General features: G+C 33.9%; 6 protein-coding genes and 2 long non-coding RNA genes across 10 annotated transcripts; 5 read left to right on the top strand and 3 right to left on the bottom strand.

Moving 5' to 3' along the window:
- The first annotated feature begins 2,168 nt into the window (after positions 1 to 2,168).
- LOC131932967 (MAM and LDL-receptor class A domain-containing protein 2-like) lies at positions 2,169 to 35,741 on the top strand. 2 transcript variants are annotated; one of them, XM_059289847.1, is made up of 9 exons: positions 2,169 to 2,341; positions 26,424 to 26,522; positions 27,746 to 27,910; positions 28,824 to 28,997; positions 30,848 to 31,003; positions 31,482 to 31,613; positions 32,760 to 32,911; positions 33,228 to 33,312; positions 33,591 to 35,741. In XM_059289847.1, exons 2-9 carry the CDS (start codon positions 26,441 to 26,443, stop codon positions 34,178 to 34,180), a joined length of 1,536 nt encoding a protein of 511 aa, XP_059145830.1. In that variant the 5' UTR covers positions 2,169 to 2,341; positions 26,424 to 26,440; the 3' UTR covers positions 34,181 to 35,741. The 2 variants fall into 2 exon arrangements, with proteins under 2 accessions (XP_059145830.1, XP_059145831.1); XM_059289848.1 differs by lacking the exon at positions 2,169 to 2,341 and adding an exon at positions 6,511 to 6,715.
- Positions 22,851 to 23,939, bottom strand: LOC131932970 (uncharacterized; the record flags this gene model as incomplete). The annotated part of the gene is made up of 1 exon (XM_059289850.1): positions 22,851 to 23,939. A coding segment is annotated over one exon (1,023 nt), but the record flags the coding sequence as incomplete, so codon positions are not given.
- Positions 35,742 to 45,262: 9,521 nt separating the features above from the next.
- On the top strand, positions 45,263 to 55,931 carry LOC131932973 (mucin-5AC-like). Its single transcript, XM_059289853.1, has 9 exons — positions 45,263 to 45,358; positions 46,596 to 46,698; positions 47,460 to 47,615; positions 48,326 to 48,499; positions 49,058 to 49,213; positions 49,686 to 49,811; positions 51,656 to 51,807; positions 52,691 to 52,766; positions 52,958 to 55,931. The coding sequence occupies exons 2-9, from the start codon at positions 46,617 to 46,619 to the stop codon at positions 54,763 to 54,765; spliced, it is 2,730 nt and encodes a 909-aa protein (XP_059145836.1). The 5' UTR covers positions 45,263 to 45,358; positions 46,596 to 46,616; the 3' UTR covers positions 54,766 to 55,931.
- An 806-nt stretch (positions 55,932 to 56,737) lies between these two features.
- Positions 56,738 to 60,704, top strand: LOC131932968 (MAM and LDL-receptor class A domain-containing protein 1-like). Its single transcript, XM_059289849.1, has 7 exons — positions 56,738 to 56,858; positions 58,179 to 58,295; positions 58,741 to 58,866; positions 59,111 to 59,253; positions 59,523 to 59,610; positions 60,296 to 60,424; positions 60,700 to 60,704. Exons 1-7 carry the CDS (start codon positions 56,816 to 56,818, stop codon positions 60,702 to 60,704), a joined length of 651 nt encoding a protein of 216 aa, XP_059145832.1. The 5' UTR covers positions 56,738 to 56,815.
- A 467-nt stretch (positions 60,705 to 61,171) lies between these two features.
- Positions 61,172 to 62,739, top strand: LOC131932965 (uncharacterized). Its single transcript, XR_009384775.1, has 4 exons — positions 61,172 to 61,316; positions 61,764 to 61,851; positions 62,091 to 62,126; positions 62,628 to 62,739. It is a non-coding gene; the product is annotated as an uncharacterized LOC131932965 (long non-coding RNA).
- Positions 62,740 to 97,000: 34,261 nt separating this feature from the next.
- On the bottom strand, positions 97,001 to 107,376 carry LOC131932966 (mucin-2-like). Its single transcript, XM_059289846.1, has 7 exons — positions 107,340 to 107,376; positions 102,498 to 102,662; positions 101,611 to 101,760; positions 100,847 to 100,990; positions 99,971 to 100,122; positions 99,369 to 99,447; positions 97,001 to 98,939 (listed from the first exon to the last, which is right to left on the bottom strand). The coding sequence occupies exons 1-7, from the start codon at positions 107,374 to 107,376 to the stop codon at positions 97,903 to 97,905; spliced, it is 1,764 nt and encodes a 587-aa protein (XP_059145829.1). The 3' UTR covers positions 97,001 to 97,902.
- Positions 107,377 to 108,447: 1,071 nt separating this feature from the next.
- On the top strand, positions 108,448 to 114,250 carry LOC131932971 (protocadherin Fat 1). The gene is made up of 4 exons (XM_059289851.1): positions 108,448 to 108,742; positions 109,830 to 110,160; positions 111,115 to 111,358; positions 112,675 to 114,250. The coding sequence occupies exons 2-4, from the start codon at positions 109,855 to 109,857 to the stop codon at positions 114,129 to 114,131; spliced, it is 2,007 nt and encodes a 668-aa protein (XP_059145834.1). The 5' UTR covers positions 108,448 to 108,742; positions 109,830 to 109,854; the 3' UTR covers positions 114,132 to 114,250.
- A 2,881-nt stretch (positions 114,251 to 117,131) lies between these two features.
- LOC131932972 (uncharacterized) lies at positions 117,132 to 119,353 on the bottom strand. Of its 2 annotated transcripts, none has more exons than XR_009384776.1 (3): positions 119,089 to 119,353; positions 118,082 to 118,301; positions 117,132 to 117,244 (listed from the first exon to the last, which is right to left on the bottom strand). It is a non-coding gene; the product is annotated as an uncharacterized LOC131932972 (long non-coding RNA). The 2 variants fall into 2 exon arrangements; XR_009384777.1 differs by lacking the exon at positions 119,089 to 119,353 and adding an exon at positions 118,505 to 118,644.
- Positions 119,354 to 122,500: the final 3,147 nt, after the last annotated feature.

The raw sequence follows: 122,500 nt of genomic DNA, 5'->3' as shown, positions 1-122,500 counted from the left end.
ACCTCTAATAACACCACAACTACCTCTTGTGACACCACACCCACAACTTTTAGTAGCACTTCATCCATCCTCTGGTAACACCACAACCACCCCTAGTAACACTTCACACAGCACCTCTAATAACACCACATGCACCCTCCCATAGTAACATCAAAACCACATCTAGTAACACCACAACCACATCTAGTAACACCACAATCACCTCTAGTGACACTACAGCGACCCCATCTGATAACACCACAGTCACCCTATACTAGTAACACCTCACACAACACCTCTAGTAACACTACAGCAACACCTCTGATAACACCACAGTCACCCTATACAAGTAACACCTCACACAACACCTCTAGTAACACTACAGCAACACCTCTGATAACACCACAGTCACCCTATACAAGTAACACCCCACACACCTCTCTTCTAGAAACACTACTATATTCACAATTGTGTCTAATCCGAACCCAAGCTGTTACACAACGTTTAGCGTTCATTGATTTTATCTTAGACCAAATGCTAAATAAACACTAGACTTAACAAAATAGCAGATGAAAGACATACCACATAAATGAAGGCCTACTCAACCATCTTATGATTATACTTATACATATGTATATACTCATGATTTTTTATATATACTTATATATAATGTTATTTATACATAAATATAGAAAGGTGTATATATATATATATATATATATATATACTAGGCATGCTGCCCAGCTTCGCTTAGGCTTTCGAAAACATTGAGAATGTGAATGCTTAATTAATTCGCCATAGGGTCGGTCTACGACCTCAAGAGTTATGAAGAGGTTCCTCCGTGGACATTTTTTTTTCGATTTATAGCTCATATAAGGTACCGGTCAGTCGAGGTCAGTTTTGACCCCCTCATCGTAGACTTTTCGGCCAACCGGCCCCTGTGTTATGTCGCCCCAAGGCAAGATCCTGCCAAATTTGAAGCGCCTGCGGCGCCGGGAAGTGCCTTATCGGACACCCGACAATCTAGATCTAGAATCCTAATTGAATTTTTTTTTTAAGTTTAGTCCGAGCAAAATAAAAAAAAAATACATTAACCAAGTTGACTTGGTGGGTCTCGAACCCGCACCACCTGCGTGGTTTATAGTACACTAACATCTCCGCTATTTAGGCACCTTATAAATTTCAGAGAATGAAAGACGTATTTTAAAATCTTAACTTACGCGAATATGCCTATTCTTTCAAATTAATTTTTTTATCCCAAATTAGCCAGTTCCAAACAAAGATTTTGTATAAATAAATGTTATGAGTTTAGGCCGGAAAAATTGTATTGTATACATTTCATAGTGTACGTAGATCTAAATCAAATTTGAATGAAATAGTTCATTTCTTTTTTATTTTAAACACGGCAGATGACGTCATTAGTAAGCAATAGTGTCGTCACAGTTTTATGCGTTCTTTTACACATCTATTAATGCTTTTCCGGTTGCATAAATAATACTGTTTCTCTATATTCGAATACGCCTTGATTTTTTATTTTTCTTCTTTAAATAAAATTGTGGTTATACATTTAAAACATCTAACATATTATTTTCAACAAAAGTCCGTATAAAGTTCTCCATATATCGCTGCCGTTTCTGACGTGATGTCCGGCGAAAATTTTTTGCGGACAGAGAGAGAGAGAGAGAGATGTGCGAACGTAGCCCATTATAGTATTAGATATATATATATATATATATGTATATATATATATATATATATATATATATATATATATATATATATATATATATATATATATATATATATATATATATATATATATATATATATTCATGTTATACTTATAACATCTACATACATTCACATGTATTTTCTGTATACTTATATATATATATATATATATATATATATATATATATATATAATAAAATATATCTTAATATCTCTATATCTCTATATCTATATATATATCCAATATATATATATATATATATATATATATATATATATATATATATATATATATATATATGTGTGTGTGTGTGTGTGTTTAATAAGACAAGCCTGATTGTAAAACACCTCTCTACGGATACGCCACTGCCTACACGGGTTTTCCAGGAAATCGAATGACTATATTTAAACCAAAGAATTGCCGAAAGAGTTTTGCATTAACACGTGATTCAAGTGAATGTTTGCTTCATGGTGTTGTGTTAGAACTGCTGTCGAATCTGATTCGAGTGTTGGCATTTTTATTTGTTCTGTGTCTATGATAAATTAAGCGTGGCTATAATTAGGAGGAATTAACCCTAGGGCCATTACGTGAAGTGCATAATTACTACTGGATTTATTCGTGTTTGTAAAGGTAATGTGTTAGCGGCGGTGTGTGGTTTAAAATGTTACACGATTTTAAAAAATTCTTCGGCTGTTAATAATTTGTGAATGGATTAGTGTTAGCATCTATCTATATATATTATATATTATATATTATATATATATATATATATATATATATATATATATATATATATATATATATATATATATATATATATATATATTAATTACTATGATTAAAATAAATGGCAAACGATGTTATGGTTGGACATTTTAATGATTTTTTAAATCAGATTTTATAAAAATCATTTTACTTCTCATAGTGCCTCATTGGTCGTGATTAATTATTTCACCCAAATCGTTCCCTAAATTAACTTATATTTCTAAACAAACTCTATCGGAGAGAAAAAAACCGACCACCATTATCGATTACAAATCACACACTGAATGCGTGTCCACATTATAAACGGCCTTGATCTGTTTAGAATAGAAGAAAGAAGATTATTTGTTATTGATATAGCTGTATGCTAAAACGTGTGGATGGTCATTGATTTACTGATATATATATATATATATATATATATATACTAGCCGTCCCGGCCAGGCCCTGCTCTGGCTTCTGTGAAAAACCTTTCTGTTAAAGACCATCACCTGTGTGTTTAGTAATCATCATAAACCCGGCATTGCCCACCCAAACCACAACCAACCAAAACCAAAACAACAAAACGCAAACATAACGCTAACACAATTACAAATACAAACGAAAACAAAAACTTACAACAAACCAACCACAACCACAAACACCAATACGAACACAAAGAAAAAAGCAAACGAAAACAAACCAAATCCAAACACAAAACCAACCACAAACACAAACCCAAAGAAAAAAACAAACGAAAAAGCAAACGAAAACAAACCAAATACAAACGCAAAACCAACCACAAACCCAAAGAAAAAAACACAAAAGAAAAAACAAACGAAAACAAACCAAATCCAAACGAAAAACCAACCTCAAACACAAATACAAACACAAACCCAATGAAAATAAAACACAAACGAAAACGAAAAAAGAAAGAACAAAAACGAACCAAATCAAAACGCAACCACTAACGCAAACCCAACCTAAACACAAAGAAAACACTAACGCGAATATAAACGCAAAGTGCTCACGGGGCTGAATCGCCTACTTCAACTTAATAAACGACTATAGTACCCCAACTTATTCATAGTCTTTTGCACTCACTTTAATGAACGTAGGCGCGAAACCGAACACGGGAGGCCCGGGACCCCAAAAAGCACCCTGTCTGGGCGCCAGAGGACGCACCATGACGTCACCGCCTGATTGAACTTAGTAAACGCCTATAGTGCATAACTTATTTATAGTCTTTTGAACTCACGCGAACGTAGATACCATAGCGTACACCGGAAGGCCCGGGGCGCCAAATAGCACCCTGTCGGGGTGCCGGAGGACGCCCGGATTTGATTCACTTAAAGACTATAGTAACCTTTCTTATCCATAGTCTATCGCACTGTTTAAAACAAAATTATGCAGCATAGCGCTCACATGATAGCCCAGGGTGCCAAATCAAACCGTGCAGGGGCGCCGGCGGACGCGCCTGTTTCAATTTAGTGAACAAAAATGATAATACTCCAAGCTTATCCGTAAATGGAAAGAAATAAACGTATATGATTTGTAGGACCTGGCTTATTAAATGTTATTGATTTAAAAAAAAAAATAATTATTATTGAACAGTATGTTCAGTGTATAGAATAAATAAAAGGCAGTGTTAAAAATACCTAACGACATTGCACTTAATCAATCCCCGCTAATTGTGTAATTATTTTTTTTTTCTTAACACCAAAAACAAAGTAATAAAATGTTAATTCTCTCTTCTTAAGGATTTATTTTTCATTAAAGGGAAGTAACTTATATATATAAATATATAAATATATATATATATATATATATATATATATATATATATATATATATATATATATATATATATATATATATATAGGCCATATATTTATATATATATATAGAGAGGACATATAGATATATATATAGGCCATATAAATATAGGCCGTATATATATATATACACACACACACATATATATATATATATATGTGTATATATATATATGTGTATATATATATATATATATATATATATATATATATATATATATATATATATATATATATATATATATATATATATATATATATATATATATATATATATACACACATATGGCAATTTCCCCTTCTCTGAAACCACAGTTTAACCTTTACAAGACTGAACATGAAATTAATTTTAACAGACCAAAGTTCATACGTTCAACTACAATTTTTTTTTGGAGACAGTTTACGTCTCCTCCTCCCACCCCCATTTCCTCCTTCAATTCCTATCTAGTAATTTTCTGTCCAGTTGTTGTAATTTGACACAATGAATTGCGCTGTGCAAGGTTATTGTCATTTTGACTCGGGTTGGGGAAGAGAAAAAAAAACCTATTCAGCCATTCAGTGCCGTCATTGTGGTAGGAAATTACATGTCAAAATAGAATACTTTTTACTGAACACTGCTTATTCGAAAAAAAAAAGTGAAACGCATTTGTTTTCAACCTTTTCTTGAAAAAAATAATTAAATCATAGTTTTTTTTTCTTTTTGGAAAAAAAAACAACAAACAAAACAGTCTGCCGCTGAAGCGAAATGTTAATCTTGGCACATTTCCTAGAACAGGTTGATTTTTAGAAATACGAATTTATAAATTGTATTTTGCGTAGCTTAGGAGTAGAACCTTACCGGGCTCTTGCGAATGTTCCGGGATTGTTACAGTGAAGTTCTCTTTTTATACCTGACTGTCCATGTGGCAAGTGAAGTAGAGTTCACCTGTTTCTGTGACTTCGGTATATGAATGTATAGTGTGGTCAGCACTTTATCCAGCCACCTTTACTTTCCCTAACTTGAGAGGCACACACCACTCCTGGCTCGACTCAAGGACGTTCTACTGAACCCGGATTCGAACTCGAGACTTTAGCATTCTAGTTCTCTGTCCTTAGGTCTGCCTAAAATATTTCAGTTAATAGTGTTTCAATACAGCTTAGTAACTCATTGGCTGATTAATCTTTAAATCGGTTGATGTGAGACGCTCAATAATGTATATAGTACATTTTTTGTTTTTGTTTTATTCAATAACAAAACCTACAGTAGATTGTATTTAATGTCGCTATAAATAGTTTGTTCGCGACATAACTACTGTTATCGTAACTGTTAGTAAAAAAAATATATTCGATAAACAATGATTAAGCTCGGTAAGCTACTGATTCTACCTGCTTTGGGTTTAATTTAATTTGTGCAAGAAGACGTCCACACGCTAAGACTAATAAAATAATAATTTGAATTCTTTTAAAACTTTTTTTTTTAGTTATTTATACATTGATAAGCAAGTTTCCGGTATTTGCACAAACCAACATTATGTCTAGGCTTGCCATTGAATTTGTAAAACATAAAAAAAAGATAGTCTCTGAATAACATGACAAACGTTAACACAGGCCGAGTGTGTGTATTTACATAACAAAAGATCAAAAGTCATTCAATGCGTTTTATTTTTGTTCAGTTTACTTCGCTTCGTTTCACCTAGATTTTCGATTAGCATTTTTAAACCGTGTAGCTATTCTGTCACAATGAAGGCAGTCTTGAACAGGCCTACATAGTATTGCATAATTAAAAAAATATTCTAACATAAAAAAGACAAAACGTTGGTATAGTTTCGGGTATTCTAATGGGGCGTTCGTGCCTTCTATGTATGTCATAGAGTGCTTTTCTGTAACACATTAGTAAAAACGCTAAACTCCTAATGGATAGGAATAGACGCAAAAAACTATGCATGTGCACAGGATATGTTACAGACATTTTTCTTCAGGGTGGGTGGGGGAAAGGGGGGCACTTGAGACTTCGTGTGTGCGTGTGTGTGTGTGGGGGGGGGGGGGCTATGGTTTATATATTTTCTATAGTAATAATATATTTTTCTTATTTTTTCTATTTTCAACCGGGGTGAAGGTGGTGGGGGTATCCCCCCCCCCCCCGTGAAGTGCCTGAAGAAAATACTTGAAGTTACTGCATGCGTGTGCTTATGTACACGTGTGTGTGTGTGTATTTGCATGTATATGTACGTGTTTTTGTGTGGGGGATAAAACATAATAGCGTCTTAAATCATTTTAGGCTTAAAGAAAATAGCGAAATAATTCCTTTGTCGACAGCGGTATCGTGAAAGATAAGGAGAGAAGCGGGATGAAGCAGGGGAAGCAACTCCTACAATTGTATAGTGGAGAGATATTGGTTAATAAGCCGTAAGGGGAGGCAAACAATACTGTTATGTACATCACAATAAAGGTATGATTATCTCTTACTTCCCTCATACATTTCTTTGTGTAGTGTACAAACTCCAGCGTTTACCATTTACGCAACGTTAAACCAACTCACAACGGACGTCGCTGTGATTCATATGGGTGTTTCAGGAACAACACATAATTTTCAGACTTAGAACAGGCCACAAGAGGATAAGACAGCATTTGTTTAGAAAAGTAAAAGTTGGTCAAAGCGAAACTTGCCACAAAAACCACGATAACACAGCGTAGAATATTCAAATGTGCGTAAATACTTAATTCCTCAGAGATGATACCTCTGTAAATTCTTTTTAGAAGCAAGCACTTTATCTAAAAAACCCCTTTTCAAGAAATATTAACCGCTAGCCGTTCCGGCCAGGCCCTGCTCTGGCATTTGAGGTAAAAGTTATTTGTAAACGGTTGTGACTTATGTGCTCATTGAGCATCACATACCCTGCGCTGACCCTATCGTCTTATCGTTATTGTTTTAAATAGCCATTCAGTAATCTAAATAAAAAGATTGAAGTTCCTAGCTGCTGAAGTGTTTTAAAACAAAATCAATTTCAGTGGGGTCATGTATGTACTAGGTAGGCCCCTAAACATGACTAAAAAGGGTGAGAATTTAAATTTAGTTTTTTTTAAATTTAATTTATTAGGTATATTTAAATCTATCTGCTCAAACTCAAGGTTTTCTATCAGTAAAATAGTTATTAAAAAGTATTTTGGAAGTAAGTTGACCCCCTTAAGAAATATCAACCATACCACACCCTTCCACATCGCATTTCCTAGCATAGCTACGTTACTTTAAAAAATTGTAAATACAAATTATTTATGTTTATTTGTTTTTTTGACAACCTATTCAAAGGTGTTAAAAACCCTGAAAAAAAAACGTGTTTCCGTCTACATTGATTTTTTTAAAGTACAAAGTAAACAAGAACTTTGGCCGTCTAAGGACGGGAAGTGTCAATGGGAGACACCGTCAAATAACTCACTGGTTTGAATCAATGGACCGGAGTCGAGTCAGTCAAAGCACCCTCAGCAACACAACTGAGACGATTTCTTCCGGAAATACGCGACCAGCATTTCCGGTGTTTAGTAGAACGAGGCTGATATCGGGTTTGGGTTATTTATTTGTTGTTGCGACTAATGAGTAAATGTAAGGTAAAGAATTCTCTTTAGACCTAGCGATCTTTTGGGCAGATGAAGTAGCGTTTGAAGGGATAGTGTGTTCAGCATTTTGCCCAGACGCGTTTTAATTTCCGTAACTTGAATTTGGAACCTATCAAAGCTGGTAGGATTCAGAGACGTTCTACTGACTTGGGCCCGATTCGAACTCCAGACTTTCGAGTGAAAAGCCATATGCGTCTCAAGCTAGTAAAATTACTTAGATAACGTAAAAAACAAAAACAACAACTCGCGAACCAACAAAACAATACGTTTCGAACAAGATCAGTGTATGGTTTCAATTCATTATATTATCACCTGACGAAGACAGTAGAAATAGTATTTTTTTTTTTTTCACTTTAATGATAGTAACGCAAATCTGTTTCATATTATTTAGGAAAAACTAAAATACTAAAATACGAGCATTACTAAAATACGAGTTTTGACGAGTAATGTATGTGTCGGCAACCTTTAGTTGAAAAAGTTGCCGGACCATTGACCTAGTACAGGGTTCGGCAACCTGCGGCTCGCGAGCCGCATGCGGCTCTTTTGATGTCAAAATGCGGCTCTCCATCTCCTTGCACAAACATTCATAGTTATAGTATTTCATTTTCAAAATCCAAAACACTGTCAAGAAACGCTATCAGAGAACAGTGAGAATAGGTGCAGTAAAAAGTATATGGACAGCTAATTGCCGCTTCGGCACCAGGCCCAGCCCAAAGCCGTGCTATGGGCAACAACATGGCAATAATTCCATGCTTGCCACTGCCAAGTGCCGACTTTTTCGAATATCGTTAAATTGGGAATGTTATTTTATTCAGAATGCATTTCCCTATCTGTGAGTAATTATTAGTTTGACCTGAGTGACGTAGTGTTTTAGTTATTAGCTTCCAACGGTCGAGCAGGGTACTGGACAGGTGGGGTATTTACCCTGCGTTTAGTAGGGTGGAAGATAAGCCTGGTGAGAACCATAGGACAGAAGTGACCGATACACGGCAATCAAACCGATATCCAAGCCAGTTAGTCGGACTTCGCCGTGTTGATGCCTTCCTGGCTAATGGGAGTCACCTTCTGAGCCGGTGATGTCGGTAAAGGCCGAAAAAAATGTTAACAGCTTCTTAAGTTATATAGTTATATAGTTATATTACCTGATTACTAATTTTATTACTCTGGCGAAACATGTGTATGTTTTTATATGAATAAATATTATTTCATATTTAAAGCTATTTATTTTAAATAACAAATCAAATTTCTTTACATAATCCTAATCAAATACCAAATATTGGAAAAAAAATGAAATGTCGCTCTTCTTAAAACACAAGGAAATTTTGTAAATTGTAAATTTCGGCTCTTCCGTCTCAATAGGTTCCCTGACCTAGTAGACTACTCATCTTAGTGACGGTTTTCGTATTGTCCCTTGAGTTTTAAGCAAGGGATCCAAAATTTGAATTATAGAAATTACTATGCCTTGTTTTAAATTGTCACTAACCCCGGTAATAATAAACTAATTTTGAAATTATGTTACAGTTTTCGGTTTATAAGAATAGATTATATTTTTCAAACTTGTAACACAAACACAGATTATTTTATAAAAAAAATTGCAAATAGCTATATCAATTATAAATAACGCGACTATTTTTATTTTGTATTTATTGTTTATACAAGACTTTTTTTTTGTTTTTTTAGCAGTATTTTTAGAGTTGTTTCCCTTGTATAAAATGTGCACTCGTCATAGTAGTTTGCCTCGAGGGGGGGGGGGGGGGGTGCAAATCGAAAGTTCCAGGGTGGGGGTGCAAATCGAAAGTTTGAAGGGGGGGGGGTGCAAAGGTGCAAATAGAAAATTGAAAGTTTGTCCCCAGGAAGAGTCGCTACGCCTCGGGGGGGGGGGGGGTGACACCATTAAGTGCCGCACCGGGTGACACCCGACCTCGCTACGCCACTGTCAGTGCGTACGATAGAACTATTAAGAAGAGTTCGCTGAATGCGCATATGAAACTATTAGTGTTCGGTATCTCCGAAAATATTAAGAACCGCTGACTAAAATCACCCCCCTCCCCCCTTTAGTATTTTAAACTCTCAACACGCGTTGGAGCAGACGAACAACAAACGTGTCTTCAGACGTCTGGAACCCGCCAGCCGTATCGTGATAGTTCAATCAGCGTAAAACCACCGATCCGGACTTAAGTCACAAAGTCGACCGTATCGACGTATAGATCTTGCCATTCACACCCTCAACGACCCCCTTACACACGGGCTGTCAACTAAAATCCTCCCCACTCGCCACGTTAATCACGCGAATACCGCGCGTCTATGCACGACTAATAACATCGTTGAAATAATTCGCCAACCGTTTTCAATCATTAGAAAAAATTGTATGGTTATAACCGTTATATGAAATAAGAAAATCAAAAACTGTAACGGTCTGCGTTCTGGCACGTCTTGAAGCTAGTCAAGCATGTGAATCTTTAAAAAAATCTAGACAGGTAAAGTGACGTTTAAAATAACTTACACAGTCTGAATCTCGAATCTTCCCTCCAATTTTTCCCGCGCGTTTAACTTCCGTTCTGGGTTTCTTTCAGACATTTTTCTTCGATTGCGAGAGGGGGGGGGGGGGGTGAAATTGCCAGTGGTGGAATCTTTAAGCTATATATTTTCTATATAATACATTTGATTTTTTAATTAGTTTTTTATTACCCAATCCTTTTCCTTACTCTGTGTAGGGAAAAGGATTGGGTGGGTGGGGGGGGGGGGGGGAGTTGGCAGTGGGCGTGCTCTGGATGAGGGGTGCATCAACTTTCCCGGAGAGAAAAGCACTGCCCCCACTAGCTCCACCTATAGCGACGCCATTTGAACACTTGTCTGTTTTTTTTTTGTTCTAATTTAAAATAGGCCATAAGCTACCAGCCACAAGCACGCTGTGTATAGTGTCACAGTGTAAATCACTTCCTGGTCTATTAAAACCCAGTGGCTAAGACGTAATGTCTATTTTACATCTTTTCACGCCGAACACCTAATTTTTAACAAAAATTAAGAACGAAAAAACAAAAAAAGCTACTACCAATGACTAGTAGAAAATGGGAAGTCGGCCTTTTAGATGACGGCCTTTTTTTCCTATCGGCCTTTTGTCAATATCGGCCTTTTGTCAATGTCGGCATTTTATCCAGATCCCAGGTCCAATAAGTGAAAGACGACGGGGTATTTGGGGGTGGGGGGAGCTGTTAATATCGTCTAAAGTATTTCTACTTCTTTAGGTAGACTTCACGTTTTCGTACACATAGTGTTGAAAACAGTGTTTTTTTCAAAAAGATTTATCATAAAATAAACAACGATTTACGTTTTCTTTGAAAATAATTTTTCCACGATATTTTCCGCTTGAATTCCCGGTAACCACTGAGGAGATAGAGGGGTTGGGGGGGGGGGGGGGGATGGGTTAAGGAGATTTCCTGTTTAGCGATGCGCAACAATCCTCGATACGACCCCTTACACTCTAAACCTTGCCTAAACACCTATTCTTATTCGAATCTTAACTTAAACCAGAACACAGCCTTAAACCGCGAATGTGAAATAAAATTATCGTTCTTATTTTAGACACCAGTTAGGATGGGGCGGGGGGGGGGGGGGGGTAGGTCTTCTTGATATACAGATTGTAGCCTTGAAACATCCGGTAGGAAGTGGTCGTACAATAGCGACGTCGCGGTTTATTTACGACTTGTAACTCCACCCCCCTCCTCCCCACTCCCCGTCATAACTAAAAAAAATTTTCACAAGTCTTTTAAAAATGCGAAATGAAAACAAAATTTCTAAAAAAAAATATTTAAAAATTCAAAATTGACGTCAACCCCCCCTACTTGTCACACATCGTCATTAAAGTCCAACCCCGTCCCCTCCCCCTGTTAGCTAATTGACCCCTGCATTAGCTACATTAAAAAAAGTCATCAATTTAATTTTTAAGAAAAGTAAATTGAAACAAGAAAAGAACATCTATTTCTAAAGGGAAAACCAAGTTCTCCCCTCATTCGTATTGCTAATCCCCTTTATTTATTCGTTGAATTCCCGGTAACCATTGATGAGATGGGGGGAGGGGGGTGGGGGGGGGGGGGGGGTTAAGGAGATTCCCTGTGTAGCGATGCGCAACAATCCTCGATACGACCCCTTACACTCTAAACCTTATCTAAACAGCTATTCTTATTCGAATCTTATCCTAAACCAGAACACAGCCTTATATCGCGAATGTGAAATAAAGTATCGTTCCGACTTCAGACGCCAGTTAGGATGGCGCGGGGGGGGGGGGGTGTTAGGTCTTATTGATATACAGATTGTAGCCTTGAAACATCCGGTAGGAAGTGGTCGTACAATAGCGACGTCGCGGTTTATTTACGACTTGTAACTCCACCCCCCTCCTCCCCACTCCCCGTCATAATTTGAAAAAAAAATTACAAGTCTTTTAAAAATGCGAAATGAAAACAAAATTTCTAAAAAAATATATATATTTAAAAATTCAAAATTCACGTCACATTTTCTGATCCCCCCCCCCTGCCCCCCCACTCGTCACACAACGTCAATAGTCCAGCCCCGTCTCTCCCCCTGTAAGCAATTTGACCCCTGCATTAGCTACATTAAAAAAAAGTCATCAATTTAATTTTTAAGAAATGTAAATTGAAACAAGAAAGGAACATCTCATATTTCTAACGGGAAAAATGAGTTCTCCCCTCATTCGTATTGGTAATCCCCTTTATTTATTCGTTGAATTCCCGATAACCATTGATGAGATGGGGGGAGGGGGTGGGAGTGGGGTGGGGGAGGTGAGGGGTTGGGGGAGGGTAGATTCCCTGTGTAGCGATGCGCAACAATCCTCGATACGACCACTTACACTCTAAACTTCTAAACCTTACCTAACAACCTATTCTTATTCGAATCTTATCTTAAACCAGAGAACAACCCTATCCGCGAATGTGAAATAAAAATATCGTTCTTAGTTTAGACACCAGTTAGAATGGGGAGGAGAGGTAGGTCTTCTTGATAGTAGCCTTGAAACATCCGGTACGAAGTGGTCGTACAATAGCGATGTCATGGTTTATTGACGACTTTTAACTCCACCATCCCCCCCCCCCCCTCCGCACTCCCCGTCATAATTAAAAAAAAAATTACAAGGCTTTTAAAAATGCGAAACGAAAACTAAATTGCCAAAAAAAAAAATGATTTTTAAAAATTCAAAAGTGTGACGTCACATTTTATATGAACCCCCCACCCCTACTCTTCCAACCCCGTCCCCACCCCCGTGTTATCACTGTGACCGATGACCTTTAGGGATGACCTCTAAGGGGAAAATTTCATGGAGGTTCGCTCGCGTTTTCCTAGAAAAGATATTTATGCATAAAAACAGATCAATAAATGTCCTTCGTCCAGACCGGAGTTATTGACTTAAGGGGAATAGGTATTTCAAGGTTTATCAAGTGAATTATCATCATACGCGTATTTCTGTTTATAAGTGTAAGGTAAGAATTAGATAAAACATTTACAGCCGTATATTATTTTTAATATAACAGTGTTCAAAATGTAACAATGTTATCTTATAGTTTCGGTACGGAATCGCCGGAGGGTCAATGTAGAGCGTGTCGTGGATTATTTTCGATATCTATATCGATATTATGGTTGAGGTTAAGGTCAGAGGTTAAGGTCAAGGATGGGTCATATTTAGGGTTAGGAATTGAGTTAATGGAGGGGTTAGGGTTAAAGCTTAGTTAGGAACAGGATTAAGGTAGATATATTAGTAAATAATAGCCTGGAATTCGAACTTTTTATATTTTTTAAAACTCCGTTTAGTTTCGGTATAACAGCGAATATTGATCGGGTGATTTTTTTTTCAGCAGACATAAACACAGTGTGTATGTGTGCTGGTATGTGTACGTGTATGTTGTATTGGTGTGTGTGCGTGTTTCTGTTTGTATGTGTACCCTTTGATGACTATGTCTGTGTGTGTTTGTATGTGTGTTTATGTTACTGTGCGTCAGTGTGTATGTTATTGTGTGTCTGTGTGTATGTTATTGTGTGTGTGTGTGTGAGTTAGTGTATATGGAGGATTTGGTTGAAGTAGGCCTATATGTTTGGGCATGCAGGTTGTTGGTGTGTGTGTGTGTGTGTGTGCGTTTCGTATTGGTTTGTGCGTGTTTATGTTTGTATTAGCTAATTTGTATCTTTTGATGACTATGTCTGTGTGTCTTTGTATGTGTGTTTATGTTACCGTGCGTCTGTGTGTATGCTATTGTGTGTCTGTGTGTATGTTATTGTGTGTCTGTGTGCATGTTATTGTGTGTGTGTGTGCATGTTATTGTGTGTGTGTGTATGATAGACTAAGTTGAAGTAGCCCTGTACTTTGGCCATGCAGGTTGTTGGTGTGTGTGTGTGTGTGTGTGTTTTGTTTTGTGCTTGTTTATGTTTGTATATGCTAATTTGTATCCTTTTATGACTGTCTCTGTGTGTCTTTGTAAGTGTTTATGTTATTGTGCGTCTGTGTGTGTGTGTTATTGTGTGTCTGTGTGTATGTTATTGTGTGCCTGTGTGTATGTTATTGTGCGTCTGTGTGTATATTATTGTGTGTCTGTGTGTATGTTTGTTGTGTGTCTGTGTGTATGCTATTGTGTGTGTGTATATCGAGGACTTGGTTGAGTAGGCCTATACGTTAGGGCAGGTAGGTTGTAAACGACACAACACACTTAATCATATAAAGTTACAAGCGAAGCTTTTGTGTAGAACAGGGGTCTCCAAACTTTTCAGTCCGAGGGCCGCATTAGCTATCAATTTTCAGTTCGGGGGCCAGTTTCTTCCAGGCATGTCTTTGATTTTCTGGGCAAAGTTCCTCAGCCATTACCAACACACGTTTTTTTCCGTGGACAAAAAGATCTCTGCGGGCCGGATAAGAGGACCTCGCGGGCCGGATGCGGCCCGCGGGCCGTAGTTTGGAGACCCCTGGTGTAGAACATGTCAAGCGGAAGCCTATTACCTTAACGCAGGTGTCTATAATAGACTAAGCTATCATGTAGGTGTCATTTGTAGAGGTTTGTGAGACCATAAAGAAGTTGTTATTTATAGACATCGACAATTAAAGCTATAGGACGGCGTGGTCAAATCCTAGAGCGTTTGACTATAGGGCTTGTAAGTCTACGGTCTCGAAATTTACTAGCTGGCAAGTACGTGAACGAGAAGTTGTGACCTACTTACAAGCCCTATTATCCCAAATGTCTTGATTTCGAGGTTATGTTCGGGCGAAGACTGTAGGATATCCAGCTGTGAGGGGTACCTGACTTACGTTGGGGGAAAGTAAAGGCAGTTGGGCTCAGAGGCGTAGCGAACCTTCCTGGCGCCCGGGGACAAACTTTTCGATTAGCACCTCCCCCCCCCTCAAGATTTCGATTTGCACCCCCCCTCAAACTTTTGATTTATTTTTCCAACCCATTTTAACGCCCCCTAAGGTCGGCGCCCGGGGAAATATGTCCCCCCACTCCTCGCTACGCTACTGGTTGTGCTTATTGCTGACCACACCATTCCTTCTTATGGCGAGGTCAAGAAACATATGAACATATCCGAATGAATCGCTAGGCCTAAAGACGAATTGTACTTTAAAAACACTTAAATGTTCCCTGACAAGACGAACCATGCATTAACAGATTTAATCAATGTGGGTTTTATTTTACAAATCGCACCTAAGCTATAAGTGTTGTTTTTTTTAAAGCATGCTACCCAATGAGATAGACGCAACGTGACGTAGTATAGAATAATCCAGTTATCTCACTAAAACTCGCTAGTCACGTGATATGTTTCCCGGGCTATTTCGTGGGAGGCGCTTCTTCCTTCTCTAAGTAAGGCGAGTAGGTAGCTCAATCCAGAGAGAAAGAAAAAAAAACAGCTGGAGGGGATGCTGGGATGTGTATGTTCCTAATTGTCATCAGGTTAGGAACGGTGCTTTATAATAAACAACTTGTACGCTAGATAATGTATGCTGTGTGGATGTGTGAGTGTGTGTGGGATTGTGTGTAATTGTGTGAGTACTTGAGCGTGACTGTGTGTGTGTGTGATATTGTGTGTGCATGTGTTACCGTGTGTGTGATTGTGTGTGTGTACATGCGTTTAACTGCTCGTGACTGTGTGTGCGATTATGTGTATGAATGGTACTGTGTGTGAGTGATAGTGTATGTATGTGTGTGTGATTGTGTGTGTTACTTGTGTGCTTGTGTGTGACTATGTGTGATTATGTGTGTGACTGTTATTTTTGTGTCCGAATGTAAATATGTGATTGTGTGTGTATGTATCTGTGTATGATTATGTGTATGTATGTCTACAAATCTTCATGCTTGAAAGTGTATTTTTCTATTAACAACCCTCCCGCACGCTTCTTAATGTTCGTTGTGTGTGTGATTGTGTGTCTATGTGGGTATGATTTTGTATGTATGTGGGTATGATTGTGTATGTATGTGTGTATGATTGGGTGTGCATGTGAGTATGATTGTGTGTGTATGTGGATATGATTGTGTATGTATGTGGGTGTGATTGTGTGTATGTGGGTATGATTGTGTATGTATGTGGGTATTATTCTGTGTGTATGTGGGTATGATTGTGCATGTATGTGGGTATGATTGAGTATGATTGGATGTGCATGTGGGTATGCTTGTGTATGTATGTGGGTATGATTGTGTATGTATATGGGTATGATTGTGTATGTATGTGGGTATGATTGTGTATGTATGTGGGTATGATTGTGTGTGTATGTGGGTATGATTTTGTATGTTTGTGTGTATCATTGTGTGTGTCTTGTGTATGTGTGTGTGGCAGGATAATTGTTTTTTTTTTTAATTCTAAAAAACTACGAATCAATAACAGGTATGTGAGTGTATGTGTATGTGTGTGGAAAGGGGGTGGGGGCACTGGGGCCAAGACACATACAGTATTTCGTGTAATTTTACTACAGACAAGAACAAGGACTGTAAAATATATTTCAATAGGGAAAAAAACCGACCTGTGTTTAAAAAATCATCAATTTAAATTTTAAGAAAAGTAAATTAAAACGAGAAAAGAACATCTCATATTTCTAAAGGTACAGCTAAAAAACCTCTGTTTGTTTCCCCTGCAATAACTACATTAAATAAACCGGGAGTGATCTCCCCTAAACTTTCTCGAATATTCTTATATAACTTGGAATATAGACATGATTTTTAATTACTTAAACTTTTAAAAATAGAATAGAATCTCACAGAAAAAAGAATTGCGCACCAAGCGAACGCCAAAACAAAAAGTGCATAATAGTGCGCAATATTATTAGTACTTTATAAATTTACATCCGTTTTTTGAGATATCGGAAATAACTTAAATTAGTACTTCCGGTCAACGGAAATTACTCAAAATTTGAAAGGAGGTAGAGATTTAGATCTTTTACTTACATGTGAAATTTTATTTATCTATCCTACTCAAGTTATAGGCTTTTGAAAAATTCAAAGTAGAAAAAGTTCCGCTTCCGGTTATCGGAAATCGCTCAAAAGTTGATACGGATCTACGATGTCGATAAAATACTTATATATGAAATTTCATCAACCTAGCTGTAACCGTACTCAAGTTATCGTGTTTACACACAGACACACAGACACACACACACAGACATACGGACAAGATTGCAAAATTATGTTTTTTTCCGTATCAGTAAGGTGTAAAACGTCGAGATTTGTAAAAATCTCGATTTTTTTTTTGCACGTTTACAAGACTTTCTCTATACTTCGTATATACGAGAAAGTAAAAAAGTCATCATTTTAATTTTAACAAAAGTAAATTTAAATGAGAAAAGATTATCTCATATTTCTAAAAGAAAAACTAAGTTCTCCCCTCCTTCGTATTTGTAATCACCTTTATTTATACCTTTTCTTCACTAGCGAGATAGACTTGTTGGTTATGGGAAAGTTTACACTAATCCACGTTATATTTCGGTTTCGATGAAACTGTAGGTAAAAGAAAAGAAAAGGACAACAGGATTTTTTACGTTTAAAGTCCTACAACCGTTGATTTTTTAATCACCTTTATTTATACCTTTTCTTCACTAGCGAGATAGACTTGTTGGTTATGGGAAAGTTTACACTAACCCACCGTTACCCACGTCATATTTCGGTTTCGATGAAACAGTAGGTAAAAAAAGAAAAGAAAGGAACAACAGGATTTTTTTTACGTTTCAAGTTCTACAACCGTTGATTTGATTTATATGCATCTGTTGTTTTTATTACCTCCCCTACATACAAAAATAGCAACTTAGAAAAACCCATGCTAATTTTCGAAAAAAAAAAGGTTATCGGGATTTCGAGGTAAAGCGTGAATAATAAAAGCAGGTATCCTTATCTAGTAGCACCCGTTATATATGTCTATGTTCGTATCCTGGGCACGTAAGTAAAACAAATAGACTAATTTGAAACATTCATAATTAGTTGTGATACCAATCTAAAGTTTGATTTTTAACGGTGTATATTGATCTCATGGGCAAACTTGGTTCATCATAATTCAGCAAGATCTTTTTTTAGGCTAGACTAAAGGAAAACCAGGTTCATGACGGCAAAAATATACCTTTCATACGTCGTCAGTATATATCAACACCTGCCATAGTCAAGTTCTTGCCTTTTAGCCCTAAGCCTATGTTATCCCTATAGCAATAATGTTTATTCTAAAGTTTGCTTTAAACTCTCATATACTTTTCCTAAGAAATTTTGTCACTGGAACTTTCTCCCGTAGGGTCATTTGTCATTGTATATATTGTCCTGATATATTTTGTCCGGATATATTGTGTCCTGAAATATATTGTCTGAGATAAATTGTCCTGAGATAAAATGTCCCGACATGAATTGTTCTGAAACCATTTGTCCTGACTTCATTTGTCCAGATATTACTTGTTCTTAAGATCAATTGTCCTAAAATATTTTGTCTTGAGATTATTTGTCCCACTAGGATGTAGTCCTATATTCCCACTAGGACATAGGACTGTCGTCTTACTAGGATATAGTCCTGTCATCCCACTAGGACATAGTCCTGTCGTCCAATTAATTCACTAGGACATAGGTCTGGCGCCCCACTAGCAACTGAGCGAGTTTCACCAGCTGTCTCTAATGACAGCCATCTCTTCTGTCAAATCTCCAGGCTTTTCTTGGCCTAACCTGTAGATTTCAGCTGAAGTTTCTGGCCATCGACTATTTTCATTTGTTTCAAGTGATTTTCTTTCATTTTGTTTTTGAAGATTGTTTTCATTTATTTTAGGAGGATTTTCTTTTATTTATTTTGGAAGATTCCTTTTATTTATTTTGGAAGATTTCTTTTATTTGTTTTTGGAGGATTTTCTTCCATTAGTATTGGAATATTTTATTTTTCGCACCGACCAGTAGCTTGTTTTGACGTATATCTTTTTTTATTGACAGCGTTAGTCTAGTTACTAATATCTTCTGAAGAATGTGTATTATATTTTGGTTTGATACTGTGTTTCACGATATCTCTGCTCCTTAAAGTAAACGTACTTTTATGATGGTTACTAAATTCAAAGAAAAATATTTACACAAATATGAACTGTTACCCTTTGTGTTGATCAACAATAAAAAATTCATGGTACACTTATGCTTAGATAAAACCTATAAAAAAAACTTAAATGGAAAAATTCACTCCATTCAAGTATTACAACCTTGAAAAGATTGTTATAAATTGAACCCTGAAGTCAATATTACACAGTGAGATAACAATCTAATCTAATTTTTATCTCTTTTTTTTTACGTTGTGCAAATATTTTTTTAACATAATAATGGGCACATTATAATGGACCCTGTGCTCAATGCCAGCGGGCTACAAGGTTATGGTATACGAGCCGGCCCGCGGCATAAAATACGCCGCTATTTAGTTGTTTTTTTTCTACTTTTCAGTAATTCATAATTTGTGAATTCGACAGTACCAACGCTGCCACTGAAAATATTTCTTTAAAACGCTATAAGTAGCTCGTTAAGGACCATAACCCCCCCCCCCCTTCCTCCCCCCACGTTTAAAATCGTTGGCTCAGCTTGTAAACATTTAGAGTTAACACAGCTCACTAAAACCATATAGGGATGGGGAGGTAGGGAGCGCTTTTACAGCTTGTTTTCTAGCGGCTCCCAGAAGAGAATTATATATATAGATAAAAGTTATACCTGCACCATTCTTAGAATAGAAGTATAAGGGCTGTGGCGTACAAGATTATGGAATATAAAAAGTTATACCTGCACCATACTTAGAATAGAAGTATAAGGGATGTGTCGTAGAAGATCATGGAATATAAAAGTTATAACTGATGGATTCTTAGAGTAGAAGTATAAGGGCTGTGGCGTACAAGATTATGGAATATAAAAGTTATAACTGAACGATTCTTAGAGTAGAAGTATAAGGGATGTGTCGTAGAAGATCATGGAATATAAAAGTTATACCTGCACCATTCTTAGAATAGAAGTATAAGGGATGTGTCGTAGAAGATCATGGAATATAAAAGTCATACCTGATCGATTTGTAGAATAGAAAGTAGATTTATAAGAGCCGTGGGCTACAAGAGTCAGTCTCTTCAAGAATTTTTTTCTCCGGGGTGGCACTTGATATTTTCGGGGAGGGTGGGGGGGGGGGGGGACGTCGGGACAACAGTTTCCGGGGGAAGGGGAGCGGACACTAGTAAAAGTATATGTTTTCTATATAAATTCCGTGGAAGAAACACTGTTGAATAGTGCCCAGCCCCCCCCCCCCCTTTTACCGAAGAAATTATGTCATAGATTAATACAGAAAGTATATTCATGACAAGTTTCTGTCACTTCACTTCTAATCACAATAACAAAAAGCCGTGACGAAGTTTTTACAGTTCACAAATTTCATGTTTCTATAAAAAACATGACTATTTCCTGACGTATGTACGTTTCGGTCTGTTCAAGACTACTCCATGACATTTCACAGGGACAAGTTTTTTTTTTTCTCTTATAAGCCAAGTCTTTATGGGTGAGATACATCGAAACTTGACATGTCTATATGTTCTATAGAATTCACGTCTGAATGCAAATAGAAGATATGTGAATGGGGATAGGGATAGAGACCGCCTGCTATAGACATGCACTGGCAAGCTGACACTGTAAAAATGGGATTGGCTTTCACGACAATGAAAATGGACGACTTTTTAAAAGAAAACCGAAACTGTTTTGATCCTAATTCTCTTAGTCCTACCCCCACCTTAACCCACCCCTACAACCCCTTACCCCTACCTCTTCTTACCCCTACCCCCACCTTAATCTACCTCTACCCCCACCTTAACCCACCCCTACAACCCCTTACCCCTACCTCCTCTTACCCCTACCCCTACCCCCACCATAACCCACCCCTATAAACCCCTTACCCCTACCCCCACCATAACCCACCCCTATAAACCCCTTACCCCTACCCCCACCATAACCCACCCCTATAAACCCCTTACCCCTACCTCCTTTTACCCCTACCCCCACCTTAAGCCACCCCTACAACCCCTTACCCCTACCTCCTCTTACCCCTACCCCCACCATAACCCACCCCTACAACCCCTTACCCCTACCCCCACCATAACCCTCTCTCCAGGAAGTAAGTTGTGTCTTTAACATGGAATTCCAGTGGCTTTTTCTTCACTAATTAACTGTAATTAATCAACTTTTATCAGATTCTGATCGTCCGTTTTCTGAAAAACAAATATTCTGAAAAAAAAATGCAATACTACTACCAGAATATTTGCACCGATGATTGGCGAATCAATTAATTTATTGCTAAAGATTACGAGCAGAGTTTCTTTCAGGCATCTCTTCGGGGGGGGGGGGGGGGCGAACGAAATGAAATTTATATAATTTATATAGAAAATATATACTTTTAACAGTGTCCGCCCCCCCCCCCGAAGAAAGTCTACCGCCCCCCCCCCCGAAAATTTCAAGTGCCCCCCCCCCCCCACCCCCTCCGAAGACAGTCTACCGACCCCCCCCCCCCCTCCGAAAATTTCAAGTGCCCCCCCCCCCCCCCCCCCGGAGAAAAAAGTCTGGAAGAAGCACTGATTACGAGCGGTTATAAGAAATGAGTTTTCGTGTCAAAATCTTAAACGTTAGATCCCTTCTCAATAGGTGAATAGAATTGTATTTTTACCTTATCGTAAAGTTCAATTACAACTAGTTTTGAGCGTACCCACACAAGATCCCACACCTTAAGCGTATAATACCCTAAGGCTTATACAGGATTAGGTAGTAAGCAGAAGCTTAATTTAAGGACATATTTTTTCAATGATAAAGTTGGATGAAAAAAAGGTTTTAACTGTATTCAATGCTTCTTGAAGTGTAGGTAAGATTTTGTTTATTTAAATCTTTATTTTTAAGAAAAAAAACACCAAGTTTTTGGGAGGTTTTAAAGTACGAATTGTAAATCTAAATATCTAAATATTAAAAATCTCTCAGGTATTTACAAAAAAATAAATAAATTAATTAAAAAATAAATAAATTTGGAGATGAAAGTGACGTCATAAAGGTAAGCCCGGGATCATAACAAGGGCTACTGCACGTTTAGCGGAGCGGTGTGGTCGGGAGTACGACAGGAAACCCGAAACTCTCGAGTAAAATTCCCAACTCGAAGTAGACTCTCGATAATTTTTTTTTAAATAAATTTTTTTTTTTTTTTTTTTTTTTTTTTTTTTTTTTTTTTTTTTTTTTTGACAGGTAATTTTGATACATCCATTCCAAGGAGTGTCAAGGTTTTTATTACTAAGAAACTAATAAACTTTCAGTTTATAAGATCTATGTGCATTCATTCTATAATTTTTCTTTAAATGTCTGCAGTATGAAACTTTGTCAAATGTTCTAAAATATTAAATAAGGATTAATAAATTTACTCTAAGACTGGGGGAACTGTGAGTTAGATAATTCAGCTAACAGAGAAGTAAGTAAAGTATTAAAATGTGATCATGTTAAAAGGAAGACTTTTTTTTGTATGTATATTTATTGAATAAAAACAATTTCTGCCAACAGGTGTTATTGGTCCATGTCTTCTTCTCCAGAGCTTTCAATTTCAAAAGGTTCCATTTTATCCTGACCATTTTCCTCTGGTTCTGGACCTAGTTCTTTCAATAGTTCATCCATATGTCCAAGTAATGCAGCGTCATCATATTTTATTTTAGCATAAACCTCTTTGCCTTTTTCCAAATAGTGTCTAGCATTACTGTAATATTCTGTTCCTTGCAGATAATTAGCCCATCCTATCAGGTACCACACATCTGGTACTTCATCATCTTCATCAAGCAATGTTTCTAGGACATCTGTAGCCAACTCATACTCTTCAACTTCAATAAGAATTTTACCACACTGTAGCCTTGTACTGAAGGATAGAGGACACAGTTCAACAGGATCAAAATCTTCATCATTTACAGCATCAGTATCTGCTTTCAAAAATTTAGGAAGCCACAGGGATACACTTTTCTTCATAACTTCTTTTGCTTCTTCTTTTTCATCCTTTGACAAAAGATAATTTGCTTTGAGCTGGAGAGCTTCTGGGCTATCTGGATCAGAGGCCAAAGCTTTTTCAACAAAGTCTTTACATTTTTCTTCCGCAGAATCATCAAAACAACAATCAGTAAGGTAAATTTCTGCTATTGCACAATAAGCACTTGCGATATCTTTGTCACTTGCCGGTCTGGTATCAGCACAAACAGCTGCAGCCTCTTCAGCAGCTTTCTTATCTTTTTCTTGGATCATAATTTCAATTCCTTTTTTATAGCAATCAACTGCATTAGATCCCTCCATCAGTTGACCCATGGTCATGTATTTTGAAAACCCGGAGTTAGGAGAAAGTTCTATTGCTCGACCAAGACAATGTTTTGCTGCTTCCAGATTTCCAAGTTCAATGAGCAATGAAGCAGAAGTTTCTAATGCCCTAAGATTGTCAGGCTCTTGCTCTAATGCACGTTGACAAAATTTCTGAGCTAGTTCATAGTTGAATTCATCAATTAGCTGTTCTGCCTTACTAATTAATTTGTCTACTGAATGCAGGTCAGAATTTTAAATAAAAAAGGATGAACACAGCTTAATCTAGGACGCCAAGCTCGAAACACTTTCTTAAATACTGCATGCTTTAAATGCCAAATTTTATATTTAAAATTCTAAGCTGTTTATAAAGGTTTTTAAAGTTAGGAAAGATATTAACTAAGTCCGAAAATGTCTTTGTACTTTAAAAAGCAATCAAAGAACAAATTACTTCATTACTTTCAGACTGAATTTGACATCTTACAAATGGGATAAAAATAAAGTTTAATTGAAAGCTATATTTTTTTTTACTTAAAGCTAAATTACTTCCCATTGTTAAATGATTAATAACCAAGGGAAACAACATAACTTATTACTCAAAAGTAGTCAGCGATAGATATGAATTCCCTAATAATTTCAAAAAAGAAGAAATATTATATTTTATTATATTAAAGAGAAATATTATATATTTTATATATAGGTTGATAATTAGTTCACATTTTATAGATTTAAAGGTTATAATTTAATTTAATTTATTTAGGAAACCATTTTGTTAGGTAATCACGTTTTTTTTTTACAAATTAGAAATTTACATGTAATCAATACAAATGTTCAGTTTTAATTAAGAAATATTTTTGAAAAGATGTTCCAAATGGTTCCAAGCTTTTGTTACCAGAATGCATGTTTAAACCGATATTTAATTTTTTTATATTATTTGTGCAATACGTACTAAATTAGTACCGTTTTTTTTTTAAGGCAAGAAATAGGTTAACAAATAATTACTAGTATTATAATAAAATTATAGTAATTTAGCAAACACTTATTTTTAATTTAGATTAGTAGAGTCAGGGCGTTGTTGTGATTTGGGATGTTATGTCATTTAATATAATTACTATACTACGCTATACACCATTGATCACTATTGTGTATTTTTATCATGGAAAACAATTGTTCTGACTGTTATAGTTTTACTCTCCCTGGCCATTTCGGTTGACTTCAAGGGGAGGTTGAGGGCAGATTTTGAAAATATTTGAATTGCTAAAATAATACTAAACTGCTTTTCAACGGCTTATATTCGATACAAAAATATAAAAAATAAGGGTAATCGATGGTTCACAAAAGGCTTTAATTTTTACAAATATAACGATAATTTTATCGCTTGCCATAAGTTTTAAAATATTTTTCAACAATTTACTATGATTACATAGACTTTACATGCCTATTGTATTTCTATTGTAACTCTGTATCAGTTCTCACAAAGTTTCCCTTTCAAACCGGACGGTCTATGGGGCAAGTGAAGTAGAGTTCACTTGTTTCTGTGACCTCGGCTTTTGAAGAGATAGTGTAGTCAGCACTATGCCCAGCCGCCTTTACTTTCCCTAACGTGAGTTAGGTACCCATCAGAGTTGGGTGGACTCAGGGACGGTCTACTGACTTGAACCCGGATTCGATCTCGAGACTTACGGGTTAGCAGTCCCGCTCACGAGCCAATCATATAAATTGTGGTTATGTACTAAAGGGAACATGGCAAGGCCAACTAACTCCGTAAATGACATGTATGTTACATGTCTGAGGCAAAAAAAAAAATAATTAAAAAACCTCTTTCTCTAAATGTTAAACTTTGATACCAAGGATAAATTGTTTTACGTAGGCTTTTTACGTTTTAAATTGGATGCAATGTTTGCCATTTTATGTATGTAGGCCTACTACCATAAGAATATTCAAGAAAGTTTAGGGGAGTTCACATCTGCGATATGTGTTTGTGTTTGCACTGCGTTTTATTACTTACAAAATTTGTGAATACTTTAATTCTTATATAAATATATATATATATATATATATATATATATATATATATATATATATATATATATATATATATATATATAAATACAGGGGCGTAGCGAGCTGGTGGGGCGGGGGGTGCGGACCACACCGGGTGACACCATTTATATATATATATATATATATATATATATATATATATATATATATATATATATATATATATATATATATATATATACATATATATATATATATATACATATATATATATATATATATATATATATATATATATATATATATATATATATATATATATATATATATATATATATATATGCATATATATTACGTGGGCAGACAGATATTTACGATAGCGGAGGAACCAAAATTTGCGAGTTTTCTTTATAATCATGATAGCATGCTGCATGATAGCAAAGGGTACATTAGTTGCCTGCAATATTGTTGTACACGACATGACAACGGATAATTGTTAAGTGTTCCCACAAGATTGTTAGTTCATAAAGTAAATAAAGGTTTTTATATTCTTTAAAAAAACAAACAACCGGTGTGAAATTTTCCCCTAAATAATAAAATTATGTTTATTTAAATTAAAAAATAAAATAAATGAATTAATCGTAATTGAGATTTGTAAAGAACTTTCTACTTACATGTGCGTAGATTTTTTATATTGCATATATTTAACCACAAACTTCTCTATTTTTTTAATAGGGTATCCTATTTTGATTATGACCAACGTGATTAAGCTAATTTGGATACTCAGCGTCCTGGCTGCATTTGTCCCAGAGGTGTCAAACACTAAACAACTGTGTGAGTACTTCATTAAGTACATTTTTTTTTTCGACTGAGCACACGAACATGACAACATTGATTTGACTAAATATGTTTAGAATAGCACAATAACAAGAAGCTGCCGTATCATGTACATGCGCATTACACAATCTTATTGTTAGTTTTGTTAACTAACTTTGTTTTTTCTAAACATCAGGACTGTAAGTTACAGAATGCATACATACATGCATATATATATATATATATATATATATATATATATATATATATACAATGCAACTCTTTTCCCGTTTCTGCCTAAGACAAGCGGTGCAGATGAAATAGAGTTCTTCTGTTTAAATAACCTTGGCATTCAGAAGGGGAAATTGTAGTCAACACTATTCGGCGTGGTCGAGTCGGTAAAGCTCATGGTTGCTAAACCGAAAAGTCTCGAGTTCGAACCCTCGGGCAGATGAGGCTCGTTAGCTGGGGACAGCCACTCTTCTAGGAGGGACAACTCCAAAATCAAACAACTGCTGCCTTGTAGTTTGTTCTTGGTTGGACAAAGGCTATGGAAGCAAATCCATAGCCTTTGTCAATGGCCTCAATGGCGCATAACCAGTTGACACGTAACGCTTAATTGTGTTGGAGGCGTGGTCGAGTCGGCAAAAAGCTCATGGTTGATACATTCGAACAAAGTCTCGAGTTCAAACCCACTGGCAGATAAATCTCGATCCCCTTCAACACTAATAATTAAGAACGAAGAAGAAGAAAAGACTATTCCTTACGTGAGTCGGGTACCCATCAGAGTTGGATGGATCAGGGATCCGAACTCAAGCCTTTTGGGTTAGAATTCGTAGTCTCTACCATTTGATAAAGCGAAAATTTTATAAGTGTATATGTACAAAGATGTATATGTATACATGTATATATATATACATATATATATATATTCGTATTTGTATATATATAATATATATATATATATATATATATATATATATATATATATATATATATATATATATATATATATATATATATATATATATACTTATTTAACCTGACTGTTTTACATATTATTATTTTCTATAATTTTTTCCTGATTACGTGGAAGGGGGGGGGGGGGGGAGAGAAGAGGTGGTTGAAACTACTTGCCACCCCCACATATTTTTCACTCAATTCGGACACACCCGTAAGCCTATCGATTAAATTTTAACAAATTCACACGATGACTCCCCCCCTCCCCCATACTCCCACAGCGTGTCCAGCGATCACCGAGAGCCCCAACACCTCGTACAAGTACATTCGGGACAACATCGTCAACTTCAGTTGTAGTGAGCAGGAAGGCTACAAGCTGTATGGCCCGCGTATACTCGTGTGTCTGAAGAGTGGGAAGTGGAACCACCAGCAACCGGTCTGTGTAAGTAAGTAACCCAATCGTGTCATCCAATAATGATTACATCTTGTGTAAGCACATCCGTCTGTATGTAAGCAAGATGTTTGTAAGTAAGTAGCCCAACCGTGCCATTCAATGACATGTAAGTGTTGTGTAAGCACATCCGTTTATTTACACAACATGTAAGTTAGTAACCCAACCGTGTTATTCAATGATAATTACGTGTTGTGTAAGCACATACGTCTGTATGTAAGCAACATGTGTGTACGTAAATTATATGTAACTTAGACTTAGCAAAATGAGTGGGTGGGGGGGGGGGGGAATTCCCGGGGGGGGGGGGGGACACACTGTTAAAAGTATATATTTTCTTTAAACATTCTATTTCGTTGGGGGGGGGGGGCGTTGACAATGAAGAATCTCTTGACATTCATTTTCCTACACCTTTTACTTTGTTCTTTTGTTCTGATGAAACAGAATTTGTAATAAAGTTCAAATCATTCGCTATGCCATTCACTCCTACTAGGGTAAAATTCGTTAACCAAAAATCTCCACAGTGCTGTTATAGGCTTTTTTTCCTTTCTATTTATTCCATGTTTAGCCCATATTTGTATCAATCTATTCGTTTTTTTAAATTTTTAAATGTTTTGTGGCACAGGTAAAGAAAGAGCAAAAAATGTAAATATGTATTTAAACCTAACCCTAACCCCCGTGTACACATATATATATATATATATATATATATATATATATATATATATATATATATATATATATATATATATATATATATATATATACAATTTTTTATATCACAGTCATCAGGACACACACACACCACACACACACATATATATATATACACATATATATATATATATATATATATATATATATATATATATATATATACATATATGGAATTATTTGTACCACTTCTTCAGAAGAAGGATGTCCACCGTTGCCGGAAATTGCCGGTCTCCAATACTCCTCCCATCCCATATATCCAAACGCTGTAATCACACTGACCTGTGGTGTCGGCTACATTCGGGAGGGGCCGCCTACTCTACTCTGCATTGGCGGCAGTTGGAATGACGTCATTCCCACGTGCGTAAAATGTGAGTAGTGAATATTTTTTAAATTTCTTACTTTGTGTTTTTTTTTTCATTATCTCATTATATATATAAACTAGACAACACACCTGCTCATCTAACTGTATTCGTGTAAAATAACGCAGCCGAAATAAAACGTATTACATTCTAACGCGCACTAAATTTAGACACACACACAGAGCTAAATGAATGAGCTCGTCTCTTTCTAAAACCACGGTATATTAAGGGATATTGGGATAAATTCCATGCCTAGCAACCTAATATCCTATACACTGAGTCAGGTACCTCCAAAAGCTGATTCGACTCAGTGCGTCATACAGTCGCTGAATCTACTTCTGAATTTTGGGCTATGTATTCGATAAATTAAGCCATGTACCGACCAAAAGCTGATTATGTTCAGGAATCTTATTTGGACTCTCGCTTGTAACGGACACCTATCTACCAGCCAGATAGATGGTGAACGCCCCCGGATTCTTTCTTGGGGTTATATGCAAATGACCTAAAGCCTAAATGAATGAACACTAACTCAACAACACACTAGGGCTCGATTTCGATGTCTAGGGAAAACTAGTGAAACTATTGAAGTTAACAACTCATTCAATCTGCATACAACCTTTAATAAGCGAACACAGTTGTGGTAGAACACAAGGTTAAACAAGATAAAATATTTAGTTTAGAAAATAACAAAACCCAACTTACAAAGCGTAAGAAAAAATACTATCACAGATTCTAACACTGTATAAAAATAGCCACAGGTCACATAACACTGCTATAGCATCAAGAATCACTTGGCGACAAGTAATATAATATTAGAACACTTAAACAACTTAGGAATGCATAGCACACTCAGGACTTAAGCTCTCTCACGTTCAAATGGTCAGAATCTATTGCCGGACAAAATGGACGGCCTGGTCAAGATGGACTGCCTCGTGCTGCCTGTGGGCGATCTAGTTATAGACTTAGGCAACAGGGGAGGTTACCCTTAACTCATGTGGCCATTGGTTGGGGTGGTCACCTGGTCTGAATCAATCAATCAGATCTTGATGGAAAATTTCTAAGTCTTAGACACTCTTAATAAGACAGTGGAAAAAACCCGGTTGTTGCACCATCAATCCATATATGGTATTAATACAATGTCAAACTAAAACATTATTAGACCTAAGTAGGTCACACGCTAAACTCATGACTTTGGTCTAGCTATCCCATAAGTTGAGCCAGGCACCATCAACAAGCTGATTGAACTCAGGGACCTTATACGAACTCTCGCTAAAATCATGACTTTGGTCTAGCTATCGCATAAGTTGAGCAAGGTACCCTCAACAAGCTGATTGAACTCAGGGACTTTATACGAACTCTCGCTAAAATCATGACTTTGGTCTAGCTATCGCATAAGTTGAGCAAGGTACCCTCAACAAGCTGATTGAACTCAGGGACTTTATACGAACTCTCGCTAAACTCATGACTTTGGTCTAGCTATCCCATAAGTTGAGCCAGGCACCATCAACAAGCTGATTGAACTCAGGGACCTTATACGAACTCTCGCTAAACTCATGACTTTGGTCTAGCTATCCCATAAGTTGAGCAAGGTACCATCAACAAGCTGATTGAACTCAGGGACTTTATACGAACTCTCGCTAAACTCATGACTTTGGTCTAGCTATCCCATAAGTTGAGCCAGGCACCATCAACAAGTTGATTGAACTCAGGGACTTTATACGAACTCTCACTTAATGCATGACTTTGGACTAGTTTTCTCATCCTAATTTTAGTATATACATTTTTTCCCTATCTCAGTCGTTACTTCACATTTTAATTGATTTACTCACGCTCTCTCTCCCTCTCTCACGCCTGTGTAGTTGAGAATGAGGAAACCACATGTGACTTTGAGGAGCGGGACCAGTGTGGGTGGAGTCAGGACAATCAGGACAAGCTGGTCTGGATGTTGTGGTCTGGTCCCACGAGAACCAACATGACAGGACCCCAAGCTGACCACACCCTGAACGACACCTCAGGTTAGTCTATTTTTAGTTATTTTTTCTTACTACAACATCCCCAGTATTGTGACACATGTTGTTGAATTCAGCGATTAACGTCAGCTATTATAGAGTTCATATCGTCGTGTGGTTCCAGTGTTTCTTCTAGACTTTTTTCTCCGTAGGGGGGTTGGCACTTGATATTTTCTGGGGGGGGGGGGGAAGGAGGGGGGCGGACTAAATTTTCCGGGGGCGCGGACACTGGTAAAGGTATATATTTTCTTTATAAATTTCCATTTCGTTCGGGCGGGGGCGGGGGGGGGGGGCGGTAGACTTTTCTCGGTGAGAGCCCCTCCGAAGAGATGCCTGGAAGAAACACTGTTGTGGTTCCACCTGCTATGCTCTGTTTCTGTTAACTTCTACTTGACCTGACGTAAACTTTCGTCATCACAGACAGAGTGACCCCTAATTAAATCCTGTCGAAAAAAATCAACCATGAATATTTTTGTTTACTCAGGCACGTACCTGACGGTAGACAAGACTTTCTTCTCAGAGCCGGGCGACACAGCGTGGCTCCTCTCACCGTGGTACAGTCCTGTTTCACTCGCCACCATGTGTTTTAGCCTGTACTTGCACATGTTTGGAGAAGGTGAGATGTTTACAATATTTTGTGTGGGGTGTGGACCGAATCCAGAGGCGTAGCGAGGGCGGGGCGGGGGGTGCGGACCGCACCGGGTGACACCATTTAGGGGGGGGGTGACACCAAGGCAAATAAAATGCAAACTGTACAGAAGAAAAATGCATTTTGCCGGTCCCTTTAATGATTAACTAAAGTTAAATGGTCTTTTAAGTACAAATCGACAATTAGTAAATGAGGGTGGGGTGACACCATGACGTAAACTTGCTAACTATAGAGAAAACAATGCTAAACCCAACTGTATTATTAACGGATTATAGATAAACATCGTTACTATTAAGTCGGCAGTGATTAAAGCTTATTTACACATACACTCATACACACACACACACATATATATTATTATACTTAGTTTGGTGGGGGGGGTGACACCCGACCTATCGACGCCACTGCCGAATCATGATGCTAAGTAGGATAGGGGGGGGGGATACTGAAACAAAATGTTTCTATCTTTAGTGAGAAAATATGAATATTCAAATTAACGTTACATCTTATTGAAGCTTCATATACCATTAGGGTGAACGGGGTGGGTAATACCTAACTGTTTATAGTTTTAGAGTGTCATTCCTTTAATCATGTCACTATAAGTTTTTGAACCGACGTCACCCAACCTAATTAAGCCACACTTTTTAAATAATCAACTCATCGGTTTAATTTTTTTATTATATTTTATATTTGACAGGTTATTGCTTTTGGCGTGTTTAATAGTATTTTAAATTAGTAATTTTCTTTTTCTTTAACAAAGCTTTTAATTAACTATATGGAAAAATATCCCAAACATCTGTAATTGGAAATTCCAACGCAGTATATTTTCTCTTTTGTTCTTTCGTGTGTAAAAAAGGGCTGATATGCCTGTCCGAAGACAAATATTTAGTAACAAAATAAAAAAAAAATGAAAAGCATAAAATAAATTTTAGATACATTTGTTACTAAATGTGATGGCTGATATAATAAAGTTCACGCTTTTTTTTCAGACAATGCTCAAATTCACCAATTTAGCAGTGTCTAATAAAACTTAGAGAACTGCTTATATACCCCGCATACCATCTTCTTTAATATAATGTTGGTTGTTTTGTTTCTTCTGTTTCAAAACCTCAGACAGCGGCAATTTTAGTGTCTACATCAAACCGGAAACAGTTTCTGTGACAGAGCTTAACGAGACACTTCCGATTTTCTTCCTGACCGGAAACCAAGGCGACCAATGGCAGCGTGTCAATTTTACCGTTCCCCCCCAATCTACGTCCTTCCAGGTAGGTCGCTGTCTCAGGCTACGTACGCTTCTAGTAACGAACATTTCACCTAAAGCTATTTGGACTAGAATTGTCTCAAACTAAAGTAACGTGAAGTGGGTTTGAACATGGTATATATGTGTGTGTGTATGTGTGTGTGTGTGTGTGGGGGGGGGTGGAGGTGGTGGAATTTGATGGGGAGGGGTAATGTCCTAGACCCATTTTTGTTTGGTATAGTAGCTGCTTATGTCACTGCTAGACCGTGATGTCCACATCATCTCCATGGTATTCAACACACAAACTAATGAGAGTGTTTTATTTTTCTTTCTATTTTTAGATTGTTATTGTGTCGACCTCTGTTGGAAATGGAATTTACGGAGATGTGGCAATTGATGACGTCACTTATGCTGAGTGTAGTAAATGTGAGTATACAAGCAGTTATATATATATATATATATATATATATATATATATATATATATTTATATATATATATATATATATATATATATATATATATATATATATATATATATATATATATATATATATATATATAATTGGTGTATTTTTTACTTTACCTTGAACATCTTCATTCATTGAACGTACTTTACCTATGTCTTTACTGATGATTAAATAAAAAAACTAAAAGCAACAACAAAAAAGCTATTTGTAATCATCATACGATTCTTTTTGGCAGCTGAACATGAAGTATCGAAATGGAGGCGAACACCAACACAAACTCCAACCATACCGCCTCTCCAAGACACCACATCACTCCCCGAAACACCATCACCAGCTAATGCTACAGCAACACCATCCACATTCAGCGCAACGAACGACAGCACATCACCACCATCGACCCCAACGGCATCTTCAGTCAACCCTGGATCTGCCTCATCTACGAACACAACTGACGCTGATAGTTCGGGCAGAAATTTGAATTCTACTAGTACAAAGCCCGTTGGGCAAACGGGGAAATTCACGAACATTGCGGCGAAATCCGAGGCATCTAACGAGGGACCTGTAGCGGAATCCCTGGCGTTTAAACTGAGTATCGGTATTAGTTTGCCTCTTGTATTAATTATATTTATAGTTATTATAAGCATCATCATTTGTAAAAAACGTAGAAGACATGCACTTACGGATGGAGAAGTAAATCGTGAAGGAACTGGACATTCACCGGCACTTGAAGAAATAAGTCTAGTCGAAATAGACAAAAGTAATTCGTCACAAAGAGATGAAAGTCAAGTTCCGTTAAATATTCAGCAAGAAACAGACTGTGTTTAAACACTGAGCAGCATGCAACAGGCTGTGTTTAAACACTAAGCAGCATGCAGCAGATTTAGTTTAAACACTGGTTTGAATGCTGTTGTATTAGGTTGAAATGTGTCTCAATACAAATACAGTCGGCGAGGTAAAAAAATCCGCAACTCGAAAGTCGAGTTTTTGTGACGTCTGTATTACCTTAGACTAGACCAAGACAGGCCTTTGTGCTGGTACCTTAGGGAGGATTTGGTCTCAAAATATCCTAAATGCCCTAAAAGGAAAGTCCAAGAAGGACGAGGATGGTTTACGTGAAAGTGTACTGGATAACTTATTAATAAAAAAAAACATGACAAAATAAGTATAAAATATATAGAAAAAAAAAAGAAATTCCCCGCATTTCTTAAAAAAAAATGTTATCGTAATCTAAACTACAGAAAGTAAATTAATCGTATTCCGTTTTAATCAAAAGACTGCTCGTAACGATGAATAGTTATTTTTTTAACGCAACAAGAGAACTTGATCAGTTACCTCTCATAACAAACAACATGTGTTTTATTCTTTGTTTTGATGCGTTTCCTACTCGATCCAGAAAGAATATTTGTCTAATGGTTAAGGCAACGTATATTTAATTTATAATTTTAGTAAGTGATACATTTCTGCAAGTTCCATGAAAATATACGCCCACAAGGCATTGTTTTTATATTACTATACTTTTTTGCAGTATTGGATATCTAATAATCCTGCGGTTGTGTCGCCTAAAAAAAGTGCCAAACTTGTCCGTTTATATAAAGTAGAAGGTTTTTATTTCACATACATAAATGTTATAAATGAAAAAAAACCCCACACTAATATATAGTCTTTTAATCTTTTTGTGAACCTATTGAAGTTAATTAACCACTCTAAGTTACATTAGCATAATTTATTCGAAACATAAAGCTAAGTTGCGAGACGCACTGATACCTATGTTTGTATGGTCTATGTGTAGATCGCACGCGGAATGCATATTAAAATTCGTAGACTAGGCAAACCGATACTACATTTTCAAGGATCACTAAAGTTGCTCTAACCCTAGCTGAAACCACAATCCTGACTTTAAGAATAATCATACTATATTTATCTTTTACATTTATGTAAAACCAAATGTCACTATGTACTTAATTTTATCTTTGCATCAAACTTGCCATTTGTTTATTTAATGCATACAAATGGGATTATTTTAGCTATGCTTCATTATCTCCGATCCATCAATTTTGTTGAATACTACACAATAAATTTGTTATTGATAACTATAGAGCTCAATGAAAAGGTGACCCAGATAGATAACGGAATAATCTCATGAAGATTTATATAGATTTAAATCGAGCGCTGTATAAAACTATCAGTAGACCGTGTAGTTGGCGTTATAGGGTCATCTCAACCACACATAAAGGAATGTCTTTGTTGCGGGGTGGGCAGTGGGGTAGACACACGATGTGTAGTAACAGTGACACGTTCTCATTAGTCCAGCAGGTTGATGTTTGGAGGTGTTGGTGGAGGGGCAAGACGGTAGTCCATATTACACACACTGGTCTAACATTTTATTGGTGGGTGGCTATAGGGGGAGGGGGGGGGGGGGCAAAAAGTATAGGGGGTAAGCTTTTAGATTATTCGGAAGTTTCAGGGAATAGTGTGTGAGGGGGGATTAACGGTGGGGAAGGAGTGTTAATGATGGTAAGGTTGGGTATTAGAAAAAAAAAGTATCAGTCTGTTATATAGCCAATTTATGTTTGAATAATGAAGTCTTTGGGAGTGAAGTGACTCTAGAACAGACTGTAATGTTTTGTTACTGCAGAGACGACAAACCTAGAGCTCGTGGTGAAACTCGGTTTTTAGAGAATACATTCCGTGTTTCAAATTGCAAAACACAGTGACATTCATGTGAGGATTTTTACAAGTTAAACAGTTAAAACTAAATTTCCATCTGTATCTGTTTTCATACCCAATCAAATATTTTAAATAGAATGGTGTTTAATAAACCACAATAACAGGGTTGAGTTGGGTAATTTGTTGTCTAAAACATTTAAGGGAGGGGATTGTTAAAACTGTTACAGAGAAATAATGTCAATACAAAAATCCACATTCTAAGCTCACTATGATTTTTGTCATTACGGGTAGATTGGGAAAATGTTAGGTATTGCTCTAAAATTTGAATGGTGATCTTGTTGAACTAAACTTTTTTTCAAGAAAAAGTTGAAAATATGGCGTTTAAAATATGTAAATGTGGTATTTTGTTTTATGCTAAACCACATGAAAAGTAAATGCATTTTATTCTAATGTGTGTTTAAATGTGTATTTGAAATGTAAATGGCATTCGATGTACTCAAAATTTTAATTTTTTTTTAGAAATTTTATTTTAAAAAAAACACATTTATTTTCATATATACTTAATAATATAACTTTGAGGTCTACTACTACTATACAGTTAGTTCCCTTAAAGCACTTTTGAAGCTAAATTACTATTGTGTTTCTGTCTGCATTTATATTTTCAATGTTAAATTGTAAGAAGTTAGAATTAAAAGTAAACAACAGATATTTATCTAATGTAGTCATTTTAAATTAAATTAATAATTGCATATAAATATTAGATTCGTAGATCTTTTAGAAGATATTGTTGATGAGTAAGATATGGCATTTTATAAATAATTGGACATTAAATAACTATACTCAGTTAAAAAAATTATTTAAAAAAATGTAAAGCATTTTTCTGGCTACATAGATTTGTGTTTAATTATTTTTAAACTTAAAAAGGAATTTAATATATTAGTATAGCATTTATTAAAGAAATTTAAAATATACTCTATGTGATAACATTTTTCATTAAAATAGTTATTTTAAGCTTTTGTGTTGGATAAATATGTTTAATATTTTTAATGTCTAACACAAAATTCATAAATAAGCAGCTAAGAGTAATAAACAAAACATTAAGCAGTTTGCTCAAAGCGTTTTTATCTTATTTTACATAGGAATATACATTATGACAATTTGCTTGTTTTATTTAATTACTATATTTACTTAGCTATTATTATTTACTTTTGCATTATTGTCTATTGTTTTAAGAAAATTTTAAGTAAATGCATAATATATAATACATAAAATATATAATACATTATATATATATATATATATATATATATATATATATATATATATATATATATATATATATATATATATATATATATATATATATATATACATAGGGAGAGAGAGAGAGAGGGGGAGAGAGAGATCTATATATGCGTATAGAATTCTTAGGTCAGAAACTAGTTTGTGTGTTATGTGAGAATTAAACTGTAAATAGCATTTTACTTTGTTCTGGTTTATTTAGACTGCATTTTCACTACATTTCCTTTTTAAGTTTCTGTTAAAAACTTTAAAACTGCAGCAAGACAATTCCATCTTCATTCAGTTGGGTGGTAGATTAGCCTGGTCAGAACCAAAGGACAGAAGAGACCAGAGTTTACCGCCCCCCCCCCCCACGAATGAAATGAAATTTATATAATTTATATAGAAAATATATACTTTTAACCGTGCCCGCTCCCCCCCCCCCCCCCACCCCGAAGAAAGTCTACCGCCCCTCCGAAAATTTCAAGTGGCCCCCCCCCCCCCCCCCGGAGAAAAAAGTCTAGAAGAAACACTGGAAGAGACACATACACTACAACGAAACCGATGTCTTCAGTAACCGGACCTTGTCATGTTGAGGCTTGCCTGGCTAATGGGAGACACCTCCTGCGCCGGTGATGTCCATTAAAGAAAGAAAAGTTAATAATAAATTATATGTATATACATATATATATATATATATATATATATATATATATATATATATATATATATATATATATATATATATATATATATATATATATATATATAAACTATAGCAAAAACGAAACGAGAAAATAATATATATCTTCTTCCGAAAATGTTCCTATTGTATTAGGTATATTTAGTAATTGAAATTTGAAGTTGTTATCAATTTTATGTCATGGAAAGTTTTGGAATGATAGATCAGTAATGTGTATTACAGAAACACTTCTCCCACGGTGGTTTCTATTTCTGTCTACAATGTGAACTTTTGACTCCTCAGCTAAGGACAGAGCACAGTAAACTAAACAGTCAAGAGAAACCTAGTTTGCACACCTTATTTTAGTCTAGTTCTTATGCCATTTTATTTTCTCCATTTGATTATTATATATGCAATTGTTCATGTCTTTGATGCTGTGTAAAATCTATCAAATAAATTATTATTACTGATAAAATAAAAAAATAAAAAAAAAAAAAAATAAATCATTTACCTATTGATCAAAAAAAAAAAAAAAAAAAAAAAAAAAAAAAAAAAAAAAAAAAAAAAAAAAAAAAAAAAAATTAAAAAAAAAAAAAAGTTGTTATTTAATAAAGAAGTAGACCTATTAGACAGTTTTAAGATTGCAGTCATTAAATAAATTGCATTTCAAAGCTGACGAGGTATATAGATACTAGCTGCATTCCGTGCTCCGCCACGGTAAATGTTTTTTAAAAATTAAATGTACCACCTTGGGAACAGAACATCATCTAATGAAACCATTTTTTTTTTTTACAGCTGAACGTATTAATAATATGTACATGGTTATCATATATGTTGTTATATATGTTGTTATACACAATTTTAAGGGATAAGCAGTAAAATGGGTTAAGGTAAAATGAAAGTTTTGGAATCCGGATGAGGAGGGATTGACTAAACTCGTTTAAGGGGTGAGTACAGCGTGCCATATTTGAAGAGTTGTCCTTCTCGCTGTTTATGTTCTGTCGTCTGCATATATGTAAGAGATGGATCTGTCTGGGTTGAGGATGTAGAATATTTGATTTTGGCAGATGTCGTTGTCGGGGTGCTGGTCGTTGAGGTGTTTTTCTATGTCGTATTTGTTGTATAGACTTGTTAGGCATTATACACACTGGAAGACGGCGGTGTCTGGGTGTTTTAGTACGTGGTGCTTTATTGCATAAAGTTAAAGAAATACAGACACTTCTGTTAAGGAATCAAAAACAACAATCTATTAGTGACTTTTAATCTTTTAATCAAAATTTTTAATAATAAAAGTTTATTGTGTGGTATTGCATTATACACTACTCTGTGATTTATAAACGAAATAAAACAAAATTACAAAGTCCAATAAAGGAAGCTATAACGCAAACCTCGTTGAGGGTTAATTAGGCCAATGAAGTGTACAAGGAAGGATAACGACCTCAGCACTTGAAACAGTCATTAGAATAACACTTAAAGAGTTGCCTCCCCGCCCACTCAGTAAATTTATTATCTGAACTTGAGTGCAGTGTTAAAACTTTGACGAACCAGGTGGCGCATCCTAGAAAGTATGTCATAGTAACCCGGATCTAAGTTTAAGCCTCTTGTCTATGGCGTTTATGTATGTATATAATATAATATATATATATATATATATATATATATATATATATATATATATATATATATATATATATATATATATATATATATACATATTCAAAGTTATCGGTTTTGTACCAACACCGTCGACGTATATGATAAAAAAAATTTAGATTGGACAAAAAAAGCAGCCCCCTTTTAAAAAAATTCGTACTTAAAATAGTTAATGTGAGGAATTGGTCAAACTTTGATGAATGACTCATGCCTGTTTACTTAATTAACCATATCCAATAATCAGTATCATGTAATGTGGGTTAGTGAAACTGTATGGTGCCAGTCTGTCTGATGGAAGTCTACAGTCAAATTGGATTTAGTTTCCCTCTTGTAGAGTACTTGTTAGTTTTGTGAATGGTTTTGACAATGGCTCATCAATGACCATAACATTTGTTCAGTAAAATAAATGTGAGTCTCTATGTGATCGTGTGTATGTTACTGAACGTGAAGTGAAAAGGCAGTTAACTAATTTGTTATACTTTGTTGTTGGGGGTAGAGGTGGTATGAACATAGGGCTTATATTTTTTTTATAGAGAGTATACATATCCATGAACTCCTGATGAAAGTGAATATATTTTACATTTTTCTCCCCTCTATACATCGTATACTTTTTTAATGCTCATTTTTTAAATAGATGTTTTGTGATTTGTCGAGTATTATGTTTTCGTATATATTTTACATTTTTCTCCCCTCTATACATCGTATACTTTTTTAATGCTCATTTTTTAAATAGATGTTTTGTGATTTGTCAAGTATTATGTTTTCGTTGTTTTTACTTTCTCGTATACAAAGCATATAGGAAGTATTGTAATCGTGCAAAAAAATCGAAATCGATATTAAAATCTCGAGTAGGAAAACCTAGCTTTGAAATTTTGTCAGTATGTCTGTGTGTGTATATCTGTGTGTGTGTATGTGTGTGTGTATGTCTGTGAACACGATAACGTGAGCACCGTTAAAGCTAAGTTGATACAATTTCATAAAAATGTATTTATCAAATTTGTAGTTCGTATCAACTTTTCAGCGATTTCCGTTAACCGGAAGTAGAACCTAATCTACTTTTGGTTTTTCAAAAGACTATAACTTTGTAAGTAATCTGCATACAAGGTGCTATGTTACTGTCTACAGGAGTGTGTGTGTGTGGGGGGGGGGGGGTTATGTTACTGTCCAAAGTAGTGTGTGTGTGGGGGGGGGGGGATGTTTGGAGATTAAAAGCTGTATCGCCTGCGTAGGCTAAGAGTTTTTTGTTTTGATAAGTTTGGTATGTCTATTCCTTTAATTTCTTTATTGAGTCTAATACTTTCTAAGATGGGTTCTAAAGTTAGTATGTATTGGTGAAAGGGGGGAGGGGGTATACTTGTCTGAATTTGAAATAGTAAAGGCTTGTGAGATGTTATGTTTGTGGCTGTGTGCCTTGTGGTAGATGATTTTTACCCATGTCAGGAAGACAGAACCCAAACTGTCTGCTTTGTTTCTGGTGTGTTGGTTCGTTATTGTTCAGAGTTGTCGGTACTGTTGAGCAATCGCTGTGTTGAACAGAGTTTCTTCCAGGCATCTCTTCGGAGAGGGGAGGGGGGAGGAAAAACGTCTTTCCCCCTCTCCCTTCCACCGAACAAAATATTATTTATATAGAAAGTATATACTTTTACCTAAATCGAATGTTTTTTAGCCCCCCCCCCCCCCCCCCCAAACCGAAAATTTCAAGTGTCCCCCCCCCCCCCCCCCCCCCCCCCCGAGGCATAAAATCTGGAAGAAACACTGATGTTGAAGTGTTTAACATTTTTTTTTCCCTGCTCTGTTGATTTTTATCTTCGTTGGAGCATATATTCTGTCTAATCGAAATTTGTTCTTTTGCATTGCTTTACCATGGGTAGATTGACATGTGTTGGGGTAAAGTGTCCTATAAGTGGCGGCTAGTTTGTAGTGTGTTTTAATGTCGTTAATGATGTCTGCTTTTGGTTTGTCGTTGAGTAATACCGGGGGTGAATATTGTCTTATGGTCCTGTTTTGTTGATTCTGTCTTCTACAAAATGAAGTCTCCTACTAGATTAATGTTATGATGTTTTAGTCTGTCAGTAAGTTTTCTATGTTTGGGTAAACTTCCCTGTCTCGGGTTCCATAGGGCAGGGGTCGGCAACCTTTTGAGACGGAAGAGCCAAAAGTTACATTTAAAAAAATTTCCAGTTTTTAAAGAGCCACATTTTTTTTTCTTCAATATATGGTAATTGATTTGGATTATGTAAATAAATTAGATTTGTTATTTTAAATAAATAGCTTTAAATATGAAATAATATTTATTCATATAAAAACATACACGTTTCGGCAGAGTAATAAAATTAGTAATGAAATAATACAAATATAAGACTATCCCAATCCACTTTAGAAGCTTTAACTTTTTTTTTCAGGCTTTACTGACACCACCGGCTCAGGAGGTGACTCCTATTAGCCAGGTGGGTCTCAACACGGCAAACTCCGACTATCTGGCTTGGATATAGGTTTGATTTCCGTGTATCGGTCACTTCTGTCCTTTTGTTCTCACCTGGCTTATCTTCCACCCCACAGAGCCCAGGGTAAACTCGTACTCCACCGTCCAGAACCAATTTCGACCGTAGGAAGCTACTAACTAAAAAATTATGTCAATCAGGTCAAACTAATGATTACTGACAGATAGGGAAATGCATTCTGAATGGAATAACATTCCCCATTCAACGATACTCGAAATAGTCGGCACTTGGGCAGTGGCAAGCATGGAATTATTGCCACGGGGCTGTCCATAGCACGGCTGTGGGGCTGGGCCTGGTACCCAAGCGGCAATTAGCTGTCCATATACTTTATACAGCACCTATTCTCACTGTTCTCTATTGAGTGTTTTTATCCTGTTTAAAATTGTGTTTCTTTATAGTGTAATAATTGTTTTATATATGAAATAATATAACTGTTTATGTTTATACAATGAGCTGGAGAGCCGCATTTTGGCATCAAAAGAGCCGCATGCGGCTCGCGAACCGCATGTTGCCGACCCCTGCCATTGGGTCTATATTGCCGACTATACTGAATGTTTTTTTTTTTTTTTTTTTTTTTCTTTCCTTTTCTTTTTTTTTTGCCTCAGACACGTAATTTATAGCGTCAGTTGTGTGTTCGCTTTAGTATTACAGTTTTCATCATCGGCTTGTGAGGACTGATACAGATTTACAATAGTAACATTTCTTTCTTACTTGTAGCCTGCTTTCATTCATTTAAGATTGTTTACTTATACATAGATCTAATACAAAACGTCTAAATATAAAGAAAAAATAAAAATTAAAATATACTGAATGTGCTAGAAAAATTAACCCTGTAAACATGACAGTGTGTATCACTAGTGTAAGTTTTACACTTTCAAATTTATACCCATAAATAATTTGTTATAGTTAATGGTCTTGTAATTAAATTAGAGTCGAATAAACAATTATTTAAGGTTAAAAAATATATAAAAACTAATGTTTTACAGAAAAAATAATATGTACGTTTAAAATCTTTATGAATACTATTATTTTATTACTACTGAAAAATTATATAAACCGTCAACTAGTTTTGACAAGGTATATATAGTTTGTCTCCCTTGGTAAATTTAATAAATTGGAAGTAGCTAACACAAAATAATATTCAATATTTAAACGTTTTAAATATTTTAAACAGTGCACTGTTTCTAAACGTACTGTAATTAATGCAATGGGTCTACGACAAATTCCCGAAAGACACTTGCCCGAATGCCGTTAGCCCGAAGGCCGATTTCCCGAATGGACACTTGCCCGAATTCTACAAATGTCCGAATGGACACTTGCCCGAATTCTACAAATGCCCGAATGGACACTTGCCCGAATTCTACAAATGTCCGAATGGACACTTGCCTGGGATTTTTTTTAATAAACGAAGAGTATAAAAGACCCTACAATGATATATATATATATATATATATATATATATATATATATATATATATATATATATATATATATATTTATATATATATATATGTATGTATGTATGTATGTTTACTTCGTTAGGGTTAAACTTTTAGTACCACCCCATTTTTCTGGTCTTCACCTCACTATGGATCCTCACCTCCCCGTTTAAAGGCTTAAAGGCTACTGACGTAGAGTCATGGCATAGGAGACTCGAAAGCTAGGGTTAAATATATATCAAAGTAAGACATCAAAGGGCCGTCCTAAACAATCCAGCTGAAGCAAGGGTTGTCGGTCTAACATGGACTCAACTAACACAATCCGTACAGAACTGAGTAGCTGCCCATGTAGAAATGTAGCTGCCAATGTGAGATATAGCTGCCCTTGGAGATGTAGCTGCCATTGGAGAGATGTAGCTTCCCAAGGTGAAATATAGCTGCCCTTGAAGATGTAGCTGCCCAAGGTGAGATGTAGCTGCCCTCGGAGATGTAGCTGCCCTCGGAGATGTAGCTACCCTTGGAGATATAGCTGCCCTTGGAGATGTAGCTGCCATTGGAGAGATGTAGCTGCCCAAGGTGAAATATAGCTGCCCCTGGAGATGTAGCTGCCCTTGAAGATGTAGCTACCCTTGGAGAGATGTAGCTTCCCAAGGTGAAATATAGCTGCCCTTGAAGATGTAGCTGCCATTGAAGATGTAGCTGCCCAAGGTGAGATGTAGCTACCCTTGGAGATATAGCTACCCTTGGAGAGATGTAGCTTCCCAAGGTGAAATATAGCTGCCCTTGAAGATGTAGCTGCCCAAGGTGAGATGTAGCTGCCCAAGGTGAGATGTAGCTACCCCTGGAGATGTAGCTGCCCTTGGAGATGTAGCTGCCCTTGGAGATGTAGCTGCCCATGGAGATGAAGCTGCCCTTGGAGATGTAGGTGCCCTTGGAGATTTGTAGCTGCCATTGGAGAGATGTAGCTGCCCAAGGTTGAAATATAGCTGCCCTTGGAGATGTAGCTGCCCTCCATTGCCCCACGGGGGCTTCACAGGATAAAGTCAACAACAAGCCCGTCTTCTGCTCCACTGCTGCAGTCTACTGTAAAATTTATCCGATTAGTAAAACTATATCTCAGTAGTTTCGACACAAGGGTTTAGCGATTTATCCGATTAGTAAAACTATATCTCAGTAGTTTCGACACAAGGGTTTAGCGATTTATCCGATTAGTAAAACTATATCTCAGTAGTTTCGACACAAGGGTTTAGCGATTAGTATGCCTGATATAATAGGAGACGACGCCTATCCTGTCTAAAATAACATTTTCTATATCCTGAAGATTTATTTATGTTTAACAATGAAATATATAAAAATAACTTCAAAGTCCACTTGACCCGATTCACATCCTTAGTGTTTTTGTATTGTATAGCAAGCGTAGGGAGGGTGAGATTTAATTGTGTCGATAGGCCTAATACTACTTTGGTTTTTAAATTTATAACAGTGGTTCTCAATTTGAATTTTGTCTATGTGACATGAAGTTCTGAATTTCGAATGGCGTAGGGTGTTAGAAATTTATTGTGGAGTACTCTGTAATTCTAAATATAGTGTCTAGTGGTGCTAGTCGTAGTGTAGTAACGATGTATTAAAAACTTGGAGTGGGAGGGCGTGGCAGCTGCATAAAAAGTATCACCGGTGGCGTTGGCACGTGTTTAATTAATTAAACTGATTTGTAGTTGGACTAATGGAGAGATGCAATTAAAAAAAATGTCTTAACATTTCGAAACTAAAATAATACGAAGTAAGTGAATGTATTTTATTACTTTATTGTAGTAGATTTCATTTACTTCAAGTATAATTTAATAAGCGAGTTTCTATATTAAATTAATTTAATATATTTTAAGTGTTGAATTCTTGAAATGTGTTCTATAATTTTTTTATGATCAAGATACAACCGCCTTAAAAGCTCATTTTTTAAAAGTAATTATTTCTTTTTTGGATACTGAAATTACGTTGAGTAAGAACAGCTAGTTGGTCATTGATGCAATTTTTAATTGGGGATTACATTGTAATAATCTTCTAATAATTCAAATTAATTCTTAAAGATTAACGCGTAAAAGCATAGTAATTCGCGGACTAAAAATTACTAAAACTTTTTTAAATAACTTAGTGACCCATGCATTTTGGATGAACAAAACTCTGGTACTGCTTCAATATAAAAAAAATGATTAAAAGTGTTTGAAAGCACTATTCAACATTGATTGTTATATTTTTAATTGAGTTATATTTATTGTACCCATGTTCTTGATTTTATGTATAACAATTTTTAGCAAAAAAATACATTTTTAAAATATAAAACTAGATCGAACGTTTTAGAATTCATTTTGTTTTAAAGCTTAGTTAATAAATAATATAAATAATAGACTATAAAGGAACATATATTATTTCCATTTTAATTTCAAATAAAATGTTTAAAATTTAATTTCATCTTAAGCCTGGATTCGGAAAGGGTTGTAATTTTAATTGTTTGTATTTTCATCTACTAAATTATATATAGGCAACTGGAGTTCCTCATTTAGAATTAGGCTGAAATGACCTTAGGAGTCATCCATAAATGACGTAACACTCGTAGGGGGGGGGGGTTCGTAATTTTGTGACGATGTGTGAAGAGGGGGAGGGGGTTCAGATGCTGCGACGTCACATTTTTGCATTATAAAAAAGCAATGTTAGAAAAAGAATTTTAGACCTTATTTCGCGTTTTAGATAACTTTTTAAATAAATTGTAATAGTTTAGACAAGATTTTGGACAAAATATCGATGTTTAAAAAAAATTCAACTGCAATTTTGAGGGGGGTTGTAGGTCGAGGTGTGACGTCATTTTAGGGGGGGGGGGTCTGGCTTTTTGTGACTACGTGTGACGGAGGGGAGGGGGGAGGTAAAAATCGTCAAAAAAGCGTGACGTCATTTATGGATGACCCCTTAAGAATATGAATTGTATTTTTTAAAACTGAAACAAAAATTTATTTTGCTTTCCTCAGAAAATAACTTTTTTTCCTACAATGAAATTGCTTCTTACCTGCATAGTTTTGCTCAATGCCTGCCAGTTTTATTTCATTTCAGCGGCACCGACCGTGGATACAGGTAACTAATTTAAAATAAATGTTGCATATGATATTTAGAGTGTATAATTGTGTATTGTTACACTAAGATGATATAACTTGCATCATTGAAATGAATATATTCATTCGCTTAAATGTTTTATCCAAAATTTTGAAAGTCATGTACACTGTTTATTTTTTTTATAAAATCGATATTGATTAATGCTAATATTAATGGTATATCATGCTTTGTGTTATTGTAATCTAAATACATTCTACGAGCCGACCCGCGGCGTATCATACGCCGCTATTTAGTTGTTTTATTTTCTACTTTTCAGTAATTCATAATTTGTGAATTCGACAGTACCAATGCTGCCACTGAAAATATTTGCTTAAAAACACTACCCCCCCCCCCCTTTCCCCAAACCCCTACCCTATACCCCCCTCCCCCACCGTGAAAGCAGCCTCCTCTTAGTTACCTCCTCTAAGTTTGAAATAGTTTCAAACTAAATTATCTGCCCCTAATAGCCGTCACTAAACCCGGCTCTATGAATGTATACATTTAGAGTGAACCACCGCTCACCAGACCATGTGGGGGTGGGGGTGGTAGTGATAGAGGAAGAGAGGGGACTGCAAGGCGCGCTTGCATCTTGTTTTCTAACGTCTCCCAGAAGAGAATTATATATATATATATAGATATTACTTACTTATCAAACAATATTAGTACTATGTAAATATTAAAGTAATATTTATCAATGCATTAAACGCTCAGTTAATGTTAATATTTTTTTTTTCAAATTTTAGAGTGTCACATGCTAATGTTAACGAATGGGAAAGTAATATGTAACGGTGATGGAGTGTTTGCAAGGTTTGAGTGTGATAGAGGCTACAGTTTATATGGAGAGGAGTCATCCATTTTTGCAGAGGGAGTTTGGAGCACTGGTGTACCGAGATGTGTCAGTGAGTTGTTTTATACGTTTTGTTAAAAGTTTATGTTTATTGAGTTGTTCTATAGGTGTTGTTTATCAAAAGCTCATGTTTATTAAATTATTTTATTAGTTTTGTTAATCAAATGTTTATGTTTATTAAATTGTTGTAAAAGTTTTGTTTATTGAGTTGTTTATATGTTTTGTTCATAAAAAAATGATGTATCATTATCTTAAATACTTCGGAATTAGATTTTGTATGTGAGGCGAGCATCCGATGTGATGTTTTGTCATACATACAGATCATTTTAATTAGCCTTGTGTGTTTATTATAAATTGTTTTTATGGGCTGGATAATATTATCACCAAGGACATGACGTATAAACTTAACAATTTATATTCGAAAAAAATATAAGTTAATGCTTTAAATAAAAATAAAACAACACAGTTACATTACAAGCATATCGAGAGCCCTGAAACAAAAGTATTACTATAAATTAGCACACACAATTTTTATTTACAACCTCAGATTAATAACAATAATCTATTTCCTTATGTAATCGACAACATTCCTATGATGTTTTTCATATACAATTACTCATATCCCCTTTATAAGTTTCTTTACAATTGTAAATAATTATAGTTATTATATTTCTTAAAGTTATTTCTTTATGAATGTGTTATCATTCGTAACATCATGGTTCTTTATGTATGTTGATATCTTTTTATGCAATTTATTTCCAGAGAGGGGATGTAAGTTACCGAAAAATATCCCGCATGTTAAAATGACACAACTACCCAAATACAACAATGGTGTGGTTAATATGGAATGTGACATAGGATTTATCAGAGAAGGCCCACAACTACTTTATTGTGACGGAGTTCGATGGAGCGATGACTTCCCTTCCTGCAAAACTTGTGAGTTGTTTTAAAAATTAATTTACAAATAAACGATTTCTGAACGTTAAAGATAATATCAAACAATATCTTATTTTCACTTATTTTCGCTCTTTTGTCTTGCTCGAATAGAATTTAAAATACATAATCTAAAATGTTTTAAAGCTTGTTTTTACTACTAAATCAATTGTTTATCTAAATAAATTGAAATAAAATCAGTTTGTAAATAACATAAATTATAAATTGTCAGATAAGTTAGATGTCAAATTAAATATTTTGAAATATTATACATCGTTTTAAAATGAAACAGTTTCATATATTTTATTTGTATTTTATATATTATTTATTGTTGTCACTATTTTGAATAATTAATTTTTGATTGTATACCTTTAATTTAAACAGTTTGTCTAATTTGTAACATAAATTTAATCCCTTACGAAATCATTACCTAGATAAATCAAATAGTTAACATGTTAACACATCATGCTAAAATAGTTTAACTTTTGTTTGGCTTAACTGTACTAACACATGCCAGGAAACATTACTCAAGTTTAAGCCGAGTTTAAAAATTATCATCAGACTTCGGCGACCAAACAGGCTGCGACTTTGAAGACAAAAATATCTGTGGATGGATTCAGGACAACAGTGAGGTCTTAGACTGGGCCCGCAACAGTGGGCCGACACTTTCAACAGGAACTGGACCACTAACTGACCACACAACCGGTACCGCTAAAGGTGGAAGCCCTAATTGTTTTGTCTATTGATAGCTGGAATAGTAGCGTAACATTTCCACGAAATTTATCTTTATTAAATATGATTTTAAATATGAGTTTAATTTTTTTAAAAATTGCAGCCTCTATCTTTGTAATGTTTTGTTTTTATTTAATGTGCTTTTTGTGTAGTTTGTATTATTAATTTTTTTTTTAATTGCAGTTTTTTATATTAATTATCTTTTTTGTACTGTAGTTTTTTGTTATTTAATTGTTGTGTTTATTATGTAGTTTTTGTTATTAATTTATTTTATTTTGTAGTGTGTAGTAAAAGTTACAAATTTACTGTTTGTTTTGTAGTTTTTGTAATTAATTTTCAATTTGTATTGTCTAGTTTGTGTTACTAGTTACTGTTTTTGTAATGTAAATTTCGTTATTGATCTACTATTTCCCTTGTTTAGTTTATGTTGCTAACTTTACTGTGTATTAAATTTCAGGGCACTACATGTACTTAGAAAATGCAAGCCTACGTCACAGAAAGCAACTTGCCCGTCTCATATCTATCCCATACAACAGTAAACCAAACTTAGCCCTTGAGTTTTATTATCATATGTTCGGAGACAGTAAGTTGAATGGGAACTTTTCCGTTGTGTGACCGACATTTGACAGATCGTTTTTCAATATTTTGTTCATGCTGATGATGTTTCATAAGTAAAATATTTTAAGCGTAGCAGGCAGAAACATGAATGGACTTTAATATTTGAATCAGGCTGGGTGTAAAGACAGAGGTAAAACTCTAATTTCAAAATAGGGTAAAATATTAAAACGCACACACACACACACACATATATATTTATATGTATATGTATATATGTATATATGTATATATGTATATATGTATATATGTATATATGTATATATGTATATATGTATATATGTATATATGTATATATGTATATATGTATATATGTATATATGTATATATGTATATATGTATATATGTATATATGTATATATGTAATATATGTATATATGTATATATGTATATATGTATATATGTATATATGTATATATGTATATATGTATATATGTATATATGTATATATGTATATATGTATATATGTATATATGTATATATGTATATATGTATATATGTATATATGTATATATGTATATATGTATATATGTATATATGTATATATGTATATATGTATATATGTATATATGTATATATGTATATATGTATATATGTATATATGTATATATGTATATATGTATATATGTATATATGTATATATGTATATATGTATATATGTATATATATATGTATATATGTATATATATATATGTGTGTTTATATGATGACTGATGATTGGCTGATATATATATATATATATATATATGTATATATATATATATATATATATGTATATATATATATATGTGTGTGTTTATATGATAACTGATGATTGGCTGATGACACAAACTAAAGACACAGCTAGAGGCATCAGATGGACACTAAAAACTAGCCTAGAAGTTTTTGATTTCGCAGATTATATCACTCTAGTAGTCAAAAAGACCACTAAGAAATTCGAGTAGACTTATTAACTTTGCAAATGTAGTTGGACTACAAGCTAACTATTAACAAAACAAAAGTTATGAAGAAAATACGTCTAGTCAAGACCCTGTTAAAAAAAACCCACACAAGTAGAGAAAGTAAAAATGTTACACATTTAGGCAGAATTGTCAACTATGAATGAGACTGCACTGCTAAAATTAAAACACACATCTCTAAAGCAAACAAGCCTTTGCAACCATGCAAAAAACTTGACGATCGAAGAAAATCTCGTACAAGGCCAAATACAGATCTTTCAAAAGTAATGTCCTTAGCATGCTACGGTACAGTATCGAATGCTGGAAAGTAACAACCGCAACTAGTAGATCACTGGACTCTTTCCAAACTAAGTTCTTGTGAAAGATAAAAGGCATACAGTGACCTAGCATCATCTACAATGATAAAATAGGAGGGATGGAAAAAGAAGCCGCTTCCAACGTAATCGAAGAAAAGAAGATAGCGATAGATAGGCACATTACAAGGATAAAGCCAGACGATTTCGCAGAAGTGGCGCTAAACTGGGCGCCTCATGGAAAAAGAAAGCAGGGAAGTCCAATGGAGAATTGGAGGCGTACGGCGGGGAAGCAGCTGGTAAAGGCAAGAATGTTATGGGGGACTGCCAGAAATTTTTTTTTCGGACACCGACTAAAGTGAAGGGACCTTTATGTGGAAACCCCATGTGTCTTGGGCACTTAAAAGAAAACACGATGATGATGTTTTGTTTAATTGAATATAGTTGTAAAATAGTTCAATTTATTTTTCAACCATTTGTCACGAAATACGTATATACAAATGAAACAATGAAAGAAACATTTTAAAAGTTGCAATGTGGAACAAACTTATACTTTTCAGACATAGGCAACTTGAGTGTGTACTTGATGCCCACGCAAATGAACCCTCTACAGTTAAACATACAGCATAGAATCTTTTACAAAAGTGAAGCCCAGGGTCCTTCGTGGTTACGTGCGAATGTTTTACTGCAAACACAGGAGAAACAGTTTCAGGTAATTTTGACAGTTTAGAAACTTGTTAGAACATGACTTCATGTTTTGAGCAGGTTTGGCGTATTACAAATTGCCGTATTTTTTTAACGAAATGAACTATTTTGATGTTTTGATAGTTTAAATGTTTTACATTAAAGACTCAGTATTTGTAAAAATAAAATTATTGATTTCTGAAATACTATCATATTGTATTTATGGAGAATTATAAAAGAAAAAAGAAAACCGCAAGCGTAAAAATTTTATGCTAATTTATTAGAGAACTATTTTCATAATTTAACTGCGGCATATTTGTCTAACTAATTAAAATTACATTTATAATTAATTTCATACAATTTAGAGTAACTGGTAATAATTAGGTAGAAAGAAAAAAATAATTAAATTGCACTGCGAATTAATTCCGGACAAAAATCCGTTTTTTTTAAAGCGTGTTTTTCTTTTTAATTTTGTGATAGTACGAATGTCATTAAAAATGACGAATGGAACAACCAACAGTTTTACATGGTAATTTCGCCACTTTAAAAAACAACTAATTTTGAAATATCTATATTCTAACAGTATTCGTTGAACAATTGAAAATAATAAAACTTTATTCAAGAATCCATTTAATATTTACTTTTTTAAAGTCTTTCGAGGCTATAGTTTTAAAATTAAAATGTATACAAATTGTAAAGTAATTTTTATTATTACTGTTTTTATTATTAAAACAACACTTTTTCTAACTAAATTAGTGTGTAATATTATATAAAAGTACTTGAAACTTTTGATAGCTAGCGAAAATATAACGTTTTGATTGAATAAGTGTCTAAAACATAAAAAGTATGCCAGTTTGTAAAAACAAAGGGGTTGCCAAGTTAAATGACAATTTCTATTGCATTTTTTACAGTTGGTGTTCGAGGCTACGTCTGGAGGAACTTTTGGAGACATTGCCATCGATGATATCCGGATTATTGATCTGGAAGGTTAGGCATGTTTTAATCGCACAATTCCTGTCGTAAAAAATAGTTTTGAAAAATGTCTCTTTAATTTTTAAAACTTGTCTGTTTCTTTATCAGCCTGACTGCACCTAATTAAAACAATAAAAGTTGCACTTTAATTAGAAGAGAAATGTTACCTTACGTTTTAAATATAAAGAATATATTTGTATGTTCAGAATTGCCCTTGAATGATGGAATGGAGCACCACACAGTAATTGAAACAAGCCCAACAACCCCGAAACAAAGTCCAACAACCCCGAAACAAAGTCCAAGAAGTAGTCCAAAAAAGCCAAATAAAGCAAATAACAAAAAATCAACTAATAAAAACACAACAACGAAAAAAACAACATCTATAAAGCAAATAACATCTACATCAAAACCATCAGAAATTAAAACATCTAATACACCTAAGCTAAAACAGAAGCCTAATGAAAGATCAACCACCATTAAACCAGTTAGAACAACAAAAACGACAACTGTACTGCAAAAAACATCAACATCAAAAACATCAGAAATATATTCATCCGGTACAACTGGCCAGGAATTATTTTCCTACTCATTTGAGTCAATACCAGCATCAACCTTACCATCTAACCCAACATCAACAGAGTCACCAACAATAACCACACAATCAACCCTAGCACCAGAAACAATCTCCACACCAACGGCTACAATGCCATTGTCATATACATCCATTGGAACGACGATACAACAAACACCAACATCCTCTACGTCAGTCAAAACAACACAACCGTTAGAATCATCCCCAGCAACAACGACACAGTCAACAATACAAACATCTGCATCGTCTATACCAAACATTACAACGCTAACGTCAAATTCACCACAAACCACAACACGAAAATCAACACCAGTGACATCAGCAAGCACTACATCCACCAGCACAAAATTAACGTCTCAATCATCCACCAGCACAAAATTAACGTCTCAATCATCCACCAGCACAAAATTAACGTCTCAATCATCCACCAGCACAAAATTAACGTCTCAATCATCCACCAGCACAAAATTAACGTCTCAATCATCCACCAGCACAAAATTAACGTCTCAATCATCCACCAGCACAAAATTAACGTCTCAATCATCCACCAGCACAAAATTAACGTCTCAATCATCCACCAACACAACTTTACTACCAACATTTACGACGTCATACATAGCCATGAGAAACTCATCTTCCACCCCTCTTTTATCAACGACTTACATAACAACGGTAAATATCAAAGAAAGCTCCACGACTTCCTATAATACTGGAAAACACAACCAAAAGACAACGCCAATGCCACCTAGCCAAAAGAAAAATCTGAAAAATCTAGATTCAAAAGAAAACTCATTGGTGCCAATTATTATTTTATGTGCGATTGTGCTGGGCATATTCGTTCCAATAATCACATTAATAATTTACAAAAGGTGTAAAACAAGAACTAGACAAATAACGACCGATGAAAACGCTGAGAAAGAAAACAATGACCTAGAAGATAGCTCCATTGATGACAGCAACGAAAAAAGCAAAACAATAGAAGAAACCACAAAACAAGAAAGTAACGATGAAACCGTTCAGGAAAATGGTAACGACAATAAAGACGAAAATCAAATAAAAGAAGACCCGGTCCCTAACCTTGAAGACACATCTACAACCGAGACAAAGCAAGTCACTGTAACAACATCAGCCAACGAAGAAGTTCGAGTGCAAGTCGTGGTTCAAGCTGAACTTGCTGTCGTCTCTACTGAAAATGAAACACGTCTTGAATCAACAAATGCAGTAAATGAAGACATGCAACAAGCTAAACCTGAGGCAAGCGAAACTGTGTCTGTTACAGAAGCAGCTTTGTCTGAGCATAAAGCTGATGTATTATCATCGATTACAGAGGAAAATGTTCAGGACACAGAAAAAGTTAAAGATGAAATTACGATTCAGCCGGATGATGAAAACAAATTGGAAATCTTGAAAAAAGTCAATTAAAAAATCATCTAAAATGAAAAAAAATGGCTCCATCAGTTTAACCCTATTTAAAAAAACACAAAGCAAAGTTTTTTCATAATTTTATTGTCAATATGTTATATACGATGTAATTTCATAGCAGGTTACAACCTTGTTAATTTAGGGTGCTAAACTTTACTATAGTATCACTGTAACATTAATTAATAAATATAAACGTACAATTGAGTGTTCATTTAAGTTACATGATCTATTGCAATTTTTAATATTTATTTAATAACTTTTTTCTTCAGCATGTTTGGTTTTAAAAAAAATATATTTAAATTGATGTTAGATTGTAACGATTCAACAGTATACATCTACATTGTTGATCAAAGGAATACTAATTAAGTATATGTGACTGATTAAGCCCTGAGTGGTGGCAGCTATTGTTTGCTTCCTGCAACTTGTTTATGTTATTTTACCGTGATTAGTTGTTTCAATACAAAAGAATTAGAAATAGGTTTTGCATTTTTAACAAGATAAACGCTCTGTAGCAATAATAAGTGCACTACGTTCGGCAAAAAAAAGTTTCAAATATTAGCCTGTTTTAATATGCATTTAATAAAGACATAAAAATAATTAAAAAACTATTTAAATCTATGTTTTTTCTATAGAAAGTATTATCAATATTATTAAACATTTTCGGCGAATAAAGAAATTTTAACGAATGTACATTTACTTATTTTTAAAATTAGTATGTTTTCATTTTAAGTAAAGTTCCTATTTCAGACCTATCGATCCGTAGTGTAAATAATTTTATGTTTCTTGACCTTGGCATATGAAGGGATGTTATGGTCAGTATTATTCACAGCCGTTTTTACTTTTTCCAACGTGAGTCGGTTACCTATCAGAGCTAGGTAGACTCAGGTGTGTCGTTAAATCCCAAGTCCAGCCGAGATCCGTACTCGAGACTTACGGTCTAGCAGCCGAAAGCTCTACTATTCGACCACGCCTTCACTTTCGTTGTCATCTTGCGTGATACTGTTTTTTTTTACAACTGAAAATAAAAAGTTACAAAAGAAATAAACCACATTGTGCACTCTGATAATTGCATGTTCAAATCAGCACAAAAAATAAAATTACTTTCAAAATAATGTTTTTGTTTATGAATATCCATTAAAATCAATGTCTGTTGTACATAATTTTACTCATACTATTTTTTTCCATTACTTTATATTTTAAAAATAAAATGATAAATAACTTTGAATACTCGTGTTTTATTTTAAAGAGTTTAAGTGTGTACAGTTCCTAATATTTTTGTTCCTAAAACACTTGACATTTGTCTGTATTCTTAAAAATCAACAAACGAAGAAATTCAAATACAAGTCGTTGTACAAGCCGAACATTCTGTATTATTTATTTGTTATATATACGATTATACATTAGAAAATAACATTAATAAAACGCCATTAAATGTTATATGCATTATTTTATCATTACACGAAAAGGAACTAATAACAACTAAATATTTTAAGAACAATTTTGCATTCACTGCACTTGCTTCAAGTACGTTGCATAATTCTAGTAAAAAATGAATTCGTATATTTTTATACCGTAATAAATATTTCCTATAAAATAATGTTGTTGTTTTCAACGGCAAGTTGTTTAATCTCGCTTCTAATGTGAACCTGCTTCTGATAGTTGATAATAGTAAATACATACACACATACAGACACAGCACAACAATACACACTCGCAAACATACATACATACACGCACACATAAGTACGAACACACACACTTAAGCCACGGAGTGTTTATGTAGTTCAGTAATTAAAAAAAATGAAAACAACCATGTTGGACTATTATCTACACCAGACCGCGCCTAACCATACAGACATTTGAAGCATCACAGGAAACGTCAATGCAGTGCTAGTTTACGATTAGATAACAATCTTACCGCTTTTTAATTGCTCATTGTTTATTATGTTTCAGTATAAAAAACATCTCTTGAACTCGCATACATATGTGTAATATTTAATTCTGCTGCATTCTTTTTGGAACAACAAGGATTTACAAATAGATGTAAACTATGTTGTTTTATTTTTTACTACTACTTACAGCTGATGGGAAGGGTAGGTAAAAAATTTAATTGATTCTGATTATGCTTAAAGGTGAGAAAAAATGTAAGATTTTAACGAAAACTACTTTTGATAAAAAAGATATATTGAGATAAATAGTTCTCTAATTTCAAGTAAAAATGATGCCACTATTAACATAATCTTGTCTAAAAAACACACGAAGATATAGAGTACACCCGTTTCATTGACCTCGGCATACAAGGAGATAGTTTGGTCATCATTAAGCTCAGGCGCTTTTAATTACCTAATTTTAATTACCTAACTTGAGCTGGTGGGCCCAGTGACGTTCTACATATTTGACTGAGTTTCAAACTCGAGACTTTCTCTAGGCCACCCCGCCCCTTAACACTATTATATCGCTAGATAAACCAATAGAGCTCATATCATATTGTCTTAAAATAAACCGGGAGTGATCTCCCCTAAACTTTCTCGAATATTCTTGTATAAAACCACAGGGGATGGGAACTCGGGCTAGAGACATGATTTTTAATCCATTTTAAATACTTAAAGTTTTAAAAATAGAATAAAATCTCGGAGACAAAAGAATTGCACACCAAGTGAACGCCAAATAAAAAAGTGCATAATAGTGCGCAATATTATAAGTACTTTAAAATTTACATTAGTTTTTTGAGAAATCGGAAGTAGCGTAAATTACTACTTCCGGTCAACGGAAATTACTCAAAATTTAACAGAAGGTAGAGAATTAGATTTTATACTTACATGTGAAATTTCATTTATCTATCTGAAATAGTACTCAAGTTATAGGCTTTTGAAAAATTCAAAGTAGAAAAAATACCTTTTCCGGTTATCGGAAATCGCTCAAAAGTTGATACGGATCTACGATTTTGATAAAATACTTATATATGAATATTCATCAATCTAGCTGTAACGGTACTCAAGTTATCGTGTTTACACACGGACAGACAGACAGACACACAGACAGACACACAGAGATACGGACAGAATTGCAAAGCCCAGTTTTTCAGACTGGATTACGCATAAAACCTCTTAATTTTGATAACTTTGGATTGATAATTGTTGCCCGATTAAAATAAGTCCTCTATACTTCGGATGTGATGAAGGAGTGAAGTGTAATAGGGTGAAAATTGTTAAAATTTCAAGTGATTTTTGTGCACGATAACAATACTTTCTCTATACTTCGTATATACGAGAAAGTAAAAAGGAAGCTATCGATTTTTAAAATCTATTTTTTATCTTATTTAGTATATACATCTGGTAAATTTAACTCGAAATGTATTATATAACGTTTACATTTATTGTAATGGAATAGTGAATAAAAATAATATTCTATAGAGATACCAAGAACAGGATGTAATTTCGAAAATGGTTTTTGCAACTGGACGAGTAAAGATAATTTCTGGAAGTTGGCGAAAGATTCTTTGACTCCAGGTTTCATCAGCAACAAAAACAGTAAACTATTATTTATATTTAAATTACTAAAGTTTATATATATATATATATATATATATATATATATATAAAGTTTATATATATATATATATATATATATATATATATATATATATATATATATATATATATATATATATATATATATATATATATGAAGTAAAATAACTGGCTGCATTGTAGACCAATATTTTGGATATAAAAATTATACTGAAGTTTTTAATTAGCCATCTAAGTAAAAATGCTAATTAAAATTTTAAAACAGCCACCAGTCGGTGAGGTTAAAATTAATACATTTATATTTTTAAAAAAAATGGCACTGCTTAAACTGTTCGCATTGTTTTCCTTAGATGTTAATTTTAAATCAATATCTCAGTAACAGAAAAACTTTTAAGTTATCAATAATATGTGGTTTTCGAATAATGTCACCATATCGTATCATCAGCTTATGTTGAGGCAAAGTCGTCAACAGATGGCGCTGTTTTAATTTCACCTTTTGTTGACCTACATGAAGACACATCGAAAGACAATTGTTTGAAGTTTTCATACGCTTGGGGATATTTACCTACTGGTAAGATAGAACAGTTAGTATCACATATATATATATATATATATATATATATATATATATATATATATATATATATATATATATATATATATATATATATATACTCATCGTTTAATTAATTAATTAATTTGTTAGTTGCAATAGAGACGAATATTCTAGATATTGAAAATGTATATTGTATCATAATTGCAATTTAAATAAAGGCATTTTACTAAAAAAAGAGCGTAAATATTTTTATCTCCAGATAACCTCGGTTCTTCGCTTAAAGTATTATTGAAAACCTCATCGTCAGACGAAGGGCATGAAATTTTCAGAACTAGCAAATTTCAAACTTACCAGTGGCAGCAAGTTGCTATCATCCTGCCTAATACAAAATCTAAATATCAAGTAACTGGTTTTATTGGCTATTTTTTTTGTGTGTTGTTACCAATATGTTATTATTATTGCAAAGAGCTATTTGATTTCTTCAAAAACTCCCATCTTATTTATTTGATATCATCGAATAATTATTTTCAATTTTAAAAATGTAAGATTTTGATTATTCATTTTATCACAATCTATGTTATGAAAATTAAGCTACTTTGAAAATGTTAGATTAAATATAAATTAAATATATAACCACTAATGTTCCTTTTTTCCATTCTATACACACAAAGATATATTTTATTGCAACTTCAAACAATGAAAAAGGCTCCATAAAACTTGATGACATAGAAATCTACCAATGTGCCGAAGGGGAAAAAGGTTTGCAAAATTATCATTATAGTAAAACTGTCATTGAAAAAAAATATTTTTGTAATTTTCTTACGAGTAAAAGAAACGGATTTTCATGTGACTCGGGTATTGATTGTAAATAAAAAAACAACCAGATAATTTAATTTTATAGGAATAATAGTTTATGTATTTTATTTGAAAAATTAATGGATCGGAAAATTGTTCTTTTTATTTTTTTAAATTTTTACTCTTTCGTGGCCAAAAGAAAAGGATTGTGAAAAATAGAAGAGGGAATTCTGAGTGTAACATTAATTGGTGAAATACAACTTTGTGATCTTATGTAACAATTCGGGATAGAGGGGAGTTAAATAATTCGGGGAAATGTTGTCATTTATACACACGCGATAAGCAAATAGATTTGCATCTGTTCTGTATATATATATATATATATATATATATATATATATATATATATATATATATATATATATATATATATATATATATATATATATATATATTTTTTTTTTTTTTTTCTTTTTCGAATGGCCTATCTATTTATATTTACAACCATCGTTTGAATGTCGAAAGCACTTGAAAATTAGTATTTCACGTCTTCATCTATATTATTTTAATTACTCAGTCAATTTACATAAAAAATGTCATTAAGTTTTTAAAAATATTGTTTAAAAAACATCATTAATTTAAACCATAGCTTCATCAAATAAAGACAAACTGTCTTGTGATTTTCAAACTGGATTTTGTTCGTGGTACAACGACATTAACAATGACGGATGGTGGCAGATTAATGACATGGCAGACTTTCCAAATAATTTTAGGGAAGGTACAACATTTTTTTTTGTCTTATTCAATTTATTTATATAACTTTTAAAGTATTTTTTAAATTTTATTTCTCTACAGCGTATTATTTTATCAATATGTTTCTTTAAATCCCAAAATACTAGGTGGAATATTAACGGTTGAAGTTTTTAAACCTCAGTCTTTCATCAATCAAGCCAGTTTGGTCTCACCCGTTTTAACCCCTGAAGAATCTAAAAACTTGTCCTTGGAAGTTTCCGTATACTGTCAAAATTCTGAAGGTATTTCTTTTTGCTCCAGTTTAAGTATAGCTTTTTTTTTGCTTTAGTATATTGTATTTAGCTTTTGCTACATTAGTCAAAAAAATAATACAAACTTGCTTTAAAGTTTTTACTATAAAGAAGATGTGTTAAAATGAATGTATAATGTATTTTAAAAATATTTATTGAATATTGGTATCATTAAATGACACAATCTTATTACTTTTATTTCCTTCATAAAAAAAGTTAATGTATAAAAAGGAAATCACTCTTAATGCATATATATATATATATATATATATATATATATATATATATATATATATATATATATATATATATATATATATATACATATACATATATATATATATATATATATATATATATATATATATATATATATATATATATATATATATATATATATATATATATATATATAATCATTTATATCCATCGCCTGTCGTTTATTTAGCCTACAGCTTTTTATAACCTTATTATCTAGAGTGGAGTATTGAAGTGGGTACCTTGCCTCAAGCAACATATGGACGTGATCAAGAAAATAACTTCACGTATGTTTCCAAGCTTCAGGTCGACAGTCAACATTGGAATCACATAGGGGTACAGATACCAACACAGACCAAACCTTTCAGGGTAAGACAATTTTGTTGTTACTTTACAACAATGGGATGAGGTGGTCGGATGGTAGAGCATACGACAGGTAACCTGAGAGTCTCGAGATCGGATTCTGGGTTCGTGGAAGTAGAAAACATCCACCCAGTTCTGTAGGGTACATGACTCACGTTGGGGAAAGTAAAGGCGGCTGGACATAGTGCTGGCCCCTCTATGTCTTTGTATCGAGGATACTGAACCAGGTGAACTCTGTTTTACCTTCTCATAGACCGTTAGGTAAGAAAGGATACTTTACTTTAAAAATGAGTTACATTACATAATAAACAACGAGAAAAGCTAAATAATTATGAATAAAGTAATTTAGTACTTTCTCTGTTATGATTCTTTCAAATTACAAAAAATAACCTTTTTAAAACAAAGGGTATTCAACTCAACTTATTTCACAATACAAATTTTCTAAACATTTAGATCGCATTTAAGGTACAGTTAAAAAACAGTTCGAGTTACTGGAGCTACATTAAATTAGGAGGTTTGAAATGTCTAAACTGCACTGAAAGTAAGTATTAGTAAATCTAATATTGTAGAGTTACGTAGTACATCCAACATTCTAGCGTTACAAAAGCAAAGCAATGTACAATTTAAATACCTGATCAAAAAGTTTTGTCTTTGCAAGGTGTTATGCTAATGTGATTTTGGACAACGTGTACAGCAATAAGAAAATCTAATTATTTATACACTAATTTATGTATCTGAACTTCTTTAGTTTTGAATGCTTCCCCATTCATATTTTTATAGCAGAGGATGCCAGTTCAATAAGCTCAGAATCTGGTGGTAAGTATTTAAAAAACCTTTTAGTTTATTTTAAATAAATGTAAAAATATTAATCATCGAATAAAAACAACATCAGACATTATGGTTTCATCAATATCGCAGTATTTCAAAATAAAAAATTAACAATTTATAAAAAAAAGTAACGTTCGCCGATTTTTTTATTATGAATATCTGTTATTATTACAAAAAATGCATTCATTTCATCACGCTACTAATTTTTAAGCTAATCTAAGAGTTTACCTTAAAATAAGTCAAATTTATTTTTTTCCGTAACTCTGGAATAAAATTGTACGACTTTGTACAACATGAAAAAAATACATTGCAGTTAGAAAATCAGGAAATTGAGTAATTAAAATTTTTTTTAGTAACTAAAACAAACTATCACAAAGCATACAAAATCTATACAGCATAAAAATCAAATACTTTCATATTATAATATATTATCGCGTGGATTCGTTTATTTTTTGTTGAATAAAAACAGAATTAATTTTTATTGTATAGGCAATACTAATTTAACTGCAGCTTTTAACAATACTGATGTTTCTGAAATCCATCGCCCTTCTGGTAAGTACTTCAATAATTTAGTTATTAAATGAACAGGGTTATTACTAGAAAAAAAAAATGTTTGCTGTTGCGCTGAGACTTAAAAACCTGGCATTTTACTAATTTTCCCCCTGACAAGAACGTAAATCGCTTTTAATAATTTATGGATTTTAAAATTATACTAAAAGCTGGTATTATATGTATATATATATATATATATATATATATATATATATATATATATATATAATATTTTGTCCCGTGGATTTGTTAATTTTTTGTTGAATAAAAAACTGAACTCGTTTTTATTGTATAGGCACTGCTAATTTAACTGAAACGTTTAACAATACTGATATTTCTAAAGGGCATCGCCCTTCTGGTAAGTACTTCAATAATTTAGGTATTAAATGAACAGGGGTATTACTAGAAAAAAATGTTTGCTTTTCACTAGAGCTGAGTCTTAAAAACCTGGTATTTTACTAATTTTACTCTCTAAAAGAACGTAAATAGCTTTCTGTTGTTTATGGATTTTAAAATTATACCGAAAGCTGGTTATATATATATATATATATATATATATATATATATATATATATATATATATATATATATATATATATATATATATATAATGTGTATTTCAGATGCGATTTCGGCCGTTGAGGAACATATTACGTCTCATATTTGGATTATTATTTTAGTTGTTGTTGTTAATGTTGTATTCGTAGTTTTTTCTGTTTTGTGTTATATTGTTATTAAAAAAATATCCAGTACGTAAATATATTAAATTGCGACACCATTGGTAACACTAGGTCAGATGTCACAGTTTGCAGTAACTGAAGGTGTTACCCCACCGCATGCTAAAAATTTTGTTTTTTTAAATTTCAGTGTCACCACTTCCCTTTACTATTTTTTTTAACTTTGTAAATTGAACAAAACATTGGGATTCAAAAGTACATTTTACAATTTTGAAAATTTCACGATACTCCAACCATAGCCCCGCCTTATGACGTTACGGTGTGAGACACAAATTAGATTCTAACCAATACTCAACACACATAGCCGATTTCTAAAAAAATTGATAAGATTTAACATATATATTGCTTTTAAATGTATTGTTACTTATTAAGCTTTTTAAATAAATATTTATCCAAATTAGTTTACAATTGTAATATGTCTCTTTAAATATTTTAAAATCAGTATACATCATAACAATAATTTATAACATATGTCTAATACTGACATAATCACATAAGTTGCTAGAAATAAATTGTATACACATTTTTATTGCTTTTTAAATACATTTTAAACTCAGTTACGAATTTCAATAAGTATATTTAAGAAACAATATACATGTAAATAATAATTCACAATACTGATATAATCATTTGAGTTGATAGAAAAAATTGTATACACTTTTATTGTTTTTTAAATACATTTTATCTCAGTTTTAAATTATTATATGTCACTTCAAGAATAATTAAAAACCCTATACATCTTAACAATAATTAACAATACTGATATAATCACAGAAATTGCTGGAAATAATATGTATAGACATTTATAATGATTTTTAAATTAAATGTTTACCTCAACTTACAATATATAATAGTACAATTTCCAAGTACAATATGTAATAGTTTACATATGTCTCAATTGATATATTTAAAAATCTGGTTACATCTAAACAGTTATTCATAATATATTTCTAATAGTAATATAATCACTTAAGTTGCTTGAAATACATACACTTGTATTATAATGTATTGTAGGCAGTTTGGAATTATTTTTTAAGTTATCCTATCTGAAATTTTCATTGGTTTTCACTTAAATTAATTAAAAATATCCGGGCAGGGCATCATATATGTTAATTTCTTGTCACATCTATTACAACATTAAATATAGTGTATTAGTACATTTTAACGTTCAAATGCTTTTGCAATTGCCCTTTCCTTCTTTCTATGTACTTGTATATTTTAAACAGCACATCAATAGGTGTATACGGACTTACATGTGCAGATAGAATATTATACACTGGCTTCACAGTGTTTTTTAAATAAAATTAACAAATGTAATTCTGGATTGTAACGCCTTTTTATTAAATAATAATTCTTTCACTGGACGTTAAAGACCTAAATATATATATATATATATATATATATATATATATATATATATATATATATATATATATATATATATATATATATATATATATATATATATATATATATATATATATATATATATATATATATATATATATATATATATATAGATATGTAATATGTTCAAGTTTTTCTCAGTAACTTATAACGAAAAGATTTTGTTCGTACATACAATCAGTGGCGTAGCTTTACGGTAGCTACGCCACTGCGTTAAATATGTATTAATATGTATTAATATTTGAATTTGTGTTTGTATGTATGTTTATGTGTGTGTATGTGTGTGTATGTGTGTGTATGTGTGTGTATGTGTGTGTATGTGTGTGTATGTGTGTGTATGTGTGTGTATGTGCGTGTATGTGCGTGTTTGTGTGTGTATGTGTGTGTATGTGTGTGTTTGTGTGTGTGTGTATTGCAAAAGGAGACGATGTAATCGAAACTAGAAGGAAGAAACTAGACAGAACGCTATCTCCACGATCTCATACAACCCAGACTGGCTGTAAACACGTAAAACAAGGAAGTCTGCTGATGAAGTGTACGTCTCGCCAGTCTACGTGCCTCCATGTTGTTGAATCTTGAACTGTCCGCCCAACAGCTGTACGGGATGTAAACGCCTTTTTTTCTCTCTCAAGATTAAAATTGTGTGTTTCATAACATTAAGTATAAAACGAAAAGCAAGCCTTTCGTTACAGAACATCTTTTAATCGTTCTAGCGAATTAAATTAATTGATGGCAGATATTTTAACTTATATATTGCTTAAGTTTCTCATTATCTTTGCATGATAATATACTGATTAAAGGAATTTTGTGCTGAGAGTTTCAAAAACATTTGTTTATTAATTAATACCAATACAAATATAACGATGTGACAAAATTATAAAATATAACGATGTAACACAATTATAAATATAACGATGTAACACAATTATAAATATAACGAAGTAACTAAGTATGAGGAACAAAACCTTCCGTACAACACGAAATCTACCACAATGGTTATTAGAAATGTTTACTCAATAGTTCAATTCATATCTTTTTAAAACCATTGCTTTTTGGCTCCTAGATGTAACAATCGTATCGTCATTAATACAAACCACAATTCACTTAAACGTTTCTAAATTTTAAATTAGGCGTTTATTATGAAATATGACTTTAAAAATACTCTCGTAGCTCAGAAGTCTTGAATTCGCGAGACATTTGTTAGCGTTGATTTGCGTTGGAGTTCGCGAGAGAGTTAGAGGATAACTAATATCTTCTGTCTAAGTGTGTCGTTTTACTTGAAGTCATAATTGAAGTCATGGTTCTATAATTGTTAGGATTGGGGAATCAGCTGATGAATCAGCAGTGACTTGATTTGGTTTCACTATACCGCACGTAAACGAGTATGTTTCTGAACTTTGATCCCTCTTTCTTTACTGTGAGGGCGAAGCAAGAACATGGGAAACCAGTGGTTCGTTTTTTTTTCTTTTTTTTACTTCTTCTGCGTTTTTAATTTTAGTTAATTTTCTTAATTTTTAGAGATTCCTCCAACACAATTAAGTGTCTACTCGTTATGCGCCATGTAGGCCGTTGCCCGAGGGTTCGAACTCGAGGCTTTTGGTTTAGCAACCATGAGCTCAACCGACTCGACCACGCAGACCCTCAGTGGTTCATGTAACTGATCTTAGTGAACAGGTCTCGACAAGCGACATTACTTGGTTGGGTATTATAACAATTTATTTCCTAACCAAACGGATGGTTATAGAGTTAAGGTCTATAAAGGTCACCATGCATATTATAAACATTTGACAGGATGGTGAGAATTACCAAGCTTGAAATTGATTGTGTTCTAGTCCGAAATGTATCAAGCTCCTCTATATGCGTGTACTTAATCATCAATACAATCAATAACCTGGGTAGTTGAGACTAAATAGAGTTGCTACATTCATCTTGTGGTGGAGCCTGGCCTGCAATAGGCACATGGCAAATAGGTCATAATACTCAATATCATTTTTGAGAATTAAAAAAAAACATTATTAAAACTATTCCCAAAATATATATTTTTTTAATACTAAGGTAAATCTATACAATAAAGAAAAGAAAACAAAGAACTTGAAACCGTTAATATGCATCTATTTTTTTTAAAAATGAAATTCAATTAACATCCTAGATATTCCACTTACACTAATCTTATCAGTTTTAAGTGCACTTACCCAAGACGGCTGCCATAAGCTACTTCTTAATCTGTCATAATAAGACTTCATAACTTTGAGTCAAGTGCGCAACGTGACAGAAAAGAAGCGAGTATTTGGTATAATTAGGGTGCTGTCAGTATCTAGAGGCATTATTTGAATATTTGATTATATATATATATATATATATATATATATATATATATATATATATATATATATATATATCATCATTTCTTTGTGGCCCTGGGGGAGCAAAGGGCTGCAGCTACACATTTCCAGCTGACTCGGATTTGGGCTGCTCCCCTTATCTGTGCTCAAGTAAGCCCAGCGGTCTTAGCCTCTTCCTTTTCCATGTGAGACGTGTTAGTTTATAACGTGTTATTTTGTAACAATTTATTTTATTAAAATAGTCCACTTTACTGACATTAAACCCCCAAATTATGTTTTGCATTCTCAACAATTCGCCTCGCTTCGTGTCACCCACTACCATGCACCATACAACAGCACTTCAACAAATAACTTTTTATCTCAAGTACTTGCACTTAGCTGCCTATTATCACTTTGTTATTCATGTGCGAGTAAAAGTTTAAAACTACAAAACCTGAACATTTTACTTCCTCTATTTTATATATAGTTGGGGGAGGTGTGGGGGGGGGGGGGGGGAAGAGGAAGTGAGGTGGGCTCATTTTGACACTAAGCGATTTCAATTATACGTTAACCAATAAAAATAGGCTATTGCAATATGAAACGTGAAGAATGTGTAGGTGTGTGTGTCGGAGGGGTGGGGGGGGGGGGGAGGCAGAGTGATGGAGATGGAATGAACACTATGATATTTTTTTTTAGTGTTTTGTCTTATCGCGTAGTATCTTTGCAATGGTTAACGTCTAATTACAAATAGGAAATATGTCGATTAACTTATTGCATTTAAAATAACACATTTGGTAATTTCTCATTTTAATTTTAATCATAATATTTCAGTAATCTTCATTTGAAAACATTAACAGCAGTTGATTAATATAAAACTGGCTGGCTTCATTGGCTTGTCCTAGTGTTGGTTAGATGAGCAGTGTTGGCATGCATGATTTCGGCTTGCGATGGCTAGTAGGATGTCTATTACTTTGTCTTTATAATTTTATTTAATGTAGTGTGGGATGTGTGATGTTTTTTTCTGGGTATATGGTAATTCTTGTTGTTTGTTAGATGGGTATTTTTTATGCGGGTTCCTTTTTACTGAATTTTCAAAGGGACTAGATGAGTGTGTCATTATTTATGGAAGTGGGGGGGGGGGGGAGTGTTTCTTCAAGACTTTTTTCTCCGGGGGGGGCACTTGAAATTTTCGGGGGGGGGGGGGGGGGCGGTAGACTTTCTTCTTGTGGGGGGGGGGGGCGGACACTGTTAAAAGTATATATTTTCTATATAAATTATATACATTTCATTTCGTTCGGGGGGTGGGGGGCGGTAAAAACATTTTCGGGGGGGGGGGGGGGGGCTCTCGATTCTATCGATTCTGGTCTTTTCGTACTTGGCAAATCTGAGAATGTATTGTCCGTATTTCTTCGTTGTATTGTGCAGGGTGGTGACCTCAAAGTCATTGGAGCTGACAAACTATGTGTCAGCTCATCCGTAATTAAGTAATCAGCTGCTTAATGACGTGGCCCATTAGGCTAAGTAGTCCTCTGCTATTAATAGTGACTTGCATCGTGTTGTGGTCAAGACAGTCATCTTTACACTTGTGACATACTAGACACGTATAATAAAATAAACTTCGCCATATGTTATTTTAGCAGAACATGCATAAGGGAACCTACTCATTTATTGGAAAGTTTTTTTTTTATTAGACATGTATAGTATCCATGTCGCAAGTGTAAACGTGGTCTTCGATAGGTCTACGTTAACACGAGTTGAAGAGAAACTAGATTGAAGAAAATTTAATGTAGAAATATATAGCAATAAAATTAAAATGTGTGAAATAATATTAGCCTTTAAACATGAACAATATATGGTGGTGTGAACTTTCAAAAAATAAAAATAAAAATATAATTAAAATAACTTAATTTTAAAAATAAATTACACGACATTTATACTAAAATAAACACCTTCCGTTTAAAACATCTAGATACAATAATGATAGAACCACATTATCATCCATTAGCACAATACTACATAGGATTAAACATAAAGAGCATTTTAAAATTAAACATCACTACACCACACTTTGGGGGAAATGACATAGGCAGCTTTTATAAAGAAACGCTAGCAACATTCCAAGAAAACAAAAGCATTATTGGGGAAGACAAAAAAAAAAATACGACATCCTGATCAAACAACGAGCGACACCCTTATACACGAGAATCAGTTGGGCTAGGGAACACAATATAATAGACATTAAAGATACATTTAGAAAACTACATAATAAAAGCATTATACCAAAAGAAAGTGAAGTAGCATAAATACTGATTTTAAAAACAACTCGAGTTTCACGAAATACAAAGTCAAATCAAAATGTTAAAATAACATGTCAAACGTGTAAACAAAATATACAAAAAACTGAGAAACACATTTATTTAGATTGTATATTAGTACAGAAAGCAAAGCAAACACTTGCGAAAATATAAAAAAAAACACCAATCAAACAGCCACAACAAATACAGCAATCATACTTAACTCAATTATTGTAATTAACATGACTAGATAAAGAACAAAAGACGACAACAGATTAGTAGCAACGGCTATTTATAGATCGACTAAATGGGAAATAAGGAACAAATTCAGATTTTTTTTTCACAAAATACACTGACATCGAGTTAAAAGAAACATTTCAAGCAAAGCTTAGACATAGAATGGGAACTCTCACTTAACTGAAAAAAAAAATGTGCATGAAACGATAAATGTAGTATTAATTCTAATTTAGACAGTCTCAAGCCAAACTTTTTTTTTTTTTTTATTTTTTTTTTAAGTTAGTCTCAAGCCAAACAACACTCGATTAACCCTGTCGGGCCTACCGACATAATCTAATAATTATAGGAATTATGAAGGTGAGATTATATAAAGATTAGAATGTGTACGATATATATTAGTATAATATTTTAACAAAGAATTAAATGGTATATTTAAAAAAAATGGAACATATTTAAAAATATGTTTTCTGCTCCACATTTACATTATAAAGTGAATACAGAAAGTATTTTGTAATTTCATCTTACACACTTAGCTCATTTGATGTTACTAAATTGCAAAATAATGTTGTTAAGTTGTTTCCCTTTGATAAATGCTTTTATTGAGAAGGGAGGCTATTATTAATCAGCACATACAAATAATAATTGAATAACAGTAAAGCGTGATAGAGATCAATACCATTCATAATTATATCTAAGATCTCATGGTCAAGTCTTTAACGTAAAAGCAAAGACCAAGTTTCTTAAGCTGAACAGATGTCGTGTTACTCAATTTATTATGATCATTGTTTTTGTTCGAAATGTATGTGTTAAAAAATTTAAGTTATGTTAACATTGTCTAAAATGATCTTGTCACTCTATTAAATAACTACCTCGTTATATGTTAGTTGCGTGATTATGTATTTTCGTGAAAAAAATGTAATGTATGATCGGAAATAAAATTTTCTTGTAAAATTGTAAGATAATGGAATAGTGTTTATACACTGTGTGCTGTCATGTAGCTTAAGTTTGTCCGTTGGGACAAGTTACCTGCGTTATAACGGTATAAAACAACAAGAAATGTTTAAACGTACCAAGATTATTTTTGTCATTTATTTTTTATGTTTCCTGTTAAAGTAAAAAAAATGAGTTACTTGAAAACATTGCGTTTAATAAATTTAAAAATAAAAATATCTTTTAAAAATTGCAAAACAGAGAGTAAAGATAAATGATTATGCTATAACTAAATTTAAGAAACAGCTAAAATTTAATTAATTTTAACAGTTTTTTTTTTACTATACAGTTGAAAACATACGTCCAACATGGATTGCTTTTTTTACAATTCTAATTTAAAACAAAAACCATTTTCTCCAAAGCAAATACAATTTACAATTTAAAAAAATTATTTTGTTAATATGTTATCCAACACCGAGAACGGTGCAAACATTCTAATAACTCGCAATTTATAATTTAGAGAAGAAATGTTTCCTTTAAAAAGAAAATCTTACTTTTTGACAGAGAAATGATGTTTAAATTATACAGTGTGTAAAAAAAAAAATATATATATATATATATATATATATATATATATATATATATATATATATATATATATATATATATATATATATATATAAAATTTTAAAATGCACAAAGGAATACATTAAATCTTTTTTATCAGATTTACGAATGCTAAGATGTGATTTTAAAAATTGATTCTGTGAGTTGAAGTAAGAATTCCAAACACCAATGGGAACGAAACACAATTTCTCACACAAGACCTTACTTGATGTTACTCATGTTAGTTCAATTTTCTCGTGGTATCTTACCACGCAAGCTTGCAAGGATCGTGTCGTTGTAAGCAGTTATCTCAAGCATCAATTAATACGTCCAGCAATTACAACAAAACAATGAATCATCAATAGTTAAAAAACAAATTTTACAATACCAAAAAAAAAAAAAAAACTTAAAAAAAACAACAGAATCCCAGCATTTATAGTTTTTGCTAATCTCATAATGTTAATTAATAAATGTTTTATTTAGTTTTGCTTGTTTGGTTAAAAAAAATAATCAAAATTAATCATAAAATAAGTCTGTTTTTTTGTCAAATGACTGATGTCCAATTAAAATCTCCTATGTAAGCGTGAAATGTAACTTATTAATTTTGTTTAAAACACATTTTATAAATATTTTTGCTGCACTTGAATTTACTGCCGCATGTTAATTTAGGTGCTACGTAAACCAACACACATATGATCTTAACTTAATCTTTAAATACTGATAGTATTTTACGCCATCATATTACAAAAAACAACGATTTAAGATAATCTGTAGTCAAAGAAAAATAACTCTACAAACGTTGGTTTCTGATTCTCAATTGAGTTAAGTAGCCTGTTGTACTAAAGCTACACCGATATTCTTTTAGAACATCTATATTAAATACATTTTTACAGTGAACTAAAATATTTCATGATTAATAAACTGCAAAATATTAATTGATACCAAATTAAGGTAAAATAATTAAATAATTTACATTGAGCGTATTTTATTAAATTGTGAAATGAATATTAAAACCAACTTGCATTACAGTGTCTAACTTATAATAGGCCATGTTTGCGACTTTGAAAACAATTCTTGCGCATGGCAGAGTAAAACATTATTTCAGTCCTAGTCTCTAGTAGCTAAAGCAGGTTCAAATATTAAAACACTTAAATGATCACACACAAAATTACTCTGAACGTAATTGTTAATAATTCTCATCTAACTATATATTTTTAGAATATAGTTACTATTGATAGAGAACTAATGAACATGTAAAACGTAAATGAAAAATGTTTTTAAAAATTATCTTAATTTTTGTTTTAAAATCAGCATTTATTGTTTCCAAAACTACCAAAACTACCTCAACACTGAATGTTGTAGTATACAATTTGTTAAAACGAATTGATAGTATTTGTTTTCATAAAGTTAATTTTTGTTGTTACTTAACTCACATTTTTAGTACTAAAAGGAAGAGACAATTAAAAAAAAAACCCATAAAAAGCCGTTTAAAGTTTCCAGATTGAAAATGTTTAACTGGGAGGCTTTAAAATGACATTTTTGGTGTAGTTTTCACTGTTTTGTGCTCAATTCGTGAATTTCCATACGTTTCAAATCTAAAAAAATGGCGCTTTCTATCAGAATAGTAGGACTACTAAACAGGAAATTGTATCTCAAAAAACTGCATACCAAAATCTGTTTACTAATATTTGTTGTAATTAATTGCATTTCTAAATCATTGAAATTTTTGCATTTTAGAAATAGGCAACAATTCACAATTTTAAATTTCGTGTAAGGTGTTTGTATAAACGTATATTGAATTGCGCTAAATTTATTGGACATTTTGGTAATTGTCATCTGGTTCAAACCACATTGGAGTTAGAAAATTGAAACAAAAGCCACAAGACTGACTATAAGCAACATAATTTTTCTACTGTTGGATACAACATGCATTTTGCTGGAACTACTGGAGGTTGTTGTTGTTGTATAATGGGTTGACGCTGTTGGAGAGGTTGGGTTTCCCGCTGGCGGTGTTGGAGAGGTTGGGTTTCCCTCTGGCGGTGTTGGAGAGGTTGGGTTTCCCTCTGGCGGTGTTGGAGAGGTTGGGTTTCCCTCTGGCGGTGTTGGAGAGGTTGGGTTTCCCTCTGGCGGTGTTGGAGAGGTTGGGTTTCCCTCTGGCGGTGTTGGAGAGGTTGGGTTTCCCTCTGGCGGTGTTGGAGAGGTTGGGTTTCCCTCTGGCGGTGTTGGAGAGGTTGGGTTTCCCTCTGGCGGTGTTGGAGAGGTTGGGTTTCCCTCTGGCGGTGTTGGAGAGGTTGGGTTTCCCTCTGGCGGTGTTGGAGAGGTTGGGTTTCCCTCTGGCGGTGTTGGAGAGGTTGGGTTTCCCTCTGGCGGTGTTGGAGAGGTTGGGTTTCCCTCTGGCGGTGTTGGAGAGGTTGGGTTTCCCTCTGGCGGTGTTGGAGAGGTTGGGTTTCCCTCTGGCGGTGCTGGAGAGGTTGGGTTTCCCGGTGACGGCGCTGAAGAGGTTGGGTTTCCCTCTAGTGCTGCTGTTTAGAGTGAGGAGAGAATGAAATGTTATTAAATCTAAGTTAGTTGATACAATTTCGTTATATTATTATTGCTTTACAGTTTTATTTTGAGGTTTTACGCATTGTAAAAAGTAGGCCTACCCAAACCGACAAGATATATAGGAGTATATTTAGTTTCATAAGTTTGGCTTAAAACCTACCAACATGTTTGTCTCTCGTTGTAAAAATAACAGACCCCAGCCTCAATATTGTATATCTACTCCCTCCCCCCATTCACACCACTCAATAACTATAGTTATTGTCAAAATTATCATGTGTCAGCAGGCTTTGTGTATGTACACATCTTGTTGATAAGACGCAAATGATCATTTTTTGACATGGATGAAAAACGTTTTGCTGTCTATTTTACTTTCGTATCGACCGTAGAACAAAATATTCAGTAATTTTATATTTAAATAATCAACGTTGTAAATGTTGTAAATGCAGAAGACTTGAAAAATATTTTTATGCGTTTAAGTTACATTTCCATGTATTTACATAACGCAAAGTTTCAACACGAAGTTACATCTATCTATATAATTCTCTTCTTGGAGACCATAGAAAACACCAAGCTATAAACGCGCTCCCTACCACCCCCACCCCTACATCGTCTGGTGAGCTGTGGTTCACGCTAAATGTTTACAATCGTAGAGCCGGGTTTAGTGACGGCTATCAGGGGCAGATTATTTAGTTTGGAACGATTTTAAACTTAGGGGAGGTAACTAAGAGGAGTTTGCTTTCACGGGGGGGGGTAGGGGTTGGGGAAAGGAGGGGGGGGGTATCGTCCTATACGAGCTAATGATAGTGTTTTAAAGCAAATATTTTCAGTGGCAGCATTGGTACAGTCGAATTCACAAATTATGAATTACTGTTAAGTAGAAAATAAAACAACTAAATTGTAGCGGCGTATGACACGCCGCGGGTCGGCTCGTCTTAAATAAAAAATAAATAATTAGCACTATAAAAACACTGTATATTTTTTTCCTAAACTATAGTTTGTAGATACTGTACTCAAAATTGTGCCGATAAATATTTTTTATTAAAATTAAACTTTCTAAAACATTGCTTCCCAAACTGGGGGTCGAGACCCCCAGGGGGGGGGGGGGGGTCGCGAAGGGCTTTCTGGGGGGTCGCGAACTGGTAGACAAAACTCTAGCAATGAAAAACAAACACCACATATTTAGATGAATATCTGAAATTCGGCTTTACTAACATCACAGAAAAGGAAATAGAGAAAAACAATGTGTACTGTGCTAAGTTGTTCTCAGTCATGAGTCTATGAAACCTTCAAAACTTAAACGTCATTTTGAGACGAGTCATTGGGAACACACCAAAAAGATATGGAGTTCTTTCGTCGGCTAGCTGCAAACGTCAGGGACTTAATCGAACATGAAGTTTTCGTCAAGGAAACAGATCATTAGTGCAAACATCAACATACATTAGTTCGTGTTCGAAGTTGCTTGTCTTTGTGAAATATATTCATTCAGATGTCAGCAAAGAAGAGTTGATATTTTGTGAAGATATTATGGAGAAAATAAATAGCTTTTTGAAACTGGATGATTCAAATGGGAAAACGACTGTGGGGGTTTGTATGGATGGTGCGCTATGTTTGGGTCAAAGTCGGGCTTTCAGAAAACAGTAAAAGATTTGGCTCCCTAACCACAATTCAACGGTATGCCCTCGTTAGCAGGACTCTTCCGACTCCATTGCTAGTAAAATTTGTAAATTATATTACATCTGGAGCCCCAAACACTGGTCTGTTTAAAGGACTAATCGTTTTTTTTAATTGAAAGATAAAATCAAGTTGTTCTTGGAAGTGCAAAGGAAACATGACCTTTTGATATACTTTAACGACACGGTGTGGTTGGAGAGACTATCATCATACCTAGCAGATATATTCGAACATCAACATGCAAAATGAACGAATATTATCTCATTTCATGATAATCTCGGGGCATTTACATCAGAGCTGCAAAATTGGCAAAGAAAAATAAATCTTGGAAATATGGCCATGTTTGAGAAACTCTACAGTGTGGTAGATGACTCTGATTGTGAGATAAATAAAAAAAAATGAAACAGGAGATTTCTGGGCATCTTAAATCTCTAGAAAACGAACCGCGGCGTTATTTTCCCTGAGCTGAAAGAAGAAACAAGTTATTAAAAAATCTAGTGACAATTTAAGCGCAATTTCCTTATGTTATCTAAAATAGCTCTGTCGTAGCGTAAAGCACACACGGGGACAAAGCCAGGTCACATGAATCCTCCTCCTTCGCCTGCGTCTCGCGCAGTTCGCTGCTAAGCAGGTCACATGATTTACCCTCGTCCTCCTTCGCCTTCCACTGCCGATTTTGCTATATAGTACTGTAATGTATTATGTATAATGTAATTTTTTTAAAAATTTTTGTGACCGAACGAAAGGATATTTTTGAAAACTTTCTTCGGCAATATTGTTCTAAATTATGGCAGGAATCGATTGGTAAATGCTTCAAGTCGCTAAGTGGTCTGGTTGACGAGATATGAGCCAAAAACTGCATTTTTTCGAGATTTTTTGGCTTTTCCGGGAAATCCAGGAAGGAAAACCGGGAATTTTTTTGGCTCACAATCATCCTTGGAACTTGCTTAACCTTTTTGCTTTTGGAACTAGTCCTCGAGATTGCTTCGTTGAGGAGGAGATACGACTTAAAGCTGCGGACATCCATCCATCCATCCATCCTTGACGAGTTAATAAACGCAATTCTCCAGAATTGAAATTGCGCTAAAAACTGCATTGACACGTAACCCATTAACTGCGTCCCTTGATGTTGCCAACATTCCCGATGAATTACAAGATGAATTCTTAAATTTGCGGAATGACTCCGCGTCATATGAAAAACTGCTCACATTTTTGGTGTTGTACCATCCTTTATACCCAAACGTGAAATTGATTGCCTTTCGAGTTTTAGTTCCTTTTGTGTCTAAATATCTTTGCGATAATAGATTTCAAACACTTTTCAAATTAAAAATAAAACATAGAAATAAATAACATATTGGGATGACGTGAGGTTGGCGTTAACAAAACTGAACTGCGAATGTTGAGGCTAGTTAATAGCATGAAATTTTACTCATCGTATTAAAACAGTTATCAATATTTATTATTCATTTTGAAAGTCTACATGAAAACCTTACTTTAGTCCTTATAAATTTCCTTATTAATTTCAACTTTTTAATTCCATTGGGGTCGCGGGTCACTTACTTTTTGTTAAAGGGGGTCGCCACTCGAAAACGTTTGGGAACCACTGTTCTAAAAGCTACTTTTGCCATGTTTATTTACATTTTAATTAATGAGAGATTCAGAAAAAAAACAAAAACTTAATTCATGTTTTGATTACATCGGCATTCACTATGCCCAGCCGTCTTTGTTTCGCTAACGTGAGTCAAGTACTCAATAGAGCTGGGTGGACTGGAGCCCGGAATCCGAACTCGAGACTTTCGAAGAAGCAGTCTTAAAGCTCTACAATATAATTAAATATATTTTACTGTTTAAATTATCCTTGTAATTAAATTTTGTAATGTAAAATGAAAAATAAAAATTACTTGCGAAAACCGCACAAAAATAAACAGCAAACAGGAATGCGACGAATTCAATTTTCAGACTCATTTTAGCAAGTTTAACTTGTTTCTATACTGCAGTAGAAAATATACACCGACTTCTAATTTAGTTCTGTCAAAGCTGGTGATAACTGCTAAAATGATCAGATCTTTCCAAAATAGAAAATGAAATTAAAAAATAACAAGAAGATAATTTAATGCATTTGGTAACAGACAGTCAAAAAATGTCAAATCTCATGGGCGTATCTTCACCCAGAGGGTCGGTAAAAGATTTCATGCTTTCGATTAAATAGCTCCACGTGGTTTTGAAAATGTACATTCATTCCTGTTTTGTTTTTTTTGGAAAAAAATCGGTAAAATAAAAAAAAATATTTAAAAGTGTGATAGTTTGGCTATTTAACGTGGGTTGAGAATACAGTTGCTGATCTGTTTTAAGTATTTATTATAAATATAAAAACTCATTATATAACCAGAGTTGCTAAATATTTCATTAAAATAAAATTAGCTGGTTGTGCAAACAATTCAAATGTTATATCTATTATGGATATCTCTGAATCACAGTAACATCTTAAATAAAAATATGTAAATCAGAAACATTTAATATTCTTAACTTTGGACCCCACTGTGACGGAAATGAGTGACAAGTTCAAAAGCAGTATATCAATATCTAATCGGAAAGTATATTTTTTGTTGCGGTTTAACTCAATTTTTTCATAACGACATGTATTATACTGTAAACAAAGAAACAATTAGAGTCCCACCACTGTATATGTTGTCGAATAACTTGTTTTCTAATCTATCCATCATAAGAAATGTATGGTTAGGTAACAAGGTTAAGCACTAACGATCAGAGTTTCTTCCAGATATCTCTTCGGAGCCCCCCCCCCCCCTAAAGAAAATCTACCGCCCTCCCCCTTGAACGAAATGGAATTTATATAGAAAACATATACTTTTACCAGTGTCCGCTCCCCCACCACCCACCCTCGGAAAATGTTGTCCTCCCCCCGAAAATATCAAGTGCTCCCCCCTCCCACCGGAGAAAAAAATTCTGGAAGAAACACTGCTAACCATCGCTTAATCAGCTAGCCGACGAAGAATTGTTAGTCACGGCTTGGTGGTTTCTTACCTGGAAGTCTTATTACTGTGGAGAATCCCCCCCCCTCACCCCCACCCCTGAAATAGCTAGTGTTGACCAAAGATCAAAACGCTTATGGATTTTAATATTTTTTAAGCTATTAAAAAATGAATCACACACTTGGTTATAATACTAAAAGTTGTATAAATGTGTGTCAGGAATTTCTCTTGAGGAAGTCAATTGTGTACAACCAATTTAAAAAAAAAAACAGGAAATAATACGAAAGTGGTTTTTCAGCAAATAATTTCCTACATTGGTTTTCGACCAAACAGGAACCTTAATAATTTTATGTAATTCGTATGTAACACATTAGATGTTTCTGAATCCTGCTATTTTGTGTATTAACTTGTGCAAAAACGTTAAAATATTCATTTTTAAAGGAGTGTGTAGAGTTTAAAGCTCATTGTAAATTACCCGTAGATTAAGTTTCTAACACAAAAGTAGGCTACAGGTTCAGACATGTTTTTCGTCTTAATTGTGTACAGCTTGCCAATTTTATGTAACTTTAGAGAATAACTTTGGGAGTTCATTGAAATTTAATAGAGCAGAATGTAAAGGGTCTCGATCCCATTTACCGTCATGGTACTTGATCAGTTGTTATGAGCACCCACTTCTTAAAATAAAATAAACAGGAACAAAACGAAACTCAAAAACTGTTACTAAAGTGTTGATGCTGTTCGATTTTTAATTATTATGAACAATATAGAAGAAAGCAAGAAACTTAAAACGGCTGAATTTTTAAGTTGTTTTATTTCTCTGCAAACTGTTTATTTCAAAATATAAAAGGCAGATAAATCCTTTCGAGTCAACTATAAGCAACAAGTACAAATCAATATACAATAATTTAAGAATGTTAAAAAATACTTAACTTAAAAAACAAAAGAAACACAATTTTAATTAGTTTCAACAATATAGATATAAAAAGTGAAATAATCAATTAATACTTTACTATAGACTACTTGGAAAATATACCACGTCAAAAAAATTAAAAGAAGTAAAACAGTTTTTAAATATTTTTAAAGACTATTTTTTAATATATGTTTTTTTTAGTGAAACTAGTCTTGAACAAATAAATAATAAAATACGTTAAATTACAACAATGATTATATAAATTTCAGTTTATTAAACTTCTTTTACAAAAATGCCAAAACAGGAAAATTACTTTTAAAATAGAATATTTGATTCCTGAAATTTAAATTTTTCTTAAAAAAGATATTTTAAAAGTTATGATTTTTTTACACCAAACAAGAGCTTCACCAATAATTTAATATTCAGCAATTTTTTTTAAAAGAAAGCGTCAAAATATTTGTTTTTATTATTATACAAGAGTATACGACAACAAATTTAAAAAAATCGTTGACAAATAAATGTTTGAGATTTATCTTTAACTTACAAAACAATTGATTTAAAAGCTCGATACAGTCATTGTACGATTAAGACCATCTAGAGTAGTCTCCCTGTTCGAGTGTCTGGCATGTCTCAAGTTAACCCACCGCGACACCAGTTTTAGTAAGAGAGAACGACGACACACATAACACAAGAAGATATACAACCCCTGGGATCCATTCGCGACGGGATGGATAACCCACAGGTAATTCGTGTCAGAGATCAAAGCGATGACGTAAAAGACCCAGCTAGACCCCATCAGCAGGGAGAGATTGATACAAAGCAGGAGATTCCTGCCGCTGTTTCTGTAATAGGAGCTGCTTAAATCGACTTCCCTAATGCATTTTTTGTGGGTTCCTACTTGATCGAGCTATGTTATTACCAAGACGGACAAACAGTTTCATGGATATTTTCACTAAAGATATTTGTCAAAATATCAAAATTTACAGTTCAAAACTATATTTTTAAAAATTATTTTAAAATTCATTTAATTTTTTTTCAATAGATTTATTTAAAAATCTGATCTTAAAGAAAAGTATAATATACAGCACACAGTACTATGAATTGGAACAATGATTCTAGAAATTTTAAATTCTTACATTCCAAACACTAAAATTAAAGTATTTAATAAATAAAATTGAAAATGAAATTAAAATTCAGCAAATGTTTTAAGAAAGCTTCACAAAACTATCACATGAAGAACACAGAACTATATACGATAAAAAATCAATTAATGAGTAAATGTTTAAGATTTTTCAATAATTTTTATTTAAAAACTAGATACGGTCATTGTACGATTAAGACCATCTAAGGTAGTCTCCCTGTTCAAGTGTCTGGCATGTCTCCAGTTTACAAACCTCGACACCAGTTTCAGTAAGAGAGAACGGCGACACACGTAACACAAGAAGATATACAACCCCTGGGATCCATTCGCGACGGTATGGATAACCCACAAGTAGTTCGTGTCAGAGATCAAAGCGATGACGTAAAAGACCCAGCTAGACCCCATCAGCAGGGAGAGATTGATACAAAGCAGGAGATGCCTGCCGCTGTTTCTGTAATAGGAACTGCTGATACGGCGGAAGTCGTTGCTCTTTTTTAAAGAGACGAGGACCTTAACAGAGCAGGAACAAGACACACACAGAAGAAGAAGAACAGGACAGGCGAATGTATACAGAAGGTACCTCACATTCCCGATCCAGCAAACTTCGTGTTTCCCATAATCAATCTGAAGAATTTTCGTTTTATCCAATATAAAAAGAACTAAAGTTATAAGAAGTGGAATACCCCAATTTATCAAGCAAATAATTTTTGAGAAGTGTTTAGAATCGAAGAGAGATTGGTGGATTTGTATAGAGTTTGACAAATGAAAAGACATGACAGTCAACCAACAAAATGAAGACAGCCATGATGCGTGGTGTATGAAGGCATAAATCTGACAGAATAAACCTGTGGGGAGAAGGGAGCATAAGAACAACAGGTGAGAGCACATTAGAGTCAAGGACAATGCCATGACAATTTTACCTGGAAGGTTTCTGAGCTCAGGTAAAAGAAGGTAGACAACCAGCACCAGAAACAAACTCACGATGGTTATCGCTGACGAGATGAGGGAAACGAGACTTTCTACAGCGTGAAAGTTTGTAGGTTGTTTGGCTAGTAAAACATCTGAGAATTCCGAACACACAATAGCCTTATGTTTTCTAAGAGTAAAAGTCCCACTTTCAAAAATATAAACATCGTTTTCAATGAACAATTTCTCTCCAAGTATAGTTTTTATTGAGGACACTGTAGGCCTCGTCTCTTCTTTCAAAATATTTGAAAATGCATCTTTTAGTGTAGAATGAATTTGAGCAATGTTCTTTGATACAAGGAGTACTTCGCGGAAAAGAAAGAAATCTGTTTTTTCTATATCTATGTAAGTTGAAGTTCGACATTCGGACATATCAACGTCGACACACCAATAAAGAATAATTTTATCGACCTCTACCGTCATGTTTAGTCTCTCAACCGATAATAATACGTCAAACCAGAATTTGCCGTTAGGAAAAACTGTCGAATAAAAGTCGGTTGCATAGTACTGCCCATTTACAGCTACAATATCAAGTTTCAAAACGTTGAGCCTTTTAACAGTTGGACATATGCTTACATTTTCCGCGGTGTAAAATTTCGATTTTGTCTCTTTCTTCCAGAGTAATTCTTTTTCATTTGCATTCAATTCATTGTTGTTTGTAAGAATTATATCGCCAGTTACAAAATTGTTCTCGTAGCATATTTTAACAACTTCGGAGATGTAGTTTAATAAATATTTCAAAGCGGTGTTAAAATCAGAATATGCCTCATATTTTAGCACAAATGATAAGCATTCTTCAGCTGAAAAACTTGAGTTGTGCTCAATACACAATGTATTGTTATTATAGTGCAGAAATATTGTAGCTTTAATTTGAATTAACTGATACAATTTAACATAATGAGTCCATAGAAATATATCTGTATCGTTTAGAATCTGTATATTTTTGTTACTACGAAATGTTTTTTGTATGTATTCCATGGCATTTTTTAAAGTTGGTATTCTACGTTGAGGTGAATCTTTGTTTATTGTTAAAGAGTTCATTTTCCATACATATTCAAACCCTCGCGTTGAAATCAAGTACGGCAAATTACCAACGAATGGTTTAAACTGGTTTAATTTATGAAGGTAATTAATATCACTGTCGATATCTTGTACGCTTATAAAGATGTTCAGGGACACGTTTTCGAAAGGAATCAAATCGTTTAAATTCATTTCAGCAAAGTGTTTCACATTTAAGACATTAGAAGATAAATTCTGGACTTGATGCTTCCTACAGACACCATTGATGTAAGTCTTGCCTTCAAGGCAGATTGGCTTCTTGCATGCGTTGTAATAAGGGACGTAAATATGACCATAGGGGCATTCACGCTTCAAATCGAGTTGTCTGTCATTGCTGAATATATCAAAAAGTCTTCGGAATGATGGAATTCGGGCGCATGTATTCATTACGCAAATGCAGTCATACCATGGACAGGTATCTATTTTAATATATGGATTCATTTTTTCTTGATCGGAATAGAGAGTAAAATTAGATATACCCTCAACACAGTGCGCGAAACGTATTTTTCCGCTTATATTTTCTCTTAGATTCATATAATTGTTACCTTTCTCAGTAGAACTATTTGTCTTATTTTGAAGAAAACTTACAATTGGTGGCATAGTTGCATGGCAGTTTCTAAGATAGCCTTGTGTGATATTCGGATACTTACATTCTACAGAGATGTTGGCCGCTGAATAGGCTAGAAGAGGATGAATAGTGATTAGTGGGCTTCGCTCAACGCATAACTCAACAAAAACAACGACTTCATTATGGTGAACCCCGTTACATGCAGCACAGAAAATATTACGAAACAAAATTGAAAAGTTATTTTCTAGAAAAACATCGATGCTTTCCAATGTGTTTTTGCTCTCGGTTTTCGATATATTCCCTGAGGAGAACTCACAGCGATTTATTATTTCTTTTTGCGTGTGGTGGTGAAATATTACAGAAAGGTTTGTATTTTCAAGTAAAAGCTGTTTAAATAATATATTGAATCTTTTAATTGTTTCCTCGTCCTTTCCACATTGTGTAACTTTTTGGTAAAATATAGAAATACCGTTAAATAGTATAGATTGACATGTAGATATCAAACCCCATCGAAGCTTATTCTGATACTCAATTAACTTACTGTAAGTTTTAATATTTAAAAGTTCAGAATTCAGAACGTCTGAAAACGTATTTTTATCTACCGTGAGGTTAAGACACTGTTTATAATAGTCCTTGCAACAGTCCCCGTATATCCAACACACATCGTCACACTGACAAGGGTAGAGAATATCACTTGGTTGTTTTGTCCTTTTCTCCCCGCAAGAGTTCTCACAAGTCTTAAAATAGCAGCCGGTGTTTTCATACTCGCAGTGAAATGTTTTGGTCCCATTGTTTACACTTACAACAAGCTTTTTACCATCCCCACACACGACAACACTGTTTAGTTTATCACTGCTATCATCGAGAAAACGACTGGAGTTAGTCACAGGAGAGTTCGATTTTGTAAATTTACCATTAATTAGGGATGTTTCAGCAGCTATTATAAGTGTTAAACTTGTTATTTCTGTTGATGTAAACAGTACGAAAGCGTTGGTTATTTCCATCTTTCTAAGCCTCATTAAATTGTCTTAAAACAATTTAAATTAATTATACAATTTCAATAATATGTATGAAAATTGTTTAGTAACAAAATTTCACTCAACACGAAGTATAATATTTTTCTTAATTTTTTTTTGTAATCTTTGTATTTTACCTAAAGCAAAAATCTAATATTTTAATAACCATCTAATGAAATTAAAATTTAGTATAACTACAAAATCACATCTACGCTTTAACTTGATTTTTTTTTATAACCATCATTTCGCAATAAATTAAAAACTTACCACAGAAAACCAAAGCCAGAAGGTTACACCGGATCATTTTGAAGCTGTTTTGTTTTAAGCACCGAGTACATAATCAGAACTTTCCGTGTGAGCCGCTTTTATATAGTGCCATGGTAAAATGTTATCAAGCATTAATTCATTCATCGTCGAGAAAAACAATTTCACCAAATTAACTGATTAGATTTAGTAGGCTTTAAATGTCAGTTTCTGTTGAATTATTTATTCAAATCCATTAGCGTCTCATTAAAACCTCAGCTTTAAATTATTGAAATGAAAACATTAAAAAAATGGCCAAGCGTGAAAGAAAGGAGCATCTAATTTTTAGCCAATTTGTGTTTATTTTGCACAAGCTACTAATTATTTTGAAATATACATCATACAGGAATAAATACATAATTTTTAAAAAAATCGTTAAAAGTAATCAAGCTCATAATAATTAATGAAAACCACAACTAACGCCATTTCGAAATCTAGCAACGATTTTAAATAATAGAAATGTATGTTTGGATTTATAATGTTTACACGAGACTTTGTAGGTACGTTATTAATTGTTAAAAGTATGTTAAATGTAACTCAATACTTTTTTCACGGTTATTTTTTTATAACCTTAAGTGCACCACTAACGATTTCAGAATTTTAAATAATGCAATCTCAGAGCTTTAAACGCATTAATGCGTCATTTATTCATACTATATGCCAGACAAGACTTAAAGTGGAAGCCCTTGGGCAAGCGATGGATGACTCTACCCAGGAAGGACAGAAAAGTAGGAAGGAATTTGGAACAGCTGGAAGTTTTGTCAGGAGCCTTGGGGGAGTGGAAAGCTTTGACAGAGTCCTCATGTTCCACAAGAAACGAAAAGTAAAAATGAGGATCATCGTTACGAATTTATCATAACAGATTAGTTTACTATACTTATACAAGTGTAACATGTCGAAATAATTAGAGGTTACTAATATTATTACGAAAAACAATTTATTTTTAGAACAGGAAAATATTAGCCAACCCCAGTCAAAATATGTTTGCCCTAAATTATAAAAAATGTCTTTGTTATCTATGTTAAAAAAAAAGCAAACTGTGGAATGTATGTTAATTTCCCGCTGAATTAGATAAATTATTTCTTTTGCCTATATAGGCTATAGAAATTCAATCCAACGGAGAAATGGTTATAGCCTTCTCATTAATTGAGTTGAGATTGACCGAAAAACGACCTATACTAACCGCCATCTTTTTCAATCAACAAATTTTTAAAGTGTTTGGCCTAGTGTTAGGTATTTTGTAAGGAAAAACGCTAGATTCTCATAGATGTAATATTAAGAGCTTGAAAAAATTGACCTGATTGGCCACTTTATTTAATTTCTTAAAAGTCGATAATTTAAACTTTTAATACGGAAAAAATATTTGGATAAAAAAAAAATCTTTTATAACGTTTTACGCTGTTTTGTAAATAGATGTGATAGTGGATAGATAATGACGGATAATTAAAATGTAATTAATGGCTGATAGTAACAAAGCAAATACTTTACTAACAAACAATGGCGGTAATTAGTTGATAATTAGCAATGCTTCTGAGTAGGTTAAGAGGTACAGAGAAATAATGAAAAAAATACAAATAAAGAGAAATGCAAACAGTTTTGACTAATGTTTCCGAAGTTTAAATAGATTGGAACAATTAATATAAAAAACAACAACTTGGGATTAGTTGTTTTTTTTTTAAAGAAATCTACAAAAAATGTAATGGTCATTGTATAGTGTGGTATAGAACGATTTTTAAAATACATTTTATAAAATTCACTACACTGTTATCTAGCATAAAAATAAAAACTACGCTATAATTTATTTTCTTGCAAAACATATTACGTTATACAATTGTAACACTAGTCTCTAAAAGAAGCGATTCACACTACATTTAAATTTAGAAAATACATATTTTTTGATATTACATTTTTTTGTGAGTACTAACATGTGAATGGGGGGAGGGAGGCTTTTGCAGCGCAAAATAGTTTTATAGATGTGTTGTGGCCTGTAAAGTTGTTACATAATGTTACATAATTAAGTTGGAGTTGGTTAAAGCGTGAGTACGAGATTACCCTTCTCCCATCAATGCCTTCGTTCATTTTCTGAACATCAAAACCCTTGGATTAATTACGACCTTTCAATTATCACGTCTTTCAAGGCATTACCATCCCAAAAACTGCAGTAAGATATTATGTCTTGAAAATTACCCATTAATAATTGTTATGGTTTGTAAATGATAATAGCAAAGGTATGAGTTTAAATTCACGCTTGTATAGTTATTGAAGGTGAGGTATTCTCAAACGCCATACAACAGCAGCATTCAGTTTAAAAAGCTAAAGTTTAAATTTTCATACCGATCTTTCTTTCAAATAAAATATATAAAAATAACACAAGACAAATGCAAATTGCAATGATAACACTTTATTAATTTTCACACACATGTTTATTGGTGGTGGGGGGGGGGGAAGGTTAAATTAATTCAAAATTTAGAATCAGACTAAAATAGGTAACAAATAATTGTGTTGTTACTACATACAACATTGAGATAAAGTGTTGAAAACGGTGAATCTTTACCATTAAAGTCAAGATACAAGCTGGGACAGAAAAGCTTAAATGTTGCAAATGTTAATAATAACAATTGTTACATTAATGTATAAAGACTTTATAAAGACTACGTTAATAAACGTACAAAATCATCACATAGTTTAATTATGTACATAGACAAAGACACGCAAATATACATATATATATATATATATATATATATATATATATATATATATATATATATATATATATATATATATATATAATGCTATAAATAAGTAAGAAAAGACTGGGGACCTTTTTGGAACTTTTAATTATTTCTACACTAGTAAAGAAACTGCATTTTTTCTTTTCTTTTTAAAATTATCTATATTAAATATTAAAATATAAAATTTTACTTTTTTTAAAAAGGGAAAAGGGCCCCTAAATGCCTTGGGTCCCTATGCCTTGTTTACGCTAGCTTTACGGTAGCTACGCCACTGTGTTTATTATGGTTATTTCTAAAATTCAATAAATAACATTTTATTAAAATTACAAATCTTATTAATTGAATTAATACCATTAATTCAAATATATAAATCCCAATCATTTTATTATATTCTTTACTTCGGTTTCAATTATTTATAAGATACGTAACGTGTTTAAACGCCTTTCTGTTTCTAATCTGCATAGTGTATTTTTTGTTTGTTTAATACTTTCCACGACGACATTGACTTTGCTGCACATAAATGCGTAATTAGAGTCCCACTACTTTTCTTAATAAAAAATATTGGTTGCTCATAAATTCGCTTAGAATATATATTTTAGCGACCAATGCTGAGTTTAAGTTATTTCTAAATTACCCATAAAAAGAAAACCTCTAATACCAAACACAGGTATGGCTCTGGTTCTCGTCTTAATTATGTATTGCAGAGTTTAGGTAGCTTCAAAGGATGCCTTCGAAAATTCTTTAAAATTTAAGAGAGTGAAATTTTAAGTGTCTTGATCCCATTGATCAGTCGTCCAATTCTAACGTGAAACAGAACGTGAACATAATCAAGTTTACCAAGCGAAACAGTCGATATCTCTGTAATGTATGTTTCGATACAGTTAGCTCTAGTAATTTTCATGGATAATAGGAAAAATTGAAAAAAATTGCATCAATTGTTGATGAGAGCTATTTTATGTGTGTTTCTCTTCAATCGTTTTTATTACCAGATCAGAATCGTTTATAAAACTTGGAGTCAACAAATGACAACTAATACAAAATAATAAACAATTAAATTACATTACACTTAAAAAAAAAACACAATAAAATTTAATTTTGACAACATAAATATGAAAATGTGATGAGATAAATCAAAACTTTACAATTTAGAAAGAACCCACATCAAAAGAAATTAAACGACTTTTAAAACAGTAACAATTGAATTATAAGGTTAAAACATTGATTGTAAAACGTATTTCTTTGATAGTTAGTACAGTTAATATTTATTTTATAATTATAATATACTTTAAAAATGTCAATAGCTGTTTTAGTTATTGTTTTGCTTTATAGCCATTGTTTCTCTCAGCCATTTCTGATCGCGAACATTGACCTGACCTCTGCCCACCTGACGAACAAAATAGAAACGGATAACATTTAAACCGAAATTATATATCACACATTTTCCCCGCATTTCTTCACTTTAAGTTTAAAGTGCTCCTGTGTAAAAGACAACTTTTTTTTTAACTTTGTGTTTAGATATTGCAAAAATATATTGGAAAGTCAATACGTACGTTTTAATAATTGATCCTAAGCATATCGCTCTTAAATCGACTTCCCTAATGTATGTTTTGGTGGGTTCCTACTTGATTCAACAGATTTATTTAAAAATCTGATCTAAAAGAAATGTATAATATACAGCACACAGTATTATGAATTGGAACAATGATTCTAGAAATTTCAATGTCTTACATTCCCAAACACTAAACTTAAAGTATTTGATAAATAAAATTGAAAAAATACATATACTAACTATTTTAAAAGCAACTTATTTACTGATCTCCAATATTTTACGATTTCACTTAATAGTAGAGGTTTAACAATTAAAAATTCAGTCAATGTTTTAATAAAGCTTCACAAAACTGTCACATGAAGAACACAGAACAATATATGATAAAAATCAATTGATGAGTAGCTGTTTAAGATTTTTCAATAATTTTTATTTAAAAACTAGATACGGTCATTGTACGATTAAGACCATCAAGAGTAGTCTCCCTGGTCGAGTGTCTGGCATGTTTCCAGTTTACAAACCTCGACACCAGTTTCAGTAAGAGAGAACGGCGACACACGTAACACAAGAATATATACAACCCCTGGGATCCATTCGCGACGGTATGGATAACCCACAGGTAGTTCGTGTCAGAGACCAAAGCGATGACGTAAAAGACCCAGCTAGACCCCATCAGCAGGGAGAGATTGATACAAAGCATGAGATGCCTGCCGCTGTTTCTGTAATAGGAACTGCTGATACGGCGGAAGTCGTTGCTCTTTTTTAAAGAGACGAGGACTTTAACAGAGCAGGAACAAGACACACACAGAAGAAGGAGAACAGGACAAGCGAATGTATAGAGCAGGTACTTCACATTCCCGATCCAGCAAACTCCATGTTTCCCATAATCAATCTGAAGAATTTCCGTTTTATCCAATATAAAAAGAACCAAAGTTATAAGAAGTGGAATACCCCAATTTATCAAGCAAATACTTTTAAAGAAGTGTTTAGAATCGAAGAGAGATTGGTGGATTTGTATAGAGTTTGACAAATGAAAAGACATGACAGTCAACCAACAAAATGAAGACAGCCATGATGCGTGGTGTATGAAGGCATAAATCTGACAGAATAAACCTGTGGGGAGAAGGGAGCATAAGAACAACAGGTGAGAGCACATTAGAGTCAAGGACAATGCCATGACAATTTTACCTGGCATGTTTCTGAGTTCAGGTAAAAGAAGGTAGACAACCAGCACTAGAAACAAACTCACGATGGTTATCGCTGACGAGATGAGGGAAACGAGACTTTCTACAGCGTGAAAGTTTGTTGGCTGTTTGGCAAGTAAAACATCTGAGAATTCTGAACACACAATAGCCTTGTGTTTTCTAAGAGTAAAAGTCCCACTTTCAAAAATGTAAACATCGTTTTCAATGAACGATTTCTCTCTAAGTATTGTTTTTATTGAGGACACTGTAGGCCTCGTCTCTTCTCTAAATACCTTTGAAAATGCATCTTTTAGTAAAGAATCAATTTGAGCAATGTTCTTTGATACAAGGAGTACTCCACGAAAAAGTAAGAAATCTGATTTTTCTATATCTATGTAAGTTGAAGTTCGACATTCGGACATATCAACGTCGACACACCAATAAAGAATAATTTTATCGACCTCTACCGTCATGTTTAGTCTCTCAACCGATAATAATACGTCAAACCAGAATTTGCCGTTAGGAAAAACTGTCGAATAAAAGTCGGTTGCATAGTACTGCCCATTTACAGCTACAATATCAAGTTTCAAAACGTTGAGCCTTTTAACAGTTGGACATATGCTTACATTTTCCGCGGTGTAAAATTTCGATTTTGTCTCTTTCTTCCAGAGTAATTCTTTTTCATTGGCATTCAATTCATTGTTGTTTGTAAGAATTATATCGCCAGTTACAAAATTGTTCTCGTAGCATATTTTAACAACTTCGGAGATGTAGTTTAATAAATATTTCAAAGCGGTGTTAAAATCAGAATATGCCTCATATTTTAGCTCAAAGAATAAACATTCTTCAGCTGAAAAATGTGAGTTGTGCTCAATACACAATGTATTGTTATTATAGTGCAGAAATATTGTAGCTTTAATTTGAATTAACCGATACAATTTAACATAATGAGTCCATAGAAATATATCTGTATCGTTCAGAATCTGTATATTTTTGTTACTACGAAATGTTTTTTGTATGTATTCCATGGCATTTTTTAAAGTTGGTATTCTACGTTGAGGTGAATCTTTGTTTATTGTTAAAGAGTTCATTTTCCATACATATTCAAACCCACGCGTTGAAATCAAGTACGGCAAATTACCAACGAATGGTTTAAACTGGTTTAATTTCTGAATGTAATTTATATCACTGTCGATATCTTGTACGCCTATAAAGATGTTCAGTGACACGTTTTCGAAAGGAATCAAATCGTTTAAATTCATTTCAGCAAAGTGTTTCACATTTAAGACATTAGAAGATAAATTCTGGACTTGAACCTTCGTACAGACTCCATTGATGTAAGTCTTGCCTTCAAGGCAGATTGGCTTCTTGCATGCGTTGTAATAAGGGACGTAAATATGACCATAGGGACAATCACGCTTTAAATCGAGTTGTCTATTACTGCTAAATATATCAAAAAGTCTTCGGAATGATGGAATTCGGTCGCATTTATTCATTATACAAATGCAGTCATCTTCAAAACACGTATCTCTATCTACAATTAGATTCAGTTTATCCCTGGCGGATAAGAGAGTAAAATTTGACATATCATCAACACATTGCGCAAAACGTATTCTACCGCTTATGTTTTCTTTTTTATACATATACATTTTACTTTTCTCAGTAAAACTATTTGTTTTATTTTGAAGAAAACTTAAAATGGGTGGTATCTTTGCACGGCAGTTCCTAAGAAACCCGTCTGTGATATTCGGATACTTACATTCTACAGAGATGTTGGCCGCTGAATAGGCTAGAAGCGGATGAATAGTGATTAGTGGATTTCGTTCAACGCACAACTCAACAAAAACAACGATTTCACGATGGTGTACACCGTTACATACCGCACAGAAAATATTACGAAACAAAATGGAAAAGTTTTTTCCCAGGAAAACATCGATATTTTCCAATGTATTTTTGCTTTCGGTGTAGTTTATTTTTCCTGACGAAATCTCACAACGATTTATTATTTCTTTTTGCGTGTGGTGGTGAAATATTACTGAAAGGTCAGTGGTTTCAAGTAAAAGCTGTTTAAATAATATATTGAATCTTTTAATTGTATCTTCGTCCTTACCACATTGTGTAACTTTTTGGTAAAATATAGAGTTACCATTAAATTCTATAGAGTGGCAAGTTGAAAGTAACCCCCATCGCAACTGATTTTGATAGTCAATTAAGTTACTGTAAGTTTCAATACTTGAAAGTTCAGAATTCAGAACGTCTGAAAACGTATTTTTATCTACCGTGAGGTTAAGACACAGATTATAATAATCCTTGCAACAGTCCCCGTATATCCAACACACATCGTCACACTGACAAGGGTAGAGAAGATCACTTGGTTGTTTTGTCCTTTTCTCCCCGCAAGAGTTCTCACAAGTCTTAAAATAGCAGCCGGTGTTTTCATACTCGCAGTGAAATGTTTTGGTCCCATTGTTTACATTTACAACAAGCTTTTTACCATCCCCACACACGACAACATTGTTCAGTTTATCAGTGCTATTCTCGAGAAAACGACTTGAGTTAGTCACAGGAGAGTTAGATTTTGTAATTTTATCTTTAGTCAAGGATATTTCAGTAGCTTTTATAAGTGTTAAACCTGCTATTTCTGTGGATGTCAAACATAATTAAAGCGCAGGTTATTCTCAACATTCTAAGCCTCATTAAATTGTATTTAAACAATTTAAAATAAATATACATTTTTAATAATATTATGTCTCGGAAATGTGTAAAGAAATTAAGAAATAAAAGTTCACTTAACTCATAATATTACATTTTTATATATTATTTTTGTAATCATTATATTATGTCTAAAGTAGTATACAATATTAATAACCATCTAATGCACTTTGATGTAATTTTAACTACATCTAAAAAGTCATTCCACAATTAAGCTTGAAATTAAAAAAAAAACATCTAATTTATTTAGAAATGAATTAAATCTCTTACCACAGAAAAACAAAACCAATAGTTTAGACTGAGTCATTTTGGAGATAATTTTTTTTTGCGTACTCAGTATATAATCAGAACTTACCGCGTCGAGAGTTTTTATAGAGAGGTATGGTAAAAAGTAATCAAGCAATTAATTCATGTATTGTCTAGAAATATAATAAATCTAAATTACGAAATTTCAATTTATTTAATTGTTCAGATATAGTTGGCTTTGAATTTCACTTTCTACTGAAAAATTTATTAAAATCCATTAGCGTCTTATTGAAACTACAGCTTAAATCATAACAATCAAAATACAATAAACAAAATGACGAAGCGTGAAAGAAGACGGGATTTTAAATTTCACTTAATTCGTGTTTGATTCTCCGGACCAGAGTATCTAAAGAATTTCATAAAAAACGTTTTAATAACAAGCTTTTATGTACTAATGCACTAAAAAGTAGAAAATAAATTATAGACTACTATTTAAATAACTAGCGATGTTAGCCAAGATGTTAAGATGGTCTTTGAGGCATCGATGTTCGTTGTTTCTATTACTTGGTGCTCTATATTGCAACAGTCGCGGATCTAAAAAGATGAGGGGCAGAGGAGAGAAGGGATGGGGCTATGTATATATATATATATATATATATATATATATATATATATATATATATATATATATATATATATATATATATATATGGTGAGAGGACAAATGATCTCTGGACAAATGATCTCAGACAAAATATCTCAGACAAAATATCTCACGGACATATCATTTGTCCTAATATATTTTGTCCTGGTATCTTTTATCCGTGAGATCATTTGTCCTTGAGATCATTTGTCCTGAGATCATTTGTCCTGAGATCATTTGTCCTGAGATCATTTGTCATGGAACCATATCCATATATATATATACATATATATATATATATATATATATATATATATATATATATATATATATATATATATATATATATAAATAGAGAGAAAGGGAGAGAGGTAATAGACTCACATTTTCTCAATATTGCTAAATTTACTAATTATTTGAAAATACTTAATATATTTGTATGCATAGTGAAATATTTGTAATACGAGACTTTGTTGATGAGTAATTAATTGTTTTAAGTATCTCAATGTAATTTAATACTTTGTTTATGGATCGTTTTATTCACAACGTTTTTTAAGTGCACCACTAACGACTTCAGGATTTTAAATATTTCAATAAATAGTTTTGCAATCACAGAGTTAAAAGCTTTAGTGCGTTATTAATTGATTCCTATTCTTAAAATAAAACGAAGAATTTCAGTTAAAATATATAACCCATTTTCCGTGTCGAAGATGGATTAGTGCTTATCTATCTTTTAAAGTTTTACATACAGACAATTTGCCAGTATAAGTCCAGCTATCTACTTCCCCTATGGCTGGCTAATTTTAATAATATTTTACTTTTAAAATATTTTTTTCTAATATGTAATTAGAAGCTGAAGCCCATCCCTATCAAAATACGTTTGCTAGTATCTTAGGAATTTCTTTTACTAATATAGGCTATTAAAATTCATACAAACGCAATAAAAAAAAATTATAGCCATTTCAATAACCTATACTAACCCGAGACCTTAAGTAAACTATATATTTTTAAAGTGCTTGAATGAGTACTTGGTATTTGGTTGGAGATAGAATTGGCGCCGCAGCACCTCAAAAGCACCAGATATATTTTGTAAACATAATATTAATATGTTAACATTAACCTAATTGACCGCTTTAATTTACACTTAAAAGGGACTTCGTGAAAAAATGTAAACGTTTAATTCACTCCAATTTTAAAATATACACAAAAAATACACGGAAAAATCATCTGGATGAAAGAAAAAATCCCTTTATAACCTATACTAAGCGGTTTTTTAATTGCTTTGATAATGAATAAATAATAAGTATTAAGTAAAGTTTACTTCGTGGCTGAGAGTAGCAAAGCAAACACGTCTCTGGCAAACAATGACCGTCTTTAGTGGCTATTTACTTTACAATAGAGCATTGTCAAGTTTTTTTTAACACTGCTTTTAACTGATTAGCTTAAAAGGTCGTTTAGTACAAAAAGTTAATGAGAAAACACAAAAATAGAGAAATGCAACTATTTCTACTAATGGTTTTCGAAGTTAAATAGATTGGAATAATTAAAATGTATAAAAGTTTTTTTTATGCAATAAAAAAGCAATAATAATGGTAATTATATTGGATGCTAAAGACGGATGCCTTTTTTCTTTCCATTGTTTTAAGTGCACTACACTGTTATCTAGAATACAAAGCCAAAACACTACTCCTTATTTCTTTTAGTTGAAAATACTATTAGGTTATACAATTGAACACCAGTATTTAAAAAGTCGTGATTAACATTACATTTATATCTAAAAAAAATCCATACTAATACTATTTCGTATTAAATTTTGTTGTGGATTTTTTTGTAAGTGCTAGGCCTAGAGTTTGTGTGGTTTGGGGGGGGGGGGGGCAGTTAAAAAATGTCACATAATTCGGTAAGAGTTTGTTAAAGCGGGGATATAAAATTATCTTTTATCATCGTCAAAACTCTCAGATCAATTGACCCCTGTCATTAAACCCACCATCCAAGACATTGCCACGATCCATAAACAGCAGTAAAATTACCCATCAGTAATTAGACTCGCGTTTGTGTAGCTTTTTAATGTGTGGTTAACCAAACGTCAAAAAATAATAATGCAAAGTTTTTATAGCTAATGCTAAATCTTATTAAATGTCTATTCTTAAAAAACAAATGATTAAAAAATAATAAGACAAATGCAAAATGTAATGCTAACATTTTTTTAAATTTTCACACAAACGATTATTTTGAGGCTAAAATACATTTAACATTTAGACTAATAATGGTAACGAATACTTATGCTGTTCTATATACAACATTAAAAGAAAATCATTAAATCATTATCATTAATGTGTTCCACAGAATGAAATAATACATGCTGGAATAAAAAAAAATGTAAAAGCAATAAATGTTAAATAATCATTATTTTAAAACTTTCAAAAACACATTAAAAACCGTAAAATACATACTTCAGATAGATAATTAGTGTTTGGTTAAATATACACACACAAACACACACACATATATACACACACACTTATATATATATATATATATATATATATATATATATATATATATCATTAGCGTAAGCCAAGTATCGTATATAAAATTATATAAAATAATTGTATAACCATTTGCTTACCACTTTGAAAACAACCACAAGAAATCCAAAGCAGTAAAACTATATCAATACTGAACACAGGCATTATGTGATTAATGAAAATGGAAAATTTTAAATTGATATACATTTTTTAAAGTACTTATAGCCACTTACTTTGTGTCTATAACGCACCTCTTACTATTTAATTAACTTTTAGTGAATTAAATGAAGGATGATTAAGCATTTAACAATTTTTTGGAAAATTTAATGAAAGAACAATAATTTTTTCCCATATTTTCGTATGGTTTGTACAATATTGGTTGATATCAATTAGCATACTGTACAACATGTCCTAAATTTTAAAGAAACATATTTTATCATACTACGGTAGCTATTTCGAGATCCACTTTCTTATATTTCAATTGTTCAAAATAAATTATAGTTAATGGATCGACTAATGTAATATTTCTTAATGTTCTTAAAACATAATTAGCCATCCAACTAGATTTTTTTGCGTAAGTGGTTGTAATTTAATAGTACTTTGACAATTAGTAAATGACTTTAAACCGTTGTTAGTTTTAAAAGTAATTAAGATTTTAATGTTTTTCGAACTCATTAAATTTCAATTTAAATAAATCTTAAATCATTACAATTTTATAACAATAATGGGGGAATGGCTGAGGTTTTGTGAAAATGTATGTGATATTTTAGTTTTGAAACAATAAGAAAAACCACTGTGTCTGTTAATTGTTTCTAAACGAACATTAACCTATAAATTTTTCAAATCGTTGTGCTAGTTTTTTATGACAAATAATAATACTACTTCTTTTACAATTGGACATTAAGAAGTTGATTTTTAAAAAAAAGAAATTGATTAACTTTAGCTTTCTGATTTAAAAAAACGAAAAATGTAGTAGGTCTCTGTTAAAAACAAATTCACTATTCTTCCTTTAAAAGTAAATCACAAAAAATATGAGATTTCCCCACCCATTTAAATAGCTATTTGATTATATATTCAGATCAACAATTTCCAACACAATGCATTAAATGGCTGAAACTGTTTTATTTGGTGCCAATGCAGAAATAACTACTGCATATGATAAAGAAATTAGAAAAAAGTCAATTGTTTATGGTTTTTTTTATTACTGGCAAAAACAAATACATCAATAATCATAAAATGTGACAAAATATATATTTAAAAAATTCAATTTATTTAAACTTATGGTATAGGCTACATTATTTCAAACTGTTTTTGAGCATTTTAACATGTAAAGCCGATTTTTAACAAACAATTAGCTTTTTTGTGTACAATTTTAGCTAATCGCATAATACAAAATGACATGTTTCTTATTCATGTTAAAGAAACGTAAATGTATTTTTTATTGTTTGAATATTAATGATAAATATAAAGTGTAAGAAAGAAACGTTTCTATAATTTTCTAACAGAAAGATAAAAAATGTATAAAGAAAAATTATATTTTTATTTAATTTAAGTGCCATTTTGTTACGCATTTAAAGATTTCTTGTACATTAAGAAATAAACAATAAGTCATACAGTTACATTGCATACATATGAGGCGCATTATTTTGAGCAAAAACAATAAAAAGCAGTTAATGACATTGAAAATAGGCATATTCATTCACTCTTAAAAATATCCTTTCCCACGTTTAATCACACTCGTAATACTCCTTATATATATATATATATATATATATATATATATATATATATATATATATATATATATATATATATATATATACATATATATACATTTAAAATTGAAAGTATCCATAGACTTCCATTAACACGAAACTACTTAAACGATCAAGCAACAAATTTCCACATTTTTACTCTTCTAACTGTTCAGGTTGGTTTCAACGTATTCTGTTATGATGTTCATCTGATCGTCCTCTTCCTTCTGATTTTTCCGGCGTTGATTCCTCGCCCACATGTAAGTCAACACAGCGATTACGATACCACCAATGACGACCGCCGCCACCACGCCCACAATTAACGGAAGTAGCTCCTTGGTTCCGGAACTCGTTTGACCTTCCTTCACCGCTCCGGAGTTGGGGTCGTTGTTGATTTTGGTGCTTTCAAGGTCGTTGGTGTCGTTGGGGTTTGTTTCGTAATCGATGACAGCAGGTGGGTTATTGGGGAGGGTGGAGTTAGATGAAGAAATGATGTCGGGATTCTCGTAGTCAGGAGATGAGGTGGATTTATCTTCGTCGTATTCGTCGGTGTCGTTAGTGAGAGGATCCGTTGTGTCGATGTCGGTTGGATCGAATGCTGCTGTAGTATCTGGTAGATCTGTGGTGAGGTCTGTTTCAGGTTCTTCCGTAGCTGTAGCTGGTTTGGTTGGTAAAGATGATGTGGGTTGTGTTGTGGGTGATGGTGATGGTGACGTTTTTTCTTTGGTTGTTGTTGCATCTTCAACGGTGGATTTCGTGAGGGGTTCTGTTGTTTCTGGAACTGTAGTTGTTATTGTGGTTGTTGGTGTTGTGGTTGTGGTTGTTGTTTTCGTAGTGGTTGTTGTGGTAGTTGTCGTTGAGGTAGACGTCGTTTTCGGGGTAGGTGTGGTTTTCGCTGTTGTTGTAGTTGGCTTCGCTGTGGTTGGTTTCGTTGTTCTGGTTGTGGTTGGTGGTTTTGTCGGTTTAGTCGTTTTGACTGTGGTGGGTTTTTGGGTGGTGGTGGTGGAGGATGTGGTAGTGTCTGACGTTTTAGGCGTAGCCCTGGTTGTTTTGGTAACCCTGGTAATGGTGGATTTCTGTGTAGTAGGGGCTGTTTTTCTTGGCGCTTTGGTGCTCTTTGTCACAGTGGTTGTTGTGCTCAGGATTGGCGCATTAGCTGGTCTTTGAGTTGTCACTTTAGGTGGAGGTGTTTCTCTGCTCACTGCAGATGATTAAAAATAAGTATAGCATAAGTAATATAAAGTTGTCGTCGGAAATAGATGGATACAGTTATGGTTAAAGTCCACCATACTCTGATGGGTACCTAACCCACGTTAGGGAAAATAATGGCGGCTGGGCATAATACCGACCACACTATCTCTTCATATGCCGAGGTCACAGAAACAAGTGAACTCTATTTCACTTGCCCCATAGACCGTCAGGTTTGAAAGGGAAACTTTTAGGCACACAAGGGAAATTGGGAAATGGGGTTATATATAATTTTAGGAGGGGGGGAGGGTGTCCCACCCTAAGTTACCGCACCGGATGTCACCCCCACCTAGCGACGCCACTGCGGACTACCTCTAGACCCTCAATCTCCAGCTACCAGCCATGAAAGTGTTGGGAACAAAAAAAACACGATTAACAGTACCTTCTGTACAGTTCATCACGTCAATATCATCCAATGCAATGTCGCTGGTCCATCCGTAGATCGTTACTTGAAAAACAAGCTGAAAAAAAATATATAGACAGGGACTGTATATTTGTTTTATATTTAATTTTCGGCTTGATTTTAATTTAACTTGATGAAATAGAAAACTTTATCAGAGAATATAAGGCTAATATAACTTCTAATGCAATAGTTAATATTGTGTCATTTCAATTTATTATTTTTTTTAAGGACAGTATTTTGGCTATTTTCTTCCACGATCCCCCGATGGTATGAAGGTTAAGAATACAGTAAAGGTCAGAATTAGGTTCAATCGGAGTAAAAGCCAGCAATGGTGCTTTTGTTGTGATAAAGTAAAACAAAACACTAAAATTTTGAAATGTATCATCTTTTCAATTCGCAGTAGCTTTATTTGCCAAAAAGATTTTAAAAATGGATTAAAAATTTAAGTTCCACACGCCAGTATATATAGTTTTATAAACAATACTAGACTAACACTTAGATTTACAATTCTTACACTTATCTTTGGCCTTGTTACAAGTTACCTGTTATCACCTATATTCTAGAAATCTAAAAAAAAGTACCTGAAACGCCTGCGTCTGTGTAGGGATGGGCACGACCGCCTGGATCCAGTTGTCACCTTGGTTACCTTCCACGCGGAACAAAGAAAACTGATTGGTCAGTTTTTTGCTGGAAGCTGATTCTGGCATCGCGAATACCTCGAGCTGACCCATGCCTAAAGAAATAGATCGGGGATGGGTCAATATTCAATAGAGAAAAAAATGTTGTGTCTGTTTTTTTCCTTAATTGTCAATAGACATGCCCAGAGAAGTAAGATTATCAGATGGGTATCAATGTATGTTAATCCCTCTCTCAAACTTCGTCGAAATAGTCAAAAGGATGCTAGAAATAAAGTTTAGTACTAATTTAATTTACAGTAGCTGTCGAAAGAAATCCAGATTTAGTAGCCTCATCGCCTGAACTGCTCCACTCACGTTTGATAATACAAGCTTTTACTTAGTTTACTATATCCTCATCTGGGTTTGTGGCAAATCTTCTAACTCAGTTTTGAGTCACTTCTGATAGAACATTTTGTCTTCAATGACAATGCAAGAATATCTATTTTTCAAATTAAAATTGATAATAAACTATAAAAAGTAAAGTTTCCATTTCAAACCTGACGGTCTATGGGGCAAGTGTAGTAGAGTGCACTTGTTTCTGTGACCTCGGTAGGGCCTATATGAAGAGATAGTGTGGTCAGCACTATGCCCAGCCGCCTTTACTCTCCCTAATTTTTGAATTAGGTACCCATCAGAGTTGGGTGGACTCAGGGACGGTCTACTGACTTGAACCCGGATTCGAACTCGAGACTTACGGGTTAGCAGTCCAGCTCTCTACCGCTAGACCACTCCGTCCCATAATAAACTATAACTTGGTGATATATTCAGGTAAAGCCTTACCATCAGGACCATCATGTCCTTGCATATGATAGAAAAACACGAGACACATGTCTATCTCTCTGCCTTGTTTGATCTTTGGTGACATCAGCCTCGCCTTATCTCCCTTCTGTTGTGGTGTTGATGACTCGGTGTAGATGTAGTACCCTAAACATCAGACACACAGTATTGCTAAACATATTTGTATGACATATTATAGATTTTTTATATAAAATATCTATAAATCAAAATAATATTTGGCTTGCTTTTACTTTCTTACGTAGGCAAACTAAAATAACTCTCTATTTTCTCTAAACATGTATGTGGCGGTCTGGCTAAATTGACAGCATAATGGACAATTTAAAAACAAAACGTTGCGAGTCCGAAACACAAGCAGTCATATTTTTTTTAGTTTCTTTACTAAACTATTTTAGTGTTTTAAAAAGACAATAAGCATATTGACTGAGGTGTGACATCTTTTAGATTATGTTTTAGCTTTAGTTGACCGTGTGTAACACTGGGGAGGGGGAGGAGAAGGAAGATAAAAACCGTCAAAACAAGCGTGACGTAATTTATGAATGACCCAGAAACCCACAGTTATCCAAGGATAACGGGTGGTCTAGTATCTACTTAAATGGGAAGTTAATGACATATCATTTCTACAATAGGTCAGCCGCGTAAATGTGGGGAAAAAAACAAAAATAACAATAATAGGAATCGTTAAAGTAGCTAAAAACTTCCGCTATTATCAAGCAGAAACTCTATCTCTCATCAGTGACAAACCCTACCGTTGGCCGTGTTTGTGGTGTGGTCAACCATTGGTCCTGTATCCCCGGTCACCGTTTCACCACTGTTTCTTATCCAATCAAAATCGTCCGTGGTATCATCGCTCCACCCACACAAGCTCTTCTCAAAGTCACATCCCAGTTCATCGCTTGCTGAAATAGATAAATTGGAATGAATTAGAACTGAATTAATTATAATTAATTATAATTGCATTAATTACAATTAATTATAACTAATTACAATTAATTTGAATTAATTTGAATTGATTTGAATTACTAGACTACTGTAAACATAATTTCATCACAAGGTGAATAATGGTCTGATTTAATAAGTCAGTAAGTCAGATGGCTGATTACATCTCTAGCCTCAAACTAACTAGATAACAAACCTGCTAAAGGCATACTCTACTTCACCTGTCCATTAAACGAGTTGTGAACTGTACTAGACTTTACTATACTTTACTATTTTAGCATTAATGCTTTAACCCTATTCTGATGACTTATTATATCAAGGCATAGTGACAGTTAAAACTAGATTAAGGTTACCAGTGAAATTTAGGGGTTATAATTCTTCGTCTTTTTAAAATTGAATATTGGAGTGAATACCCTTCTAAACAATCAAGTATTAAGTGTCAACATGTTATTCGTCTTATTGTCCGTTGACTCTGATTTCAGCCTGCTTCTTTCGGGATTTGCTTCCATAGCCTGTGTCTATGTACATCCAAGAACAGTATGAAATGCGGCAGTTGTTTTTCTCTGCTTGAAATGATGCTCTCGAGCCTCATCAGCCAGTTGACCTAACTCATTTTGTTTGTTAGCTGTCAGGCATTTTGTTGCCCAACCATACCGTTAGAAGATATAAGTACACATATCTAACAACAATATCTTACGTTTGCATTCCGGTGGTGCCATATCCCAGAGCCTGCCGTCACAGTAGACCCACTCGGGACCGTGACGCACCAGGCCCTCGCCACAGGTGAACTTGACGACAGCCTCGTCCATTGATGTCTCGTAGTTGATGCCAGGTTCCTCGGGGAACATGGGGCAACCAGGGGCTGAGAATCAGAAGAAATTAGGGTTATAGAACAGAGATTAAAGGAACCAATAATGATATAGAACAGTGGCGTAGGCAGGGGGGTCAGACCCCCCCCCCCCCCTTAGACCCTTGGTAGATACATAAAGGTTGAGCGGGGGGTGCAAAATCGAAAGTCTGAGGGGGGGGGGTGCAAATGAAAAGATTGAGGGTGGGTGCAAATCAAAAGTTTGAGGGGGGGGTGCGAAACAAAAGTTGAGGGGGGGTGCAAATCAAAAGTTTGTCCTCGGGGGCCGGGGAGGGACGCTACGCCTCTGATATTTACATTTATATTGCAGGAATAAATTTGAACCCCCCCCCCCATGAGACGATCCTGGTTACGCTACTGAAATAGAACATGGATTAATGGAAGCAGTAATGATATAGAACAGAGATTAATGGAAGCAGTAATGATATAGAACAGAGATTAATGGAAGCAGTAATGATATAGAACATGGATTAATGGAAGCAGTAATGATATAGAACAGAGATTAATGGAAGCAGTAATGATATAGAACAGGGATTAAGGGAACCAGTAATGATATAGAACAGGGATTAATCGAACCAGTAATAATATAGAACAAAGGTTAATGGAACCAGTAATGATGTAGAACAGACGTTAATGGAACCAGTAATGATATAGAACAGAGGTTAATGGAAGCAGTAATAGAAAAAAAAGAAGATGGCGCTGAACCCAGATTGTATCGCAGAAATGGCGCTAATCTAGACGTTTCGAGGAAAAAGAAAACAGATGAGGCTCAAGAAGATGTGGAGGCGCACGGCGGGGGAGGCAGCTAACAGAGGCAGGACTGTCATGGGGGACTGCCAGGAAAATTACCGGAGACTGAAAAAAGTTGAGGATGATTGTTGGTGCGGCCCCATGTATCTTGGGCACAAAAAGAAAAAGATAATGACGAGAACAGAGATTATATCAACCTTTTGCTCGACCATCTCAATGCAATGGTGATACATTTCTACAAATAAGAAAAATTAAGATTTTGCTCAACGTTCAAGGAACATTTAATCTTTTCCCTTACGTACAAAAAGACATATATTGCGGATGAAGTAAAGCTTACGTGCTACAAAGACTGTGGCATTCAGGTGGAGATTGTGTGATGAGGACTATGCCAAGCCCTATTAGTTTCCTTAACGTGAGCTAGGCACCCTCCATATCGGGATAGACTCAAAGACTTCTTACGGACTAGGGTATACAGACTCGAATTTTTCGGGGTAGTGGTCGTGCGATCTACCTTTCGACCACGCCCTTCCAAGGAGCCACTAAAACGCAAGTGGCTATGTTAAAACTACAACACAGGGTCTAAAATTAAAATTACAGAAAACACAATTATAGTTACTTTTAAAAAAAAAAATGCATTATTACATTTTTTTAAAAGAACTGTACGTGTATTTCTAAAAGTAAAAAAAAATTAAATAAAAAAATATTAACTTCTACTATGAATCAGAAGACCTTTTTAAATCAATATTCTGAATTAAAATTTAATTTTTAAATCACCCGCTTTTTAATACAATAAAAATAAATATAAAAAAGCAATTATATAAATGACGACATGATGACGTATGTTATAACGTCATTCTGTTGATCTCAAGAGTTTCTGTATTTGATACTTCTGGTGCAAACCAATCAGTCCCTACCCTCTTCAAATCTATTTGTCGAAGTATCTTTCCCATTTGCCAAAGCATAAGCACCTAACACAACGACAACACTTTCTTTCAACGCGGGTCGGCTAATCTTTGTGGTTAAGTGGTCGTTTGATTACTGCATTGACTTGCTCCAGTGAGTCACATGGTACATTGACGCCTGACACGGTTGAATGATTTTCTAGCAGTAAAACCACAGGTGGTGTAAACACATAGGTAATCGGACTAAATTTAAGTGGATTCGTTGTCGCCCTTTTTTAAAAAGAAGGTGTGTATGTGAGTTATTGCCCTTTAAAGATTTAAGAGTAGTAATAATGTCCCTTTAAACATGCTTTAGCCAGTAATTTTTACCTTAAAGTGAAATTTTTTATTCTATTTTTTATTTTCCTTTAAGTTGTGTCTATGTGTGTGTGTGTGTGTGTGTGTGTGTATGTTATTATTTTGTAAACTTTATTTAAGTACGAGTTAATTCCTTGAAAAATCTATCTTTGTGTTCTTGCTATTTCCATTTAAATTATATTACTTTCGTACTAATTTCCCTTGCAAACTAACCATAACTGCATGTTACTTCCTTGTAAAATATGTCCATGTGTTCTTTTAAATTTCCTTTAAAGTATATTTTCTGTGTACTTATTTCCCTTTAAATTTTTTTTTACTTGCGTACTTATTTCCCTTTAAGTTCTGTTTATGTACTTCGCTATTTCTCTATAAATTTTCTGTTTACTTGTTGTTTCCCCTAATGAGATGGGCATTGCCAATACTCGCTACAACGCAATAGCAATAACTTAAAACGTTTTGGCTATGGGTAAAATTCCGACACAGTGATTGATCCACGAATAGGGAAGTTCTTAAAACTAATGATATTTATAGTGCTTTAGTTATTGTTATTTTTAAGTGCAGTACACCGTTACTGCACCTCTGGACACAAAAAAATAATTAAAATATCCCCAACACCATTAAAAAGCTATCATTACAACAGAAAAATAAAAGTAATTGCTATAAATTAGCAATATCTACACAACCACTGCAATTAAGTTCGCATAAATAACAAGACATCAGTTAAACGCTTTGTCACTAAAAAGATCTCAGCCTTTCAGTAATACGTATTTTTACCACCCTTTTTATTCCAGGCGTATGTAACTTTGAGCGAACGTAATGTAAGTAATCATACAAACACAGCTAAAGAATAAACGAACGGGGTTTAAAACGGAAAGTTCCTGACACCTGTAAAAGGAATTTTCTTTTCAAGGTATTACGTTCGTGACAGGGGTTATTATGACATTACTAATTAGATTTTAATTACCCTTTGAAATTTAATGAATAGTGTAATAGTTTGACGTCTGTTGGCATTTAAACGGACATTTATTTTTTGGGGTTTTAAATCTAGGAAAGTGCGGTAAGTGTCACGAAGTCCGGTGGGTAACGGCAGACGGAGAATGAGTGGGGTGGGGGGGGGGGGGGTGGGTGGGGGTTGTTAAGGGGGGGGGGGTAGGCTTATAGCTGTCAGCAATCGGATTAATTTTAAATGATCAATTTGTGTTTTTGATGTTAGTTTCATTAATCCAGGCAATATCCCTAACTCGGATCCTAGTTAGATTTTGAACGTATTCCTTAATGCAAAAAATGATGCATTATTAATATAACCCCCCAAAAAAATTAGAAATTTCATAGCCCTAAAATTTAAATTTACTCACAACGTTTCCTATATTCCACAAACAAACAACGATCTCAAAAATTCCTTTACAATCCTTAACATTCACTCACGTTTCCTATATTACACTGACAATGATCTCTAAGATTACTTTACAAACCCTAACATTCAGACTCAGTGACGTAGCGAGGTCGGGTGTCACCCGGTGCGGCACTTAATGGTGTCATCCCCCCCCCCCCCCACAGATGCGTAGCGACCCCTTCCCGGGGACAAACTTTCACATTTTCGATTTGCACCCCCCCCCTCAAGTTTTTCTCTCTATATTTTGCTATTTTTTGCCTTGGTGTCACCCCCCTAAATGGTGTCACCCGGTGCGGTCCACACCCCCCGGCCCCCCCCCCCTCGCTACGCCTCTGTTCAGACTCTAGATTCCCTTACGTAAATCTAAAACACATCAGAACTGGGTGGACCCAGGGGCGTCTTACAGACCCGACCCCGGGATCTGAGCTAGAGACGTGCATCATCCAAAGACTTATTTAGAAACTTACGTAATCTTTTTATCTAGCTCTGAGTTTATGCTGAAACCCATCTTCTACACCTAGCATCAGTGGCGTAGGCAGGGGGGGGTTAGGGGGGGTCATAACCCCCCCCCCATAGACCCCTCGGTATATATAAAAAGTATGAGGGGGGGGTGCAAATCGAAAGTTTGAGGGGGGGGGGGTGCAAATCGAAAGTTTGAGGGGGGGGGTGCAAATCGAAAGTTTGAGGGGGGGGGGGTGCAAATCGAAAGTTTGAGGGGGGGTGCTAATCGAAAGTTTGTCCCCGGGTAAAAATTGGAACCCCCCCCTTGAGACGATCCTGGCTACGCCACTGCCTAGCATTATAATTCACAGAATTTTTTAAAACTCGAATACACTTCAATTTTCTATTCTACTCCCTTATTACTGCCTCTTTAGCTATTTCACCTCATACATTAAAATTTAATGGACAAGATAATTCAAGTTTTATAGCGTACCACGTATACATTAAACACCATAATAAAAAATCAATATATTCAAAAATATCGCTCAACGTTTTTTTTTGTCACGACATTTTTGCTTAAAAAATATTGTTTTTTTTTGCTGCATACAATTTTCTCTAACGGTGCATTAACCCAACACTTACTCTTCGATAGATTGTTAACGTGTATCTTAACTTCATTTATAACTCAATCTTCTGCGTGCTATGCCAGACTTGACATTAGTCGAAGCGTGAAGAGATTTAATCTCTGGAAACATAATATCTTTATCTCCAGTCTTATACCAGACACTATTCTAAGTAGGCTGGCATTTTTCCATTTATGGCTTTTACACTCTCGTAATGTAATGTCTTTTAACTCCAGCCCCATACTAGTCAACAATCTATATAGCCTGGTATTTTCCATTTATGGCTTTTTAAGTCTCATAACATAATATCCTTAACTCGTATTCAAGGATTAGACAATAATCAATAGACACCATGGCATTTTTCCATTTATGGCTTTCAAAGACTTGTAACGTTATATCCTTAACTCTAACCCAAGCTTTAGACAACAATCTATACTACTTGGCATTTTTCCATGCGTGTCTGTAATTGCTGATATAAGTTTCCAACACAATAATATATCTACGTGTAGACAGTTAATATATAATATTTGCATACTTTAAGGCATTCGATATGTTTGAAAGGGAACCTACTCTATAAGTCTATAGAGGGGGGCTTGGTATTTGAAATAACTCCTATTTTATAGATATTTAATTTAATTATTTATTAACTTTCTAATAAGGTTTACTAGCTTTCTTCATATCAGTTAGTTGTTTGTTAATTGCAGGGTTGAGATTTTAGTTATATATCGTGGCTAAAACGTAATGTGTCCTTTTCTTCGTATGCATGAAAGGGTCAATATTTATCAACAGGCACATAGTATTATTTATAAGTATGTTTATGTATGTGCAGGTTAAATTATGACATTTCAAGAAATAAATAAATTAACTTCATTTAAATAATTAGTTTTACATGAATATCACACCAAATACATCATAGCTGCTTTAGTAAATAAATTGAGACCCACTGATATAGAAAAACAAATATAAATATAAAATGTAGAAGTAAATAGCTTAAAAATGCAGCGTATATGTATAGGCAGGCATATAAATCCCTTACAATGCACTTTGCGTACACCCCCCCTCTCCACACCCCCTCTCTGCCACACGTAAACCCAATACCCAATCACTTGCTAATCGATTTGCTAATACCTACACCGATCGGCCTGACAAAGGGCCTAAATAAATAGGATCCCATTCAGTGATAGTGAAAGCAAGGAACGAATACCCTACCGAGTTTCGCCAGTCTTGAAAAGAGAGTGCTGTCCCCTTTATTGTGGGCCTGTGTAAACGAGGGAATTTTTAGCTCTATTTAATAGAGACTTCGTAGGCTTAAACTTTAACACCTAGCGTAAATATCAATAGATTTAAAGGTGTTTTACAGGTAGGCACCTAGACACTATTAGATTTTACATATGTTAAAAGGAGTGAGGTTCTGTTTATTTTTGCTTATGACATTTAAGTGCAAGAAGGATTTAATTTCAAGTATGAGATTCAAGAATTTTACTATTTAATGCTTGTTCAACTGAGGAGTTAAAGGAATATTATCGAACTTGATGTGAATATATGATTTTCATCAATGATTAACGATTCGATGAATGTTTTGTTCAATGAAAAAGTGTTTTATTATAGGTAAGTGAACAATATTTTAAAAAATTGGTAGATAAAAATACAGCTTAGTGTAAATGATATGTAACTAGCTACCAAGATAGATAAGTATAGAGAAAATACTATCTACATTATTATCTAGGTAGGTGAGAACAGAGAGTAAGTGATATCTAAGTATTCACAAAGATAGATAAGTAAAGACTATGAACTCGATCGATAGTTGACTTTGTTTAGTCTAATGTTATTGTGCACGAGTTTTTTTTAGTGTCTCCGATAAGAGCTGCATAGTTGTATTGCTGATCTTAATAGAGTAAAATTTACTGTACTAACATGACGCTCCGTGGAGCAGGTGAAGTAGAGTTCACCTGTTTCTTTGAGCGGGGCGCATGGATAGTGTGGTCACACAAAGCCCGGACGCTTTTAATTTTTCAAACAAGCGTTAGGTACCCATTAGAACTGGGTGGACTCAGGGACATTCTAGTGACTTAGACCCGGATTAGAACTAGGGTTCGCAGTATAGCGCTCTACCTCTAGGCCAAGCCGTCCCTTAATCTTAATATATTGTACCTATTTTACAAGCTTGTATTTAACTTACTGTCTCTGTCTGTCTGTCGTCAGTCCAGATCGAAACGCCCGAGCGAAATAACAGGCACTTCTAACTGACAGATACGGTTCAAAGTTGGCACGTGGGCCAAGACATGAAGACAATGCAATTTGACATTAAAGTTGACTTAATTGGATGGCTAACTGATTTTTTTATGAATTGATTAAAATTGTGACCAAATTAGTCCGCAGTCTTACCCAACTATTCCGCACAATTATACGCGCGTTATCACTTTCCTAAATATTAGTAAAGGTATCCAATAGATACTTAAGTGACCCTCGCTTTTCTTTATACTTATTTAAATAGTAGGGTATAACTTATTTTCTACTTTTTAGTACATTATTACATAAAAGATTGTTATTAAAACTATTTTTATGAATTTTTTTAGTATACAGTATCGTGAGTTTGGTTGTTACGTGTAAAGTATCTGTATTCCTAAAGAATAATACACGTGATTTGGCCGCTTTAACGAAAAAGTTTAAAATTTAATGTATTGAATCATTACAGATAGAAACAAGCGACGTCTACAAACATGGTTGGGCGGGTATGTTTAACTATCTACCTCATATGGGTTGTCACAGCCGTTTGGGCTGCCAACCCGGTGGTTAACCCCTTCACCCAACCCTACACCGTGGCCGAGGATCCTCTAGCGGAAAAACAGCTGGTTCAAATCTCGGCAACGGCTGATGCAGGGGAGACGATCGTGTCGTGTAGGGTCAAGTCAGCCAATCCCGGGGGTCCTTTCTCTGTGAAGGAGGTCAACACGGGCGAGTTCTGGGTGGTTCGCGACACCACGGCGGCTCTAAGCTACGCCACGACCAATTTTTATTCCCTTCAGGTGAGTTGTTTCTGATGTTATTATGGTCAGTCGCGCTAACTTCTAAACCCCTACACGTGATTCATTTATAACGGTCAGTTAAAACAACTTCTATACCGTAAGGTGAGTTGTTTCTGATGTTATTATGGTCAGTCGCGCTAACTTCTAAACCCCTACACGTGATTCATTTATAACGGTCAGTTAAAACAACTTCTATACCGTAAGGTGAGTTGTTTCTGATGTTATTATGGTCAGTCGCGCTAACTTCTAAACCCCTACACGTGATTCATTCATAACGGTCAGTTAAAACAACTTCTATACCGTAAGGTGAGTTGTTTCTGATGGTCAGTAAATTCAACTTCTATACCTTCAAGTAAGTCGTTTCTGATGGTCAGTAAATTCAACTTCTATACCTTCAAGTAAGTCGTTTCTGATGGTCAGTAAATTCAACTTCTATACCTTCAAGTAAGTCGTTTCTGATGGTCAGTAAATTCAACTTCTATACCTTCAAGTAAGTCGTTTCTGATGGTCAGTAAATTCAACTTCTATACCTTCAAGTAAGTCGTTTCTGATGGTCAGTAAATTCAACTTCTATACCTTCAAGTAAGTCGTTTCTGATGGTCAGTAAATTCAACTTCTATACCTTCAAGTAAGTCGTTTCTGATGGTCAGTAAATTCAACTTCTATACCTTCAAGTGAGTCGTTTATAGTAGCAAGACAAACCTCTATTGTTTGTTTGTGGTAAAACACTGGAGCCATTTTTAACCTTAAGCCGATTGGGTTCCGTTTTGTGGAGACAGAAGACCCAGCATGTATTTCAGCTTCAGCACAAATTCGGATAAATATGTCAAAAACTATTTTTTTTATTAGACTCATTTAAGAGTGTAGATATATTAAAGAACCGACGAGATAACATCAAATGCATTTTGTCATATACAAATCTTGTGTGGGTGTACATGTATTTTAATGTTGCAGATTGACTGCAGAGATTCCAAGAACCAAAACAGTGCCGCCGTGGACCTGTTTGTTTACGTCACCCCCAACACGCCCCCCACCATCACCAGCTACCCCACAGCCACGGCCACGCCCGTCGACGTCAACACTTTCAACTACGCCACCGACACTGTGTATCAAGTGCTGGCCACGGACGCTGAGGGAGACACACTGACGTACTCACTGCTGTCACAACAGCCAAACTCCGGCCTCTTCAGCATCAATAGTAAGTTTTCATTTCTCGGGGTAACTCAGTGATTACCCGTACACTTATACAAGCTTATTACAGTAAGTCTTTCTCTCACGGGGTAACTCACTGATTACCCGTACACTTATACGAGCTTATTACAGTAAGTTTTCATGTCAAGTTAACTCAGTGATTACCCGTACACTTATACGAGCTTATGGGACTGTTAGTCTCGAGTTCGAATCCGGGTACAAGTCTTTAGAATGTCCCTGAGTTCACCCAACTCTGATGGGTACCTAACTCGCGATAGGGAAAGCTAAGGCGGCGGGGCGTAGTGCTGACCACACTATCTCTTCATATGTTGAGGTCAGAGTTTCTTCCAGTGATCTCTTTGGGGAGGCTCTGCGCCCCCCCCCCCCCCCCGAAGAAAGCCTACCGCCCCCCCATACGACATGGAATTTATATAGAAAACATATACTTTTACCAGTGTTGCGCCCCCCGGAAAATGTTTACCCCCCCCCCCCGAAAATATAAAGTGCCCCCCCCCCCCGGGCAAAAAAGTCTGGAAGAAACACTGGTTGAGGTCACACAAACAGGTAAACTCTACTTCATTTATCCCATAGACCGACTTTATTAGTCTTCCTGTCACATGGTAGATCAGCGATTACCCGAACACTTTTAAGAGTTTATGTTGTATTTCCAATATCGATACTTTAATTATTAATCTAAATAAAGTTATTGTTTAGTTAATCCTAATCCTACCCAAAAATGATGCCGTCATTATAAAATCCCCGTTCTTACCGAATTCGAATATTATATGGGTAGGTTTTATCGACAAAAACTATATTTTATGGGTTTTTTTACTTTCTCGTATGTACGTAGTATAGACAAAGTCTTGTAATCGTGCAGAAAAAAAAATCGACATTTTTACAAAGTAACAAAGATTGAATGTCAAGTCGTGATAGAGGTTTACAACCCAAAAATTAAACGACAAATGTAACTAAAAGCTTAGTAAAGAACGGTTCGTGCAACTGTTGTCTCTTAAAAATGATAATTGCTTCATTTTCTCACTGTCGTTTAAAAAAAAATATGTTTATTTAAAATATGTTTACTGCACCCCATACTATTGTTAACACTTAAAATTCACTGCATATTTAATCTTCATCTAGTGCTGCATTTCTATATTAACAGTCTATAGATACAAACTATCTATTTCAAAGTCAGTTTGATTGATTTAATGTACACCTTTACCTTAAAGATCTTGTATTTCTTTGATAGAATGATATTTAACATACATTTTTCTTTTTTTGTTTGTTTAAAAATTGCATTTTTTTTTGTTCTTAAAACGTTTTCAGGCGCAACAGGCAAGATAACAGCGACAAGAGATTTACACACGATCACTACGTCATCTTACCTGCTTACCGTACAGGTCGCTGACACCAGGAACACCATATCCGACTTTCACGTGGCCGTGACCCTAGACAACCTCAACACCGCCCCCATGATCGTCAACCTCCCCACCACCATCACCATCCCGGAAGATGCCGGTGCTGGCACCACCCTCATCAAGCTTGACGTCGTTGACGCCACGGCTTACCCCGGGCCGGTCAAACCCACCTGTACCTTCTCCCCCTCCACTGAGAGCTACAAGTTCACCCTCAACACCGACAACACCATCACCCTCAGCGCCAGCAACCTCCTCAACTACGAAGTCCGCAACACCTACACCATCACCTGCTCGGCCACCGACGGCTACTACAGCACCGACGGTAAAGACGTTTTAACCGTCAACATCCAAAACGTCAACGAACCACCCGCCTTCAACAGCAACAACTACTACTGCACCATCGCTGAGGGTCAAATGCACGACCACTACTGCACTTTATCCCTAACCATCGTAGACCCAGAAGGCGACGCTCTAAAAAGCATCGGATTCCGTACTAGTGTTTCTCAAAGCGGAAACTTCTACTACGATCCCACTTTAAAAAGAGTTTACTTCAATGTTGATTACGATCTAGAAAATTCGTTTCCTGAGAACCCTACAGATCAAATTCTTGAAGCCGTTGACAGCGGCGGCGCCACAGTCACAAGTACAGTACACATCACAGTCACCGACACAAACGACAATACATGCGTGTTTGGTTCTAATTTAATCTACAAACAAATCGACCAATCCGCGGTCTTAGGTCAAATTGACGCCTTTACTTTCACCGATGCCGATTTGACATCGCCGAACAAAGATGCGAAAATCCAGATCGTGTCTTCGACTCCGACAAATTCCGGAGACTACATGACGGTTCTCCCGACGGGGGAGGTTTACTACACCGCCTACATCCCCTACGCCAACAGCGGAAGCTCCTACTCCATGCTGGTCAAATGCGTCGACGGCGGCACCCCCGCTCTCTCCGCCTTCGCCACGGTGATCATCTCCTACACCTACGTCCAGACCACCACCACCACAACCACAACCACAAGCACCGCATCCACCACAACCACAGCAGCGCCGGTGAAGACGATCTGGGACTACCCGTGGTTCGTCGCCGTGTTCTCTATCTTCATGGTGCTCATAGCAGCCCTTCTCATCATTGGTCTCGCTTATTTTATCTACAAATGCTGCTGTCAAAAACCGAGCCCCACGGAAATCGAACCGCGAAGGAAAATTTACCCTGACAGATACGATAATCGAGGTAATCATAGTAGCCCATTTGATGATGACGATTACTTGAGATCGTCGCGATCCGATTACCCGAGATCGTGGAACAGCAACGAAGTCGTAACGCCAAGACAGATACCAGCATTAGAATACAAGTAATCGATAACAATTTGAAACGATATGTTAAAAAATAAACCTACAGACATCAGAGATAAATATTTGCTCGCGAGTGCATTAAGACCCCCGTACTATATAGACTTACATTATGGGTTAATGAATTAACTTAATGTTGTATTTGTTGACCATAGTAAAAAAAAAGAAAATTTTTTGTTTCTAATTTTAGCAATTTAAAAAAAAACATAACTATATATAAATAAATGATAACAAGAATTAAATATACTAGCGGTGTTTAAAATAGTAGTAAATGGATCTGTATTTTGATATGTTGGCTTAAAATACACACTAGGTGTAAATGCTTGTTATTTGGTAGGATATAACAGACAAGGTTTAAATATTTGTTATTTGGTAGGTTGGCGGAAGAACACACTAGGTTTATGTACTTGTTATTTGGTAGGTTAGAATACACTAGGTTTAAATACGTGTTATTTGGTAGGTTGGCTTTAGAACACACTAGGTTTAAACACGTGTTATTTAGTAGGTTGGCTTAACAACACACTAGGTTTAAACACGTGTTATTTGGTAGGTTGGCTTAACAACACACGAGGTTTAAATACGTGTTATTTTGTCGGATGGTTTTAGAACACAGTAGGTTTACATACTTGTTATTTGGTAGGATGGCTTGAGAACACACTAGGTTTAAATAGTGTTATTTGGTAGGTTGGCTTTAGAACAAACATGTTTAAATACGTGTTATTTGGTAGGTTAGAACACACTAGGTTTAAATACGTGTTATTTGGTAGGTTAGAACACACTAGGTTTAAATACGTGTTATTTGGTAGGTTAGAACACACTAGGTTTAAATACATGATTTCTTTAAACCCAAGGATTTCTGGCATCCAAATAACCTACCTCTTTTATCTTAACCCCCACCCTCTTTAAAACACGATACACACCTCACGCACGCTTCTTATTCTCGTATATGGAATATGATGTCAGTATACTGTTAGGGGAATGTTTACAAGGTTTTTATATATTATTCTAATATAATTGTTTATCACTTGATATTAATTTGTTATTTTAAAAGTATTAATGTTATTATACACATATGTTTATTTTTAAGTGATATATAAAAATGTTGATATGTTTAGAAAATATTATACTTGTATACAATGGTATATGTTTTTTATTATGGGATATATATTTAATTTATAAATACATTAATTGTTAATGTTGACAAAGATTTTTTTTTAAATAAAAATCTGCTTTTCTCATTCGTTTGTTAGAATTTGATTTTAAAATTAATCAACAGCAATAAAATTATATTTCTGAACCCAGTGGTACTCAAGACTGATTTAGCTCTGGCTGCTAATGTTACGCTACATGAAACCATTCAATGGGTTACCACTGCTCTACGATAAGACGTCTTTTGTGTTTCTTTTACTAAGTTGGTGATATACATTAATTTATCTGTCCAATGCGTTTGAGACACGAAAGGGAACAGATGATGGTGATATTTAAGATGATTTCCCTTTATGTTTAGAATTACTTTCCTTCATGTTAAGGATTATTTCACTTTATTTTTAGGATTATTTCCCTTTGTGTTTAGAATTACTTTCCTTCATGTTAAGGATTATTTCCCTTTATGTTTAGGATTATTTCTCTTCATGATTAGGATCATATCCTAACCATATCATGTTTTGGATCATTTCCCTTTATGATCATTTCCCTTTATGAGTATGTGTTAAAGATTACTGCACTTAATGTTTGGGATTATTCCCCTTTATATTTATATTTATTTCCCTTTTTATTTAGGATTATTTCCCTTTTTGATAATTCTGTTTTTCTCTTTTATTTATTAGCAGTTTCAGCACCTGTTCCGTATTTCATGCGCTTATTTTTTTTTTACATTTCTATAAGAGCTGAACACAATACAGTCTTCAAAAGTGTAAAAGCTTACACGACTATGTCGTGACGTGAGACAATTATCCCAAGTGAAACCACGAGAGCTCAGTAACCCAAGTAACACCCCAAGAGTCCAGTAACCCATTACTTTAAGTACCTGCTTCCCGAACAACACGCTAAAGAGTCAAACTTTGGAAGGGGAGACAAGACACACCCAACGATATGAGTTATCTATATTAAAACTCGTGAATTAAAAACAAGATATTTTACTTTGTTATTGAAGGGCGGTGATGGGTTTATTTCATGGGTTGTGGGGGGGGGGGGGGGGGGGGGTTATTTCATGAGTTGTAAGATTGTGTGTGTGTGGGGGGTGTCATTGTTTATATATATATATATATATATATATATATATATATATATATATATATATATATATATATATATATATGCTTTTAGTTTTGGATTAGAAAGTGATAAACCATTATGTGAAAACATTACATCGGTAGTAAACATGTTTACAAAAGAAAATTTATATAATGAATATTAACTTTTAAATATTCAATTTTTTTTATTATTGAAAGGTGGTGGTGGGTTTATTTCATGGGTTGTGTGTGTGTGAGTGGGGGGGGGGGGGGGGTTATTTCATGGGTTGTAAGATTGTGTGTGTGTGGGGGGTGTCATTGTTTATATATATATATATATATATATATATATATATATATATATATATATATATATATATATATATATATATATATGTGTGCTTTTTGTTTTGGATTAGAAAGTGATAAACCATTATGTTAAACATTGCACTGGTAGTAACCATGTTTACAAAAGAAAAATAATAACATTGTATAAATTGAATATTAACTTTTAAATATTCAATTTTTTTCTAAATAAAAAAAGAAAACATTATTATTAAAATTAACAATCCAAGAAGAGTGACTTGGAAAATGAAACCAATTTTACAGATTAATTTAAACACATTTTTTTTTGCATGCAAGTTGTCCATACGGCTTTTAAAAAATAATAACCAATAATTAAAAAAAATTGCGAATTTTATAGAAGTAGTAAGTAAAAGAAAAACTTACCGACACACACGGGCGGGGGAAAACTCCATTTCCCGTTAATACAGTTGGCCATTGAATCGCCGTAAAGAGTAAAACTTTTATTACAAACGAATCGAACAGTGAGTTTTTTGTTTCTTAGTCTGACATTTCCATTTTCAATCTGAGGTTTCGCGCAGTCCTCTGTAAAAGTAAATTAGACTTTGATACAACTGGTGCATAATCCGTTTGATCAATTATTGTTTTTAAACACGAAATTGAAATTAAAATAGTTTTATTTTTATATATATATTATTGTTATACATGGGGGTGGGGGGGGGGTGGTCGGTGTCCTAAGCGATAGAAAGTCCCTGAGTGCTGACCACCCCTTTCCTTCCTATGCCGAGGTGAAGAAACATACGAACTCTACTTCATCTGCCCAATGGATCGCGAGCTCTTAAGAGTATTCTTTACTTCTTACTTTGTACATATTATATATAGGATCTTACAAAAGTAGCAAATTGAACACTTGCAATAAGAAACGGGAATCAGTTCGGGTTTTTTAAATGAATAGGAATATACTTTAGATATTAACATATTCTTAAAGTTACCACAAAAAATAATGAAATAGCTTTGGGAAATGTTTGTAATGAGATTTTAAGTCTGAAATTTTTGTGAACAGTTTTTAAAACTACTTTAAGATATGAGTATTATACAACGTATTTACAAAGCAAGATATTTGAACATTAGTTAGGTAACAATGGAGCAGATTAAAAAATACTATTTTTTACTAAAAGGTATGTTGAAAAAAATAAGAATATAAAAAGTCATCTACTTTTAAATGAAAAATGTAATGCCAACTAATTTTAAAAAAAAATTTAAAAAAAAATTCATTTAAATTAAAAATACTAAATTTCATGTTGAGCAATTTAAAAACTAAAAAAAAATAAAAAATTAAACTAAATTTCTCTGTTAATATAGGGATGCAATAATTAATTACGAACTAAAAATAAATTGCGAATGGAATTAAATAAAACAAACCTGCTAAAACCATGTGAAAACATAAAACATAGATGATTTTAATAAACGTGATCATGTTGACGAGATTCATGACATCCAAATAGAATTGATTAAATTCAAATATCCACAACTGCTTTTATAAGAAAATTGTATCCGCTTCTGAACGTTCCTTATGAAATCTATTTCAGTTGATTAAAATTAAGCTCAACAACTCTCTCTCATCCAACTTGTCTTTGTAAATCTAAAAAAATATTAAAATACGTATGTTAATGACATATCAGGTATATACTTAAAAAAATAAATGAAAACTGATAGATATTTGGGGAAAAAAAAAGTTCGATGTCAATTTTATTCCAAAAATGTATTTCCAATAATAATACCAGCACCATTAATGTATTTAAATTAACATAACGAGTTTAAAAAAAAGATAATATTAAACACTACTTCTATTTAAAACATTTGTAGTTATTAGAAGATACAAATATTTAAATATTTTCCAGCCACATCCACGTTAGATCCTGTATCTAACTTAGCGTTCTTAAGAAAACTCATATCAACAAAAAGGCGTCCTCGTTTACGTTCGCCTACACATAAATATGTTTTAAGTGGTTGAGGCTAAAGAAGGGGAACACACAACTTTAGAAAAACACTTTCACTTGAGATTTATGAGAAATTAAAATAGAAAACTTCAGATAAGAATCTTGATGACATTGCAGATACGGTTAAAAAAATGTTTTAATTTTATGTTTTACAAGTAGAATTATAATATTTTTGGAGTGCAATAATTAATTGTAAATATAATACATTTTTTTAAAGCTTTTATTGCAATTAAATAATTTACAAATTCTTTTAACTATCACAGGTTAAAAAAGTAATAATATTTTTTTTTTCTTTTTTTTCTTTTTTTTTTTTAATACAGTAATAATATTGATATTGACTTCACAGTAGAACAGAAGACAGTCATTGGAAACGTTACTGTTAATGTACATACATAATAAATTGAGTAAAGTAATAAACATTGGGCTTACATGATAAAATTATAATTATCCAAATTTTCAATAGAATATCACAGATAACCGCCAAACCTCTAAATCAAATCCAAACTTTTATCACTCAAAATCCATTGTGATCTATAGAATTAATCAATATCTATATATTGAAAAATAAATCCGATCCACTAAAACTATAAATTGAAGCAGTAGCCTCCCTTAGACGAATGACTAGTCGTACGAGTTACTTCCCTTACACATCTAGCACAGCCTTCCTGCTCCACAACTATCACCTGTAGTGGGCTGTTCTCATACGACCCCTGATAAACTGTCCACAAGATGGGGACACTTCACTTTCCACGTCATCGTATCCCCTCCGCACCCCCCGCATCATACACAAGGCCTCAAGCCTAATTACTGACCACTTGATTAGTGTTGGACAGGCTACGTACACATTCATTAGCGTTGGCTTCAGACGCAGGCAATTGTACTTTCTCAGGATCTAGAAACACGTTTAGCTATTTGACCTTTCATATATATCATGACACTTTAGAACATAGTTCTATACACAAAATTATACATATATATATATATTAAAATTCATTTATATTGGATATATATATATATATATATATATATATATATATATATATATATATATATATATATATATATATATATATATATATATATATATATATGTATATATACATATATATATATATATATATATATATATATATATATATATATATATAATAAATATATTTATAATATATATATTGGATATATATTGCATATATATACATATACATATTTATATTGGGTATATATATATATATATATATATATATATATATATATATATATATATATATATATATATATATATATATATGTATGTATATATATATATATATTTGTATTGGATATATATATATATATATATATATATATATATATATATATATATATATATATATATATATATATATATATATATATATATATATATATATATATGTATATATCCAATTTATACGTATACATTATATATATGTGTTAGAGAGTGAGAGAGAGTGAGAGTGAAAGTTATAAACTGATTAAGCAACCGTAAAAATATTGTCGAAAAATAACATGAAATAAACTTTAGGAAAAGGGCCATTTAATCTTATAAAATTTAATACAGAAGCACAGTTTCTTCATTACTACAATAGACTACATTTTTCACACCATTGACAGCATTAGAGGCTAGGGATATAATTTTCGCTTTTTTTTGTACGTGCGCGCAGTCGAATAAAATACGAGTGCCTTCTGTGAAATCCTTCTCTGAAGGTTAAACTTCTCTGTTGCAACATAAACCCCACTCAACACGACATTTCTCTTGTTTACGAAAACATTTTAACAGGAAAAGGATCATTAAACAACGTAACACCCGGATTTTTTATTTTTAAAATTATCATAAGTAGTCCTTAAAATAAAAAAATAACAACCGTAAAAAAAGCTAAGCTGATAATAAAGCACAAGACACAGACTGACACTGTATACAACTCCATAGTTTCCGTAATTTCCCAGACCGTTTAATGAACATACGGATATTGTCATCTAAAACCACACAATATCGGTCACAACAATAATATATTTAAAGAACATGATCAATAGCATGGTTTTAACTCAAGTGGCAACAATTATATAGAAGCACGAATGACTATTTCATTGGGCGCACCAGGAAGTGTTGATTTGTTGGTTTTTATTTCCTTGTTTTGTTATAATACAAGCGGTAGAAGTTAGTGGATAAAAGACGTCAGCGTGAAGTCGTTTGCCCAAACTGACCTTTACCCGAACAGGATGATCAACCAAATGGGCTTTGGTCGAATGTCGTTTGTCGATAGCCGTTTGCCGGAATGTACTTTTGCCAAATGGACGGACTTTTGCCGAATGCCGTTAGCCCGAATGCACCTTTGGCTGAATGGGATAAATACCCAAATGTTCTTTGGTCGAACGTCGTTTGTCCGAAGCCGTTTTTCCTAAATAGACAAATGTCCAAATGGACTTTGACCAAATGCGACAAATTTCACGATTGCCTCATGCCCGAACTATATTTCCTCGTAAAACTTTGTAACTGTTTCCATTGAAAACGTGCCATTAGGGTTTCTCTAAAACTAAATCATTCAGAAATATTATTTCCAAAATCTCAGCGTTGTTGCGTTGTCGTTAGCAGAGTTTAGGGGTGGGGGGAGTGGGTGGGGGGAGGGGAGAAGGGAGACAAGGAAGAACAAGAAGAAATAAAAATTATATAGAAAATATTTAGTTTCCCAAAAGATTCACGTCGCCCCCCCCCCCCAAGTTTAGAAAAATTACTGAAAGAAACGCTGGTCGCCTGCGGGATGTCATGTAAGCAAGTAGCGATCGTGGGTTGGGTTGTTTAAATGGGTTGGGGTTGTCACCGGAGGGGGTTGGGTGGGGTTCGGGGTTTCTTCCAGGGGGTCCCCCGCCACCCTCACCCCCAACCTCGGCCCAACGCCCCCACCCCCACCCCAACCCCCCCGAACGAAATGGAATTTGCATTGCAAACATATACTTTATTTAGTGTCCGCTCCTCCAAAAATATCAAGTGACCCCCCCCCCCCCACCGGCCGGAGGAAAAAGTCTGGAAGAAACACTGTGTGGGTTGTGGTTGTTAAATGGTCTATAGATTTGTTATATCTCTTTGAATAGATGAGATATACTGTTAATTCGAATGCATCCAATTTATGCCAGGAATTAAATTCAGCCGAGAGTATAAAACAGGCTCATGTAAAGTTTCAGTTAAAAACCATAACCATCCATACTGCATAAATGACCCTAAAAATCAACAAATGTATACTGCGTGGTGATTTAAGGAACGTTGTTTATTACGAAGTGATGTCCCTTGATTACGATCGACTAGAATATCACCCACTTGAGTTAATGACTTGTAGGCGACACCATGCTAGACGATATGTCTGCTTTAGCGTCAAGAAAAGGGTAACAATTCTTATTTACTAGGTTCTACCACTGAAGTTATAATATTTTATATATATATATATATATATATATATATATATATATATATATATATATATATATATATATATATATATACATATATAATATATATATATACATACATATATATACATATACATATATATATATATATATATATATATATATATGTATATATATATATATATATATATAATATATATATATATATATATATAAATGATTTAATCGTTTATATACGGATGTAGTTTGCTCGGTCAAGTAGAAAAAAATAAACAACTGTAAACAAAGGGTAAATGACTTGCCAAATTGAAGCATCCTAGCAGCAATGAATGACTGATAAACGGATAGCCTTGAATCAGTTAGTCGTGAAACTGTTGTTTTGTTTTATCAGAATCACGTTAAGCCGGCCAAGTACACACTT

The sequence above is a fragment of the Physella acuta genome, unplaced genomic scaffold (genome assembly GCF_028476545.2).
Source record: "Physella acuta isolate Inbredline_101_S28 unplaced genomic scaffold, ASM2847654v3 ptg002332l, whole genome shotgun sequence".
NCBI lineage: Eukaryota > Metazoa > Mollusca > Gastropoda > Physidae > Physella > Physella acuta.
Note: the sequence above shows the minus strand (reverse complement) of the source record. Positions and strands in the feature narration are given on the sequence as shown.

Coding starts and splice junctions, on each gene's coding strand:
- LOC131932967 (XM_059289847.1), top strand. CDS start 26,441: ATGACCAACGTGATTAAGCTAATTTGGATACTCAGCGTCCTGGCTGCA. Junction 31,614..32,759: donor CTTGCACATGTTTGGAGAAG/GTGAGATGTTTA, acceptor TCAAAACCTCAG/ACAGCGGCAATTTTAGTGTC. Junction 33,313..33,590: donor TTATGCTGAGTGTAGTAAAT/GTGAGTATACAA, acceptor TCTTTTTGGCAG/CTGAACATGAAGTATCGAAA.
- LOC131932973 (XM_059289853.1), top strand. CDS start 46,617: ATGAAATTGCTTCTTACCTGCATAGTTTTGCTCAATGCCTGCCAGTTT. Junction 51,808..52,690: donor CACAGGAGAAACAGTTTCAG/GTAATTTTGACA, acceptor CATTTTTTACAG/TTGGTGTTCGAGGCTACGTC. Junction 52,767..52,957: donor CCGGATTATTGATCTGGAAG/GTTAGGCATGTT, acceptor TTGTATGTTCAG/AATTGCCCTTGAATGATGGA.
- LOC131932968 (XM_059289849.1), top strand. CDS start 56,816: ATGTTGTTTTATTTTTTACTACTACTTACAGCTGATGGGAAGG. Junction 56,859..58,178: donor ACTTACAGCTGATGGGAAGG/GTAGGTAAAAAA, acceptor AATATTCTATAG/AGATACCAAGAACAGGATGT. Junction 59,611..60,295: donor ATGTGCCGAAGGGGAAAAAG/GTTTGCAAAATT, acceptor TTTAAACCATAG/CTTCATCAAATAAAGACAAA.
- LOC131932966 (XM_059289846.1), bottom strand. CDS start 107,376: ATGGGGCTGGAGTTAAAAGACATTACATTACGAGAGT. Junction 100,991..101,610: donor CACCACAAACACGGCCAACG/GTAGGGTTTGTC, acceptor TCTGATGTTTAG/GGTACTACATCTACACCGAG. Junction 100,123..100,846: donor AGGACATGATGGTCCTGATG/GTAAGGCTTTAC, acceptor CTATTTCTTTAG/GCATGGGTCAGCTCGAGGTA.
- LOC131932971 (XM_059289851.1), top strand. CDS start 109,855: ATGGTTGGGCGGGTATGTTTAACTATCTACCTCATATGGGTTGTCACA. Junction 110,161..111,114: donor CCAATTTTTATTCCCTTCAG/GTGAGTTGTTTC, acceptor TTAATGTTGCAG/ATTGACTGCAGAGATTCCAA. Junction 111,359..112,674: donor CGGCCTCTTCAGCATCAATA/GTAAGTTTTCAT, acceptor AAACGTTTTCAG/GCGCAACAGGCAAGATAACA.